General features: G+C 42.0%; 4 protein-coding genes and 1 pseudogene across 4 annotated transcripts; 2 read left to right on the top strand and 3 right to left on the bottom strand.

The window, feature by feature from the left end:
- Positions 1 to 26,186: 26,186 nt before the first annotated feature.
- On the bottom strand, positions 26,187 to 31,128 carry SOST (sclerostin). Its single transcript, XM_065422781.1, has 2 exons — positions 30,909 to 31,128; positions 26,187 to 26,608 (listed from the first exon to the last, which is right to left on the bottom strand). Exons 1-2 carry the CDS (start codon positions 31,126 to 31,128, stop codon positions 26,187 to 26,189), a joined length of 642 nt encoding a protein of 213 aa, XP_065278853.1.
- Positions 31,129 to 45,606: 14,478 nt separating this feature from the next.
- DUSP3 (dual specificity phosphatase 3) lies at positions 45,607 to 63,426 on the bottom strand. The gene is made up of 3 exons (XM_065422645.1): positions 63,305 to 63,426; positions 51,028 to 51,254; positions 45,607 to 45,812 (listed from the first exon to the last, which is right to left on the bottom strand). The coding sequence occupies exons 1-3, from the start codon at positions 63,424 to 63,426 to the stop codon at positions 45,607 to 45,609; spliced, it is 555 nt and encodes a 184-aa protein (XP_065278717.1).
- A 435-nt stretch (positions 63,427 to 63,861) lies between these two features.
- Positions 63,862 to 72,927, top strand: LOC135894532 (ras-related protein Rab-18-B-like; annotated as a pseudogene).
- Positions 72,928 to 81,003: 8,076 nt separating this feature from the next.
- Positions 81,004 to 92,324, top strand: CFAP97D1 (CFAP97 domain containing 1). Its single transcript, XM_065422806.1, has 5 exons — positions 81,004 to 81,124; positions 85,495 to 85,565; positions 86,059 to 86,177; positions 88,062 to 88,185; positions 92,265 to 92,324. The coding sequence occupies exons 1-5, from the start codon at positions 81,004 to 81,006 to the stop codon at positions 92,322 to 92,324; spliced, it is 495 nt and encodes a 164-aa protein (XP_065278878.1).
- Positions 92,325 to 98,355: 6,031 nt separating this feature from the next.
- On the bottom strand, positions 98,356 to 135,385 carry MPP3 (MAGUK p55 scaffold protein 3). The gene is made up of 18 exons (XM_065422673.1): positions 135,361 to 135,385; positions 131,632 to 131,750; positions 129,688 to 129,765; positions 128,495 to 128,575; positions 125,806 to 125,943; positions 123,756 to 123,837; positions 121,999 to 122,084; positions 120,630 to 120,704; positions 120,140 to 120,336; positions 115,435 to 115,499; positions 113,201 to 113,221; positions 111,498 to 111,539; positions 110,836 to 110,991; positions 110,164 to 110,244; positions 105,572 to 105,665; positions 104,013 to 104,121; positions 100,287 to 100,409; positions 98,356 to 98,535 (listed from the first exon to the last, which is right to left on the bottom strand). Exons 1-18 carry the CDS (start codon positions 135,383 to 135,385, stop codon positions 98,356 to 98,358), a joined length of 1,752 nt encoding a protein of 583 aa, XP_065278745.1.
- Positions 135,386 to 144,179: the final 8,794 nt, after the last annotated feature.

Here is a 144,179-nt window from a genome sequence, read left to right as displayed (position 1 = left end):
GTTTTGTTAGATCTCAAATGGTGGAACAAAATAACTTAAAATGGGCATAACTGGAGCTGCCAATCTGCCCACTCCAAATCATTCATTATATTGAGAATATCCGCAGCTTGGAGTAAATATCATCACTGGCCACTGTGCCCTACCCTCTAGCCCACTGTGACACCTGACATTCCCTGTTCTTCCCATCTGCTTTAAGAAGCTCATGATGCAGAGGACAGTCTTAAACAGCTGCCTGAGGAGTGTGCTAGTAAGTTACAGTAGGCTCCAGAGCAGATCAAGAACACACTTACTGAGCTGTGGTGGGAAGGGTGACTGTCCATGGTCAGGGGAAGGGAGTCTTATAGTTAAATGTCACTCTCCTTATTCACCATACGAGCAAATGGATCTTCCAGTTTGACGCCACAAGATAAAACTTTATCTGTAGCCTTTTAATTACTTAAATACTGGATGTTATTTCCATGCCTTGCTTTGCTTCCTCGCTCACTCTGTTCTTCAGGAAACGGCTGAAATTTAAAGGTAATGGGGAATTTGCTGTAATTAGCAGTACTGTTCTCCCAGTCATACATTGCACCTGAAAGGAAAAGCAAGTTCTACTAATTAAAAACAAAACTTTTAAATTAATCTGTTGTAATCTTGATAATGCAGTATACATCTCAAATTAACTGAACAAATATATCATCCAAAAGTGACCCCTCTGGTGCATATTTCTAATGTACAATTCCCATACCAAATGATTGGAGTTTCTGGGCAAAAAGGAGGAAGAAAAGTTGGAAGAAAATCTTTATATAGCTTTCTTCAGTGCTTCCTAGAATATAGTTTTATCCTTGCAAATGGACTGTCTAGAATTTAGGCCAGCAAACAGTGAGGAAGGAGGATTGTGGAAAATGGTTGAATATCATGTCTCTGATTAAATACATACAGCGTATACAACTGCACTCATGGTATTAGCATCACCAGCACAGCACCTCTGTTGTACTTCATGTCAATCACAAATCATGGCTTCATAGCCCTGAATGGATGCACAAACAATAAAACCTGCAATTTTTGGTTTGGGAGGGAGTGTGGTTTGGTCATGAATGAGTAGAGCAGGGGACTGGATGTCAGGAGTCTATTTCCAGCTCTGCTGTGGACTAGCTGTGTGGCCTTGGAAAATTCATTTAAGGCCAGATTTTCAAATGCTCAGTATCCACAATTGGGGCCAGATTTTCAAAAGAACTCAGAACCCAATGTGCTGAGCTTTTTTGAAAATTCTGGCCTAGGAGTTACTGAGTCTCATCTGAGACTGTTTTTTCCACAGGCTAATAGGAGAAGAATGCCTGGGGTCTGGCATGGAATGGAATAGCATAGACAAACTTTCACATTTAAAATAGTTTCCATCTTAAAATAATGTTAACCAGACCCAATTAGCAATTATCCCTTATTTATTATGAGCAAACAGAATTCTAATTAGCCTGATTCGTGCCTCAAACACCTCCTCAGATTGGCTTGCAAATTAAGATATCAGTTGTACTAGTAATTATGGTTTACCATCAAATTACCTCCCCCCAAAAAACTGTTAAATTGACCATGGCTGGGTTTATATTTGTCTCAAAACCATGTCCAATGAGGATTGTGCAAGTAAATACAAACAACCAGGAAACAACTCAGAATCCTGTGCCAAAACAGCAATTAGGGTTTGAGAGCTAAGAAATTTTAGCTGGAGCTGAAGGGACCAGCTCACTGTGCAGGTGAAGTTTAATGTGCATTGAGTCGACACCTTGAAGTCGATGGGCATAATTCACTGTTCTGTGGCACAGCTGGTGCAAATGGACCATGAAGGCAGGGGATCTGCCCCCCTTGGAGATGATTCCGATATAAGGGTTTCCCTGGCCAAGGCATGACTGATACAGCAACCCTATTCCATCCCCTGCAGGAAACACTGTCCGGGCGTGAGGGACTAGGGGGTGTGCATGGAACACTGCAATGGCGCCTTGGGGCATAGGCTATTGGGCACTGTTCCAGGGGACAAAGTGGCCCCAGCTGGACCAGGGAAGCAGAGAGGAGGTTAAGGATAACAAATAGATGTCATTCCTAAACCAGTCCCTCCAATGGCTCTACCTTGTCCACTGTATGACATATAAACTTCTGTCCTCACTTTCAACTCCCTGCCACTACAGCCCCAATCTCAGTCAGTCTAGTGACTATCCAAAGCTAATATTGATGCCTCCTGTATATTAGTTACTAACTTCCACCCCTTTTTGCTTTCTTTCCTTTCAGAACTGCGTAAGTGCAACCAGCTCTTGGTCTAACAACAGAGACTGAGCACCATGGTACAATTAAACAATGATCTATTCTTCAAAATATTCTCTGAATTGCAGCACACTGATCCCTTCAGGCACCTGCACAGGAGGAATTAACTGTGAAAAAAATTGTTAAGATAAGACCAACACAATCCAGAATTCATAGTTCCTTCACTGAAGCATAATTACCTTTTCCCATAAATCGATTCTGTCTCAGTTTAGGTGGGCCTTTCCCAACAGAACTGCCTAGCCAAGATAGCCATTCCCTTTGTGTTAGGGATACAAATACTACAAAGGAGGGAGAATGTAACTTCCTTGAGACGCTATGTACAAACAAGTATGAGTAATGCCCTATGAAAATGTATGCTCTAAAAACCCTTTAAAGGCTGTCCTGGTGAGTGTGCAAAGACAAGAAATACAAAAATAAAACTTTCCCCCCCAGCGTTAGCTCTGCCCCTTGTGTGTATGAATCATTACAATATAGTCTTTAAGGCTGGAGTTACATAAATTATTTGCATAATATATATGAGGTAATATAACTGCTCAGACATACAGATCAACTTTCTTAGGTGTAATCCAGGGGCTGTTACAGTTAATTACAAAGTTAATTTAACTGCTGTGTATATGGGAAAGCTAGCCAATTTCACTATTTTACTTAATGTTCGGCTGCTGTTCCAGTACAGTTTACTTCATGTACAATTAGTATAGAATTATGTAATTATGTACGGTATTGTAGTGCACACATACACACAGGGAGCACACAATTCTATATTTGAATCAGCAGCCCTGCCTCATCCAGTGCACAAAGTCACTAAATATTTTATTATGTAGCTGATTTAGCCATCCATGCATGCACAGTACAGCTGAATTTCCTTTGGGAGAGCATAGTTAAAGAGCAATGTGTTTTGTTGCTGTCTTTTGCAGGGAGGCTGTGATAAAATGTAACATTATTTGTGGTGCAGCTAGTAAGCAATTGCTGTGAGGTGATGACTTACCAGGATATACAGTTAGATATTGTTTGCAAAGTAAAGCAACCCAAAAAAGTAAAAGAAAACACTGCAGAGACATTCTCCCTTGGCTGTCTGTCACCAGAACATGCTTCCTTCCTGCTGAGGATTAGAAATTCACTAGCGAGCACATCTAATATTGCACACAAATGTTTAGCTCTCACAGTGGGATAAGCAGGTTCTGTGTGTGTCAAATAGACACCACACAATTGTGTCTTTAGATCCAGCATGCAGGCTGATTCAGACGTCACAATCCTAAAGTTTCATAGGTTTGAAAAACAAACAAAATGCTGGAAAAAATAAAATTATTCTCTGCCTTTTCTGACTCTGAATTAAAATCAGCCTGTAACAGGGTGCTGGCCTAAGAGGCACGGAACCAGCCCCCGTTAGCTCAGAACCTGCTAGCAGAGCTCCCATAAAGGGGAACTGACTGGAGCTGGCAGGGTGTGGCTCATTAAAGGAGCCTAAGAGCAATCACCTGTGAGCCTGCTGAGAGGAAGGCCTATAAAGCTGACAGGAAGGAAGTGGAAGGGGAAGTGGGGGGAGGGAACAGGAGAAGTAAGGAACTGCTGCTCCTCCTAGCTAGCAACAGGCACTAGCTGTCACCTGGCTGGCTACCTAACAGCAATTGACTTGTACTTAGAGTTGTATATAGATGGTGGTGGAAATGAACACAGGGAAATAAAACGACACTAGGTTGCAAAATAAGAGGTCTCTGGCTAATTTGTACAGCGAGCAAGGAGGCGCTCGTCTACACAGCCCCAGCAAGAGAAGGGCTAGCGGTCATTAGGCTGATCCGTCTCCTTTCTTTGTGCTGGTTGTGGAGCCTGCGGCACAGCTCAGGAGGGGAAGGGGTGGTGCAAAGGAAGCCTCTGTGTCCCCCTGAGGCTGAGACAGTCATGTGCCTGTCTGGTTCCTTGGCATAATTTAGATCTACATTTTGGAAAATGAAAAATTTTTAAAAGGAAAAAAATGGCATTTTGTTGTATGTGTGTTTGAATGTTAAAGAATTATCTGGGTGAATTTCTAGAGTGGCATCTTCCTAACCCTGATCGTTCTCAACACTCCAAATCCCCCTCTACACAGATACACTGTTGGTCTCTCTACCTCTTTCCCAGCAAAGATTTAATAGTAAGGACAGTGCTATAGTGAAGAATCATAATACCAGTTTCAATACCATTAAAGGATTGCTTGCAGAACACGTACTAGTACATTCTGAAGAGGTATCATCAATAATTAAAATTAAACTATAATTGTTAATAAGTATGACCACCATAAAACAGGAAGAGATTAAAGACAATAATAAATCAGCTTCATCAGACTTTCAGAATACATAATCCAAAATGTAATAGCCAAAAGGAAATTGTCAGTGTAATAGCTTGTCCCACTGTCTGTAAAATGCATTGTGGTATTTCTTCCATGTCAGTAAGAAGAATCTAGGACACAGACAGCACAGAATAGAACATCTGTATTATAATAATTCAAGCTACCTGTTTAAGTCTGTCACATGAAAAAATAGCTTTCCAGCCCCCACATTGTGGCCTGGCACAGGACAGCAGCCAAAGCAGCATTCAGTTGATGAGATTAAGTTGTTAGGCCCTCACTTATCACCTGCAGACTGAGGCTTTGTATATTATGAGATCATTTCCTGGTGTGTGTACAACATGCTATTTCAGCTTGGCTCCATTCAAACAGGACAATTTACTGAGACCAAAAGGGGCCACAGTTACAATCATATCATAGAAAAATACCCGATTAGCCAGGTCACCCATCTGACCCTTTGTATTGGCTCTTTCAAAGAAACCAGTCAGAGAAGGTTGTAGCAGATATACGGGGGTGGCTTTTTTGTTCAATTTCTATCCCATGCCCATCACCATGGTCTGCAAGCTACCCTTTAATGGTATTGATGGGCTCAGTATAAGAACCTGCAAGGTCACAGGATCAGCATTTTCTTGTTCGCACTTACCCATGCATTGGAGCCTGCTCAGCCTCACTCTGCTCTTTATGTGGCCACAAGACACAGTTTGGCTGTGGAAAAAAGTTACTGCTTTGCTAGAGAGCACAACTAGTACTCAGATCAGTCACTGAGCCCATCACAAAATAACCCCTCCCTCCTCCAAGGGCAACACCCCCACTGAAATACTGGAAGAAGGAGCAAAGCTTGGACATTGGATATGGCCATATTGTTTCGCCATGGCCTTCTCAAACACATTTCCCAAGGAGAGGGGGACTTGGTTCCTTAAAGATAACCAGACCCCTACTTGAAGGAGAACCCTGACAGTCTTCACTGGGAACTGATCCAGTCCTTTCTGTTCCCTCCAGGAAGGATACAGCTTCTCCAGAAACTTAATGAAGGACACCAGCCAAAACTGAAGCAGAAAAGCCCTGTCATTTGTCTCCTGCAGACACTTCTCTGCTATCATAGGCATAGACAACACTTTAACAACAAATTAACACGAAAATTCCTCACTCAAAAAAACTTGGCTGTTGGAGGGCTGAGACAGCCTGCATTACCCAAAGTGGCCGCCGCTGTGAGGGTATTCACGCAGATTATGACAGAAGTGACAGAAAGTTTCACTTAGACCCAATCCAAAACCCATCAAGATCAGTAAAAGTTCCTCCACTGAGCATAATAGACTTTGGATCAGGTCTTCATACAATGTGTGCTGAGACCACTGCCCTATCATGCCCCCTAGTCAGTCTATCGCCACCTGTTAGCTCTAGTCTTTTACTTGGATTGTAAACTCTTTGGGGCAGGAACTCTTTTTGAATGTATTTATACAATGCCTAGCACAATAGGGCCGTGACCTCTGACTGGGGTTCCCAGGTAATACTGAAATATAACTAATAATAACAACAATAATAATTAATTTAATTAATTAATAATGAAGAGCTTAAGCACTTCTGGCAGAGTCAATCTGATTTGGAAAGAGACTTCTGTCACTGTTGCTCTAGCCTATCCCCTCTCATGTCATTAGGTATTGGCCTTTTCTATCAAATATTCCTGCAAACCAGAGTTCAGAAGTTATGAGGGGAGTTTTACTTCTCAGTCATTAAAAAGTGAAAGTCACATAGGTATCCCAATTCCTTGGGGATTTTCTTATGGAAAAGTCAAAAGGGGATCTCCGGTTCAAACAAAGATGAAAAACATCATGTACTGTGAGCCACTGACATATACAGACAGAAGATATGAACTAAGGGATTGACCTATAGCCATTAAAATCAATGGAAAGGCTCCCATCTACTTTACTTCAATGACCATTGGATTGGGCCTTTGTTGTTCAAGCAGCATTTTCCTGATATCTCAAGGATCTGTTCCTATACATTTCTAAGCCCCAGAAACCCTCCTCCTTGATGGCTCAGTAGTACATTTAAAATTTGACAGTAAATGGGCTTATGAAGTTGGTGAATATTATTACAGGGAGGCTTCATTTTAAATAACTATGCACCATGCTTTTATGGGGTTTTTTATTTCACATTATACAAATAGCTACCCAGCCCTGAGAATGAGATAAGATCAGAGACTTTGAATTGCAGGAAGAGCAAAGCTGGCTGATCGACAACAGTGAACCTGTAAGATTGATTGAGACAACTTTAATTTATTTGTACAGCATGCGTTTGGAAGGGTCCCCACCTCCTGTTTTGCTAATGATAGATGATGAGATGTAGACAGTTATTAATTAAATTGCCTGCAGTAGCAATGTACCCAGCAATAAGGCCTAAGGAAGCAAAATGTGTAGCATTCCTTCTACCCCGTTATGGGAATGGGGCCCCTACTCTGTTCTCTGGCACAGTGGGGATTAGACTAAAAGCATCAATATTCCTGCACAAGCTGGCTACCTAGTAACTGTCTGAACACAGGGCCCTAAAAATTGAAACCCTCCCTCATGGGATGTGCAGTAATTAAACTTCAGCATTCTTTCTGCAGGAAATGTTTCTCTTGTGTTGTTCCCACAGATTGTGCTACAACAACAGTTTTAACCCCATGAACTAGTAGCCGATTATGAAGGGATTTTCACAGTCAGCTTTAACTGTGGATCAAAAGCAAAAATGTCTCTGCATTGCCAGATATTTATAATTTAGGATGCAAAATATCAAGTGTACACAGGCTTGAGAAACTCTGGGCAAGCAAAGCAGAAATCAGAACCAAACTGGGCCTGTAGTGCACTTTCCGTTTCTTTCACTTGTCTCACCAATAACCCCTCTGCTTTTCCTACTTGTAAATCTCCTCACCCCACAAATGATGTGCAGTTAGCTTAATCCACTTTCTCTTGTATTTTTCATGTCTTTATTTTCTTGCCTGGCGCCACCATCATTCCTTGATTATTCAAAATCCACCACTTCCCATAATCTACACATGGATGGCCCACCACCTGCCCATACCATCTTCAAAATCTAAACACATTTTTAAAAAGAGAGCGCACTTGCATGGTGTGAAAAGATACAGCCTCCTGTTCTTACTTTATGCAAATCTCCCTCATGCCTTGCTTGTTGTCATCTCCCCCTATGATTTCTCATATAGATTGTAATGATTTTGTCTCCACTTGCTGTACAAAGCACTATGCACGCTGATGGTGCCTCACATATTTGTTAACAATAAACTGCTGTTCTCCTTACAATTATATAATATTAACATAACATAACATAAGAACATAAGAAAGGCCGTACCGGGTCAGACCAAAGGTCCATCTAGCCCAGTATCCTGTCTACCGACAGTGGCCAATGCCAGGTGCCCCAGAGGGAGTGAACCTAACAGGCAATGATCAAGTGATCTCTCTCCTGCCATCCATCTCCACCCTCTGACAGACAGAGGCTAGGGACACCATTCCTTACCCGTCCTGGCTAATAGCCATTAATGGACTTAACCACCATGAATTTATCTAGTTCTCTTTTAAACTCTGTTATAGTCCTAGCCTTCACAACCTCCTCAGGCAAGGAGTTCCACAAGTTGACTGTGCGCTGTGTGAAGAAGAATTTCCTTTTATTTGTTTTAAACCTGCTGCCTATTAATTTCATTTGATGACCCCTAGTTCTTGTATTATGGGAATAAGTAAATAACTTTTCCTTATCCACTTTCTCCACACCACTCATGATTTTATATACCTCTATCATATCCCACCTTAGTCTCCTCTTTTCCAAGCTGAAAAGTCCTAGCCTTTTTAATCTCTCCTCATATGGGACCCGTTCCAAACCCTTAATCATTTTAGTTGCCCTTTTTTGAACCTTGTCTAGTGCCAGTATATCTTTTTTGAGATGAGGAGACCACATCTGTACGCAGTATTCGAGATGAGGGCGTACCATCGATTTATATAAGGGCAATAATATATTCTCAGTCTTATTCTCTATCCCCTTTTTAATGATTCCTAACATCCTGTTTGCTTTTTTGACCGCCTCTGCACACTGCGTGGACATTTTCAGAGAACTATCCATGATGACTCCAAGATCTTTTTCCTGACTTGTTGTAGCTAAATTAGCCCCCATCATATTGTATGTATAGTTGGGGTTATTTTTCCCAATGTGCATTACTTTACATTTATCCACATTAAATTTCATTTGCCATTTTGTTGCCCAATCACTTAGTTTTGTGAGATCTTTTTGAAGTTCTTCACAGTCTGCTTTGGACTTAACTATCTTTAGCAGTTTAGTATCATCTGCAAACTTTGCCACCTCACTGTTTACCCCTTTCTCCAGATCATTTATGAATAAGTTGAATAGGATCGGTCCGAGGACTGACCCTTGGGGAACACCACTAGTTACCCCTCTCCATTCTGAGAATTTACCATTAATTCCTACCCTTTGTTCCCTGTCTTTTAACCAGTTCTCAATCCATTAAAGGACCTTCCCTTTTATCCCATGGCAGCTTAATTTACATAAGAGCCTTTGGTGAGGGACCTTGTCAAAGGCTTTCTGGAAATCTAAGTACACTATGTCCACTGGATCCCCCTTGTCCACATGTTTGTTGACCCCTTCAAAGAATTCTAATAGATTAGTAAGACACGATTTCCCTTTACAGAAACCATGTTGACTATTGCTCAACAGTTTATGTTTTTCTATGTGTCGGACAATTTTATTCTTAACTATTGTTTTGACTAATTTGCCCAGTACAGACGTTAGATCACAAGCTGCTGTTCCAAGCTGAGCACTGTGGCCACTTGGAATTTCATGGGAACTTCTGGGAGGTGACTCAGGTCTTTCTGCTCCTGGCCACTTGAGAATGGAGAGTCTCCATTAGCTGTTCGCAGGATGGGCGAACACACAGGTACACAATTCTGATTCCATCCAAGAGATAACAGTGATGAAACAGACATGCCAGCCAGTAAATTACAAAGTGTTGACCCCAGGATAACTAACATCTAAAGTCATTTTCCCCAGGTGGTTGGAGAGCATGTGGCAACAGGAGCAGGACCTTTGGCATTCAGGCCTGTGACCATCCCCTCTGGAGAGCAGGGAGTGGCATGGCTCTTGGAACTTGGATACAGGATTGGTATCCATCACTACCAAGAGCAGTTGCCTGGCAAGAGATGACCTGATTGGACTCATGCCCATCTCTACTGAAGGGCATGGCAGAGAGGGTCACAGCGTCTGGGCTAAGGGTCTGTGTTTATCTATGAGAAACGAGACTGGAGGGGCAGAGTTCTTTGCATTTGGTCCTGGTAGGTCTCTCCACTGCCAGAGCAGGTGACTTCTAGCACTTGAATCTACACCCATCCCAGCCAGAGAGCTAGTGGGTGGAGATGAGGTCAGGGATGCCCAGCTCCTGACACTCACAGCTTCATCTATCCCTGCTAGAGAGGGACTCTTAAATACCATGGGGTGCATTAGTAATACAGAAACAGGTGACACTCCTTTCAGATGGTCAAAAAAATTTAGCAAAACATTTTTTCAATGAAAAATAGGGGCACACTGTTAGCATTTTCAAGCAGGATGCATGCCTCTCCATACGCTTCTCCAGGTGTGGCAAATGCTGTGAATTCTTGTCATGCCAAGGAAATATTTTCCCCTAACTGATTTGTTTTGGGGGGACCACACATGCACAGAGCTGCCCTTGGCCTGGCTTTTGTGGCCACAAAGAAATATTCCAAACTAGAGGCATGTACATTTTAAATTGTTACATAACTAATTTTAGGCTTTCTGCAAACTATATGTTGAACCCAATTTTAGCTTATGAGAACTTTTTTTTTATATAAACTGAAGTTATAGGTAGAAAATGCTGGCTGGTTCATTAGCTTTGTGGAGCATACAATTTGCAGTCTCCTGGGATATTATTTAAACTTATTTTTACATTCAGAGCTCTGTCACCAGCCATTTACTGGGTTTGTTTTTAAGGCATGGGTGGGATTCAGAAAGCCATTGAACCTGTTACCATGGGGAGTGAGGGTGGGTGGTGGGGGAGTCTCCTTAAAACCATGTGATTAGAGGCTTTAATATTGTAAGCCTTCGGGGACTAAGAATGTCCCTGATGATAAAGCACCCTAACAGCCAAGCTGCCTTTTCAGAAGATTTGGTAAAGGAGCCTCTTTCTGGATTTACCCAGATCAACTCCCATGGAGTCTAAAACAAACCCAGGTCACAAGCATTATTCAGCACTGTGCAGCTCCTGCCCAGGTGTTTGGCACTGGCAGCAGCCCCCTAGCCAGTGCTAAACCTGGTGTGGTTCTCAGACTGACTCCTTTGAGAGAGGGTTGATATCCCCTTACAATGACAGATCCCCATCTCCGCCAGTCACCCTGAGTGGAAACACACATTTCCCAGCCTGCATTCTGGGAAACACCCTTCTTTCTGGGTGTCCAAAATAAACTAAACTAAAAACTTAATAGTACATGCCCACACACACAGGTGCACACACACAAAGTGTGTCATGTGTGTTTGACGACTTTCACCTTTGGAGAGGGGTGCCTCACTGACAGCAGTGTTAATGGTCATTAACTTACTCTGAATGTACACTGCCAGAACGAAGAGGAGAATTTGGGCTGTAAAGCTTAGGAAACATTCTAACCAATGACCTGGCACTTGGAAAGGGGATTGTATTGGGTGCCAGCAGAGTTAGTGTGAGGCAGTTCCTAGAAGTTAGTTTGTACGTCCTATTCCCTAGGCACTTCCTCCTGCAGCACTTGGGCTTGGTGGTGTGTTTTCCTGCATGATGCAGGCCACACGGAGTGTTTGCTCTTCTTCCTGCCCTAGTAAGGCAGGCTCTGCCAGCAGAAAATATTTTCCAAATTAACATTGGCAGCTGCATAGACTCTTCTTTTCCATAAACATATAGCAGCTATGAAATAAACCACATAGTTCGCTGCGGTCTGAGGCAGCAGCCAGGAAACACAGGAGGAGCCACTTGTGGGGAAGCCTCAAAGCAGTTACCAAGAAGTTTCAAAGAGCCACGATGGAGTTAGCACCTCGAAGCACGCATTTCCAGTAGGAATAACGCACTGATTGTGAATGGAGGTTTGGAATCACTGTCACTGTACAGGGCGGGCTGTAAAATAAAACAAGATCTACTATAAATAGTACACAAAAATGTGGCACTAATGTCAGGACAGCTAAGGCGCAGAGCAAGAAGAGAGTGGCAGCTAAGAAATAAAGGGTGATTGTCTTCCCAGGCAGTCATAATCTTTCCAAACCCACCATGCCTTTTGTCTCAGTGAACTATGGGATGCATTAGAAATACAGAAGCAGATGACTCTTCCTTTCAGATGATCGAAAATGTTATCAAAATCATTTTTTCAATGAAAATTTTTTGGATTTTTGGATGAAAAACTAGAAGCTGAAATTCATGGGAAATTTAAAAACACCCCAAAACAAACACAAAATAATTTGATGTTTGCCAATCATTTTTTTGCTGGATTGTCCAGCCAGCTCTACTCTCCCACCAGTCACAGTCTCCTGGTTTGTAATTCACGCTACAATTAAAAGTGATAAAGCCTGAGGGCTGCAGTCAGCACATGAATAGCCTCAGTAAGGACCTTAGGTGCCTTTCGTATTCTGAGACTTAAAAACTCCAGACTATTTAACCTGCTTTATTATTATTTTATTGTTGTGGTGCCTAAACACCCTTAACCGGGTTGGGGGCCCATTGTGCAGGCACTATACTAACATATAGCGAATGACAGGCCCTGCCTCCGAAAGTTTACAGTCTAAAAGGTTTTAGCTCTAACCTGCCCTTACCTGTCTTTATTTATTTTCTCCAAAACTTCCTCCTGGCTTTTAACTTCCTCTTTCGCTGGGATTTTCCTTCAAGGTAGAAAGAAGAACTTTGCAAAGAGGAAAGGGAATGAGGAACAGCCATATGTTACCTCCCCACCACCACAAAAAGAGGGGACTCCCAGCAGGAGGGGAGTCTGGGGAGAGAACTTAATGTAAAAACTGTGTTGGTTTTAGAACCTTAATTCTTGCTTCTGTTTGTTTATTTATTTATTGTAATTTTAACTGTGCAACTTCAATGTCTCATTCACAGAGGGGTTTTGCCTTTAATGTGAGGTATTTACTGAGAAGTTAAAGCTCTGCAAAGCTACAGTTCTCTACAGACGAATGCTGTGGAATCCATGATTAATAATCCGCAATATGTCACAAATGGCTTCAGGTCTATCAGATTTATTTTTCTTCTCAGAGTTAAAATGAACATGTTGGCAGGAAGCAACATTTTGGTGGCCTGAATTACAAGAAGAGATTGCAAAAAAGTGATGAACAAACTATTCTAAATTTGTATATACATATGCCCTAGTCTGCAGGTAACTCCTGTTGCTGTAGTTGTTTATTCATTAAAGCGCATTTATTCAGGAAAATGGAGTGAGACCTAAATTCTTGTTCACACAAGCTCCCTGAAAGCAGTAGCAGAATATATGCATCTCAACCAAAACATTACCAAGTGACATGACCTAATGCTTGGAAATAGCCAAGTGAACCGAGCCAGTGAGTTCAAACAGATTTTTGCAATAAGAAAACACAGCTCTATTTTATGGTTGTTGATACACAGCCTAACTTCCCCACATCCTCCCTGATTCTGACTGCAGGCACGAGAAGGTGCTATAAATTCCTTCCTGTGGGTTACAAGCGGAGAATGTGTCAGACAGCGGACTGCAATTTTTTTCTCTAGCAGAAAATGTAAAGTGCTATATAAGTGTTAAGTGTTATACAATTATTAGTAAATAGGAAGATCAAACAAACATTTCCTGCCTTGTGCATACACATTGAGAAATGCTATTAATGGCACAGTCCCCTGAAAGGGGTACAGTAGTCTGGAAAGGTTGAGCGCCACTGATGCAGAGAGTGGCCAAAAGGATGGCTGCATCTTCTCTTTTACTATATCCTGGGTCAAATGTTCATCTGGTATGACTCCACTGAAGTCAAAGGAGCTTCATTGATTTAAACCAGCTGACGAGCTCAAGAGCTGACCTCTTCTCAGGTGACCCATGTACAGGTTTCTACAGAGGGAACGAAATACATTCAGGTTTAATGCTTAACCTTGGCTCCTACTTGTCAGTCAACGTTTTTTAAGACAAGAAATGTCACTGAGAACTCTCCCTTCTGGGCTCTTGGGAGAGACTGACAGTGTTCTTGGAAAAGTGATGGAATGAAAGTGACTCTGATGTTTCAGGATGAAGGAAAGAATTAGTAATTCCGTGTCCACTGAAATAGATATGCAGATCTTTCCAAAGAGAACACCGCACAGGCAGGCCCACGTGACTCTAATGAAGACTTTCCTGTGTCCTTGAAATAATGGACATTGTAGACTTAATCCAGGCATTTTACTTTGGAGACCGGGCCATTATTAGCATTTCTCAATGCGCTGTACAAGCTATACACATGCAAGAATCACTCCACTAAAAAGCAGCCACCTGCAGCGCGAAGGGCAGCAGCTAGTAAGACAATCAGAAACAGGAGGAAGGCAGGACATTTTAGGCAAGGGAAACCCCAGCCTTGTGAAAAGTGCCACGTCATCTTTAATGTCCGCAGAAAACAGATAGGACCTTGGATTTTAAATTCTCACCTTAAAGATCTACACACTGCACAGAATTCCATCTACCTGACTTGGAAGGATAGACAGCTAAGTGGAGAGGGCTGTGATGGAAGGACAGAAGAGCTTAGGAAAGCTGAGTTTAAAATGTGATTCCACATCACAATTCTCGTGTAGGTGGGGAAGGGATCATGCTGCTGAGAATCACTGTGAGAGAATAAAAAGGGTTAAATCCGGTTGCAATAGGAAACTGTTCTTTCTGACAACACCAACATAGTAATGGCTCAGGAAGTTCCTCATTTCCTAAGTATGCTGCAGGATTTGGGAATTTTCCTTGGGAACCTGTGATAATTACATGGGTTTGATTCCCATGGGACACTCCAGAAGCTTCTAGTTGAACATATGTATTTGGTATTTATGCTGCTAACCAGGGCTGCTTGTAGCAGCCTTATAGCCAATGCTCATAGTTTATGCTGAAGTGGAAAAGCTGCAGAGGTGAAGAATCACTTGTGTTTATCACTGTGGGCCACTGTCTTTTAATATTTCATCTGATTGGCTACTCCCTCCTGCAGTGTCTCCTCCTTTGGAATGAGACGCTGAAGCTGCAGAAATGGAGTACTAGACAATGCTTCTGCAAAATAAGTTGCTAGGGTTCCGATGTCAAGCTCTAGGATAGTTTTATCCATAAATCTCGTGCCCTCTATGCACTCCAGCCTCCTCTCTGTGTCTTGGGAACTCTTTTGGAGCCACATGTGGGTCAGAATCAGCTCCTCTGACTCCAGCTTGGCTACAGTTTTCTCCTGGACATAATTTTCATGTACAGTACTTACATTTGGTTCCAGAGAATCTGTTTCCTGGACCAGCTCCTCATGAGACCCATGTGTGAGGTCTCTCTGAAGAGGCTGCTTCAAATATGTTTTAGTATAATCCTTAATGTTGCCCCAACGACCACCCACAAACATCCCATCCAAAGTCATGGGCCTCTTACATTAACTTTATTAGTCAAATATTGTCTCTACAGTTCTTAGGCTTTTATGCATCTTCCAAATCTGGTAACATTTTACATATAGTAAATCTTAGACATTTTCATTGTTGTTTGCAAGTAGCTACAAACAAATCAATACAGTGATTAAGATAATTTCTCTATATAGTGTGAACTAAAACAGTGTATTTCTGTAAATACATATATGGAGCACAATTCTCAAATGACTCCTGCCTGTTTCAGTGAGGATTTTCATACAAGATACCATACCTGAATAACTTCTGCCAGTAAACTTTACCCCATGAAATCTGTTTTCATCAACCTGTACTGTTTACTCTACAAAGCTCTGTGCTTCTGGCACACACACTAGAAGTGCAAATCTAAAGAGGGTGAAGGATGAGGAAATGAGAATGGAATGAGCAAAGAAATCACAGTTCACGTTTGGAAAACTTAGAGCAGATGATGGGTGGCAGCTTCAACACTGAATAAGAAACTGACCCTTTCCTACTATAATATCTTGACAGGCGGAATCTCCACAGAAAGTTCAGCTCTTAAGTATTTTCTCCGATGTAATAAGTACACAGATATTTTAAGACCAAACATGCTGCTTCTTCCACCTGTTTTCTCTGAACGAACATACTTATTACAACAAGTGGCATTTGTTTTTGATTTGTAGCAGGTTAACATGGAAATTAAGTCAGACCTTCTGCTACACTTACAGCATCTCTTGCATTTATTATTTCAGATACTTAGAGCAGCTGGTTATGGTTAGTGACCTTATTAATGACTTTATGTTAGGAGCTAAAAATCTAGGGCATCTCTTGTCCCAGAGCAGCAGAGGTTGTAAAGGAAGCATGAACTTTAGTGACATCAACAAGAGCAGACACTGCTGGGGTTGCTCATCCATTGGTTCTTGCCCATATGCAGTGATGAGCCTCTAAGCTTTGTTTCCACAATGAGTGTCTAAAGACATGGGGACACCACACAGAAAGCATTCTATTCACAAGCAATTCTCCCGCAGGGTTCTGACATGTCAAAGAAGCTGCCAGATGAGCTAAGGAACAAGGACTCTGTAATCCCTGTTGCTTAAATAATCACAGACAGAGAAATGCAGAAAATATATTTCAATAGAGGCATGGTTCTTTCTGAACTCGTTTAATTTTTTTGCACAGGTTATGCCAGGTGCATATTTGCCTCTGCCTTTTTTTTAGGGTGATTGCATGCGGCCAATGCTGGGAAGCAGCACATGTGCAGTGGATGAGCCTTGTTAGGAGGTGCAGAGAAAGGAGGTGGCTCTAGGGGAGTTGATGAAGATGGGTGAGCGAACAGCACTCCTCCCCATTCAGCTTTGCTGGAATATTTCACTGCTAATTAATCTTCACGGCTCTTTCAAAGTAATGGATGCAACAAAATGCTCCCTGTTCTGCAGCATCTTTCAAAGTATTCTGTGATTCAGCGGAAATATAAATCTTGGGTTGACCCTTTGTATTATTAAAGGGAAGTTATTCCTCCTGTTCATATATAAAATCCATATATGAGGTTGGCCAAACACATGGACGTGGATTTTTGGAGGTTGCTTTTGTTGACTACCATGCACCTGGTGCTCCTGCGCTGTGCTGTGCAAGGAGAACACACATGGGCACAAGTCCAGAAGATAGACCTGCCTTAGGTGTGACTGCAGAACTGTATCCAGAAAAGCAAGTGTACGTGCCCTTTTACTAGTGCGGGATGGTCAGCTGGGAGGAAAGTGGGTCCTTTTCTGATCTTCAAAGCTTGGGTTCAGGAACTGGGTGAGATTTGTCACAGTTCTTTTTCCCCTTAGATTAGGGCAGAAAATAACAGGTGGCTGAAACAAAGAAGTGTGAGGTGGAGGATGAGATAGCAGTAAAACAAGCATGGTTTCAAACTGGTTCTACACCATGCCTGGAGAGGTGAGTGGTGAAGGGCTAAGCATGCAGGTGACACTTCTGGGTGATGGGGGCACCTGGCACAGGTGAGCAACAAGGTAGCATGTACCAGGATACCTTGAAAACAATCAGATATGAAAGATGGAGAGAATGAAAGTGATAAACAGAGGCCGACAACTGAAGTCCTCAAATGGGGGAAAGGACTGTCACTGAATGAGCTCATCCTGTGAGAGTCATGGCACCAGGGAGCCAGGTTACCATTTTCACGAGAGTTTGTGTAACTCTGTCTTTCTGGTGCTTCAACTGAAAGGGCAAGATTGAAAATCTGTCTTTACACTAGTCTTAGACAAATATTGCTATGCAAAAAATAATGATAATGCTGCTCCTGGTTCTGCTAAATCTGGAACAAAACAGCCGGCCAAAGTGCAGTAGCATAAACCTGCTTTATTATTGATAACCCTGTTGGCTCCTGGAGCTGGATGCCACATTAGGGACATTCACACAACAAACATTGAGCCTAGAAAATGTAGCTTTTAAAAACATTCTGGCCTGCATTAAGCTCCCGGGAGGACCCTTGAAGCCTGTGAGTTAAAGATGAACTAACTCACAGCACCAGTTTAACCCATAGGCAGCCTGAGACTGTATGCAGAGACCTAGCTACATTAGAAGCCTCTGTACTGACTCTGATCTGTCCCCAAACAACTGACTTCCTGAGAGGAAAGTGCTGTCTGCTCAGCCAATTATATATCTTGAGCCTAATCCCTGTTCTGTGTTGCACATGGGAAAGGGGCACCAGGAGGCTCATGCAGCAACAAGGTTAGTCCACCTTTGTAAGCATGCTGTGTTGAAGGCTCTGTGAGCACCAGCCACAGGGCACAGCTAACATGTCCCTGGTATTCCAGCACCCTTGGGAGTGTTCTGTTGTCTTGGGGTGTAGCTAGAAGCTGGGGTACTGCAGACAGCAGCATGGCCCACAGGGATATACTCTGTTCCTTTTGAAAGCGCAGTTAGACATGCTACAGAGGCACTTCTCCCCTGTGCTAGTAGGGTTGCTCTAGGACTCACCATATGGCCAGCTCACTGCTGCCGCCCCACCTTTTCAGAGTCACACAGAGCCAGGACAGGATTCTGAATAGGTCAGACCATAAGCAAGAAGGAGAAGAGAGAACATGTACTTTCAATAAATGTTGCTCTCATTTATTAGGACCTATTCCAGTGGGTGAAGCTAATTTTGGAGAAGCCCCCAAAAGCTGATTGCCTGAGTTTCCCTTCTTACATTTGTTTTTCTCCATGCCACACTGCTCCTTCTCATGGCATCATAGCTTTCCAGGGCAGAAGAAGCCATTATGATAATTTAGTCTGACCTCCTCCATGTCCTAGAATTTCACTGAGCAGTTCCCACATCAAGCTCATAACACATTACTCATCCTCCTCCATCTCCCCCCCCAAAAACTGATGGGAGAGGCAAGTTATAGGGCTGTCACTATTGAGGATGCTTGTATGGATGTAGCTACACCAGTGCCGACTCCTAGGGTAAGTGCATCTACAAGCCCGAGTCCCATGTAATACATCAGTGTAGCTAAATCAGTACAGGTGTCCCTTGTACAGACTGGTCCATAGTGTCCCTGTTCCATTTAGTATTTGAACTATGATGTGTGCATGAACTCGCCCTCTTGTAGTGGGTTACCTAACGAAATCAGTATTGCTCCTAGATACCTAGAGAATTATTTCTGAAAAGCTTCAGACTTTGAGCACCTCCCTGTCTCTGAAGAACAATTTTAGAACAAAACTGTCACTTTTAGAAGCAACTTTTCCTGCTAATTTGACTAGAAAAAAAAAGTCCCTGCAAATAGCAAACCCCTCCAAATGGGAGAGTAATTATCTTAAATTGAGCTTTATTTCTGGTTTAAAAAAATACCCACCCAACCTGTAGAGCATGTGATGCAGGCTGGAAGCATTAGAGTTAAATACTGGCCTGTTTTACAGTGAAAGGGAAGGAAATAGACCAGAGGAAGGAAGGAAGGAAGAAGAGATTAGAGAATGTGACAGATGTAAATAGTCTCAGAGGAGCCACTGTGTCCCAGGGCCTCTCCCCAGGGGAGTTTTCACACCAAAGAATCTGGTAGCATGAATGAAGAACGACATCATTTATTTATTCAGCCAGCATCGAGCTGTTTTCTTAAGACATCGAAATAACCTCACACCACAAGCATTAAATTGTTGGCAACATGATAAAGATGTTTGTTTAATTTAGAGGCCTGATAACCCGCTAAGTAAATAAACTTTTATTCCCTGGTTTGCGAGTAGGCCTGAAAGTGCATGGAAGAGTTTGAATGAAAGGGTTTTGCGAGGGTTAGTCCTACAAGCCGGGCCTGATAGACGTGGGAGTCTTTGAGAGAGGAGGTATATGACTTCTAGGTTTGGCGCTCAGTTGACTAGCTGGGAAGCAAATAGCTGGGGCCACTTCACTCTGAGATTATTATCCATAGCCCGGGCTCAGGGCTCCATTGTTCTAGATGTGGTAACAAACACAACAAAGCCTCAGAGAGAGTTCCTGGCCCAAAGAATCTGCAACCTAAGAATAAGATGAGAGAGAACTGGTGGCTGCAACAAACAGACAAGGGGGAGCACGTGGAAACAATGAGCTGCTACTGGTCAGCCTGACATACAGCAGAGACAGCAAACAAGCTGCCTACCCATTGTCGAGATTTTTGTTGACAGTTTTGGCACCCTGGCAGAGCAGCGTTCCAACTGGAATCTGATGCCTTCACTGAATAGCTAATCGAGAGTGACAGTCATTCACATTACAAAAGTGACCCTCTCATTGTCAGTAGAGCAGAAGACCGTTGTACCAATGGAGACGTGTTAGCACATTCTAGCACCAGGGAAAAGGAAGGGCAGGGATGGATTAGACAGCTAGACACAAATGCCTGAAGCAAGTCAATTTTGCCCACTATCTGAACAAGAGCCATATGAGATGTATTTCTCATGCCAAGCCTGCAGATTTCTTCTTTCTTTCCATCTGCAACTCCCTGGCCATGCCCAGCCCCAGCCCAGTCATGGCCAATACTTTCAAAAGGGGCTGGAGCGTCGGGTGCCTCTGTTCTTGGGAGCTCTGTTTGGGAGAGCTTAAAGGGGCCTGATTTTCGTGACCGGCTGAGCACCCACAACTGTAGCTGAGCGCGATGGGAATTGCCAGGAGTCTCTACAGTCTCTACAGCCTGAAGATGACAAAGGCATCAAGCCACAATCTTCTTCTGTCCAGCTACGGGTGGGAAAAGACACTAGCGCTACAACAGCTGGCGCAGCAAAGGAGCCATTAGGGCTCTGAGTCCATGAAACAGGTAGGACTGCCCTTCCCCATCCCCACCCCTACCCCCCATTCCTTACAGGGAGACACAGTCTAGTGGTCTGAGCACAGGACTGGGAGTCAGAAACAATTTAGCTTTAATCCTGTCTCAGACAGTGCCGTCCCCTCTCCCCTGTGACCTTGGGCAAAGTCACCTGACCTCTTAGTGCCTTGGTTATCCCAGCTATAAAATAGGGACCTTAATCATACCCCACCTCCTTGAGGGGCTGTGAAAAAGAAGTAAAATGTTTTGGTGATTAAAAGAGCTACAAATCCTGGACATTATTATTCTGCTAGATGAATCCTTCTGACCCACCAGTCTGCTTTAATGGTAATGCAGCACCACAGGAGTGCCTGCCACTTAACAGACAAATTACCAACACTGTCTTTTCCTATAGGGTTTACAATGTAATTTACCCATGACATAGAGAGAGACAACATGAGACAGTGGAAAAGGCAAGTTTAACACTCTGACATTCCTATAGTGGTAATAATTCATATTGTTATTTTAATATGTAGCATGTTTTGTGCATATGCGTTTTATCTTCACCCTGATTTTATTTTTTTAGTTTTGTTTTTTTCCTCATTTTAAATGTAATTTTATTATCGTTAATTGGCAACGGAGTGGGGTCATAGTGCACAAGATCAGGGCAGGTTATTCCAGGCATAGAGGGGCCGCATTACTTCCTTCCCATGGGGGCTCAATTCCAGACCATTCACTCTGTTCCTTGCTGAACCCAAACCAAAGCTTGCAGAGAAACAGCAGACTCTAGGATCAGTGAAAAGGAGACAGAGCAGAGTGTCAGACCAAGCCATGGCACAGACTCCCCCAGCAGCTGCACAAAAGGGGGGACAAGACTGAATCGTGCGGCTTGCTGCATTTGCGAGCTCTTGGCCAGGAATTATGTTGCTCAACATTGCCATCTGGATTTGCTGAGAGACGAGCAGGGCCACCACTCCGTTGTGTCTGTGCACTGTGTACCTGGGTAACATCAGAAGGCTGTATATGCTGTGAGGACAGCAACATGGGCCAACCTTATTTTAAACTGTGGTTTAGTTTTAAAGTAGGGTGCATTACTTGCCTATTAAGGAGAGCCTCAGTTTTTTCAAATTTCAGGTTACAACTGTGCAATATACTCTATTTAAATTCAAACTACATATAAATATATTCTGTGTTAATTTAAGCCTCTTGAGCATGTTTACCATAGAAAAGCTGTTCTAGATTCCTCTATACTGTACTACTTTGAGTGCAACAAGCTAATTATAAGTTGACATCATATTGCTAAAAACAAAATGCATGTTTGTTTCTTCTGCACTTCATGAGTTTTGCAACCTGGTTTGCAGAATTTATGAACGCTGAGCCCACTAGGCTGGGTAGAAACTATGTACTAAAGAGGACAATTTTAAAAAGGTGAATCATGCAAGACTCCTGGTACTGCCAGCAGAATGTTTGTGCTGTGTGAATGTTCTTCTTTCACTGTACAATAGTTACTGGAAAAATCTTACTTTTATCAGCGCAAGAAATGAAATAGCAATAGTAATAAATGAATGTAAGGCAGAAAAGAGGAATCCAGGACTTTCCAGTGTTGGTGTGTGGGAGAATTCCCTTTGCCTCCTCGCTGCTGTGGATCATTATTTCCACACAAGGAAAAAAATGGGGAAAGTACAAAGTCTCAGGACTAACTTCCCTGAAGGGTAACTGCTGCCTGAGTTGGGATTTTTAGTGGCAATGATGTTTCTGTGAATTAGAACATTTAAGTCTTTTTCTCAAGACCCTTCACTGTGGTAGTTCTCTCCTGCACACGCACCCTCCTGATGAGCTTGCCCTCGTAAGGAGATATAATTTAATATTTGTATTACAGCAGCACCCAGAAGCCCCAATCAGGATCAGGGCTCATTGTACTCGGTGCTGTGTAAACATATCTGAAAACACAGTCCTTGCCCCAAGGAGTTTATAGTTGTGAAGCGATAGGTAATGCAAGAAAGGGAAGAAAATGGGAATGAGGGTGCAATCAAATGTCATGTAGCTATTCAGGTTTCTCGTGCAAAGCAGTGCTTCAGCAATTTAAATAAAAGAAAGAAAATAGATCTTTTTTACTGTTGAGTTTGACCTTTCACGCCTGTATTCAGAGTTTAGCAATGCTCTTGCTTTTGGCAATAAGAGGAGGTCATTAGAGTGACATGAGACGAGAACTGAAATGTACTCCTGCTCTACAACAAGCAATTCTTCCAACCCAAGACAAACCCCAAATCCATGAGTGGGGGGGGGGAAGGGGCTCTTTTTACTTAGTGTGCCCCTTTGCACTGCTGGGCTTATCCTGATCTGGGCAAACCCTGGCATAGTGGGGGACTCTGTTAGGATAGGAAGCCTCCATAAATCCTCCTTCCTGTTCCAGAGGAGTAGGACAGATATAAGAATTATATCCTAATCTCTTGCTTAAGCAGCAGAATGAAGAAATATAAGAGCAATGGCAGGAGGGGTCCCCTGCAAGCAGCTCACCAGGTGAGGTTGGGAAGGGGGGAGAGTTTGTCACAGGAATCTGCATCAGAAGCATCTCTGTAAAGGTCTCCAGTTTCATCTTTTCCCAGCTGTTCACAAAAACGGTGCCAGGTCCTACCCCCTGTCCTGGTAACATGACAGATGCCAGTTCCATAAATGTACACAGGACTTAACAAAAAAATGTGACCGGACACACAATTACAATACACTGGACAGCAGCTCAGCTGCAGAAAGCCCTGGAGGCATCCTAGCTAAAGAGCTCAATGTGGAAGGTTTTATGAAAGGAGAAGAAAGTTCGGAACACAGACAGTGAAGAGGCTAGTCCAGGCACTAGCTTTTATTTTGTTTCAGCTTTTATTTGGTCCCATACTTTTAAGATGCATCTTCTGGGTTTGAATTAGATATGATGTTTCAGAAGAAATATCACGCAGACCCTGGGAGGCAAGTCTCTTTGCAACAGACTGGCAGGGCAAACATTTTTTTTAAATGTCCACTACTTTTGGATGCCTCAGTGTTTGGGTGCCCAGCTTGAGACACCGTGGGTCTGATCTTCATAAGTGCTTAACACCTGCAAGCTCCCATTGATTTCAGTAGCAATTGTGGGTGCTCATCCCTTCATAAAATTAGGCCCGAAGGGTCTCATGATGGACACACAACAAATGAGGGACCTAAAATCAAAGATCACTTTTGAAAAATTTGGCTCAAGTATCCAGCAAAATCTGTGTCCAGTTTCCACACCGAGGCTTTGAATTTGCAATAAGGAGCAGTATTCACGGGTTACTGTGAAGGGCTGCCTTACCAGCTGGTTGCTCTAGTCCTGCCCAGCACTATCTACTACATTGAAATTCACAGTGAATGGACATGCAAATCGGATGTACTCTAGGCCTTCAGTTACATGGATGCAAGCAGCAACTCCCATATTCTTTAAGGGCGGCTGACGTGCAGAAGTGAGGGCAGACACGAGTACACCGTATCCAGAAATATTGGAAAGCCAATTGCTGCTTGGTTATTTAAGCAAAGGGATTTCCCCATTTTCACAATGAGAGAGTTTGGAACAACTTGAAAGCTCATGGCCTTACTGTTTTTTTGGTGGCTCTATCAGCTGGTGAATGTTTGAGCCAGGAGGCACCATCCAGTTGGAGGGCGGTTGAATTCTGCAGAGCCTTTCCTTCCCTGAGGAGGAAGAGAATTAAAGTAGATTGAAACACCACTGAACTGCTTCACTGCCCAGGTTGTGCTTCTCCACGAGATGTATGGTGTACTGGAGACAGCAGCTCAAGGCCTGCATTTCTGTAGTGACCTAGGTCATAATGTGTGAAACTAGATTCAAGACCTTGATGCTCTAGGGCAGAGAAGTGTGGTTCACTGGCTGGAGCCAGACCCTGTTCTGTGCTGTGAATTGTTAGAGGGAGTTGACTGAGGACTACAATGATAGAGAACTGTGCTGCACTAAATGGAGCACACATAGGCTTTGACACTCTTGGGAACTGAAGAATTTGCTTCTTAGATTGCAGGGTATGTTGAACTGATTGTTCGTAATGGACTTCACTGCAGCTATGAGAACCAGATCCCAGTAGCTTTGCATCAGGCTTTCTTTGCACTGTGATTTAAAAATTAACACAAGTCTTTCCTGTAATTACTCATTGTCACTACTTTATTAACAATATATTTAAAATCTGAAATAACAGACTAACATTTTGCAAGCAGTATTACTTCTCATTCTCTACAAGAAAAAACTTTGCATAAATAATTTACATGAGAAAATAAATATGTAACTTACTCTTTGAAACAATAGCTTTCACATTTAGATTCTGGTTCCACTTAAAATAGTTGCAAAATCTACCAAAGTTTTAAACTCACATCTTAGAAGATTTTTACGTCAACTCTACACAGAAAATAAGAACAGCAAGGAATTATTTTCCATCCAAATTTTGTATTATGTGATACTACGGTTTGCAGTCCTAAAGCATATGTACAGCATTTGAATATTAACTTTCCAATAATACCCTTTAATGTAAAAACACAAACACATGTATGAATGGTGTGAAGCTATTTAAAAGGAAAGACATTGTCAAACTGAACTGCACATAGCCAAGACTTCTCCGAAGGAGTTCACTGGTTTTCAAATTAGCATAGGCTCACGCTAATATGGAACCAGCACCTTACCCTCAGAACCTGCCATGCCCAGTCCAGCAAAACAGAACATATGGTCAGATGATCCAAACTTTGCAGAACAGAGAACATAAGAAGCTGACATCTCAGCTCTGATGCTAAAGTTAATTTGCTTTTGGAGGAGTAAGGCAAATACTCAGTATCCTTCCTATTGGCCCTCACTGTAAATTACTCAGCTGTGTTAGAAGTAGTTTGAAAAACTCTAGGAAAAATATGTTTGGCCCTCCATATATCTGTTTAAAAGATGAACATCATAGAGTTATGGGGTTTGGGAGGGGCCTCCATGTGGCCATCTGCCTCATTCTCCAGCAACTGAGCAGGATTGGTTTCAATATCCCAACGTCATTTCTGATGGTGTCAAATCTCAACCTTAAATCTGTTGAGTCTTGTACTATAAGAGTAAAGATATGGAATGGCTCAGATTCACATTTATACTTGCACTTTGGGATCACAAATTTCATGTTTGACTCGTGTTTCTCCTCATTTAAGGAAATTACTTGGGCATGCAGAAATCTGGCAGGACTTTATTCTCTTTCACTAAAACATTTAAATTTCCTTAGTCTGCTATTGCTACTTCCTAAAACTCAGTCAAAGCTTGCTGACTCTTCTCCTGTTGTTTCCCTAATCTCGTTCTTGTCCTGCCTGAAGTGGTTTTGAGAGCGCTTTCAAGGCTCTGTTCGGACAAAGTAAGGATAATGACCTCTTGCAAAGTGTAATATATGGAACAGTCACCATAATACCTTTGCTTCCTCTGCCTTCCTCAGTGTGCACACCACAAAACCCCATGCAAATTCCCAGGCTAACTCTCCTTTCAGATTGAATTTAGGTGCTGCTCCCACCAGCTCAATTTCTCTCTTTCATCAGACCACAGCTGTTAGAATCTGATAGGTTTTGACTATGCGAGCCCTTGTCCTAGCGTTGCAGGAGGAATGGGATTCCACTGCATTCAGAACCTTACTCTGTGGCCTGTCTGTCTCTGCCATTTGATGAAATGCAAAATATCCAGAGCTGTTGGGCGGTACCTCTCAGAAGGGACCTTCTAATAGGCATTTTCTAGTTCAGGCTGGTTGGATTTGCTGTCCCTTGCTCTGGAGAGACGAGGCTTCTTGTTTTTCTGAGGCCTGATGGTTTCCTTCCCGAAGTCCTTCAGCTCAGACTGGTTGTGGTAGCGAGTGTAGCGCTTGCATTTACATGCGGTGACAGCTCGGATTTTGTAAGTCCGAGTCTCTTCCTGGGGGCAGGCCAGCTGGATGCGCTGAGTGCGAGCATGCGCGGGAATGCAGCGGTAATCCAGGGCATTCTGGCGCCACCACTTTCCTCTGCCAATAGAGTTAGGGAGGAGGTGGGAGGGGAAACACTGGCCTGAGCAGACCAGCTCCTTTATGGGCTTGAAGCTGCGGCAGGGCCCATCAATGACATACCGTGTGTAGCGCAGCTCTCTGCAGCTGAAATCTGAGGCATCTGCAAAGAAAAAACAAACTAGTTACACGCATCTCCATCCCTTCATGTTCACCGTGCTTCTAGCCTCATGTTGCAGCTGAAATCCAGCTCCAGGACCTTTAAACCAGCACATTTTAATCCAAAATTGTACTAATAAAGCCCCCAAGGAGATGGTTAGAGTCGATCGAGCATCACCTGGAAATGTCAGGTAAAGTTCTCTCCTACCCAGGAAGCTGCACACCAGGCAGGAGAGAGGCTGGTATTGGCATAAAGAAGCATCTGTTTCTCTATCATTCAGAAATTGAACAATAAGAGCTGGCTCTGCATCAAACCCTGCATCCAAACACCCCAGTACTACAGGGGATATTGCGGCTCAGTGTTGTACAAACAAGAGATTAAAACCTGCAGGGCCACGTAGGAAAAAGGCATATCAGGTGCTGCATGGGAAAACACGTGAGCTAAAAAGGAAGCAAAGAGGATGTGCAGGAAGCTGCGGCAGGAATCAGAACAGCCCTAAGCATTGACCTCTCTGGGCAGAAATAAAGATGTTTAAGGGTTAAATTTTGCTCATTTCCACCTGTGTGATTCTGGAATAACACCACTGAAGTCACTGGGGGTGAGCTGCAGGAGGGCAATAGAGGACCAACAGACTCAGATTCTGCCCCTTCAAGCCACCTGTGGGCTAAAAACCTTCTCTCATTTATATTAGTTTAACTCCATTGATCTCAGTTGCTCACTTTGGATTTAAACTGGAGTAAGCAAGAGCAAAACCTGGTCCAAAGTTTTGGTGAAAATCGAAATAAAAATTCTTATAACCAAATTCTGTCTGCACTTCTGCCACTCCACCCTCACTTAGCCGGCCTGCACAGGTGTGAACAAGTGCAGACTTTGTCCCCTCTATTTTCTGTAAAGGGCCATGGATCCTTGCAAAGGTTTCTGACCAGCATCAGACATGTTACAGGTCTCCTTGTTCTGGTCTCCAGAGTCCCTTGTAGTGTCACATGACTAATAACAAGAACAATAAGGAAACTAGCAGATGGGAACTGTGACTAAGGATGGAGTTCCCACCTCTTGGAAAACCCATTAATTCACCACTCATTTGGCATGCCTGACCTCCCACTCTCTGTTCTAATCCCACATCATCCATGTCATTTCCTTCAGTCAGACAGAGGCATCTTCTGCCAAATTAGAAACCTTACCAGGCTTTTGCTGGTGCTTTAATAGATTGCCAGAGGCAAGGGACACAGTAGAAAATATGAGATTTTCGCTCTAAGGATTTAGAAAAGCTCCTTTCATAGGCAAAGAACTTTCCAGTTAAATAATTGATGCTGCAGATGCATTTATCATCAGAACAGGAAAGAGCACTGTCTCCCTGAGCAGGGCCGGCTCCAGGCACCAGCTTAACAAGCAGGTGCTTGGGGCGGCCAAGGGAGAGGGGCGGCACCTGCGGCAATTCGGGGGCGGCAGGTCCCTCACTCCCTCTAGGAGCGAAGGACCTGCCGCTGAACTGCCGCCACCGATCGCGGCTTTTTTTTTGTTTTTTTTTGCTTGGGGCGGCAGAAATGCTGGAGCCGGCCCTGTCCATGAGGGTTTCTTTCTGTCTTTGTTCAACCAATGTGCTTAGCTACACATGTTTGGAATGTATGCAGACTGATTGTGAAGACTGTTTAGCAAATAAGGTATTGAACTTCATCTATCTGAACACACTTTATTCCTCTCGTCTAAGCAAAAGAAATACATGGAGCACAAACGAGAATTTAATTGTGACAAAAACCTACAAAGGTGCAAAACCAAAGAGAAGGCAGTTGTCATCCATTCTCCTTGCTGTGAAAAAGGCACATCTCTGCTAAGGCCACCAAAGGAGACTAGTAGCTTTAATTCTGAATTTCTTAGTGGTGTAATGTTTTTTAGACTCATGTTTCTCTCAGTGAATTTTTAAGGATTTCCCCCTATGCTACAGAATCAGCATTTTTTTTTAACCCAGCAGAGATCTGCTTTCTGGATATACTGTATGTCTATTCATTCAGACTTAGGCCCCAACCCTGTAAACACTTTGCACAAGCTTAACTTTACACACAGGAGTAGTCGGGAGGGGGCTATAGTCATGCAAATATAGATTTTGCAGCTTCATATTTTAGCAATTCTAAAGACTGCATTTACCAGATTAAACATTTTTTGGTCTAGTATTGTGGTTAACATGCTGATACTGAGACCCTGTATGATTTAGTGAGACAGGTTAATCAGATCTTTTATACTCACACACTTCCTGAGCATTTAAGAAATTGAGTTTTGACTCGGGTAGTCTTAATGTTTCGGACTCTGGCCTTTTATGCCAGCTCAGCAGTGGGGCACATACATACTGCTATATTAGACACCTTGGCACATGCCTCAGACATGTCGCTGCTTCTGTCGACACACATCCGTCCGTGTTACATGCACGCTGATCCCACATGATGCCACATCGGTGCTAGTCTCAAGTAGCCTCATTTCTGGTAGGGACAACATCTATTGCACTGTGGCTCTGATACCTACCCCCACCCTACTCCACTAAAGACACTAATGCAGCTATACAAGTGCATGGCATTCCTCGAGAGAACCCCAAGTCTCTTTGAGGGGTCATGAAATAAAAATCCCCCCTCAGAGTCTTAAGTGTTCCCATAGGTGGCAGGGAGGCAGACTGCACAATTCTAAGGTAGTGAGAGACACTCCCAAAAGTCAAACTTTCTTCCCAACAGCAAGACAAATTCCTCCCTTGAAGATATTGGATCTGCTACGTGGTCTGCTGCTAGGGAGGGCAGCCAATGCTGGGCCTGGGCAGGAGCATTCCATGGGACTGTGGCAGGGAGGGGCTGGGAGGAGGGAATTGTGCCCTGTCGTGATGCTGGGATGTTATTAAAACCTTTGAATTTGACCCCATTCAGAAAAAGAAAAGGGGTGCTTGTGTTTTTACAAATATTTTTCTGGCCCCATGTTTGTGATAAGTTTGGGGGTCTCAGTCCAGTTCCCAAACCAGCACATACCACCATCCTAGAGAACCCTCAGAGACAGCATGATTTAGTTCTCTTCCTGATAGCCTCAGCACAGAGGCCAGGGACTGAATGGACCCTGACTGGAGACTTAATTCCCTTCTCACCTTTAATCTCCCCTTAATCACACAGTGGGTGTGGGAATTCTGCCCTCCATCTGCTCTGGGACTAAACACATTTCAGTCTGTAGGGATCAATCTGGCACCTTCTGCCAGCATGGAATTCACTTTTAAACTCTTTTTTTCTTGGCAGTGCTGGTGGCAACTCCCCTGACCATTCTCTTCCCCTTCCCCAGCCCAAGCACTTGCATTTCTGAGCCATTGGTGCTGTCGGATCTTTAGCCGAATGCCCTGGTACCATGCTGAGTTTCTTTCGGGATGCCTCCTGATGTTGTTGGTTCTATTTAAAGTATCAGTCCAAGTTGCAGCTCTGCAGAACAGAGAGCCCCCAGAAGAATAAATGCTCCTCCCACTGATCACATTCAGTTGTGGATTCCCTCTGTGAAAGCTTTAAACTGCTAATAACAGGCTTATGTTGCCTACTGGAGTCTGCCCATGAGACACTAAGAGCAGCACCTTTCTCTAGCACAGCTCAGCACAATCAAACATCTGAGCTAACAACCATAATTGGAGTGTTCCTCTAAGAATATTTAACAATGCTCTCATTATCACCTCCTTCCCCAGCCCTTGCCCTGTTCTATTCTCAAAGAAAGACGGGTTCCCCCGGATACCTGCTCACCGTGTTTACAGCATGAGGACAGCAGTAAATCATGTCAGTCACTAATATTACTGCCCAGTCCTGCTATGGTAAAAATATCTTTTGCCCAGGCCAGTTCAGTGTCGCACACCGCCACATTGCAGCTGCTCTGATTATAGCTCCTTAGCTATTTAGATGGATTTATTTCTGATCATTTTACAGTGCTAAACTCCACCTGCAGTTGTAAAAAAGCCACTATAACTTCTGTAACAGAACAGACATTGAGATACTACTATGCAGTGGGCCACATAAGTACCAATAGATAATTAAGTAGATGTGAAACTGTTAGATCTAGATAACATCTTATTTCCCTGATGGATAATAACCACTATTACTTGTCTCTGTTTAAGAAACGACATGGCAAACACTGGGAAGGGCAAACAGGAGATTGAATTTGTTATCACTACAGCATTAGCTCTACAGCACTTTATCCAGTGTTAGTTCATCACTATATGTTCATGCATGGTAACAGAAAACCCCACAGGAAGTTGTTGGGTTGTTAGGTTCCGAGGCTGTAATATAACATTTATTTTTCTTACCGTTCGGATCCAGAGACGGCTGTGGCTGTCTTCCCCCGTGTTTTGCCTGGTTCATTGTGTTGTTGTTGCTGTTAGTCTGCTCCACTGGTGTTTCTGTATTTTCAGGGAGCTCAGGGATGATTTCTGTGGCATCATTTTTAAACACTTGCCACCCTTCTACTGAGCGTACAGCAATTTGGATCAGGACACAGATAGAGCACACAGCCCAAGAGATCTGCATAGTGGCAGCCCAGAGATTCACCTTTCAGCACTCTCACAGTCTCAAATCCCAGGCAAAGGCAAATTATTCTCCTTTTTTAAATCCCTCTTAGAACCAAGCAGCCAATGACTTCACAAAGTGGGAAGGGCCAGACAACTCATTCATCCCAGATCTGTCTTTGTGACATGGGGAGGCGGGGTGGTTTCTCCAAAACATTCTACAACTTTTATCCACACACTTAAAAACTTGTCCCTTGCTTCATTCTTCTGCCAGGCACCAGTGTCGACTGATAGCCATATCTGCAGGGAGACTCATCAGTCTGCAGCTCATCCCAGGCCGAACAAATATTTTCATAATTAAAAAATGCTTCTCCTTCCATATTTGTTTCTTTGGCTCCTGGTTTTCCCACCATTTTAGGATGAGGTTTCCTAATAACTTCTCCTAGAATAGTCTGTCTGTGCTTTTTCTATTTTTTAAGCTATACAATAAACAAACATCAGGGAGAAGGAGCCAGAATCTACACACTGTACAGCTTGATGGGATGTTTCTCTCTTGTTGCATTTGCCTTTGGGTTGATTGCACATTTTTAGACACACTGCCCTTTGTTACTGGCACTTATCACCATGAGAGGGTTGCTGACTTTTAGATAAAAGAGTGTGGGTAAACTGTTGTTTAAAAGCCATGGTTGCTCTGCGTATAAGAGATGACGAATGATCTTCTGGTTAAGGCACAGGACTGAGACGCAGGACAACCGTGTTCAAACCCCAGGTCTGGTACAGATTTCTTGTGTGATGTTACGTGAGTCACATCATCTCTATGCCTCAGTTATCCATCTGCAAGCTGTGGACAATCATACTTCCCTATCATATGGGGTGTTGTAAGGAGACATATGTTAATGTCTGAGAGGTGCTTAGCTACGGTAATGAGGCACCAGGAGCATTTAGAAAGAGCTGTTTGCTTCAAGAGGGCAGCTGTGTGTGGAAGCCTGGTTGTGTTGCATACTGCACTGTTTGTTGCAGAATGTGTTCCCGGACCAACTCAGCCTTATGAAACTATTTCATTTATAACAGATGCAAAGGGTATAACTGAACTCCACTCTTTAAATTGTTGTTCAGAGTGTCAACAGCAACCTCCATTATCCAACTGCATTGCCTTTTGTCCTACCTACTCAACAGCCAAAACAGGTGGGTCTGTCTGTCTCTCCCTACCTACTTAGGACGCATCACTTAGGACGTGAATTCCATTCTGACAGTCTTACTAGCCCTACAAGGAAAACAGGTGTTGCTGAAGTTAATACATCAAATATTTGGGACAAATTCATCCCTGGTGTAACCTCACTGAAAAGAATGGAGTCATGACAGGATGAATTGGAAAGGACACACACACACACACATATGTACGTGTATAGGTCAGGTTTCACCGTGGTAATAAGGTGGATGGGTTTTAAACAATGTGCCCCTGGTACATGATGGTCCATTTCTGATTCAGTGGCACCTGCCATATATTGTGGAAATATCTCTTTAGTCTCTTTCTCACCCAAAGTTATGCAGAGACTTGTAAAACTGTAAAAATATCCCATTGAGAATCTAAGAGCAGTAGTTTCTGATGTTGCATGTAATCACTCTTCCTTAATATCTCCTTCCCCCTTCCACCACCTCTCTGTTTCCCTTCTATTTGTGTGGAAGGATGCCACATAGTTTTCCTTGTTTCCTTCATGCATGAAGCTTTTTGTGCAGAGTTTATCAGAAAACCATTCATTGATAAGAAGTGTCGCCAACCAATTCTATTTGGATGGTTACATAAACATTCCTGCACTATTGTTTCCTTTCCCTCTATAAACACACAATCTGCTCTGATTCACTTTCATTAATAACTTTCTCTAATATTCAAAGCAATGACTGCTAAACCCTGAGATTCACATCCACTCCAAGCACTGAGCCATTTCAAAGGCAGGTGTTTTTCCAGAAACCATTTTCCCCCAGGACAATGCAGTTTGTAGATGTGCAGGTGCAGATGGATTCTGCACAACCGACAAGTTGGCTACAACTTACTTTAGACATCATAATACCTCCCATTTGTACAGCCCATTGAGTTCTGAAGGATCCCAAAGCATGGCAGACACACTGTGTGATGAGTTACTTCACCTACCACCACTAGACTGGAATGTTGCAAAAGAATCAGGTAAATGCATGGAGGTTGGGTGCATCGGTGGCTATTAGCCAAGTTGACCCAGGACACAACCCCATGTTCCAGAAGTCCATAAACCACTGACTGCCAGAAACTGTGATTGGAGGACAGGAGATGGATCACTCGATAAATTACTCTGTTCTGTTCATTCCCTCTGAAGCATCTGGCACCAGCCATTGTCTGAAGACAGGATACAGGGCTAGATGGATCATTGGTCTGACCCAGTCTGTCCATTCTCATGTTTGAGTGCACTGCCCAGCCATGTTATACACTAGATTAGACTTGTAGGAAAGACAGTTCCTGTATCCAGGAACATTTTACATAACTCTGGGGCCATGGCAAGATACATTCTACATAACAGTCTACTCTTGCCAAAAGAACCATGTGATTTTTGAATGATCCATTCAAGAGCAAAATTTTGGCTTCATATTTCATCTGAAAATTGCCACCTTCAGCAGCAAAGCGCCCTATAGCACCAGGCTGGGACACTAATTCAGTATCAACTTAGAGGAAAGAGTGCCACTTAGTTAATTCCCAGCCATACTTTCAGCAGTCCCCAGGACGTCTCTGACCCGAGTACTAACCCAGTCCACCTATACTTGGCTTAGGCGCTCTGATTGGATCACAGTCATGGCAGCATGCACAGAAGATGGATGGACTGGGCAGGAAGTGTGCAGAACACCAAAGAGAGTTAATACTGATAATCACAGAGGAGTTTCCACTCACTCACCACTCTATTTAACTGTCTCCAGAATTGCACATTTCTATATAATGAGGTTGCCTGCCTGATAGCATGTAGCATGGCAAAGTGTCTGCACAGAGAATATTTCATAGGATGGTACTATCATTGTCAATGTCAGATCATTAGTACAAACATCACGTTTAAGGAACCTACTCTTAGGGATGCACAAAGCACAAAACTTTCTTTTCTCATGTATGTGTAATTGAAGGAAGAAATATGTTTAAAAGCGTTGTGCTAATGTTTATCTGCTTTGCTCGTTGGGGTCCTGGGAGGAATAATACAAAAATTGGGACACCCAAAATCAGAGACCACACTTGAAAATTTTGGCTTAAACAACTTGCCCATGGGCTCAGCATCTGTGGATAAGGCAGGAAAAGAGCCTAAATCCCAGTCTTGAGTCTAGTGCCTTAACTACAAGCAAACCTGCCTCTTTTGGCAGCCCCTTACCTCAGTCCATTCACATCATCTGGCTTCTGCAATGAGTGAAACAGGTGTGCTCTGGGATCCAGCCTCATCCACTGTTCATCCTGCACACCAAATGAAGCAGGGTGGGCCTCTGAAAAAGATAGGTTGTGATTCTGCCTGTCAGTAGACTGTATCATAATGCACACCTACTAAGGGCAGTATTAAGTATACAAGAGAACCATCTTCAGCACTACAACTCTACTCTGTGAGCTGAAAGAGCAGCCCTGCTAGCTCAGCCATATGGGGATATGTGTGATGGTACCAACAAACTGGCATTCCATTCTCTGAGTTTCTGGGTGCTGCTGTCTAGACCTACCACCACATTCTCTGTTATCCTGAGGTCCCTGATGCTGTTGTCTAGAGGCCCAGTGCTGCATTATGCAGGCACACACATGTAAAAATAGCTTCTGAAAGCAAGCCTGTCATGTGAAACATCTGGTGCTCAGTGGAACCGTTGGAGTGGGAGAAATACCTGGGCGAGGGCAGGCATTCTGGCTATGTGTGCGTTTGAGCTCTGCAGTGAATTATGGCTCACAATTTACAAGCTGTCCAGGCTTTCAATTCCACAGAAGATCAAGGGGCAGAATTTCCCTGCTTCTTGAGCTGCTCTTTGCACCTCTGTGGATGCAGCTAAACCAACCCTGCTGGGGCAGCTTTTATTTCTGGTTCAAAAAGCTTCTGCTGAATTGCAATGTATTGCCTTTTGAATGCATCAGGCTGCACCCAATGACTTGCACTTGTATTTTCAAAACATCCCAGCAGAAGGGAGGGGCTGTAGGTAGGAGATTAGAGTGATCAGCTGTCCCGATTTTATAGGGACAGTCCCAATCTTTGTGGCTTTGTCTTATTTAGGCATCTATTACCCCTCATTCCCGTCCCGATTTTTCACACTTGCTGTCTGGTCATCCTAGAGGAGAGACTCCCTAGCTTCCTACTAGGACATCTCTGCCCCTTCTCTTTAATTAATATCTCAGTTCAGACACTGGGCCTTTCACTCCTGCAACCACAAGAGAGTCATGCTACATAGCACCCATTAGAAAAACTCCAGATTTCTGCTGTAGGAGCCCCTGGGGATGCTGCGTGACGGGGACAGTCTGGAGGCGAACAGGGCAGGCATCACTGTGAGTGTGATGGTAACTTTGAGGTGGGGAGTGTCCCACCTCATAGTACATTCAGCACAACAAAGGAACTTCAAACTATGTCAATAGTTACATGTCCTGGAACCAAGACTAGCTTTAAAAAGAGGCTTTTAAATGTGTTCATTAAGGTATATAGGATTGGAAGCGTCACTGGGCAAGCGTGCCAAAGTAGCTTGTCTTTATAGCAGGGTAAAATATAACAGATTCATACAACAGCATCATCTGGTGACAAGGGATGGAATTATGGCGCCACCTGGTGAAGAATGATAGGGTTATAGCACCATCTGGTGGGCGTTGCAGGGCTAGCTCCCACAGAGTAATGGGATTACAAACAATTCCTTAATTCAAATACCTGAGGAACATCCTGTACCTATGGGCTTATTGTGAAAGGGAACAAACGGGTGAGTGTTAGAAAGAATAAGCACTTGAGTCAATTGCTGCTCATTCAAGAATTATAGCTAAATAAAATCTAACAATTTACAGGCAATACAGAGCTGCTGCATTTAAAACTAAAATTAGAACAGATATATTGGTGTAACCACTGTGCTCTTGACAAGGATTGTTTCATTTTGCCAGTGTTGTACCCACTAAAGCTGTGGCATATTCTCTCGAAGAGGTGCATGGGTCTCTTTGCCGATTTAATGTTTGGTATTGCAAACACATAGGGCTTTAGCCATGTATGCTATATTTGTTTTAGTGTAGTGTACATAGGAGGATGCTTGGGTAAATTGATGCTATATAAATAAAATGTTATGATTACTAATCATCTTTGTTAATGGGGTCCAGTTTGTGCAGTCTTTCTTAGCTGCTCATTATTCTTTAAGATGGGGTACTTGCTATATAGCCAATTCTCCGTCTGACTGCTGTGTCTGATTTTGCCATGTACATTTCAAAAATAATTTCATGTTTTGGAAGGGAATAGCTGATGCCAAATCCTTTGAAACCTCACTATCGTGATTCTTGAACGTGTCACTATACAACCTTTATTCCTCTGTCAAAAGAGAGCCATCCTAGCTAATTAAAATAATGCTCTGGGCAACCAACTTAAATTGCAATGAGACAATGTGGATGAGGTACTGTCTTTTATTGGCTCAACTTTAAAGAGACACACTTTTGAGCTTATACAGAGCTCTTCTTCAGGTGTGGCACAGCTAAATATATGGTGGAACAGACTGAATTGCAATGGGCAATCCTAAATGGAATGAGTTTAGATACATGAGTAAGTCAAGTCAAGAGCCTCCTTCCACAATAAGGGCCAAACTTTGCCCTCATTTACACCCATGTAACTCCACTGGTTGAAGGAAAAACAGAGCTATAGATGGTGGCACAACATGGGGACAACCTAAAGGTGTAAGACAGTAGAGACAGTGAATGTCAGAGATAGATGTTATGTCCATAAATCAGAAATAATCTCATTGAGAGGAAATAGACAGAAACTCATTGTGATTGGCTAAAAGATTACGTAATGCCATCAAACATCAATCACTTTCAATTAAATTCTTCAATGAAACATCAAAAAGCCAATCCATAGTTACTTAAGTCATTGATTTCTCTCATAGTAAAGTGAATTCTCCATATCCCTGTACAGATAATTGACATTTAATGCACCCTGGGTTTTGGGGCCGTATTGATCTGAAAAAAGAAATCCAGTAAATGTTTCTCTTCTAAGAATGGGGGAAAGGAGAAGCAGATTAGATTCTTGTTGCCTGGATTTGTGTCTTGTGCTAATATTGAAGTGCACTCAAAACTCTTTTTCTTGGTGTGGATATGCCAAATAAGATAAATCTTGGTCTAAGGCTAAGGCATCTCCACTACAATAGACAGCCACCTCATAACACCAGCTGGGGTCTGCTGTTTGAAAAAAACATTACCTTACTCCCTCTCAATTCACCCCAAGGCAAGGCAGTGGCACGTGCACGCGCGCGCACACACACAAACAAATCAGACACACCAGAAGAGGTTGCGCTCTGTGTTTAGAGAAATATCCATAAATGTTGGTGTTAGGAAGAATATGCATCAGTGCTAAACTATCTACAATAGTCTGCTGTGCCTGTCAGTTCTCCCACAATGTGCCACCAATGTCCCATGCTAGATGAAAGTCAGACCTGCTAAAGTGTTTGCAATCATCTCACCTACTAGTGGCTTCTAGCTCACAGAGGGTAGACTCAATACACCGCATGTTCATCCTCCATAAAAGATTGAGTGAAATTCACCCATGTGCACAGGTCCGATGCACCACTTAAGCCCTGAGATAGCACCCATTCATGCAGTGTTCTGGAAACACTAACACTAAGAATCAAAACAGCAGGGGATTTGCCCCTGCGGTTAGGAATGGGAAAGACTTGATGACATAAAATGTGTCTGCTTCTGGGAAATGGTTTCATTAATGGGGGATGGCTTGAAGCACTCAGGGCTAAAAGAGATCGCAGAGTAACATCCATGGGAGTTCTGTGCTCATCACTTTTGCCATTGTTCTTCCAAACAGAATAAATATGCATTATTAATTATCCCACATCTATCTGCATACAGCTGTGATAGCCAGGAGAGAGAGAGACTGTTTGTTCAGCCAATATGGATACAACTTTGAGAGATCATTTCTGAATTGCAAGCAGTGAGGAGAGAGGATTTGTGGGAGGAGTAAGAAATGAGCAAGCCAAGGCCCTAAACAAGATGCCATGACACAGGTGAGATTCAGCAGTGAGGGAAGGGGTTATAGCAACTCCATGAAAAAGAGCTCCCTGTGCCACAAAAATGTTCCATCCTTGGTTCTCTCTTCTTCTCGCTTTCTCACACACACACAAAAAAGGAAAAAAAACTTTTTTGGGGGGCGGGGGGGGGTAAGATTTGTAGATTTTATTTACTTGGGGGATTTCTATAGTAACACCAAGGGAAACCACGGCTTACATTGAGCGCTTTCTACACCAGCTGTGAGGTGCCCATAGGTGTATTCTCAGTGTAGATTTAAACCACGACAGCAATGAGACAATGCTTAGTCTTGCAGAATAAAATATCTCAAATGGCTAACCCAAATTCACAACCCAGCCCCATCCAGCTGCTTGAAGTTCTGCAGTTTAATCTGCTTGGTGGCAAAGTCTCCTTTTTCAGGTTCTCTCTCCCCTTTCCTCCAGTAGAAGCAAAGCCTAAATCCGGTGCTGCAGAAGATATCAATACTGTCCATTAACACTCTTGGTGTTGCTATTCACAGGTCCTAATAAACTATGTGCAAAACTCAGCTGCCAGCACACGTGCCCACTTAAAGAGGCATGGCCTACTCTTGTGAGATTAAGGGTGCTCAGTATTTTTATGACGTCAGTGGCAGCTGGAGGTGCTCAGCACCTCTGAAAATCAGCTCGCTGCAATTCAGCTCTCAAAAATCCATATCAGCTCAGCTGTATTTTTTTTCCTTTGATTTGTTTTAAGTGGTAGTTACAGCACATAATGTAACAAGAACTACTTGGAAAGCATTATTTGTGGCCAGCATCTGAGATGGAAGAAAAGGACTGGCTCACCACAGAAAAGGGGGCAGATAGAGGGAGTCCCCTTTTCATGAAATTATAAACATCTTAGCAGTGCCTAAACACTGACTTTGTGTTTAATAAAGTAGAATATTGTTCGGTGTTTTGAAAATGTAAGCTACAATTGATGTGGATTTGGGTAATTAACTTTCAAACATTTAATTGCAATTGACAGGTGCTGACATCTTATAGCAACTGGCATAATTTGAGACACTAGCAGGACACACTAAGCTCAGTTCCAAAGGCTGTGGCTTTTCAGCAAGGTGGGAGGCTTGTAATGAAATTTTTTAAAGTCTTATATTTGAACAGTTGATTCCTGGAGAGAACATTTCTGCCCAGACTGCAACAAGGGGAAGTAGAGGGAGCTTTAACAGATAACTGTCAAATCAGGGCTGCTCCAGCATCTCCAAAATGATCTATTTTTTTATTTAAAAAAAATTTCATTTTGTGTTTAGGACAAATCCTTCCCCTTTCTGCATTTGTACAGAATGTGCCCATAAGTAGCAGGTAACTTGTGGGGACTAAACCCAGATTGTGTATGCACAGAACCCAGGTAACTGTGCAAATTGTTTGAGTGTTCTCTTAATGGCCATAGAAGCCATATTCTATTGAGAATCTCTCTTCAGGTGTGAGGAAGCTCCTCTCATTTGCTGTAATTATGGCCATCTGTGACATTCCCCTTGCGAACTGCTGCAATTCCATGCAGATTACACCTCAACGTTCATCATGCCAACTGCACCATATATACTTTATTGCACATTGCTAAAACATATTTGGTTGTTGTTTTTTTTTTTTTTTTTTTTTGCAAAACACCACAACACACTGTACAGAACAAACAATTTAACTCTGGTAATTTATTTTGTCACATCACAAAACATGAGCATTGTACATTTGATTTTTCTAATTGGAGTGATCTCCACATAATGGAATAAAACGCCGCTTACTGAACACCAGGAGCTCCAACCTTCCAACCAAGATAAAGGAAAAGAACCTGCTCGGTAAATAACTTTGTGTCCCGTACATTTTCCTCTCTAGTATCCTGTACAGAAAGCTGTTTAGCTGTAACCCTTTTTTCCAACTCCAGTAGTACAGGAGCCTTAAAGTGTACATCAAAGGAGATAAGAATGGCTCATTGACAAACCTGTACAATTGCTAATCTCAGTGGATGGAAACAGAGAGCTGAGATTTTTAACAGAAAGCCAGTGCAGGTTGTGTTTGTATAGATCAGTGCCATATACGTAGATCTATAGATCTGGATTTCTTTTTAAAGTGTGTGGGTTGTACTAACAGCTTCAAAGTTACATTTTAGACTTTCAATTCCAAATTCCCATAGAAAACACTGTAGGGCAGAAGCTGCCCATTTATATTTAGGCTTGGGATATCACAGAACAGGAGGTTACCAATTTCCAATAATAAACGCATGGAAGTTATCATCCAGGTCTGTTCTATTTTCAGTTTTACACATTGGCAGAGCCCATGACATGGATGCATGAACAAAATTATTTTAGCGCAGTCAAACTAGTAAAACTAATTTTAATAAAACTGAAGAAAGTAAAATTCCTGCGGTTTGTACTCACTCCTGCATCAGGGATTTTAACTGGCCCTGACCAAGAGAGAGTTCATTGTAAATATTTAAATGACTATAAAGCATTGCCACTCTCACATCTATTGCAATGATTCCTTCTTGTCAGAAGAAACATACATGTGACAAAAAGAACAGGAGTACTTGTGGCACCTTAGAGACTAACAAATTTATTAGAGCATAAGCTTTCGTGGGCTACGAAAGCTTATGCTCTAATAAATTTGTTAGTCTCTAAGGTGCCACAAGTACTCCTGTTCTTTTTGCGGATACAGACTAACACGGCTGCTACTCTGAAACCATACATGTGACAGATATCAGAGGGGTAGCCGTGTTAGTCTGAATCTGTAAAAAGCAACAGAGGGTCCTGTGGCACCTTTAAGACTAACAGAAGTATTGGGAGCATAAGCTTTCGTGGGTAAGAACCTCACTTCTTCAGATGCAAGTCATCTTGCATTCTTGCATCTGAAGAAGTGAGGTTCTTACCCACGAAAGCTTATGCTCCCAATACTTGTGTTAGTCTTAAAGGTGCCACAGGACCCTCTGTTGCTTTATACATGTGACAGAAGATTTTCAAGTCAAAGATTGCATAATACTCAGCATTTATATAGTGCTTTTAATCTTCAAAGCACTTTCTAACCATTAATTAATCCTCAACATCCCTGTGAGGTAGGTAAGTATTGTTACCATTTTATAGGAGAAAGGTGACCAGCCCAGTGTCATACAATGAGTCAAAATGGAATTGGAACACAGTAGTTACTGGCTACTAGTCCTGCATTCAGATCCTACCTCTCAAACTCTGAACTAGTTTTTGCAAAATGTTTGCCATTTACAGGAAACCACTTGTTCACCGTACGCAGTTGCAACGGCACCCATTCATGAACGAATTTCTGGCTGTACTATGTGTTGCTGTAGTGTGACATGCAGAACTGTTGCAGTTCTGTTGTAAACAGCTGTGTCTTAGTTGCATGGACAAAAGATGATGACAACAAAAAAGTACAAAAAGGTTTGTGAATATTAAAGCAAAGTCCCAAACATCATACTCTTCTCTAAATTATAAACCCTGCCCTTGTAGTACTGAAATGGCTGGGACATTTTTGGTTTGGTCTGAAGCATGAGAACAGTGTTTGCAAACAACAATGATACTTTAGAGGACTCATTACCTACTGGAGTTGCTTTTTTAGTAAACAATCAAACAAACCCAAAACATTCCTGCAAAGCAAAAAGCAATTGCTTTTTTTCTTGTTGTATTGGGTCTGGCATGGTAGATTTACTTGCTCTGTGACAGGTTTGTATCCTGAAGAGAAATATACCTTCTCCAAAGCTCTAACTGGATCTACTCTGACAAAAAGCAAAGTGCTGTTATTTAGAGATAAAACTTTTATCAACAAATCCAGAAGAGGCATACTTGGTTACAGCTAAAACAGTTTAATCACTGGTACTGCACCATGTTCCTACTTACCTATTCTTCTGTGCTTAAAAATATATTTCTCAATGGTCACGCCAGTAATAATAAAATAATATATGGAGATATACCTATCTCATAGAACTGGAAGGGACCTTGAAAGGTCATTGAGTCCAGCCCCCTGCCTTCACTAGCAGGACCAAGTACTGATTTTGCCCCAGATCCCTAAATGGCCCCCTCAAGGATTGAACTCACAACTGTGGGTTTAGCAGGCCAATGCTCAAACCACTGAGCTATCCCTCCCCGCACAGCAGCAGTGGGCAGCTCCACTCCAGTTTCAGTAAAAAGGCACAGTATTTTTTTGGTACTTTGTCAATTTCATCTTATGATGGAAGAAATCTCTATTTTTTTTCCTTTTAATAAGATCTGGCACCTACAGTCAAAGAGATGCACTAAGAAGCATAACATGATTATGGAATTAAATTTAGAACTAAGAGCTCTTCTCAGACAGCTGCAATCTGCAGAATACTGTGCAACATTAAAGGACTTAAATGGAAAGAACAGATGAAAGACTGGAGGAGCACATGTGACATCAAAAGTTATACTCTAACTCTACTTTTCAAGAGTATGAGCAGAACAAAGAGAATGGATAGGAAACAAGGAATCAGTTTCATGTATGAATCAAACTACTCAGTAACTCACTATAGGATATAATGTTTCAGAGCTTGCTTTTGGGTTAATTTATTTCCCACAGGCATCTGTTATTCATCCTCAGTAGACACCAGATCTGCCAAGTTTGAACACTGAAGACCTGGTTCTGATCTTACTGACACTGGGGTAAATCAGATGTTATGCCACTGAAGTTAGTGATATTACATCATTGCAAATTAACTCTGAAAAGGTCCTATAAACAGATGAAAAATATCTCCATATTTTTCTTATCTTTCTTGATTTCCAGTTCATTTTAGTCATATGCCAACAGCGAGCAGCAATCTCTCCACCTGCTTTTAGGTGGTTCATCAAGACAATACAGAGCTGTGCAAATCCTATCATCACCACAAAGCAGATGGACTCTACTATTCCAACAAAAAACACTGAGATCCTTCCTGGATGTTTCTGATCACACTCCCACTAACTAAACAGATCAATCTAGGAGCATCTGTGGAATAAAAAAAAATCTAATGCCTAATAATAATTTCTTTTTAGATCACTCATTGGGTTGGAGCCCTACCTTCTAAATGCCAAATTAAAGCCAAAGAGAGAGAGTGTGTGTGTGTGTGTGTACATATTTTCTATATTATTTGGATTCATATTTGCAATACACTGATGTAGGTAAAGAGATAAAAGCTCTATTCCATCAATAGAAGTAGAAAAACAGCTTTATCTGTAAACAAGATTGTAGTATGCAAAATGGAGAACGAGTAATGAACCATCTTTCATAATACCAGAAAAATGGGCAACCAAGGAAATTAAAAGGCAATAGATTTAAAAATCTGATCAACAGGAAAGACTTTTACACAAACATAATTAACCTGTGAAACTCACTACCACAATATATGAAAGTCAGGGTTTTTTAAAAATCAGACATTTATACTGATAGTGAAAAGTATCCCCAAATGCATTAGATATGATAAAATTCTATAAAGGATGTAAACCCTCCTGCTTCAGGGCAAATGCCAATCACTAAATGCACAGGATTCAGTAGATAGGGTAAGTATGTACTGAATTCCATGTGCTGATTCTTCCGTAATTATCCATTGAGGCCATTTTTCTGTGGAAGCATCTGTTACTAGCTGCTGACAGAGACAGGGTATGGGGCTGGCTGGACTATTTGTTTAGCTATCCCTATCCTATGCAAAGAAACTGAAGCAAGCCCTGTTTTTGACTACAGAAGTCACATATGGAGTCATAGGACAAGTGACCCAACCCACAACTTTCTTGAAACCAAACTAAGTGTAAGAAATATTAAAATAAAAATAGATCAGGAAATGACACACAGTTAAAAAAAATCGAATACACAAAAAGAACAACCTAGTGCTGGGCACTGTGTGCATCAATAATACAAGAGCTTTTCTTGTTAAAATGTTATCCTTTAAATACATAAAATCACACAGAAAAACTGAACAAGTATGTGCAGGGTTCTGATAGCATTACCAACAACTCTGGGGGTGCACCGGGGAGGCCCTGAGTACAGCACTTTGCTAGCCTTTAAAGTTATGTTTGCACACTCAGCCAACATACACACTGTAAACAAAGCAGCTCCCACTCCAAATACTGCAGTGACTCAATGGGGCAGCGTCTAAGAGAGGCCAAAGATATCAACCACTTGGAAGTAAATGTTTGCCATGCCCATGTGATGGACAACAGGATCTCATTTCTGTTTAAACACAAACAGTGCAATCCTATTTCAAGCCAGAATGTGCTGTCCCTTACAATGGGCATCTTACAATAAGCAATCAGTGTGTGTGCTTCTTGAAGGGAAAAGATTTCAGTGAGGAGAAAGATTTCAGGTTCAAGCTTTCCAGGGTCAATATAAATAATAGTGAGGTTAAAGAAAAAAGAACCTGAAATTCACTAAAATCCCTCATGAGCAGCCAGTTCACATTGTGTGTGTCTTCTTTCAGGTTCTTATACCACACCAAGGATCAACATACCTAAGCACTCCCATTCTCTGCTCCTCACTTTCGATTCTTTCCTTTGATACTGGCTCTCTATATTTTACTTTTCCCTCTGAATTTTAAGATGAAAAAATACAGCATTTTTGTTTCTACTTAATAATAAACACAAACAACAGATACACAAACTCTATTTACAAGGGTACTTGTATTAACATCAGACTCTGTATGGCTTTACTGCCACACTCAAGCCCTGTATGTACATTGTATTGTATATATCCATACCACACACAAAGCTATACACACTAATAGGGGTGAGTGCATCTGTGTATTTGCATATATACTTCTCTATCTTTGCAAGCTCCTACACTCAGACTTTAGGCACCTGTGAGTGTGTGAGATACACTTTTAAAAATACAGTACTTCCATTAAAAGCAAGTGAAGGGAGGTGCGTTTCTGCTCTTGGGCACCCATGCGGCTGAGCTGCACTGATGGGATTCAAGAACATGAAGCTTAAATAAATGACATCCAAAGTCAATGCGAAGCACGTATGTCATGGGACCTCCAGTGGGCTCTGAAACAAACACATGTGATGACAGCTGATACTGTGTTGGAATTATCCCTCTAAAGAGCTTTCTTTAGTGCAACAACTCCTAGGAGTGATGGAGCTTTGTGCTGTTTTAAAGGACAGACCCAGACATGTGGGAAGATACTTTCACTAGACAAGAAGGGACTCTGCCTCCATCACACCGCATGACCTAGCCTAGCAGTTTAAGTTTGGGTATCTAAAGCACCTAACGTGCACCCTTTGACAGTCCGGAGAGCCCCTCTGAGAAAATGCAGCTCCTCGGTTTAGGGCTTCAGTTTGCCCTCCTTCACTAATCTCTCATTGAGTTGGCAGAGCTGCTTCAGGAAGCCATCATTGGGCCCAATCTCCCGCTTCTGCCGGACAGCGCTCACTGCGGACTTGACATTCATGTTCTGGCGAAGCATCAGATAAGCAATGACCAGTGTCGGGGAGCGGCTGTAGCCTTCACGGCAGTGCACAAACACCCGGCCTGTACAGGGAGAACATACAGAAAACAACAGATTATAACTGAGACTATCGTGGGAAGCAGTACAGAAACACCTTTGATGGAAGGATGAATGAACAGAGTAACACTGGTCCTTCAGCAGCCCAATGACTGAATTTTGAATGGTCTCAGCTAGAAGACAGGTACTGTGTCTCTGTTAGCAGCCACGCCATCATCCAGCAGACTGCAAAACAATTACACATAATAAACACCTGTACAAATTAAAGCAGAAAATATCATATTTGTTTCCAAAGAGAGAAGAATTGGACTCCTTCCATTTGCTAAGCTCCTGCAATCTTTAGGCCTAGAATAAGGTTAGCAGCCTGCAGGACTCCCTAACTTCATCTTCTGCAGAAGGACCAATGTGGTAGAGAAATTAAAAACACAGAATTAAAAGTATGCAAGACTGCAGATGCATGGGATAAACAGAGACTCGGTTGTTGTTTGGATACAACACATTTCACAAAGCAAGATACACATCCTTTATGCTGTAATCCTAGCACTTCCTATGTCTCTACCTCAGTTACACCTTCCTCTGCTACTGCCAGGTCTCTGCTTCTGAAGTCACATTAGCATGTAAGCGCTCTCATTTTAGAGAAGCTGCCCATTCAGCAAACAGGATACAAATGAAAGTGCTGACTATGCAGCACCAATAGCCAGCAGAACCCAGTTACAAAACATACCTGCACCAAGAGCAAACAGAATGCGGCCAGCTGACTGATACAGGATTCTGAATGCTATTACTCCAGCTATTTGTGGTGAATGTGCTGTAAATAAATAACCAATAAGAAATGAAATAAAATATCACCTCCATTCTCCCTGTTTGAAATCTGGCCCAAGTTGGTTTGCTCTCAGGTTGCTACTCACTGGCCCATGTTTCCAAAGACAGAACCTCTTCCTAAACACAGGGGAGACAGGAGATGCTGTCCCTAACAAACCCATTGCAGAAGCAAGAGGACAGAGGAGTCACACATTTCTCTCATGAAAGCCAGTTTACTGTGAACTGCAGCAGAGAAAAGGCTCTTAGCATATTTGCCTTGAGCTATTGAGATCCTTGAGAGAATTTTTTAGGAACATCAGCATTGCAACCTTTGTGTTAATTTAAAGGCTGATCTCCTAACCACTCTCCTCTCCTTTATGTCTATAATATTTATTAATGGAACTTGGTGCCACTTCTCTTTCCATCTTTGCTCATCATTGCAGTATTCGAGAAAAGTTATCACTATCACTACAGGAACGAAGGAGAGGCTGGTGACCTGTCTGAAAAAGGAAGGGGAGTGAAGCCAATGAACTCCCTGCACTACCATACATTACAAATAATTTTAACAATGGATTCATTTAATAACTGGAATGGACCTTTAGCCTAGCTAAAAGTCTATTATTTTTGCATAATAACTAGACAGGTAGGTCAGAAGTGGCATAACAGCAGCACCTGAGACTTAAGGAGCCCTATCAGAATTAACAAGGGCACTGAAAATTCAGAGTAACTTTGTCACTATTATCCACATTTCTGTGAGCACCATCCAAATTGAGCAGGTGTAGCAGGACTTCTGTGCCTCTGCTACAGTTCACCCCAACTGCCTGGACCTCCTAAACTCTCCTTCCCAGTGCAGGCCTGTTTCCCTGGCTCACAAAGCTACTAGGAAGAGGTAAGTTCTTGCTTTTGGAATTCATCAGATTGACCAAACTGTAGGTTGTCAATCCCCTAACCCCCCCTCCCAAAAAAATAAAAATATGCCAAAGGCAGATCCCCCTGGACTTCCTAGAAAGAGTTCTCTCTCCCCCTCTGCAAAAGACACTTCAGCTGTTCAGATGTGGGCTGAGAAAATCATTGGGAGCGTGTGAAGAAATATGAAGTAAGTAGAAATAATGAGCTGACGAGAAGCACAAGCTGACCTACTGCACTCTGGATGTCTAAGATTTCAGTACAGGGGAGACCCATGTTACAAGCTTTGCTTTGCAGCATTGCAGCAAGTTTTCCTGGGACTCTGGGGAGCAGCAAGGTATCTAATATTATACCAGAACTTCCATTTGAAAATGTTTAAGATAATTTGGTGCAGCAGAAATTCCAGGGGGCACATACCATAACCAGATAATCCATCTGAAGTGAGAGTTCTCAGAGCTAAAAATCTCATGACTCAGACGTTGTTTCTGGTTTATTCAAACCAGAGACAGCTTTTATCTACTGTTCTGATCTTCTGACCAGTGACAGTGTTTGAAACCAGCATGGGAGTGTCACCCTTTCTCTCTCTCTCTCTTTAACAGAGTCCCAAAGAAATGTTTAATCAGAGGAGCTGCTACACCAATTCCCAGTTACCATTTCTTCTTGTTCAAATACACTGGTGCTACTACAACACCTTCTGCAGACTCTTTTGGATTACTCATCACTCAACTTGCTTTATACCTTCAAAGCACTGAACAAACATTAATTAATGCCCTTACAATTTCACTCATATTAAGGACTGTCACATTCAACTCTAGAGTAGATTAACCCTGCCCTCTGTACAAGCACTGGGGCCTTGGTAAAGTCTATAAACTTCTCCTGATGAGGAAATTGTACAGATGGCCCAAATTCATTTCTGTCTAGAGGCCGTCTCAATTGGTGTAATTTATACCTTCTTCTGTGCCACCCCCTTATGTGTATATTACAGAATCTTAGACTGTGTAATTTACACCCAATCCTACATGCCATCTCCAAATTTAGCCCACTAAGAATAAAAGAGTAAGTTGATACATCTCACTTCACATCTGGCCCCATGATGAGCAGGCCGTTCTAAGGGCATGTACAGTCAAGACAGCTACCCTCCCTCCTTCTTCTCCTTAGTTACGAACTCACTTTCCTTGCACAGTTCACCTAGGAGCCGACTGGGTCATTGTTGGCTCTTTATTACTGTTAAAATGAGGGCTCTGAATAAAAATACAACCCAAACCTTGAATTCCCCAAGATTTCTGCCTGTCGTGTAACCTCTTCAGACTCCCTTGCTATGGTTTCCACCTCAGTTACATGTGAAGGAGACCCCAGGGGAGAAAGAAGCAGCACTGAGTCAGTTGTGTTAAAATATCTGAAAATGTCAGTGATTCCCCTGACATGCATAAAACCTGCTTCCTTTGAGCTGGAGTTTTTGGTCCTTATCTGCTGTCCTACTTTCTGAGCATTCATGCTACATCTAAAGATGACCAAGTAAACAACAGAGGAGCAATTAATCAAATCCTAAAAGGTTTGCCTGTTTTTGGTGAATGGGGTGCAGATAGCAAATGCTGTTCAATGTAGAAAACTGTTAATTAATCTGTGAGAAAGGACCCAATTGGGAAAATACTGGTATGACTCCTCATTTCCAGCTGAGGGAAACAGAACAGAATTCGCAGGGGGAAAAGAGATTAAATGAAAAGCATTGAACACAGCAGAATTAGCTTTTTTCAAAAAACAACAACTTTTATTGCACAAAAGTCAACAAAATAAATGGAATACCTTCCTAATATCACTATTCAATGTAGGCAACTGCTGTAGCTGCCACATGGATGTTGTGTGACCATGAATGGGAGAGGAGATGCTTTATATGATGTGAATGGGAGAGGAGCTGCCCCCAAAAAACTCTTTCAAGAGATTGACAATATATTGAAGGTGTTTCTAAACCTCTGTTTCAAAGGAACAATCACACAGTGCATGGTCAAAGAAAGGTTTGTGAAAAAATAGTTGTACCCCATCAGTCCAGGACAGAAGAGTGAACACATGGCATAACAAGTTCCTGAGGCTAAAGGGGGGGGAGGGGCTGATATATTGGGCTGGGGATGTTATCTTATTCCTAGAATTCCTTGCTTCTGGGAAGGACAGAGGGGTAAAAAAAAAAAACAAGGATATTCCCTCTGAGCCTTGTGCAAATAGAGCTGTTGACAGAGGAAACAGCTGCTCAGAATGGATTGATGGATGAAACCTATGGATCATAATTTAACTGATTTTAGTTGCATTTGTTTCAAGAGTGTGAAAACTTATGCCCACTGTCAGGATATCGGATAAAGAAAAGACCATGCTCAAATGCATGGGAGCTTATGATGCAATAATATAATGCCCTTTTTAAAAAAGGGAGAATTCCTTCACAGTCATATAAAATATAATATACCCACTATCCCTGCTACCAGAAAGAAGAAAAGAAATAGGTAAGTGAGCTCCTAACATAAGAACGGCCATATTGGGTCAGACCAAAGGTCCATACAGCCCAGTATCCTGTCTACCGACAGTGGCCAATGTCAGGTGCTCCAGAGGGAGTGAATCTAACAGGTAATGATCAAGTGATCTCTCTCCTGCCATCCATCTCCACCCTCTGACAAATAGACAAACCCTAACCCTCACCACTGAGAGAGTGGTGTTTAGATACTCACAAACAATAGGGGCCAGGTATTTAAAGATATTTAGATGCCTAGTAGGATTTTCAAAAATACATTGATTACCCCTGGCATAGGGCACCTATTATTTTTTGTCAAGATCCAAATTTCTTGGTCAAGGTATACTCAATGTCCAGACTCCAGAGAAAATAATATAAAAATAACAATAATAATGATAAGTAAATAAAAAGATTTTGTGGTCCGTTCCAAAGCATCTTGTGGTCCGGATTTGGCCCGCAGTCCACCTATTGACTACCTTTGTCCTATGCTAAGAAATTATCCACTCTTGCATGCGTTATTTGCATTTAATCTGCGTCTCTAATATTAGCTTGTGTTGCAAGCTGAGTATTGCATTTTACAATGTCCTTCCTGACTCTGATTTATGATTTTTACTGTCTTGAATTAGTGTTTGGGTCCTGCATTACTTTCCAGATTTTCCATTCTGATCCACTAATATGTTCAGGCAATATTAAAGCCTCTCTTCCTAGCATAGCATTTCCAATATGATTTTTCCTTGACACTTTCATTGCTAAGATGCACCAGCTGTTTTACTCTCCCCAAATCACCCACTGCTGTGGCAGTTTTCCATTGTTTCATACATTGAGGGGCTCTGTTCACAGACAGCAAATTCTACATTGTATATTCAAGTGCCCTAAACTCCTCAGCAAGAAGTCTAAGTCCTGATCTGAATGCTTTGGTTTCTGTTCCACTGAAAAACTGAGGAAAGAAAAAAGGAATATTTCAAACAATGAAACAAATGGCCAGTAAATTCACATACTGGCTAGAAAACAGGGCAGAGAGACTCTTGGAGATGCCTTACCATCCTTCTGGGACAGCGCACTGTCAATAAAGTCAGCTGCCTCCTCAAAATAGCGACTGAGGTTAAATTCTTGGGTGTCATTAGCTTTAATGCCATGGTAGGTGATGCCTGTGCCTTCGTAGAACTCTGCATTAGTGTTCACATGCATGAAGGATTTTCCCTCTGCTGCATTCAGGATGTGGGTTATGCCCAGGCGCTGTAACCTCATGATATTCTTGGCTATGAACCTGGAAAGTAAGAAGTATCAAGAAAACAATTGGGGCTTAGCAAATCACATAAAAAGAGGCCAAACTCTCAGTATTTTCAAGTGCCCTCAGAATCTATAACAAAGCCCCCTGCTGCCCACAGAATTACAGAAATGTAGGATTGAATGGATCATCTAGTTCAGTCCCCTGCACCGAGGCAGAACTCAGTATTATCAAGACCATCCCCAACAGGTGTTTGTGGAATCTCCATCATTGAAAATTTTTAAGAACAGGTTAGACAACCTCCCTTGGTAATTTGTCCAGTGCTTAACTACTCAAGTTAGAAAGTTTTTCCTAATGTCCAATCTAAATCTCCTTTGCTGCAATTTAAGATTACTTCTTGTCCTGTCCTCAGCGAAGGAGAATTAATTTACCATCCTCCTCTTTATAACACGTTGATTGCTATCACCTTTTTATCTTCTAGGTGCTTACAAACTGATTGTTTGATTATTTGCTCCATTATCTTTCCAGATACCGAAGTTAAGCTGACTGGTCTATAATTCCCTGGGTTGTCCTGATTCCCCTTTTTTACAGATAGGGACTATATTTGCCCCTTCCCATCCTCCACAAGTTCTCAAGGATATCGCTACTCCTGTCCCTGTTATTTCATTAGTTGTCCCCTAGAATCACTTGGCTTCCAGGTCCTGTGGATCCTCCCCTTAGGCTGGGGGGAGGTCCTTTAGCAGTTCCGCCTGCCCACTTCCTGGATCCCAACAGGATAGTTACTCAACAGTCTGCACTCACCAGTGAGTCGCCTACAGATTTTTATCTCAAAAGTTGATCATATTTTTAGCCTGTTCACACAGGCTGTAGTCACATATGTACTGTGAGCTACCATGGTCACCACCTGTGACTGAGCCCTGCCTTCCTTGGCAGTGGGTGAGTAGAGAATATCTGGGACCCCAGAGACTGTCAATACCTTCTGTGACAAGATGAATCCACCACTCCCTCTAAAATATGCAAGTCTGAGCAGTACTAAGAAACCATCATGGATGTTATGAAGGAGGCCTTGCAAGTCACTGCTCCTTGTTTAGCCTTTTTCTACACAAGGTAATCGAGAAACAGTTAAAAACAGCCAACAGCACCAGCTGCCAGCATCCTGGATCCCCCTGCCAGGCTTCAGGCCAGGACACAGTACAGAAATAGAACATGTTGCTCTAGTGCAAAGATGGGGAACCTACGGCCCACGGCTGGATCCGGCCTGTTGCTTAATTTCATGCAGCCCGCGGCAAGTCTCAGTGCCCTCCCCTCATACCCCCTGCGGGGCTGGAGCCAGGAGCGCTGGCTCGCCCCACTGCGGGGGGAAGCCTCGGGCAGGTAAGTTGAACGTTTTATATTTCTCTCTCTAAAAAAATCCCTAAATTAAGTTGCTTTTTACTTGCATGTGGTCCACGATTGATTTTTTTATGTGGGTCAATGGCCCGTGATAGAAAAAAGGTTCCCCACCCCTGCTCTAGTGGATGGCCCACAGGCAAGGGAATTCCATTCACACTCATCTCTCTATGGCATCTGATACTGTTGATGGCCAAATACCCTCGACCTACCTCCAAGAACATGCAGGGGTAAATGAAAACACCTTGAAATGGCTTAGGTCCTTCCTCTCAGACTGAACAAACTCAGGGGGTTGTTCTGGGTAATTGTTCCTCCACCTCCAAAGCCCTCGCCTACAGAATCACAACAAGTTCAATCCTTGCTCGTATTATTCAATATCCATGAAGCTACTGAGAGCTGGTGTGACAACGATGCTGCAGTGCCAGTATTACACAGCCATCTCCCTGCTCTCAGTCTCAGTTGAAATCAGCATCTGGCAAAAGATGAACCCAAGGAAAAGGGAGGCTATAATTTTAGGAAAATGGAAACATTTTGAAGTATTTGCCTCATTGTTCATACATTGTAAAAGTTGGCCCGCAGCTTATAGGTCCCTTCAGATTCCTCAGTTCTATCAGATACCAAAAAACCCATGGTGGCCAAAAAGAAAACCCAACAACCCCCAAAACAAAAAAAAAACATTTCCATCTGCAACTGGCCAGAAGACTGCACTCCTCCTATCGGGTACAGACCTGGGCATGATGATAAACGTGTTCATGCCCTCCAGGCTTGATTATCACAATGCATTAAATGTAGGAATGAAGACACATGACCTAAAAAACCTCCAGTTGGTACAAATGGCAAAAGCCGATCTGCATTGCAACACAGGCAACCCTGAATCTATCACGACAGTGCTCTGCTCTCTGCATTAGAATTTATATTAGGGATAGGCAAAGTAGTTCAAAGGAAATAGAAACCACCAGCATCCTCCATCCCAAATCTTCACCTGCTTTTGGAAACAAAATCAAACCAAACTTTCAGAGGTCTGAACCTTTCAGAGAACTCCCCTACTCACCTGCCCCATTTGTGTACTGGAACCAGAAGAGCTGAACTACGGTGAAAAATCAGCTTTCACCATGTTTCCAGCTGGGTCTGGAAGCACAAATCTTATGGGAAAGCCGCTTCTCTCAAGAGCTCCAGCTCCATTTAGCAGACTCAAGAGATTTTAATAGTGGCTGAGCTTTAGAGAAGCATATGTGCTGTATATTTTTGGATGGGTTTCTAAGTTTTGGGAAGGTGCCCACAGCTTTTGGATGGACGCCTTTTTATTAGAAATCTAAATAGATAAATAAAATCTGAATTAGTAAATTGTACCCAAACTGAACCCACACTCTGGACTTTGAGGTTCTGCAGAAATTAGCTCACAGTTACCACATAATAAAATGTTAGATAATGAACATATAAACCTTCTCCATTTCCCCTGTGATTGTTCCCCTTTTTCAGTATGAGTGCACACTGCAGACGAATCCTCATGTGTGAGCAAATTTTCTACATGTTCTGCCATGTGTACCCAATAATCATGGCAACGGGCCAAATCATTTTAAGGACTTTCATCTATTAGCCAAACAAAAGTTGCCTAATTTTCTGTCTGGCAGGATAACAGCTGTGCCAGGGGATGAGTCTCAATGCCAGGGGAATTCTACTTGGAACAGAATAGTAAATGCTATAAAAACAAGGCCAAAAGGAAAAACGTTCATTCTGTAGTGTATGCCTTGTCCTTTCTTCTCATATCTGACATTTGTATTGATGGAAGTCCTTTGGGTTTTGAAGGAATAAGAGAGCTTTAAGGACAGTAGGAACTCCTGTGTCTGGGAACCACAGACTAGGTCATCAATAACACTAGAGACTGGTCTCTATTCCTTACACAGTAAATGAGTTTCATAGAGTTATACCTAAGGTTCTGATCAGTACACTTAGTGGAAGCACAGAGCAAAGCTTGGCCTCTGCTTATTGTAGAACAAATAATTCCATTTTCAAACAGTCCCAGAAAATCCCACTTCTTACATTTCAGTTTCATTGTATCACCCTCAAACATCACCTCCATTGGAGGTGGTCTCTGGGAAAGGAAAGCAGGATCGGCTTCTTTTCCCCTAAGAAGCTCATGGAATCTTATCTGCTCTGAATAGAGAACTCTCCCCATTCTGGCCCTGTAATATTAGCTGTTACCTGAGTGTGTCTTTCTTCCTACCATAGATCACTTTTACCTTCCACAAAATTCCAGTCCTAAAGGCACATATGGCACCAGTTAATGGTAAATAGTCCTAAGTAAGACTGTAATGCAACATCACTCATGCAGCCGGCCAACCCAACAAATAAAGAGTTATAGGCCAAGCCTTGCTACAAGACAGAATTCATTAATAATTTCTCCATTCTGCCTACCAGTATCTCCAGTGACAGCACAACTCAGTTCTTATTGGGATATTCATACATGTCAATTTTCTTCTCAACACCTCTACCGAGAGCTTAATCATGTGAGCAAGACACCAACAAAAGATTAACTGCCCTATAATTAGTGGGCAGCCATTAGCAACTCATTTATCTTAGCCTGCCTATTGCCCTGGGATGACAGGCCCAAATACATACACTTCCTACATACGATAAATGCAGGATAAACTGAAGTGTACTTCCAGTTCCTCATGAAGGAACAAGTACTTTCTAAAATTCCCCCACTCAGATGGGCACCATGAACCAGACTCAGACTTCCTTAGCAAGATCTTGTTACCAAATACATATTCTGGAGATGTGGCTTGAGGTGCTTATAGGTTTCCAAAACACAGTTTGAAATACAACAGAGTTTCTCTACCAGCAGTGCAGAAGTGATGCTGTTACATATGCAAAATTTGCTTGCTTTTTGACAGAACAGCAATTTTCACAGGACACAGATTTCTGCAGTAAAAAAGGAAAGGAAAAAAAAAAAAGATAAATGATCCATGTCAGCACAGGGCCAGATGAGGGGGAAATGCAAACACACAAACCAATAGGCTGAAGAGCGTTCTGTGCATTTACTTTTTTATGCCATAACATCGCAGTGTCTGCTCCCAGCCTGACTCTGAGTGTATTACTCTTTAAAATGCTTTGGACACATTTGAGAATTGTGTATTAAGATTATCGACTGCAGCTCACTGCAAGTAAAAAAAACTCCCTAACATCTAGAGCCCTGCAAATCTGCGGATATCTGCTTTATATCCATTCGTGGACCACGTTTGTAGATCTCGGACGGATGCAGATACAAATTTTGTATCTGCGCAGGGTTCTAATCACATCCACATTAATATCTTGTAGCCCTAAGATACAGGAAGTCTGGCTCTCAGACATTAATACATGCATTGGGAAAGCCTTAAACATGCCCTGTTCTTTTGTAATGCTATTCAGATAGGAATTTATGATTCATTGGTACGAGATAGTCAGAAACAATTATTTTCTGTGAAGTACTTCCTGGAGATGCAATTAAAAACAGTGTTAACATGAGGAAAATGTTGACATTTGTTCAGTGGATTGAGGATGATCTAGAAAAATTCCATAATCACAGAAGCTGGTTTAGATTTCATGCTGTATTTTGAATTATTCTGCTGCATTATTATCTGAAAAATATATAATTGTACTGGTCAGTAACCTGTGAATAGTGTTTACCCTTTGCTTTGAGCCTCTGTTTTGAGGAACTGGTCTTGTCTGAACGGTTAGGACTGTCTGGACATGCTTTTTAGTTATTATCCTCTGCTGTTTTATCTTTGCGTTTTCATCGTTTCCTTCATCTATTACATTCGAGGTCTGTTCAGACCTAATTTTAAAGCCCGACCTGAACTCAACTAGACCCACAGCCCACCCAAACACGACCCAAGCCCGAGAGTGTTGAGTCATCTCATTTTCAGACCCAGCCCAAGACCTGCTCAATACTTCCTCCTGAACCTGTATTAGCGCTGCCACTTGGAGCTCGGTCTGGTGGGGTGCTTTCCGCTCGCATGCCTGCAATCTGTCTTCGGCAACCTCATGCCCATGAGGTCAGTGCAGCCGCAGATGTGTGACCCCTCCAACTGGCCACTGCCGCCTCACTGGACTGTGTGTGCTGCAGAGGGAATGGCACTGCAACTCGTCAGCCCACTCACACCACAGTGCAGCAAAGAGGTGGTGGGTTGTTTTCAGACCCAACCAGACCTGAACGCAACATTTGCTGGGTTCAGGGCAAGTTGCAAGACTCCATATTATATGGAAAATTTAGTGCTTTGGCACTAAGTCACTCAACAGAGGGATTGTTCATATTGCACTGTCTATGTTCCAATTTAATCTCACCTTTCTGAATTTCTGAGCTAAGTGAGATCCCTGAATATTCTAACACCACTCCCATTTTTAGTTCTGGATGATTCATTCACAAGAAAAAACAGCCATACCACGATGTGAAATAGTCCAGTAGCTTTCAATCAAAAGTTTATTCTGAATCCAGCTCAGATATTCTCATTCATCTGTTTGAATCCAGCTGCCCACATGCCAGTCACTGGGCTTGTGATTTCCCTGTGTCTGAAACCCTGCAGGGATGTGTCTGCTCTAGGAAAAAATATTTTTGTAAGTGCTTCCACTGGGCAGTGATAAATCAGGCACTCTATCCCAAAAAGGAAGTCATCCATCCAGATCAGAGTTGATGTTTCAGTGTCAGAGCAAATAATCAAGTCACTTCATTCTTCTTGGCAGGACATTTGCCATACTGCTGTCCAGCACTATCTTGCTGCAATGTTTGCAAAGTACCTTTGACAACAGCTCAGGAGGGAATCAGAGACAAATGAGGGCCAAAAGCAAGATGTGAACCATTCAAGCTATCTCAATTCATACAGACTATCAGTGTACCACCACTTAGCTAGATTTTTTTTTACATTTGTTACTTATAAGAATGAAGACTCAAATGGTTCTATTGTAATGTAAGATATGACTCAAAATTTCTTCATACAGACTTGCTACACAACCTGAATTGTTAGAATTAGAACAATTGTATAACAGAACATTTTTGCAGGACATAGTTTGTATGAGCTATTATGGTTGACTTAATAAGTTAAATAGACACTAGACCAGAAAGTTACTTTGGGGTAAGATTTTATCAAATTAATTGGAGATCTGACCTTTCAGTTCCACAACCAGAATAAATAACTGTTTTCATTTGTCAACACTTTCACACCGTTCTGACATTCTGTACTGCCACATAAGAGCAATACAAAACATACACAGAAATCACGCTATACCATAGTCCTCCACAGTTACTTTGCTGAATGATTTAATGGATTTTGAACAGAGACTTTAATGATAAGGCAGACATTATAAAAAGAGAATGTCTGTACAAATGCAATGTCATTAGCTTGTACTAACTCCCAGAATCCCCATTTCTACCGTGAAGATTCACGTGTTTGGATAAGGGCTTGTGCCATCCTCAACCGAGCATTACCTTTCGTTTGAACCTGCAGTGAAGTCATAATCCTAGCTTTGTGAAATCACAACATGTTGCTATGGAAATTATGAAATCCCCATTTAAAGGGAAGTATCTTCAGTCCCCCCTCCCCCCATTTCTGATCTGCATTATCCACCGCTCCAGGTGTACATACAGCACAGATTTAAAAATGCAAACAAAATTTTTACATTTTAAGACTCTTCCCAGAGAGACAAGGTGTGTGAGGTAGTATCTTTTACTGGACTGACTTCTGTTGGTAAGAGAGACACGCTTTTGAGCTACACAGAGCTCTTCATCTGTCTGGGAAAGGGCTCTGGCTGTCACAGCTAAATACAAGATCAAACAGCATATATTCTAACTACTTATGCTAAACTACAGGACCATTCAAGGTGAAGTGGTCCGTTAGCACCCTGTAGTCAAAGGACAAAAAGGAGGGGGGCTAGTGGGTTGCAGATTGTTGAAATAAGCCATATTTCATTTAATAAAGACACTGGATTTATTGCTTATTTCAACAATCTGTAACCCACTAAACCCCCTCCTTTTTGTTCTATGACTACAAGGGTGTTAATGGGTCACTTCCCCTAGAATGTGTGCTAAGGGACTATCCAATCTGTTTGATCTTGTATTTAGCTGTGACGCTCGGAGGGCTTGTCTTCATGTACAGTTCTGATACAGCTGCACCACTGTAAAAATCACTCATTTAGCCACTCTGTAAAACCACCACCACAAGCTGCGGTAGCTATGTCGGTCCGTTGACATAGGGCTGTCTACGCGGTGTGTCGCTCAAGGCACGGATTTCACCCCCATGAGCGACATCGTTATACCAATATAGGTCTGTAGCACAGACCTGGCCTGAGTACCTTTCCCAGACCTGAAGAAGAGCTCTGCGTAGCTCAAAAGCTTGTCTCTCTCACTAACAGACGTTGGTCCACGATATTACCTCACCCACCTTGTCTCTGTAATATCCTGGGACTGACACGTCTACAACAACTAGGCTCTTACCAGCCTGACAAAACAAGATCCTCCTCTCCTACACACACTCACCCACCAAAGGGAAGATGTATATTCTTTTGCAACATACAAAACACAGGAAATTAGGGTGTAAAGTGGATTTATACCAAACTGTTGCTCTATCAGTCCCTGCTGCTGTTGTGGGATACTGTTCATACACCTTCTACACAGCTGATCTGCTTTTCAATGTTACTTATCAGGAGCATGTGCCAAACAGACAACTCCAAATCGGTACCAAATTTCCTGTTCTGTCCAGGTGCTAGAGCAAAGTGGACTAATTACATGTCATGTCAGAACCTTGGTAGGGCTGTGGTTTATTTCTTGCATATACTAACAGAGATTTTCTTGCTGCCTTGCCTGCTGAAGGCTCTATGCCCATACAATAGAGGGAGATGAAACCAGATGGGCTCTGGGAATAGATACATGAGAGGGATTCACACATCGAGGGGCGGCAGGTTTGTATAATTTTTGCTTGTGCCCAGAATGGGTCCAAGTCCTGCCCCGCCCCACCTGCCTAAGGCTCTGGGAGGGAGTTTGGGTGCAGGAGGGGGTGCGGGCTCGGGGTGTGGGAGGCAGGCTCTCTGAGGGAATTGGGGTGCGGGCTCTGGGCTGGGGCAGGGGGTTGGGGTGCAGGAGAGGATGAGGGGTGCGCGCTTATCTTGGGCGGTTCCCAAAGCGACCTACACACCCCTCTGGCAGCAGCTCCTAGGCGGGGGGGCTCGGTGCACCGCTGCCCACAGGCACCGCCCCTGCAGCTCCCATTGGGGCCACAGGGGTGTGTCAGCTGCTTCCTGGAGCGGTGTGGAGCGAGGGTGGGCAGGAAGCCGCCTTAGCTCCACTGCGCTGCCTATGGTGGCGGCCGGGAGCCCCTGGGCCCTTTTAAATTGCCTGGGGGCGGCAGGCGGGGCCGGGAGACACTCCAGGGGAGGCGCGTGGGGGCAGCAGGCGGGGCCAGGGGAGAAACCCGGCCCCAAACATTCGTGGAGCCGGGCCCCGGGTCCTGAATATTCCTGGAGCATGGGCACCAGGGCCCATATAACTCGCCGCCCCTGCACACATCAGCAGGCAGTGTGAGGAGTGAGGTCAGGCAGACAGGGTAAAGGCAGAGAGAACTACAGAAGCAGGGAAGGAAGCTAATGTTGGGACAGGGTGGAAGAGGGACAAGGAGCTGGAGAAGGCATAGAAAGGAGGGAAAGACTTCAAGGAGAGGCCAGGACAAGTTCACATCCTTATCAGGATGACAATCAATACAAGTACTGTCAAAATGAAAATCCAATACATCAGTTTAGGATAGAGATTCACAGCAATACAGAGGTCTGGGGACAGAGTGAGACATCAAGAAACCAGTCAACAGGAAAACGACACAGATTTTAGAACCAGAAGAAACCTTTACAATCATCTAGCCTGACCTCCTCTAATACAGCCACAGAATTTCACCCAATGATTCCTGCATCTAGCCCAATGACTTGTGGTTGAACTACAGCCCATAATTTAGAAAGCCATTCATTCTTAATTTACAGACTCCAAGGGATGGAAAGTCTACCATATCTCATGGTAATCTGTGCCAATGATTGATTGCCCTCATTGTTAAAAATGTGAATCTTATTTCCAGTTTGAACTTTGGTGGCTTCAGTTTCTAGCCACTGGATTTTGTTATACTTTTGTCTGCTAGAATAAAGAGTCCATTATTACCCGTGGGAGCTGGCCCAGGCCCCACCACACCACCCCGGACGTTCCTTCACGCCCCCTAGGAGGGCACACCCCACAATTTGGAGACCACTGATCTAGACCAAATGAAATTAGTGGGCAGCAGGTTTAAAACAAATAAAAGGAAGTTCTTCTTCACAGTGCCCAGTCAACCTGTGGAACTCCTTGCCTGAGGAGGTTGTGAAGGCTAGGACTATAACAGAGTTTAAAAGAGAACTAGATAAATTCATGGAGGTTAAGTCCATTAATGGCTATTAGCCAGGATGGATAAGGAATGGTATCCCTAGCCTCTGTTTGTCAGAGGATGGAGATGGATGGCAGGAGAGAGATCACTTGATCATTACCTGTTAGGTTCACTCCCTCTGGGGCACCTGCCATTGGCCACTGTCGGTAGACAGGATACTGGGCTGTATGGACCTTTGGTCTGACCCAGTATGGCCGTTCTTATATTCTTATGACTATCTCTGACAGGTGTTTGTCTAACCTGCTCTTTTGTAGTAAGTCCAAAGCTGACTCCAAAGAATAACAAAGGGATCTCACAAAACTGGGCAACAAAATGGCAGATGAAATTCAATACTGATAAATGCAAAGTAATGCACATTGGAAAAATATAATCCCAACTATACACACATCTTGGAGTCAGTGTGGATATTTCCCTGAAAACATCTGCTCAATGTGCAGCAGCAGTAAAAAAGCTAACAGAATGTTGGGAACCAATAGGAAAGGTAAGAAGATAAGATAATAAGACAGCAAATATCATAGTATCACAATATAAATCTATGGTATGCCAACAGCTTGAATACTGCCCCATCTCAAAAAAGATATATTAATATTTGAAAAAGAACAGAGAAGGGCAACAAAACTTAGAGGTATGGAACAGCTTCCATATTAGAAGAGATTAAAAAAACTGGGACTGTTCATCTTAGAAAAGAGACAACTAAGATGCGATATGTTAAAGGTGTATAAAATTATGAATGGTGTGAAGAAAGTGTTATTTACCCCCTTCACATAACAAAAGATCCAGGGGGCACCCTATGAAATTAATAGGCAGCAGTTTTTAAAACTAACATACAGAAGTATTTCACATTGTTCCATGGGTTGACTGTGCACTAACTTCAAACTGTTGTGAAGGCCAAAAGTGTAACTAGGTTAAAAAAAGACTTAGATAAATTCGTGGAGGATATGTCCATCAATGGTTATTAGCTACAATAGGCAGGGACACAACCCCATGTTCTTGGTGTTCCTAAGCCTCTGATTGCTAGAAGCTAGGACTGGACAACAGTGGATGGAGCACTTGAAATTGCCCTGTTCTGTTCATTCCCCCTGGAGCATCTGCCACCGGCCACTGTCGGAATATAGGATAGTGGGCTAGATGGACCATTGGTCTGATCCAGTATGGCCATTCTTATGTTCTTATGGACCAAGGCAGAGCTTATTTTGTGTTTAGGATAAAGGTGGAGGTCCTAGTTTTATTTTTATTTGTATTATGTTAGCACCCACAGGCCCACATTTTGCTACCAAGAGACAGTCCACTCCCCCAAAATCTTAAGTCTAAACAGACAAGACAAAGTTTGAGATGGGAAACCGAGGCACAGAGCAATGTAGTGACTTGCCCAAGGTCTCTCAGTAGGTCAGAAGCAGAGCAGAGAATAGAACCCACAGTCTGGGAGGAGTGAATGTAAATACCTTACAACTGAGAACAGGAACAGCCCCAGGCATTTTGCCAGATGGGTGGAGAATGTTGTTGGCAACCTAACCCACCCCCAAACAGCTGAGAGAATTACCATCTCCTGGGTAAATAACACATTTTCTTGAATATTTGCTCCCATTTCTGTGGGGTGTCTATTGTGGAGTATAGGAGTGTAGAACTTGGACTGCAACCCCCAGGACAGCTGTACAGGGGGAAAAGGCTAGTGCTGACAGTCACATTCAGGTCTGAGCCTGGTGAGCAAGATTTCTCATCCATTTTTAGCCCACTCTTGAATTAGCTTTGACAGCTTTTATTTTAACATCCCTCAGTTCTGGGACTTCAGTGGGCTACCAAAACCCTTTAGCAAATACCACAGGGCCCTGCAGCTCTAAACTCACACCGAAGAAGTGGGTTGTAGCCCACGAAAGCTTATGCTCTAATAAATTTGTTAGTCTCTAAGGTGCCACAAGTACTCCTGTTATTTTTACACACACGACCCTAACTTCAACCTAGGAACTCCCAGGGTCCTTTACCATGAATGTCCAAGGGCCACATAATCCTAACCCACAGACCTTTTCTACCCACGACCTCTTAGGCCCCTGGCCCCAGCCAAGTTCTCACACAAATATTCGGACAGTGGATTGGGAACCGGACTCCCTGGGTCACCAGCAACCCAGCTTCCCCCATACCCTCGGCTCACGCGGCCCCCACCTAATCCCCGCTCTCAAATCAGGCCGGTGTGAGCCGTTCACAGCTGTGCTGGCTCGGGAGGTCACTGCCTGGGCCTCAGCCCCCCACCCCCATGCCTCCCCCCGCCCCCGCACTCACGCGTTCCCCACGTGGATGCGGGGGGCCACCTCGTTGCTGTGCGCGCTGGGGAGGCTGTAGCAGCCGCTCCCGTTAGCCAGCAGGTCGTTCAGCTCCTCCACTGAGATCTGATAGTCGGACATGGCCAGATCTGGGCCACTCCCTGCAGCCCCCACTCTTACTCCGCAGCTCTAGGCAGGGCCTTGCTTCTCTCCCCCCACGAGCGCGGGGCTGAGCCTGATAGGAGGGGCTGGGATCAGCTGGTTCTGCCAGCAACACCCAGCAGCCGGGCACAGACGGGTCACTTTGAGCATGAAAGCTGCACGCCCCGCCGGGCAGGGGTGATTTTTCCTTGTCCCGCTGCTCCCCGATTCCCGCTGCTCCCCCTCCTTCCCCCGGAGAATCGCGCCTCCAGTCTGTCCCTCCCCTCAGCCCCCGGCTAGGACCCCGCAGCCCCGGGAACAGGCAGCAGGTGTCGAGTTCGCCTCCCGCTCCGGATCCCGCGCCGGCCCCATGGAACGTTGTGTATCAAACGCTGTATCGTGCTGCCGGCCGGGCCGGGGGCCGACTGGGCGTGTATGGCTTTCTCCGGCCCTTTCACAACAGGCCCAGGGAGGAGGAGGTGGGACGGGACTCTAGGGCGGAGCTGGGGCACCGGGCGCCTCTCCCTGCCAGTGCGGGGTGCGGAGGCAGCTGCGCGGGGCCCGCCCGGCCATGGCGCCGATCGAGGCCATGGCCACGCTGAAGCTGCTGGTGGTTGGGGACAGCGCGGTGGGGAAGTCCAGGTGCGGAAAGCGCTCCGGGAGCGGAGGGGCCGGTTTCTGGGGCGGGCCGGGGGGGTTGGTGTCCTGGGAGGCCGCTGGGCGTGAGCGGCCCGCTCACCCTGTCTCTCCTTTCCCCGCAGTCTCTTGCTGAGATTCACCGATGACACGTTTGAGCCGTACTTGAACCCCACGATAGGTGAGTGCTGCGAGCTTCCCTGGCCCGGCCCTGCCTCCGCTCCCGGGGACTCCAGGGGATCTCTTAGCACTCGGGGATCTGTGCGCGGGCTCCAGGCCGCCCCCCGGGGTGAGCCCCCCAACCCTGCAGCGTTACAGGTGGCTAATAGGAGACTGAAATAGGGCAGACTTGTAAGGAGCCAGGACCCCCGGTGACACCGGCTGTAGGTATCTGGATTTGGGAGTGGGAGGAGCGCGGCAGAGGCCTCCTAAAGGGCTTTCCTAACTGGCTGTTATGAACACACACAGCCTGTGTTTGTGTTCATGCATCTTCTCCGTGTGAGGTCCTGTGTACAGCCCCGTGCAGCTGTGAAGTGACTGTACCTCCGCCTGTCGTGAGGTAGCAAATGTTGGCGAACTTCATAGCAACTAAACTAAACGCAGAGAGTAGCAAAGCCTGACATTGCTTCCCTCTCTTTTGCATACCAGGTGTCGATTTTAAAGTGAAGAAAATGGTGGTTGACGGCAATCCAGTGCAACTTGCAATATGGGTAAGTTTTGCCCAGGACAGATAAAGACAAAACGCCTGCCCTTTTACATTACTAAAGTTTGCTGTACTTTAGAACAGCATTTAGTAGTGAATGGGTATGCAGCAGGTCTTTGCATACACAGTATCTCGAGTATTTAAGTGCCATGGTTCTGCTAGTGTAAAATTGTCTGAAGTGGGCAAGGTGCCTAAATAAGACACAGTCTCGAATATCAGGACTGTCCCTATAAAATCCGGACATCTGGGCAGCTTAGCTTCACTAGTTCTCCTGGATTCCTCTGCTGTGCATTAATGGACTTGACAAGACACAGCCACCCATGAAAGAGGATTATTGAGCCCCAGGTATTCTCCAGGTAGACAGCCCTTGAACAGCCAAGACCTAATGGGGATGAAATGCCCAAAACAGCTACTGTATGGATTTGGCTGTATTATTTCTATGAGCTGTTTTGCATTGAACTCCCGGTGCACCATGCTGAAAACAAACTCTAGACTTGCCATGCACTGCCCCATTCCTTCAATTAATGGGAAAGGGGAATTCAGTGTTGTAATCCCTGTTTAAGGCCAAAGACTTATTTTCAGAGGGTCTGAGCCTTCACCCACAACTGTTGGCTTCAGTGGAGGAATTCAGGACCTCTGAAAATTAGAACACCAGACTGCAACTGCATGGGAAGTATAATTATAATATTTCTAAAGCTTCCTCTCCACACCCACATCCACGGTGCTTGGTGCTCAGTGCATTAGCATGATCATGATCCAAAATACCCCAAAATAAAAATCTATTTAAAATGCCCCACTTAAAATTAAAAGAAAAACTTGAAACTATCTCTCTCTCCCAAAAATATATTTCTACATGATACCTGTTGTTCTCCTCTCTGTTTGCTTTCTGCCCCCTCCTCTCTCAGATCCTCAACTTTTCTTATTTAAGTGAGGTGAGGGAGTCTGAAATGAAACTCGGAAGGAGCAGGTTCCATATACATGAGGGCACAATTGTCTGTCAGCCTCAGATCTAAAAGGTGGATTGTGTGGGGGTAAATGCTCATATGCACGAGGCCTCATATACATTATCTTGGACCAATACTATTAAGGCTTTAAAATAAAAACAAAACAAAAAATGCTATCATAGGCAACCTGCCAATTTGCATCATTTACATTGATGGTCTATAAAGCAGGAGTAATACAATCATGGTTGCTCAAACCAGGGAGGAAGTATGCTTCTTACATTCTGAACAAGTTGCAAGCAAAGAAGCAGCTCTTCCAAGAGGGAATTCAGATAACCAAGCTTCAGTCACAAGGGTGTGTCTTGCTGTTCTGAGATCAAAATCAAGGGCAGAGCCTGTGCAAATTGTGCTGCTGAAAAAGATACCTTTGCAGCAGTATGTTAACAGCATCAGGAGAAATCACTCATTACTGACGTGCAGCTGTATTATATAAAACAAAAAATAAAATCCATAAACAAGCCGCCAACCCCCAGAAAGATGTGCAGAGTCCATCTTTGTTTAAGGTTTATGCCAGCTTACTGTGTTCTGTGCATAGGTACTCTGATGACTGGTGCTCTGTGAAAATTAAAAATCATAGATAAGGTTGAAAATAATAAATTTGTTTTTTCCAGCTGTTCTGGAATTAGTATTTGGAAAGCAAATAAGATTTCAAAAGCTTGGTGGGGAAATTGGTCTCTAGAATAGCAAACAGACTTGGAACATAGCACTTGTCCTGCATTCCGTGTACTTTACATTTCATAAAGGCTCAGCAGGGAATGTTCTGAAATTCCCTGTGGCTGGATGTAATCTGCCCTAGCATGCCAGATGTTAAAGCAGAACTGCTTATTTCTAAGAACATCACTTATGTAGTGGCTTTAAAATCCTTCCTCTTCTTTTCGATTAGTCAGGTATCCAGGAGAAATTTTTAAAATGTTTATTTTACTAAGATTGCATCAGACACTGCAGGATTTTCATTATTATTAAAATTGGGGATAACATTTAGGAACCATTTCTTTTTTGTTTTTTCATATTGCCAGTTGCACTGGTACTAAGGAGTGCTCTGCTGTTGTATCCTTGTGTACTTGGAGGCTTAAGGGTATAATAACAAACTGCTTAATAAAAACTCCACAGGTCAGCCCTTGTAAGGGAATACCATGCCAAACCTATGATTGCCCTTTTATTTAAATATATGTAAGGATTACAAAACCTAGACATGGTGGACATCTACACCATCATGTAATTTCTCTACTTTGTTCAGCAAATATTCAATTTCTGAAGTAGACTCATAGACCTTCAGGCCAGAAGGCACCACTGTGATCATCTAGTCTGACCTCATTGCAGGCCACAGAACCTACCCACCCACTCCTATAATAGACCTATAATCTCTGGCTGAGTTACTGAAGTCCTCAAATAATGATTTAAAGACTTCACGTTACAGAGAAATCCACCATTTACCCTAGTTCAAACCAGAAAGGTCCCGGTTCTCATGCTGCAGAGGAAGGGAAAACTCCCCCAGAGTCTCTACCAATCTGGCCCTGGGGAAAAATTCCTTCCTGACCCCAAATATGGTGATCAGTTAGACCCTGAGCATGTGGACAAAATCCACTAGCCAGACACCTGGGAAAGAATTCTCTGTAGTAACTAAGAGTGCTTCCCAACTAGTGTCCTATCACGGGCTGTTGGAGACATTTGCTATTTACAGTCGCAGATTGACTATATGCCACTGTAGGCAGTCTTATCACACCATCCCCTCCCTAAACTTAACAAGCTCAGTCTTGAAGCCAGTTAGGTTTTTTGCCCCCATTACTCCCCTTGGAAGGCTGTTCCAGAACTTCACTTTCACTCCTCTGATGGTTAGAAACCTTCGCCTAATTTCAAGCCTTAAACTTATTGATGGCCAGTTTATAGCCATTTGTTCTTGTGTCAACATTGGTGCTTAACTTAAATAAAAGAAATCATAGTGGGTAAAATTTCATATTCCTTTGCCCCTTTATAGTCCTTTCTGTGGGGGGTTGGACTTCATAATGCACTCTGGAGATGTTTGAAGTCTTTCTGGAGGGAAATATAGGGCAGGGATCGGCAACCTTTGGCCCGCGGCCCGCCAGGGTAAGCACCCTGGCAGGCCGAGGGATGTGCTGGCCGCCGCTTCCTGCAGCCCCCATTGGCCTGGAGCGGTGAACCGCGGCCAGTGGGAGATGTGATTGGCCAAACGTGCGGACGTGGCAGGTAAACAAACCGGCCCGGCCCGCCATGGCGCTTACCCTGGCGGACCATGTGCCAAAGGTTGCCGATCCCTGATATAGGGTATTGCACTAATAATTTAATTGACCTGTGAATAACTTTTAATCTAATTTCTCATCTGCTTGGGATCCTGCTAGCCTCAAAATGATTTACACATACTGGGCCCTCTTCTTCTACTGCAGGATAAGCCAACGGGAGAATCAAACCCACTGTCTGCTCCTCCTGCCTGCAGTGTCTTGCACTGGATGAATATTTATTCCCATTTCCTCACCTCTTCCACTTTCAACCCTGCTCATTGTGTGTATATATATATAGTATTGTTTTGTTTGCAGTATTATTCCCTTATTTATTTTTAAATGGCCTTCCAGATCTGAGTCTCATTGGCTTTCTTCACCTCTTTACTCCTGTTCAGAGGCTGACATCCTCTTTAATTTTAACCTTCAATTATAACCTCTCCTTTTTCACGGTTTTTCTTTTCATCTCATCACTTTTCCTAATATTTGTTGCCTGTTTCCCTGACTCTACGTCTTCTATGCTTTATGTATCCTAATGTCAAGATTCCTGGTCAAAGCATTGTTAACTTTTTCTGTTTATGCCACATACTGCAAATTACCCTTTAATTCTAAATCTTTTTGGTTTTTCCTCTGTAGGATACAGCGGGACAGGAACGGTTTAGAACACTGACTCCCAGTTATTACCGAGGCGTTCAAGGTGTTGTTTTAGGTAGGAGGAATATGATTAGCACAACTGTGAAATCATTATCACTAACTAAATGTTAATACCTCTTTACCAAAAGAAGTGGTATTCACCAGAAAGGCAAGAGAAGCAATTAACACGGGCCTGCTCCACTAGGCTGAATTTTGGCTCCTAATCTTTATCAGCAGGAAATGATGAGTCTTCAGAACATTTTAAATTAAAAAGCTGTAGACTTTATATTACAGAGAGCTCAACCATTGAGCAGATGCATTCTCAACTTTATAGTAATTTCTGTTTGGAGCGTTTCTGGTTACAAAGCAAATTGTTTTTCAATTTTCAAATGCTCTTCCTGAGACATTTTTATTTCCCTCTTCAGAAACAATATCAAATCTGCCTGGTGAAAAGTGCAAATAATTTATGGCAGTTCCCATTCTTTGTGATCGCATCAGTTGAAAAAATCTGATTCCTATTGTCAAGGGATTATGAAAACCGAATAACCTGCTATACAGAATATACATTCCTTCTGTGGTACAGTCTGCCGCTCTGTTCAACTAATTAGCAATAAGTAAGCACAGTTGTGGAGTTACCAATAACCAAAAGTCTCTTTTTAAAAGGGTACTGAAAATTCCAAATTTCTGTTGCTAACCCACACATGAACACACTCCGCTGCCCCCTTAAATACGTAACTTTCTATTTTAAAATGTCCTGCAGTTCTACTCTCAGCTCTTGAATTCAAAGCCAGTAACAGCATAAAGCCCCAGCTGTTAGGTTGGGTTCCCCAACCTTAAATATTACTGGAACAGGTGTTTGTTTCCTATCATCATTCTACTTACTCTGAGTCATCAGGGATTAGAATTGACATTCCTACTCTGAGGGATCACATCTACTACTCCTAAAATTATTTGAAAGTAACCTCAAATGAATAAATACATAAGAAATGAGTGCAGCACTAATGCAGTAAAAATAGCCCAGGAATCTGCAGTTGACAGTGTCCCTTTCTTTTGTTGTTAGTGTATGATGTCACGAGAAAAGACACTTTCACAAACCTAATGACTTGGCTGAACGAGCTGGAGACATATGCTACGCGGAGCAACATTGTAAAAATGTTAGTTGGCAATAAAATTGACAAGGTCAGTTTAGAGCTGTGTCATCTTATGCTCATACACTTGGTTCTCATTCATGGTCAGTAGGTGTTTCCTGTGCACCAGGAGGCTCACAGCCTTGCATGCAGCATACCTGGTCTGTGCCGCTTTGACTGAAAAACCTGAATGGGGCAGGCTGGAGACCTCCTTTCCTCGCTGCTTCCTCTTAGAGGCAGAAGGTTGTTTGGGAATTTTGTGCAAACTGTCCCGGAGAGGTGACATGATCTAAATCAGGTGAGCTGTTGTAAACAAGATTAAGAACTGAAAGAGCAAATAATATTTAATGAAAAGAAACTACGCTGGAACTCTTCCTGATCATCTCCAGTGAAGTACCATCTGAGTTACAAGACCCCACCCTCTCTCCCCAGCTGTCCCTTTCTCCTGACCCTTTGGCCAAGCAGTGTGTCTTAGACTCAGCCTCTGGGTCTCCTGGTAGGTATTACCTCTGGGTTTCAGATCTGCTGTCATTCTCCCTCCTTGTCTGACTCACAGCACTGTTAAACTGTTCAGGTTTCTTCAATGGGCCTCATTTCCCATCTTAACTACTGCAGCCTCCTCCTCGCTGGCCTCCCTAATACACACTTCGTCCCCTCCAATCTGTTCAGAAGGCAGTGACTAGAATCATATTTCTTGCTCATCGCTCTGACAGCATCACTCTCTCTGAATGCCTCCACTGGCTCACTCTATATCAGTGGTCCCCAACGGGGTGCCGGCGCCCGCCATGGCATCTATGTGCACCCGCGTACTGGCCGGCGGACGAGCATCTGCCGAAATGCCACCGACAAGCAGCGTCTTCCAGAGGCCTATTGACGTTGCCGCTTCTCGGCGGCATTTCGGCGGATGCTCGTCCGCCGGCCATGATCCACGTTGGCTCGTCGGTTGGGGACCACTGCTCTATATCATCACACTGAGTTCAAGCTTCTTGTGCTTGTCTTCAAGGCCCTTTACAGCTCTGCTCCTTCCTCCTTGTCCATTCTTGTCATGTTATCTCCTGCAGACGCTGCCAGCCTTGTCCACCCATTTGTCAGCCTCACACACTAACATCTCCACTCTTTCTCATACACTGGTCTTTTTGAACAACTCCTCCTTTAGTTTCATACAATCCAGTCAGTGATTTAACCGCTCTGCGGGTGAAAACTTGGTGTCTGAATCTGTAAGTGTTTCCTCCGTGAGTCAAATATTTCTTTAGTCGCTTTTTCAACTACCTAAAGCTTTTGTGAATCTCACCCTATTCTTCAGAATTAATCAGAGGTAACAGACAAAGGTCATTTGACTCAAAATTCTGTATCTGCCCAGTTATTACCTTCCTGGTTTTTACCATTTTTTAGAACCCTTAATTTTTTCTCTGGCTATTTTGAAATGCTGTACTGGATCCAGGGATCTTTCTATGGTTATACTGCTCTCAGTATCAGTACAATTGTGATTTTTTTTTAAACCAGTGTTACAGTGGTTGTAAAGCCTAATGGAACCATTCAGTCATTTATGATCACCATATAGACTTATGGATTTGCAGCAACAATTCGATGTGTCTGGAGGAGTTTTAGAAAATATGCCCACAATGACACTTTTCCTTGGAGTTCCCAAGACCTGGCAAGTATAGCGTATTTTACTTTTATTCTTTTCTTTTCTCTGCAGCCAGATCGTGAGATAAACAAAAGGGAGGGACTCCAGTTCGCTAGGAAACACTCAATGCTCTTTATAGGTATGCAGTTCTTTTCCAATAAAGATATAAAAATAGGATAGTTATTTTGTTACAGCTGAGCATGAATGAACAGAATGCAGCTCTCCTCCAGGCCATTATTCTTTGTTACTCTTGGGCAGTTACTGCAGCTACAAATGGCTGAAGGCAGTGAGTACCTTTCAGATCCACCTATAGTTAAATTAACATGACTCCTTTACTGCCTTGGTGCCCTATGTGTGCACAAAGAGCCTTATTTTCTGAGGTGCTGCATGTTTACCTGACCTGGAGTTTTGGGTGCTCATTACCCTGAAAGTTAGGCCCATAATGTGTACCTATCAAATTGGCACCAGTCTAACCCTTATCTTGCAGATATTAATAATGTCAATTGAAAATAAGATTAGTGTCATTGACTGGGGGCTACATTTAAATCTGTGACTTAAAAGTAGATGTGTTGTAGTGTGTTCCCAAACTTCCAAGCCTTACTCTGCTCAGACTGGAATCTTTATTTGGGGCTGATACCCAGAATTTTGACCAGTTCCTATTTTCCAACTTCGAGTTTTTTGTAGAGTTATGGAGGTGAATTTATAGCCAACTGTAGAATGCAGTCTGTCTTGGGGAGATATCATCATGGTGAAAATGAGTGAAGGTGCAATGAAATGAGAACCTACAAGTGGTGAAGCCTCTTGAAATGTAGGGTTGGAAGGACCTAAAGGGGTCATCTAGTCCATTGCCCCACAGTAAGGCAGAATTAAGTATGAAGCAGAACAAATAAATAAAGGGAGAACTTTCCTTTGTTTGCTGATGAAATTCTAGAGCCATCTTTTTCTAAACATATATGTGCAGGATTGGTCACAACCTGAGGAGAAGTTTCAATTTAAAAATGCAAAAAGGAAGCGGAAACAATGGAGTTTCCTTCAGAGGAAATTAGACTCTTCAGGCTGCTGTGGGATGATTTGTCAGTAAACTTGAGATCTGAGGAGGAAAAAAGTTCAGCTGCAAATAACAAAATAGCATCCCCTCCCCTTCAAAGATAATTGTTTTAAAGCGGAAAATTCTGTGCAAAAAGGGAAATTATTGGTTTTACCCTCTCTCTAGAGACCAGTGCTAAAACGCGGGATGGAGTACAATGTGTCTTTGAGGAAGTGGTCATAAAGATCCTACAGACTCCAGGACTTTGGGATAAAGACAAACAAAAGTTTGGAGTCCAGTTGGAGACTGCAGCACACACAGAGGAAGACTTTTGCGGTGGATACTGTACACTTACTTAAATTCACAGATGCCTATTCCATCCGACCAGCTGGACTTTCAGGCATGTTGCTGAGAGCTTACAAAGAGACAAACCAACTTCCATTCTGGACACATGTGATTTATGCTATGGGACCAACCCAGATGGGTTCATTTCAGCACACCTGCCTGGTTTTAAAATAATAGATTTGATGGTTACTATGTTGGCAAAAATGGAATGGATATTTATTTGTATGAAGCATGGTACCTCTTGCGCCGACATTCTTTGCTCAAAAAATAAGACTACAGTGTCAGATAGCAGCAGAATGTTATTCGTCATAGGGCTAATAATAGAGCCAAGCTGTCCAACCCTCAGGCTTTATTGAAAAGCTTTCAATCTCTACAGTAAGCATGCAAGGTCCTCAGGCAGCCAAGTTCCCTTGAAGTGTTGAAAAGACACTTCCCATGCTACAATCTGGGATAATCACTGATTCTACCTCCCTGTTTCAGGTGCTTTTATGTGCTGGAACGCCCTCTGAGACCTTTTCCATTCGACTTATCCAGAACATTTCATCCAGTTCTCTCTGATCCAAAAACTCAGTTCAACTCCAGCTCATCGCTCAGGTTACTTCATTAGGCATGGAACAGTTCTGTGCCCACACTAGCCAGGCCTAGACGCAGGTGGTTTAGATACAGGGTGACACCACAATTCCAAATCAGATCACACACTACACATTTTTCCAGCTACTAACATCTATACTTTTTAAATGTAAGTGGTTTGGACATCATACGGATCATGTAAGGACCAGTTGCTTTGCAGATTGTGTAGGGCCCAATCACTTCTGTCCTCACCTTAGGTACATTTCAAGCTTATCAGTTCAAAGTGTCCCCACTTACCTCAGCTAGTTCAAAAACACTGTCTCCAGAAGACTAGGGTGACCAGATTACATGAACAAAATATTGGGACACATTGGGGGGGCAGGTCCGGAGTGCCGCCGAAGCAAAAAAAACCCAACAAAAAAAACCCGAGCCAGAATATCGGGACAAATGGCGTCCTGACCATACATCCGTCGGGACGCGGGACAAACGACTAAATTTCGGGACAGTCCCGATTTTATCGGGACGTCTGGTCACCCTACAGAAGACAGCCTGTCATACCCTTGTTTTACAGTTTAACCTTGCACTCAAATTGAGCTATATGCAAGTTTATTCATGACCAGCAAGATCTAGGCCTACATTATGTAGTATATGTTGCTGCTAAATGTTCCCAAGTCAGATGTAATCCAGCTGCCTATCCAAAATACTCTGGGTGAGGACAGTCATCATTTCAGTGTCATACTCTTGGGAGGTAGGCTTTTTCCACTAACTTTTCTGTTGCAAACCCAGGCGTTTACATGCAGCTCTGTGTAGATTTACTCCTCACTGTTTCTTACGTAATTTCTACCAACAGCTAGGATCAGTGACTATTAGAACTGTATTGTTTTAGGCTCTAATTCCACAAGCCACTTCTGTAATGTAGATCCCCATTGCAATTAACAGGGCTGTGTGTGGGCACAGTGGTCTGCCCGGGTGGAGCATCTTGCAGGATCAGGAATGTAATCCGTGTTCCTTCAAACTGTGAATGTGATCAATAAAAAATCTGGTTTAAAGCTACGTGACAGCACGTGAGGCTCTAGAGGATTTTCCACTGAAAACGATCCTTCTCTCCATTTTCTTACAATTTCCATAGTGGAGTTCTGGTAATTAGTTGCCACTTTCCTTTATTATTTCCCACTATACTGAATCACTTCTCTTGACATTAGAGTTTGAGTTTATGGATGCAGCTGTGGCTCTTCTAAAAACTTTGAAATTACTGGGCCAGATTCTGACCCTAGGTATGTTGCCTTCTGTAGAATTACTGCCAGGTTTCACCAGCAACTGAGACAAGAACCTGGCTGGCTGTTTTAACACAACCAATCTCAGCCAGCAGAAGAGATCACTATGACAGCAATAAATAAGTTGGATGCAGCAGGTTTTGCAAGAAGGTCCTCATGATTAGGGCTGCTTTAAAGAGGACCTGGTGCACTGTGGGAACTGTCTCCTTTTATGGTTCTCTTTAGCTAAGCTACAAATGAAAATCCAAAGGTTTCATGCTAGTTATGGTGTTTAAATTAGTCTCAAAAGTCTCTTATCCTGCTCTACCCAGCATGTGAGTGGAAGAGGGTGACCACTAACGTGACACTCAGGAAAGTTCAGACTAAACAACTAAAGCAGTGAAGTCAGCATGCCTGAATTAAAGCACATTCAATCCCTGTGTGGATGCTCTCATTCAGAAGTAAAGTGGCCTTAGTTCACTGTAGCTTATTTCTACTTGTCCCATGCAGACAAGCCCTAACATTCATCTCTTGAATAACATAAAGGTCCAAAGCTTCTGTTGAATGAATAAGCGAGGGAACACAAGGGAATTTAAGGGCGACTGTAGGTGGCGGGGGGTTGGCTGGGATCAAGAGGAAATCTGAATTCATGGAATCAGAAATAGAAGAGACTGAGAAGGGCATCCTAGAGTTGCAGCTATAATACTTATCTCTAAGATTGGCTTACCTTTCAGCCCTTAATAATTACAGGCAGTGTTCCCTATGTGCATAGCTGTTTCTGAACTACTAGCCCAAGTTCCAGAACTGCAGTATATGCACGGGTGAGAGAGCGAGTGTGTATGCACGCAGCATGTGTACAGTCATTGCTTCATGCAGCAGCGACTCCTGTGCAACTGCTTCCATTCTGTGACTGTAATGGTGCCATGCCTAGATACTATGCTAATTGGTGCTATGTAAATACCATAGATACAATAATTGGAGTCTACCACCCTCTCAGTAGGAGTTTGCTACTCATCAGCTATTGGACTAAATGTAACAAACTGCCTCTCCTACCTTACAAACAAGTAATATGCCCCAGCCTCCTTGTCTGTAATACTGAATGTCATTTCACAGTATTTGTATCTTCTCTCTACATCTGTCAGCACGGGCTCTAAGCTCTGTAGTAGCTATATGGCTGTAAACTATTTAATGATTCCTAAAATATGCTGTTGCTTTAAAATAATGCCTGTTTAATAGTTCCCTCCTGTTATAGTCTACTTTTGCACTTTAATTAATTAATTGCCCTGGCAAGACCCTGCTACTCCACCCCCCACATATGGGTAAGTGGTATCAGTAACTAAGTAGTGTGTAGGTCTCTAGCTATGCATTCTCATTAGCACTAATGAGAATTAGACCATGCACGTGCAGACATTAAGAATGTACCCCGCCATGAAAAATGCACACCTTTATGTGCGTGGAATAGTACCGTAATAGAAAATAGTTTAATTGGTCTTTTTAATACAGTATTTTTAGAGCTTCAAAGGGACACTCATATCAAACATGACCCCATCTTAGGTTCGATAAAATTAAACTTTCAAAAAAAACGAAACATCATAGAAATGTCTCCATGAATGTTATGCATTTCAGTGGAAACAGCTTACTTTAAAAAAAAAAAAAATCTGTGTTTGCTGTTCCATTATTTTATCTTTGAACTAGTGCAAGAAAACCTAAAAGTGAAATTGTCTAGAAGCCAACTGTAAAGAAAAACAAAGCTCTTCAAGATGAGAGATGCAAACAGTGACCAAACAGCATAAACAGGAAAAATCAGATAATTAAAACTGGAAGAATTTTAAAATTAAAACTAAGATGTATGTAACATATGAAGAAAATAATAATAAAAATCCTCTACTCTGCCTCACTATTAAAGGACACTGTCAAGTTAGAAATAATTATTGAATTTTAACTTTTATTGTATAATAAAGCATTTGATGATAATACCTATCAAGTCCATAAAAATAATTAGCAAGTTTTCCTTCTTAGCTAGTATGATTGTGTTACGTGCATTAGTGTAATACAACAAATGTAATATAAAACTATTTATTTATAAATATAAACATTCTGACACTTGCCAGATTTGTCCTACCTTATTTTGAAGCAGTTATGGGCCTGATTCTGTACTGTCTTGTTCCTTGTAGAGTCATTTACATTTGTGTAAAATGAGTGTGTAAAACTGCCACTGGTGTAAGTGAGTGGAGAGTTCCGATTTGCCTGAGTGTAAATGATGGTGTAAGGTGCAAAGCAGTTGGAGAATCAGCCCTTGCATGTTTTCCTGTACTGAAATCTGAGTCTGAAAAACATGCTACAAAGTCAGCGGACGCCTGATGAGCTCAATCAAGCACAGACCAATGAGAAAATGTTTAAATCCTAAAAAAAGAACAGGAGTACTTGTGGCACCTTAGAGACTAACAAATTTATTAGAGCATAAGCTTTCGTGGGCTACAACCCACTTCTTCGGATGCATATAGAGTGAAACATATATTGAGGAGATATATATACACACATACAGAGAAGATGATGTCTGTAAAGCAGCTTTTAAATATTCTTAGCAACTGCTGTAGAACCACAGCCACTTAGATAACCAGCCTGAAGAATAACATCTCACTTCACCTTACTGGTTGCAATGTATAAAATGTGACTATTGGAAACATGGTGATTCAGGTCAATTCATCACAAAGTAAAAGAGAATGCTGGTTTGCTGGTGGGTGTGCCCCACCACAAATTCACATGCACAGTGTGTCACATCTCACAAAAGGGACAGCTGTTTCAGCCCTCAGCAGTTGGTTTGCAGAATGTAAATGTTACATAATTCAGTGCTGTTCATATCTACCGTATATCACCACAAACAGGAGTCCAGACAGACGCAGTGAAACTGAGATTGGGAGCCCTGTCTGTGAGCTAGTGAAGCAAGGAGGCTGAGTGGGTAAGCTTAGATGGGTATTTTTGGGGAGTCTGGAGGAAGAAGTGAGATATCAGAAGGGGGGGGGGGTGCATCTGAAAATTGGCTGGAACATGGAAATATGGTATTAGGAGGCAGGAGAGCCCTCTTAATGTGGGATGGGTGAGTGAGCAGAAGCTGAGAAGTAGGGTGTGGGTGCTACCTCAAGGGATGGTGTTGAGAAGTGAGAGGAGCTACAGACAATGCACTGTTCTAGCTGAAGTGCTTATAGCACAGTGTAATTCCTGATTCTCAAGGGGTTGGTGTTGGTCTTATCGCCCATCTTAAGAAGCAGGGGAGCTCATCTCCAACAGGCCCTGGTATCATTCCAATATATCATAAGAACATAAGAACGGCCGTACTGGGTCAGACCAAAGGTCCATCTAGCCCAGTATCCTGTCTACCGACAGTGGCCAATGCCAGGTGCCCCAGAGGGAGTGGACCAACAGGCAATGATCAAGTGATCTCTCTCCTGCCATCCATCTCCATCCTCTGACAAACAGAGGCTAGGGACACCATTCCTTACCCATCCTGGCTAATAGCCATTAATGGACTTAACCACCATGAATTTATCCAGTTCTCTTTTAAATGCTATTATAGTCCTAGCCTTCACAACCTCCTCAGGTAAGGAGTTCCACAAGTTGACTATGCGCTGCGTGAAGAAGAACTTCCTTGTATTTGTTTTAAACCTGCTGCCTATTAATTTCATTTGGTGACCCCTAGTTCTTGTATTATGAGAATAAGTAAATAACTTTTCCTTATCCACTTTCTCCACATCATTCATGATTTTATATACCTCTATCATATCCCCCCTTAGTCTCCTCTTTTCCAAGCTGAAGAGTCCTAGCCTCTTTAATCTTTCCTCATATGGGACCCGTTCCAAACCCCTAATCATTTTAGTTGCCCTTTTCTGAACCTTTTCTGGTGCCAGTATATCTTTTTTTAGATGAGGAGACCACATCTGTACGCAGTATTCAAGATGTGGGCGCACCATCGATTTATATAAGGGCAATAATATATTCTCAGTCTTATTCTCTATCCCCTTTTTAATGATTCCTAACATCCTGTTTGCTTTTTTGACCGCCTCTGCACACTGCGCGGACATCTTCAGAGAACTATCCACGATGACTCCAAGATCTTTTTCCTGACTTGTATATCATGCCATTTGTATGCATTCAGTTCTGAGGACAGACATGACTCCTGTGCAGTGCCCTGATTCCATTTTTCCTCCATAAGAAAGATGGCTTTATGGGTAAAGCATAGAGCTGAGAAGAGATCTGTGTGCTCTGCTGCTGCCCTGCTATGGGCAAGTCACTTATCTGGTCAGTGCCACAGTTCTTATCTGTCAAGTTGGAATGGCATTTGCTTCCCTCATAAGCGTGCAGTGAAGCCTGATTCATTAATGTCAGAAAGTGATTTGTCCTTTTCTGTCACCTCCTAGCCACAGATCTTCCCAAATGGGGCTTCCATTGTTTTAATTCCACAAGGCTCCCTTGTCTCCTGTCTGGGGGAAAACCTGTTTCTCCCTGTATTTGGTCACAGACTTTAAAGCATAATATCAGTGAGTACCATTAAGGCCTCAGCTGGTGTTAATACAGATATTTCACAATGATATTAATCACCAATGTGGCACTAGCTTTCATAAAAGACCTTACCCCCAATTTTATAATACAGTAATATTGTATACAATCAGTTGACTCAATTACTTATCATTTGAGGTTCAGACCCATGGAAGAGCCTCTCCCTCACTCACTAAGTTGATGGCTTTGTTTGCCTTTTACGTACATGTACCTTTGTTGTCTCTGCCTGGTTGATCAGACAAACAAATACACATTCTGTTGTTTAGGGCACAATGAGTTTATGCATTGCTTGCCAAACACATTTTAATAACATAATTCTAGCACATATCCATAACTCTTTGTACACATCCCGTACATACAACATGCAATAATTTTAAGTATCAGTGTGGTATTAGTTTTCCAATTATAGCTTACATGAGACCTTTTACATCCAGATTATGATTATTGTTAGCTGTAGTATGTCAGGCCTGATGGGAGCTGCTAACAGAGCACTGAACCACAAATGGGCATCTGTGTCACACCGTCCTGTAGTACCAAGCACTAAAGGGAGCATTTCCCATGCAGTGTTTCTCTTTTCTCCTCCTTTTTCATCTCTGTTGTTGGGCTATTTAAATTTTGAAAGAAAGGTTTAATTATTTAGATTTAACTTTATTTCAAACTTAAATTGTCAGGTCATCAGTGTATTATATTGTTGCCTAATTATCAAAAGGAAAATCTACTGAATTAGTGCTCTTGAGGCAAGCGACAGAAGAAGGGCCTGCGAGACTCTCACTTATTCAGAGGAGTGAGCCACTGCAATGGGCTACTGTTTTATCAATGCCCTGCAGATGCCGTACCCTAGGGCCACCTACACTTTTGAGAAATAGCCCAGTGTCTTATGTTTTCTGAGATATTCATATCCCTTAAACATGTTTGTTCTACCAACCTCCTGCTGAGCTGCCATGGGGCAGAGACAGGTACAGCGTTACTGTCTGTGCAAAAGAATTATAAACTCTGCTTGTAACGCCCATGTTCAGTTTGGGGCTTTCCCATTATGTGTTTGTGTTTGGCTCTATTTTTTGTTTATTTGTTAGGTCACTATATCCAATTAATCACATAACAATATTCCACAACTTAGTTTTGATTGTCCAATGAATACTAGTGGGTTTGCGTAGCACATACAACATTGCACTATAAGCCACCCTTATTGCACTGTGTTCAAAATAATTAAAAAAGAAAGAAATATTAGAAAAGCAAATTAGAGAGTTCCAATGAAAATTCTCTTATTCTAAGAATGTGAACGATTCACTTAAAATTACATGCACGGTTTCCTGAGCCAGACAGATTACCTGTCTAGGTGCTTATATGGTCCCATCACCATAGTATTTCAGCACCTTCCAAGTTTTTAAGTGTAGAAATAATTGATCTTCCTTCCTACCCTGGAGGAAGAATAACTCGATTAGTTTATAGAGACATGGGGGAGGGGCGTTGCTGCATGTGCACGCGTGAGAATTTATTGAGGGAAAGGCAAATCAAAGAAAGGACTTCTGCATTTAGTTCCAAACATAGGGAGGGGTGGGGTAACAAACATACATACACACAATATAACTAGGAATTATAAGAAGCATTTAAAAAGCTACAGATTTAGAAGCCTTTTGGAGCATTTGGCTGTGTGAGCAAGCTATTTTTAAGAAATATTTATCTGCCATGAGAAGCTGGTTGGTTAATTTCACCAAAATGATTTGTTATGCTTACAGTGCTTTCTCCTATAGCAAATGCTGGCCTCTGATGTCATAAGTGGAGTATCTATGGCAACTTTCAGTGGTACAACTCATTTTACACTAGGGCTTTACCTCCTTACTTGGTACCTAGGATTAGAACAGCAAAGATGAGCAGTTTAGAGTACTTAGCATATCCAGTGATTGTTGCCAATCACAGGCAGAGTACCACCATGAAGAAAAAACTGGACATTGGTGACTACCTCTCTCACAAGAACAAACTAGAACTCGGTATGTTTTCTTAAATATTTCTCCTCCACATTTCTGAAGTCACAGTTAAAAGGTTTTCAAACCAGATGAGACGTTTTCCTGAAGGATAGCTAGCCATACAACTCAGAAAGTGTAAATTATATACACCAGAAAAATGGGAATTTCAGTCAGGACTCTGTATAAGTAAAGAAGGCTTGAGGAAATCCTGCTGGGAAATATGGGTACTTTCTCTTTTTAAGATAAGACCAGACACATGTTTTAAGATGACATATACTCCTGTTAGTTTGTAGTTTCCATGATGAGAGCCAGTGGATTCACAGAATGACACAGGGTTTCATGAGGATTTGAAACTTTTGCAGAATTTTATAATTTTACATACAGATTTATACCCAAACATATTAAGAGTTTCTTTTGATGTTGAAGGATAGGTGAGAAGAGTTTATTAAATTGGCATTGCTAGTGATCAGATAGTTTTATTGATAAGAATATCATATATATAGAGAGAGAGAGAGAAAAATCTTGTATCTGACCTGCAAGCGCTGATGGAAAAATTATTAGGACAATTGGGTTTTTTATTAATTTGAAGTTAAGATTCTCTAATTTCTGTTTATTCTGATTCAGAGATAAAATGAATAGATTAAAAATATGAGGTACTCTCTGATAATTAACTAATGAGATTCAAAAGGTTTGCAGATTTAATTCTGATAATCATCAAGGTTTCATTGCTTAGCAGAACCCATTTAGTCTGTAAATTGGACTAGAAGTCTCATGATAATTGGGTTTCTTGTTTCATCTGGGCTGAAAACCAGGAAATGCAGCCATCTGAGAAATTTTTTTTTGACATATTTACCTGGTTGAACACTTTGCAAAATGCTGCCAACTTCCCCAAATTCCTCAGCACTAGGGAACATTTTTCCTTAAAAATTCAAAATGCTGCTTAGAAGATTCTGAGAAATGGATACTGGAGGTTTCAGCCAGTTGTAAATCTGTCAAATACCACCCAAGGTAATAATATCACCACAGTTGCATTTAACTTCAGAAAGGGGAACTACATAAAAATGACAAAACTAGTTAAATGGAAGTTAAAAGATACAGACACAAAAGTGAAATGCCTGCAAGCTGCAAGGAAACTTTTAAAAACATTATAACAGAGGCTCAAATTAAATGTATACCCCCAAATTAAAAAACATAGCAAGAGGACTTTAAAAGTGCCACCGCGGCTAAACAACAATGTAAAAGAAGTGGTTAGAGGCAAAAAGGCATCCTTGAAAAACTGGAAGTTAAATCCTACTGAGGAAAATAGAAAGGAGCATAAACTCTGGCAAGTCAAATATAATTAGGCAGACCAAAAAAAATATGAAGAGCAATTAGCCAAAGACTGAAAAACCAACAGCAAAAAATGTTTTAAGTACATCAGAAGGAGGAAGCCTGCCAAAAAATCGGTGGGGCCACTGGACGATCAAAGTGCTTCAGGAGCAACCAAGGAAGATAAAGCTATTGTAGAGAAGCTAAATGAATTTTTTGCATCAGTCTTCATTGCAGAGGATGTGAGGAAAGTTCCCACACATGAGCCATTCTTATTAAATGACAAACTGTCCCAGAGGTTTTTGGAACAAACTGATAAATTAAACAGTAATAAGTCACTAGGACCAGATGGTATTCACCCAAGAGTTCTGAAGGAACTCAAAAATAGAAATTGCAGAATTACTAACTGTGGTGTGTAACCTATCACCTAAATCAGCTTCTGTACCAGTTGACAGGAGGATAGCTAATATGACACCAATTTTTAAAAAAGGCTCCAGAAGCTATCCTGGCAATTACAGGCCAGTCAGCCTAACTTCAGTACCAGGCAAATTGGTTGAAACTATAGTAAAGAACAGAATTATCTGACACATAAATGATCACAGTTTGTTGGGGGAAGAGTCAACATGGCTTTTGTAAAGGGAAATCATGCCTCACCAATCTATTAGAATTATTTGAGTGGGTCAGCAAACATTTGGACAAGGGTGATTCAGAGGATATAGTGTACTTGGACTTTCAGAAAGCCTTTGACAAGGTCCCTCACCAAAGGCTCTTAAGCAAAGTAAGCTGTCATGGAAGAAAGTTCACTCATGGATCAGTAACTGGTTAAAGGACAGGAAACAAACAGGTGGACTAAATGTCCAGTTTTCAAAATGGAGAGAGGTAAATAGTGGTGCCCCCTAGGAATCTGTACTGGGACCAGTGCTGTTCAACATATTCATAAATGATCTGAAAAAAGGAGTAATATGAGGTAGCAAAATTTGCAGACAATATAAAATTACTCAAGATAGTTAAGTTTAAAGCAGTTTATGAAGCATTACAAAGGGATCTCACAAAACTGGGTGACTGGGCAACAAAACTGCAGATTATGGCAAGATGGACTAGGTCCAGAGGTCCCCTTCTGGAGGCCTCATGGCCCTGCATCACCCTTTCCCAGAATAGAGCAGCGAGAAATCCTCCAGGCAGCCTAGAGTGGCTGCAGAAGAGCAGCCAATCAGAGGAGTTGCTGGAGCGACCAATCCGGGGCCAGAAGGGTTCTATATAAGACAAGCAGCAGAGCGCAGAGAAATTCAGTTGTTGTGTGGATCTTGATGAGGGAGGACTGGCTTCCAAGCTGACTAGACGAGCAGCAGGCCACAGGCAGCTCGCTGCAGAGCTATGGCCCCGTACCAGGTCTGAGAAAGAACTTGGACTGTATACCCCGGAAGGGGGACAGCGTGCGCGGCTTGGCTGGAGGGCTGAGCTGCCGAAGACCAGCCAAGAAAACCACGAGCCCGGGGGGGGGGGGCGCTCGCAAGAGGCGGGTGCCACCCCGTTTAAAGAACAAAAAAACAAAAGCAGTCTCACACCTAACTGAGAGAAAGGGGGCCATCCACAAGAGGTGGGTTCCCCCAAGATGAAAAGAACTGTGTTTGCAGGCACTGTCGGACAGAGAAAAGGGGGCACGCACGAGAGGCGGGTGCTGGCCCTGTTACATAGATGATAGTCAATGTTCGATGCAAAATAATGCGTATTGGAAAACATAATCACATCTATACATACAAAATTATGGTGTCTAAATTAGCTGTTACCACTCAAGAAAAAGATCTTGGAGTTATTGTAGATAGTTCTCTGAAACCATCTGGTCAATGTGCAGCGGCAGCCAAAAAAGCTAACAGCATGTTAGGAACCATTAGGAGAAGGATAGATAATAAGACAGAAAATATCTTAATGCCTCTATATAAATCCAGGGTATGCCCACACCTTGAATACTTCATGCAACTCTGGTCATGCCTCCCATATCAAAAAAGATATATTAGAATTTGAAAAGGTACAGAGAAGACCAAAAATGGTTAAGGGTATAGAACAGCTTCTGTATGAGGAGAGATTAAAAAGATGGGGACGTTTCAGCTTGGAAAAGAGATGACTAAGAGTGGATGTGATAATGGTCTACAAAATCATGAATGTTGTGGAGAAAGTGAATAAGGAAGTATTTACCCCTTCACATAACACAAGAACGAGGGGTCACAATGAAATTAATAGGCAGCATGTTTAAAACAAAAAAAATAAGTACTTCTTCACACAATGAACGGTCAACCTGTGGAACTTGTTGCCAGGGGAATGTTATGAAAGCCAAACTATAATGGAGGTTCAAAAAGAATGTGGTTCTCAACCTTTCCAGAGTACTGTACCCCTTGCAGGAGTCTGATTTGTCTTGCTTACCCCCAAGTTTCACCTCACTTAAAAACTACTTGCTTACAAAATCAGATATAAAAATACAGCAGTGTCACAGCACACTAGTACTGAAAAATTGCTTATGTTCTCATTTTTACCATATAATTATAAAATCAATTGGAATATAAATATTGTACTTACATTTAAGTGTATGGTATATACTGCAGTATAAACAAATCATTGTCTGTATGAAATTTTAGTTTGTACTGACTTCGCTAGTGCTTTTTATGTCACCTGTTGTAAAACGAGGCAAATATCTAGATGAGTTGATGTATCCCCTGGAAGACCTCTGCGTACCCCTAAGTTCATGATGGATAGGTCCATCAATGGCTGTTAGCCAAGATGGTCAGGGATGCAACCCCATACTCTGGGTGTTCCTAGCTTCTTATTGCCAGAAGTTGAGAGTGGATGACAGGATGGATCGATTGATGATTACCTGTTGTGTTCATTTCCTCTGAAGCACTTGCCATTGGCCACTGTCAGAAAACAGGATACTGGGCTAGATGGATCATTGGTCTGACCCAGTATGGCCAGTTTTATGTTCTTATGATGCTGTGCTAAGTAACAAAAGACTGGGGAAAGGGAGCGGGGTGTCAGCAGCTCTTAAAGACTCATCATAGCATAACGTTCATTTTGATTTTGTCTTTTTCCTCCAGCAAGACCTCGTGTTGATAATAAACCCCCACGTGCACAAACTCACCATCACTTTAAAATGAGCAAGATTCAGGTACTCTTCTTTCCATGTGGGTTCAGTTCTCTCCTGTACTAACTGAGGTTTATTCATCATGCTTTACACAGTGCCATAAAGATCAGGCAGCGCTTCAGATAAGTAAAGAGAGGGGGGCGTATAGTTTACTTTGGGTGTGGCACAGCAAGGGTTCACACCTAGGAAAGGGGGTAGGGAGAGTGAGAGGATGCAGAAACCATAGTAAAAGGATCAAAGATGCTCCTGGCCTCTGCATGTCTTGTTAGTTTCTTTGAAATACATATATTTATTCTGATGAAAAATAGTGGGGAAGGCAGTAGTGATGGACAAGCAAAGAGCATGGCAATTATGGACATGATGGATGACAGGAGTGGGCCTGGGGGGCTGGCTGGCAGATATGGCAGGCAATGGACTATGGGAGTGGAGGTTGATGGGACGCTAACCCAATAAAGTGCCTCTTGAGGAAGGATTTGAAGCCGGAGAGTGATATCACAAAACTGGGTCTCTTGCACAGGAGGACCAGAAGAGAATTGGTAGAATCGAAAGAGAAAACAAGCAGCTGGCAGAGAGGTTAGCTACCATTCAGCGTGGGACAGGGATGGTGGATTGCTGGAATGAATACTTTCAGAGGAGGTAGATAGTATTATTTGGATTACAGGAGCAGCCCAAAGCCTCACTCAGGATCAGATTCCCCATTGTGCTGGGCATAGCACAAACGTACAGCAGACAGTCTAGCTGCAAAGAACTCATGCTTCACAAAAGGCAGAGCTATCTCAGTTATCATCCTTTCAGGTTCACTCCTTTGTTCTCAGAAGTTGCACTGGTGCATTTGGGGACGTGGTACCATCTGAGGCCAGATGATGCCTTCAGGCTTAAAAGGGGCTGTTTTTGGCGGAAGCAGTTGGAGTTGCACCAGTAAGGCAGCACTCACCCACCACACCCCTCTGGAAGTCACTTTTACGTGTTTCTGGGAGGGAATGGGACAAGGCAGTAACTGCTCTCTGCTCCACTCCATGGGCCTCAACTGCATCCTCATGCTCCTTGACCCCCCCCCCGCATGGCTTTTGATGCTGCCATTCATTTCCTACACACACACAGGTGTGCATGCCTTTGCAGCACTGTTCTCCTGCCTCTCTGACTGTCTTTCCTTTGGGGTGGGGGGGGGGTCTCCTCACCTTACCCATTCTCTGCCCAGAATCTACAGGGCTCTGTCCTTGGCCTGCTCTACTTTTCTCTGTGCACTCTCCAATGCAACTCTACCTGGCCTCCCAGACAGCCACCCAGCAAAAGCTCGCACCCAGGCCCTGATTATCAGCTGTCTGGATGATGCAACTTTCTCTTCTCTGGCCACCCTGGCATCCACATCACCCCCTCCAGTCCATGCAAAATGTGTCCAGTAAGCTAATCTTCCTGGCCTATCTTTCAGCCCATATCAGCCTCCACCCCCTGCATCCTTCGACTGTCTGCTCTCGTTCCACAAGTTTTTGCTTCCCGTCCTTCCTCGCCTTCAGAGCCCTGCATAGCTCTGTCCCATCCTACTTATCAAACCTTGTCCTTCATGAGCCCTCACCCATTCTGCACTTCCAACCCTGATACTGTTGGGGGAGCCAGTATGATCCAACCCATCATCCAGTGACTGAGCTGCTGGTAACCTGACCCTGCCTGGGCCTGCTGCCTGAGGCTCAGCACTGTCTCCACCTCTGATCACCTGCTAGCCTGACCTGGCCTGCTGCTTGGCGTCTGACTCCTGTTCTAACCCCTAGGCAGGACTGCTCCACAGTCCAGTCATGACAGATATGCAGTACACCCATTCTCCCTCAAACATCTCAGCCCTTTTCCATGCTGCCCTCCCCAATCATGGAATGCCCTCCCAAACTGATTTAGCAATATATCACTACCCATGCCACGTTCATGCCCCTCCTTATAATCCATTCCTACTAGGACACCCATCTGAAGTGAGCTGAACAAGATGTGTATTTTCTTTTTGTATATTTAAAACTATAGACAAGATTCCACTCATGTGGTGCACGTGTCTAGCAGCAGCATAACTTTATTACTGTCTTCCCTTCTACACCCTTCATTTCTGTTCTGTTGCTTCTTTCCTGCAGCACGTGTGATATAATGTAAGCTGTTTGGGGCAGGGCTCTACATATGCACTGGGAGACACCTGCTACAGTTTGGGGTGCTGCGAAGTAACCAACAATAATAAATCTAGAAATCAGCCTGGAGGGGACACTTATGCCAAAAAATATGATTTCACAACTCTGGGTTTCAGGCACCATCTGCTATTGAGCCTTTATTGGAGAGCTGTGGACTGGAGTCAATCATCAGTGAGCAGACTCAGCGAAATACATCAGTTACGCCCCTTAGTAGAGGACAGATAAAAGTATTTTGACTGAGTATATGCCACCAGTTACCATCAACTCATGCCTCATTAGTGTCAGCCATTCAGCACGAAGATTCTGAGAATTCTATGGCTTTACAAATAAGGTTTTCATTCACATTTGTTTTTTGCAGCTCAAATAGGGAGAAGCAGAACAGGGAGATGGTGAGGATCACTGTTGAAAATCAGGGGATTCTGAAGCGACTTGGTGACCCTAAACCTACATATGATCGTAGGAAGTCTGAGATTGATTGGCAGGCATGTATAATCATTTTATTCTTGGAAACACTGTTTGCAGCTATAGTCAGACTAAACAAGGCTCAGGAGATGAATTGGCTGATCTTAAAGTTTTCCAAACCAAAATGTGCACGATCAGCTGTTGGCTAGTTTATCTAGATCCCGTAGTTCTGGGCATATATATCCTTTATTAAAGCAAACCAAAACAGTCTTACATTGGATATACGTGTATCTAGAACATAAGAATGACCCTACTGGGTCAGACCAAGGGTCCATCTAGCCCAGTGTCCTGTCTTCTGACAGTGTCCAGTGCCAGGTGCCCCAGAGGGAATGAATAGAACAGGTAATCATCAAGTGATCCATCGCCTGTCGCTTATTTCCAGCTTCTGGCAAACAGAGGCTAGGGACACCATTCCTGCCTGTCCTGACTAATAGCCATTGATGGACCTATCCTCCATGACTTTATCTAGTTCTTTTTTGAACTCTGTTATGGTCTTGGTCTTCACAACATCCTCTGGCAAGGAGTTCCACAGGTTGACTGTGTGTTGTGTGAAGAAATACTTCTTTTTATTTGTTTTAAACCTGCTGCCTATTAATTTCATGTGGTGACCCCTAGTTCTTGTGTTATGAGAAGTAGTAAACAACACTTCCTTATCTACTTTCTCTATACCAGTTATGATTTTATAGATCTCAATCATCTCTCTCCATAGTGTGTCTCTTTGCTAAAATGAAAAGTCCCAGTCTTATTAATCTCTCCTCATACGGAAGCCCTAGTCATTTTTGTTGCCCTTTTCTGAACCTTTTCCAATTCCAATATATCTTTTTTGAGATGGGGAGACCACATCTGCACACAGTATTCAAGATGTGGGTGTATGAATTTATAAAGAGGCAACATGATATTTTCTGTCCTATTATCTATCCCTTTCTTAATTATTCCCAGCATTCTGTTCACTTTTTTGACTGCTGCTGCACATTGAGTGGATGTTTTCAGAGAACTATCCACAATGACTCCAAGATCTCTTTCTTGAGTGGTAACAGCTAATTTAAACCCCATCATTTTATATGTATAGTTGGGATTATGCTTTCCAATGTGCATTACTTTGCATTTATCAACATTAATTTTAATCTGCTATTCTGTTGCCCAGTCACCCAGTTTTGAGAGATCCTTTTGTAGCTCTTCGCAGTCTGCCTGAGTCTTAAGTATCTTTAGTAATTTTGTATCACCTGCAAATTTTGCCACCTCACTGTTTACCCCTTTTTCCAGATCATTTATGAATATGTTGAATAGCACTGGTCCCAGACCAGACCCCTGGGGGACACTACTATTTACCTCTCTCCATTCTGAAAACTGACCATTTATACCTACACTTTGTTTCCTATCTTTTAACCAGTTACCAATCCATGAGAGCACCTTCCCTCTTATCCCGTGGCAGCTTACTTTGCGTAAGAGCCTTTGGTGAGGGACCTTGTCAAAGGCTTTCTGAAAATCTAAGTACACTGGATCCCCTTGGTCCACATGCTTGTTGACCCCCTCAAAGAATTCTAGAATATTGGTAAGGCATGAATTCCCTTTACTAAAACCATGTTGTTTCTTTCTCAACAAAGAATTCATTTAGTTTCTCCACAATGGCCTTATCGTCCTTGAGTGCTCCTTTAGCACCTCGATCGTCCAGTGGCCCCACTGGTTGTTTAGCAGGCTTCCTGCTTCTGATGTACTTACAAAAAATTTTGCTATTACTTTTTGAGTCTTTGGCTAACTGTTCCTCAAATTCTTTTTTGGCCTTCCTCATTATATTTTTACACGTCATTTGCCAGTGTTTATGCTCCTTTCTATTTTCCTCACTAGGATTTAACTTCCACTTTTTAAAGGATGCCCTTTTGCCTCTCACTGCTTCTTTTACTTTGTTGTATAGGTGTATCTGTATATGTGTATCTAGGTATAAGCAAGCCCAGTACCATTGCACAGTAATATGGAGGGGATCTTGTTAAATAAAATGCTACTTAGTTAATCATATATTGGACTAGATATAATTGCTCCCTAAAGCTACCCATTGTGGTAATCAGCAAGACTTGGGTAGTGGGAAAGGGAAGAATTCACTAGAATTAGATTAATTCCTTGTCAAGTATTTATTAAATGAAAAACATCTCCCTGTTTATCAGGCTGAAGGGCTGGCTCCCTTAAGGGATGGCGTCTCAGCATAATAAGGGTTCTCTCATTGGGGTGTGAGCTTCGTTGACCTTTTATTCTGACATTCTCAATTAATATGACCTTTTAGTACAAAGAAAAGAAAACTATACCTGTTGTGCTGCATTTATAACTTAAATATGAGCATCACCCTGTATTCACATGCATGATTTCAGATATAAAATCCATTTGTGGCTGAACAAGATTTTAGGCTCTGGCTTTTTCTGGTTATCTACAAACTGCAATAAGTGACAAAACCATTAAAGAAGAGTCTGAGCCTTAATTTCTGGCCAGGGTCCCTAATTTGACTGACAGCAGCGACTGATTTCTCACTGAAACTTTGTGAAGTCACTGGAGTCTAAACTGGAAACATGTTGTTACATTTCTCTAACTTTATGGTTACCCTCAGTCTGTTAGAGGCTCATGTTGTGTTCACATCTGCAGGCTGTAAATTACTGACTTTCCCCACAGCCAGTTCCATTTATTAGGATGTTTCATTCAGTTTGCAATGGGATGGAGATAATGAAAAGAAAGTGATAAAAAAATCAGGTGCATGTATCTATGCTAGTTCTCTCCTCATAGCTCCTCCATTCTGCAAGAATTTCTCCAAGGACTCCATCTGCTTCCTGCATCATATAGTAAGAGGAAGAAGTGCCGCCTCATGTTGCAGTCTTAGCAACACCTGAAACATGATTTACCTGAGTGAGCGTCTCAGCCCAGACAGCAGGTTATAGGCATTATTCCCTTCTTTGTGGCATAATCTATGTGCCACTCTCCAGAGTGGAACTAAGACTTTACATTTTTCGGTCAAAGCAACTACTGACTTGCAGTTAATTAATTTTTTTCAGCATTGGCAGAATTTGAGAATCTGGGGTAAATTCTTAAGCAGAGTGTGGGAAAATATGCATTTTCTCCCACACACTGCTTTGAAAGCATAGTCCTCTCTCATAATTGTGAAAAGTTGCGAACCCCAATTTCTCTGTCACAGAATTCAATGTCTCCCTTAAGTCACTGCTTATGCATGCAATAAAAATCACAATGCCACAAAGCTCCCTATAAAGAAGGAAACAAAGCTATGGAACAGCTGCAGCTCATTGTTGAAGGAAGGCTATTGTGTTTACACAGTAATTGCCATGTCTCTGTCTCTCATTTTAAAATGAAGTTGCTGAGCCCATTTTGGATACCTCAGTTACTGAAGATGATTCAGAGGCCCATTACACCCTCCTGTATGCTGCATTACTGTCAAAAGGGTTAAGCAAGACCTGGGTTTCCAGATACCCTTAGTGTCCTGGTACTTCAGCTCTAGGAAATTCAAAAGACTAATAGAATTCTGTATCAAGGTTTTAGGCAGGAATGAAGTAAAACACATGATTTAGAATGTGGGCTTTCTGTGGCAGGGTCTACGTCTTTCCTTGTTTTGTGAGAGGTGTGGCACATTTTTGGTAGCTCAGAAATACATATTTTAATAGCTTGATTGCAATCAGGATTAAAAATATTACATTTTCAAAAGTGGCTTCTGCTATGCGATGGCCAACTCGAGCACCTTCAGCTCCCCACGGCTTTAACTAGAATTATGGGAAACAGCACATGTGAAAATCAGACCCAAGACACCTCATGCTGAGATGTCCAAATCAGAAGAATCCAAAATCAGAGTCTACTTTTGGCCTCAGGCATTTACACTAACTACTAATAAAACAGAAAACATGGATGAGCGATCCGCAAGAGACTAAGCCCATTAATGACTCATCACTGCACTGCAGAAACGTAAGTACTGAAGGAACAGGATGCAGAAGTGTAAGGGGAAAAAAAGCATCATGATCAGACAGTGTACATGTTTTAATTACAATCCTAATAGTCACTTTAATAGATAATCAGTGTCACTGACAAATCTATACTCTTCCCTTCTCGTTGGCAGAATTCACGGCACTATATCCGGAATACCACGCGGTATCTCATTGCTTCTCGGGATAGCTAGGTATACAGTTGTACCTTGGCTTTATTCATTTTCTAAAACTGTATGTGGCTGTCACAAAGTGTTGTTAGTGAAGTGGCCTGATTTGTGTGTGTATTTTACCCCTCCTGCAGTCAGTGCATGTGCATAATACCTAGGAGAGACTGGTCCAAATCCTGCCAGGTGCCTGCCCACCCACGAAATGCAGGACTGCTGAGTGACCTAGTAGCTTGCATTTAAACATGGCATCTGCTGAAATAACTGATGTCTGTATGTATGGGGAAAGAGATAGGGTGTGTGTGTGTGTTTTGGGGTGGGGGGTGATTCACAATCCTTTCCTCTCTCAACTTACCTGCTGCTCCTACAGGGCCTGCAAATCAGCACTGCGTGCTCCTCCAGCTGGAATTTGTTCTAGCAACGTGTCTGAAGCCTGGACATTGCCACCTTCTTCCATTTGCTCCTATTCCAGGCAGCTGAGATCTTTGCCCCGCAAGCCCCTTCAGCTGGTGCCAGTACAAACACCTCCCAACTCCCCTCTGTACCCATTCAGTTGGGGCCCTGCCTATCATCATTCAGTTCCCCACACCCCCTCTCCACAGGCCCTGGCTGTTGCAGAAATGCTTGAGCTCTAAATAGTAAATGAAATTTTAAATTAGGTTAGTTGCTGAATAGTTGGTTTATTAGGGGCAGAATTTGGCCTTTATATGATGATTGACAACATGGGGCTGGTGAGTAAACAAGGGGCCTTGGCAAGATGAGGCAAAATTTCATTTCATATCCACTCAAAATGCAAAAAGGACGAAATTGGTGTTTGCCAAAGGACAAAATTGGCAAAAAATCCTAAAAGGTTTGTAAAGTCTGAGATATTAAAAGGATAAAGAAATTATTTGTGAATGTCCCAGGATGCCCAATCTGTAGACCTCACACTTGGGCCCTGATTCAGCAAAATATTTAAACGTCTTTAGGTTTTGCTGAAGTCAATGTGCTAATGTACTTTGCTGAATTGGAGCCTCAGCATAACTCCTCATGGAGTCAAGACTGTGAGTTGCAATTCCATTATGAACTGATTTATTTCAATTCCCCTCCCTCCCTTTTCTTTCCTAATTGCAGGAGAATACACCAGGCATGGATAATACAGCAGAGACTTAGCACATCTTGAAAGTCTGATGGCCTGTTAAGGATACATGTTACAACTGGCTGATGTTTTCTTAGGATTGTAAAATAAAATGGAGCATTGAATGAATGCAGTTTTCCTATAAAAGTGCAACTCTCCACTCCAGCCCCCAAATCTTCACCACATACATGTCTACTTTTGCCATAATTTATTTTGAATTTACAAACAAAACTGCACCTAAAAAACTCACATCACAATTCTCCCAAATTAATAAAAAGGCAATTGTGTTTAACTACAGGGTTTGATGCCTGCACAGGATAGAAATGGAGGCAAAGATCATTTATTACATGAACCAGACTGCAAAAGACATTTTAGCTCAGTGTTTGATACCAATTTAGACCATGAGACGTTTTCAGTTATTGTAATTTTAAATATTTTACAAAATCTGCACATTTCCATTTGTCTTGGTTCTTTTAGCAACTATTTCCTCTATTGGGATCTACTGGACAATAAAGCAAACTGAAACTATGTTGTACTTTTACTGCTATCATTTTGTAAGTGGTTTGATAGTAATTCCTGCATTGAGTAGATTTCTGATGATATTATTTTACAGCACAGAGAATGCTGTTTCATCTAACCTACATCCTTGTTCATGGTGATACACAGTATATATATTTATCATGTCTAGCTGGATTTATTAAAGCTGTTAGTAATCTGCAATAAATCTACAGAGGCTTTGAGTATTTTACACAAAGGCACCATCTTTCCATCTGATATTCTCACAAAGTCACTTAGTGTGAAATTTTGCTCTTTAGTTTAAAATTGCTTTCAAAGAGTTATGCTCAGCGATTATAAAATAGAGATGGTGCCTCAACTACCAGCTACGCTTATCCAGCAGCATTACCTGTGAGCTGCCCCCTCTGGGATGTGATGGGCGAGGCAGAGTGTGGACAGACTTGCAGGTAAAGCAGCTGGACACTCAGGCGTTGTGGTTCTGGCATGGAGGAGTAGCTGTTTCTCTCTGGCAAACCACCTGTGGCTTTTCAGAGAGGAACCCAATCTGGCAGTCCAGAGCTTCTCGCTGGCAGGCCATTGCAGGCCCAGCAGCCTGAGAAAGTGTCTTCCTCAAAGAGGGTACAAGGTGGAGTTTTCCTCTACACCTAAGGCCAGGTCTCCACTAGACACTTTTGCCAGTATAATGTCAGTTAGAACTGTCACTTTTTGCAACGTCTGTATTGCCAAGAACCTAATGTAAATGCAGTTATACGGGCATGGGATTGGAGGGAGGAGAAAGCACCTTTTCCCTAGTATAAGCTGTGTCTATACAACTAGAGTTTGCCATTCTAGCTATACCAGCAAACCTTTTCTAGCATAGCTCTGGCCTAAGTGATTTAGGCACACAACTCCCACTGATTTTCAAGGGGACCTGTACCCCATAGTCACTTTTGAAAATTCAACCCACAATCTAAATTTTTGTTGTAAGACTTCCATTATCCCTCCCTCTGTTGAAGCTAATGAGGTAAGGAGGACAGTGAGAGGAGCAGACTTCAAACAAAACTTGCTTTGGCCGTGGAGACTGTATGTCCACTAGGGGAGAGATTTGTCAGCTGGACCTGACAACCTCACTTCTGAGCCCTGGCTCACGTGCTAGGGCTCCCACCCAGATCCTTGCCTGAATTTTCTGCATATCCACATAGGCCCCAGCTACCCTTCCATGCTCATCCAGTCCCAGGTCCCCTTGCCTCTGCAAAGTATTTATATAGCTATTATAAGTGTAATACATTCCCTATAGATGTAAAAATGATAATTTTTTCCATTCAGCGGTGGAGGGTGGGGGAGGGGAACATAGGATGGGGGCACATCTATGTAGAAAGCCAAGCCTGCCTCCCTGCCTCCAAATCATACACAACCATAACTTCAGTTTTATTACTAAGTAAAATTATCAGTAAGAAGATGATTGTTGCTAATGCTGGGTAGTGTCTTTTTAGAGACTTTTTAACATTTTCAGGAACTGGGTGTGTGCAATCTGGGTCACTGACTATTGGAAGCGAAAGGGAGTGGTACCGAGATGGGTCTGATATAAATGTAGTTGTGAGTTTCAGTAGCTGTAGTGATAGGAAATGGATTTGAGCAACAATAATTCTCAAAAAGAACAGGAGTACTTGTGGCATCTTAGAGACTAACAAATTTATTTGAGCATAAGCTTTCGTGGGATGCATCCGAAGAAGTGGGATGTAGCCCACGAAAGCTTATGCTCAAATAAATTTGTTAGTCTCTAAGGTGCCACAAGTACTCCTGTTCTTTTTGCGGATACAGACTAACACGGCTGCTACTCTGAAACCAATAATTCTCAAGTTATGTCTAACAACATTCTTTGTGTGGTATGCACGGGGGGGGACTTTCATTTCTGTTTCTTTACTGGTCTCAGACATTGTTGTTCTACATTTCTGTTGGTAGTTTGTGTTTTTGGTCTACCTCCAGACTATAAGCTCCTTTGGCCAGGTCATTTTACTTTTGCCTATAAAACATAATGTACTAAATCAATAATATGGAAAACAGCAGGATTTCTTCGTGACACATAGTTTCTGCTGGGTTTCAAACCTACTTTACAACAGAAACAAGATGCAAAAGATGTTTATGCATTTAGTGAGCTGGTATAAAGTCCCGGTAAAATGTTAATACATTAAATTCAGGCCTGGGCTCCTGAACCTTTAACATGCAGGGATGGTGGAAAGCCCTGCTTTTGGTCATATAAGGCATACCTGGCTCCATCCAGGTGATATGACTCTTTTCAAATATAATAATGACCCATCTCCTCAGAGTCACAGCACTAGAAATTCTCCTCCACTCTATAATTCACTGAAGTCTCTATAATGTTACTGGGGTTCATTTGTTTTACCATAGGTTGTCGACTTATGTGAGAGACTTGATACTTGCAATAACATACGCTTGTAGTAACTGCTCAATTAATCAACTCCTATGCCAAGACTTATTTGATCACAGTGCTCTCCCCTTTACCATACGGGTAAGTTGACCATATTTTCAAAATCAAAACCCAAATGTTTTTTGTGGTAACCTTCTTAAGGTCAGGAAAAAAATGAATTTCTTGGCATTGACTCGCTTTTCGTAGCTCTATGCTGCCTGGGTCAGAAAATCACAGAAGAGCTGAGTGCCACCACTTCCTTCCAATGACAATAGCAAGGAGGGAGCAGAAGAACCACCAGCACTTCCTCCTGGGGCCAGAGCAGGGGTTTTGCACTGACCAGACTGAGTCAGTCTTAGACTTGTATTGCAATGTGGTCATAAGACAAGCACTGACCCTGCCCAATGATTGTCACAAAGCACATGCTCACTTCTTGATCAGAATGAAACAGTGTGCAAAACACTAAGAGTGGAACTGATCTTGGACAAACATTTTGTAGTTATTAAAAGCCTGAACATTTTGATAGATGAAATGAAAAACTGGAACATTTCATGTGTCCCATAAGAAGTTCCAAGGACTTCATTAAAAAAAACTGGGATGCATGGTCTCTTTACATAATGGTAAGATCACATGAATAAGGTGGGGTCTAGTAACCACACAGAGCCACTGGTGATTTGAGTAGATTAGGGCCAATTAGACCCTGAATGAATAATGTGATTGAATACTGTTTTGAATCTAGACAAGAGAAACATTTTACTTATTGTTTTTTGGAGAGGGAATGTAACAGGGTGGCTTGCTGTGTGGGCTGGAGAGCCTGGGGCTGATCCAGCCCTGAGTACAGAATGGGCTTCACCTGAGAGGAATGAGGTGATTCCTGTATAAAAGGACCCAGGTTTGATCCCTAAAAGGATCCAACTGGGGAAAGAGATGGTAGGGAGCAAGATGGTTCCTGCAGATCCCTGAGTGAGGAAAGCTCTCTAGGCAGACAGCGGCCTGGGAGGGACCCTGAGTAACTGGGGAAGAAACTGGTTGAAGAAGAGCACCAGAGAGGGTGGAAAGTTTGATTCTGTTAAAAACAGTTTTGAAGCCTAGTTTGGACAACTATGACCCAGGAGGGGTGGACTAAAAGACTGTGACCCAGCCAGAGGGCCAAGTTACCTGACAGAGAAATTGTCTCCTCACCCAGTGAGGGAGATGCTATCCTGGTATGAGAGCTGCAACACTATGCCTGGCATGAGGAGCACATAATGGTGAGTGGATTCCATTACAGAAAAGCTGTGACTTTATATGAAATGCTGTTACAATATTTTCTGTGGGAAGTCCCAGTGATTTTGCTTAACAATAACTTCATATTTTTAAGACAAAAATAAGTATTGGCTTACATCTGGAGCCATTGCTAAAGGATTTGATATATAGGAAAGATCATAAGTGGCAGGCAAATGGAAAGCAGGAACTCTTAGGTACATAATGTATTATATCAATAGCAGATTTAGCAAATTATGAACTGTCATTGATTTCCAAAATCCTAATACGTCTGCATTTTCATCTATACACTACAAAATTCTGTATATCCAAACTTCCTGAAGTATTTGGAAAAAAGTCTCGCAGCCATGTAGATTTAATCTTCAAGGCCCGCTTTGTCCCTTACACTCTCTAGGACCATTTGTCTGAGTTAAGATACCTGTTTCCATAGCCATTGACAGGATGGAACTTTAGACAGTAGGTGAAGTTTCATTCTACATCACAAAGTATTTACAAAGCTTAAAAATCACTAAATTTTTACCAATCAATCTACATTGAGCACTCAACATTTTAAATGACACTACTAAAAACTGTGGTTCAGGAATCCCATGTCAGCTTCTGACTGATGGGTCTGTCTAGTTTAACTGATATGACATTTTCATATTACTTTCTAGACAAGCTGGCAGTTTTGGAGTGCAGCTGACATGTTCCCTCTTATAATCCTTATATTTACAACACATTTTATATAGGCTTTCCTTTTGACATGTGAGAGCAGGCTATGATCTAACCCAACTCACTGGCACCCAAAATGAGTCCTCCTTCAGCTTCTCTAGCAGAGTTTTCAACTGATTATAGGCACTCTGGAGGTCTTCTTTCAGCAGCACAGTGTCAATTAAATGGCCATACTGCTCTTCAATAAATGCTGCTGAATTAATAATGTCCTGCTGTTCTTCATCCTGCAGGCCAATATGTGAGAAGATATTAAACTTGCAATAGTCATTCTATCCTTTTAATGACTTTTTTAGCCTCCTTGTATCCTCCCCAATCTTCTATCAACTACTTTGAAAGGAAATAAAACAAAAAAGCTATTGCCAATGTGAAAGGATAAAATGAATTCTTGCTATCAAGTTTGATGAGCAAGGTACTAGTGCTAGGAGTGATATGGCCTCAGGGATGGAAGGAGTGAATGAGAGATTTTGAAATGGTTACAAAAGTAAAATGGCATTGCACTCAAAGTAACAAAAGTGCGCCTAGTCAAACTCGGGTGCCAACCACACTCCCTTCAAAAGTAAAACAATGACAGTGGAACAGATGTGCCCAAGTTCAACAACACTGAGCGCTTCACTGGAAACGTTGCAGGATCCCACAGGCAGTGTGCATGTGAACTCACACACTTTATTACCAAAATAAATGAACAATAATGAGTTGGTACTTCTCTGAAGAGATAATACCAACCAGCTTAGTTTCCTCTTCCTTGCAAGATTAAACTGCTCGTTCTGTAAGGACCACCAACAACCTAATCCGCTTGGGCTTCACTCTGCAGTTACGAGGCAAAAGTGGCCTTCTGGGCTCTCACGGAGGCTGCTCAGTGGCAGAATAACAAGCAAGGTTATTAACTAATCTGACTAAACTAGTCATTTCCACTGGTGTGAACCTGAATTATTTTGTACTACTACAAAGAGTAGATTCTTATTCCTCCTCCTGCATTCCTGACATGGTTAGATTTTAGGGGGCAGAATCTCCCTCTGAAGTTCTAACTCTGTTCAAGTCATGGTGGGTGTTTTTAAATTGAAAACAAGCCTGTTTCTCAACTCCCCTCCCCCCCAAGAGGATTTGCATGGTAAGAGCCAAACACAAAGTACAGTCTTCCTAAGAAGAAACTATACCTCTGGACCAAAACAAACAGTCAGGATTGCTAGTGACTCTCCCTCAGATTTCCGCCTCGCCCAGATACAAGTTGTCTTTGCAAATTGTATGTTTTATGCCTCCCATACTATCCCAAACCTTCTCTAGAAAAAAGTGCAAGAAACATATCACCTTGAATAATTTGCCTACTCTTCTTGGATTATCTGCCTGCCCTTTCTTCACACTGCAGAAACAAATCCTAAATGAATTCAAGAAACATTCAGCTTTCTCCTACAACTGCCTCCCTTGGTAGCTTATTTCATATCTCTAATACTCAGTGAAACAACTATGTCAGCAACTGTGTTTATTGTTTTACTTGTGTTTGAGGAAAAGTAATGCAGCATGAAGACACTTGTAATATCAAAAGGCACAACACGCTTCAGGAAAATTAAGTCAATTAATATATGGGATGAAGGTATGGCAGCTGAAGTAATGGTAGTTGTATTCACCTTAGCATGGGGGCTCTGAAAACTGTGTAGCAGCTTATAAAATCTGAATCTCAAATCAGAGTTTTGTTGGATATCATTATCTCGCAGAACATCTCAGGCATGTCCTGTAGGAGGATGCTTTGCTGTCCAGACTGACCCATCAGCAAGGAGACATAACAGAGGAAGGCAAAAAGAGTTCCCAGGTAATTGCCACATTAATGTAGCTACTTAGAACTCTCAACCTGACTTCCCATCATAAGACTAGAGCCAGTTATGTTATCTCACTCCGCTGGAGGGACAGGTTTCTCTTATGGGGAAAAAAAAATTCCAAATAGTTTCTTCAGTATCTTAAGAACTGAGGTTAAAATACTTACAAGTGGGGCTGAGATTTCTTCTGAAGTTGGAGATGTTGGTGCATTTTTTTTCTTTTCTGGAACAAGAGGCTTCACAAATATAACATATGGTTTAAACTCTGGTGTTCTCAGGTGCTTTATTGCCTGTGAGTAAAAATATACATGAGCTTTTTATGTATGTTAAGGAAAACTTTTACATGACAAATTTAATGTATGAAACTTCAATTATCTGTTCTAACTGTTCTTAGTAACTTCAACTGTAAATTTCTCATTTAAAACCCTGTGTAAAATACTGTAAGTCTGAGCATTATATCTGTAATTCTTCAAAAAAAGAAACTAATATAATGTCAGTGTCATTGCACACAGATCTTGCTGTGCATTAAATCTACAGAAAGGGGAAGGTGATACAAGAGAAAAGGGTAGAACTTGCCTATTAGGCCAGATTATCCTTCCTTTCCATTCATAACAAGGGGACAAAACCCAAGAAATTGAACTCTACTTGCTTTGACAAGAGTATTTAAAGTTATTTCCTAATCCCAGACACATGGCCTGGGCCAGCCACTAGCATAAGAGAGGAGTCAGTACCCAGTGACAGGTACAGCTAGAATCTCACTTTTTTTTGTGTGGCCAGAAGGACTGAGAATGCAGAGCCTGTTTCTGGTGGGGAAAAGTTCCATGTGGGCTTACACAGGAAAGGAGGATGTGCTTGCATCTCTCATACTGCAAGGGCAAGCTCCTTAAGAAACAATAACTATGTAATACACTGGAACTTTTAGGGCACACTTTGCTTTTTGTTCATCAAGGCTCAGTATTGTGAACAGTCCAGTTCTGCTGAGCCAGCACTCGGACCAGCTGCTAGATTCACAAGACCGGCAAGCATCATTGCTTTCTGTAGAGCAATTAACCAGGGACTGTAAATAGAATTATTCATCCTAGAAGAAGTCAAAGATATTTACTTTGCTTAGGAACAATCCAGCAGAAACCTTTTTCCATAAAGAGGACAAAATATGAGGGAAAAGACACCGCACAATTCTTCATTTACACCTTTCTGTGACCTCCACAGTATATTCATCCCAGGATACACTCTTACAGCTGTCATCAGTATTTGAGTTTGTTTTTCTATTAACTTTAATATTTTTTTTTATAAGCCATCACACAGGGACAAGTTGTAAAATTGAGGAGGCTGGTGTTTGAGCATAGCTCAACCTACAGAAAGGTATATGGTCTTTAGAGAGTGCATGAACTAGATACATATAACGACAAAAAAGTCAGTTCCAGCCATCTGCTATCTCAGACCCCCGATATCAGAATCCTTGTGGATTCATTAAATCGGAGACATGTGAGGTTAACCTGCTGGCACCTGATGCTGCAGCAGCTATACTATGTAACAGGAAATTGGTGCTTCCATGGCACTGATGAGATGAGAGTTTTATTGTAATAATGTCCTAATACACAGCCTTCCAGCTGAAGATCCCAAAGCCCTTTACAAACATTAATGAGGTAGTGTCTCAGGGTATGTCTACACTACCCGCTGGATCAGTGATTGATCCAGCGGGGGTCAATTTATCGCATCTAGTCTAGATGCGATAAATCAACCCCCGAGTGCTCTCCCGTCGACTCCTGTACTCCAGCACCACGAGAGGCACAGGCAGAGTCGACGGGGGAGCGGCAGCAGTCAACTCACCATAGTGAAGACACCGCGGTGAGTAGGTCTAAGTACGTCGACTTCAGTTATTCACGTAGCTGAAGTTGCATAACTTAGATCGTCTTTTTTTTTTTTTTTTTTTTTCCCCCTCCCCCCCAGTGTAGACTAAGCCTCAGTTTCTCCATCTTTGAAATAAGGGTAATAAAAATCCTCCTTACACTACCCACATGAGAGAGATGATTAAGAGCACTAATGATTTGCCTAAGGGTACACTGGAAGTTAGTGCACAGCCAGGAATATAACCTAGATCTTTCAAATCCTATTCTTGTGCTTTTGCCACTAGGCAATTCTTAGTCTCCAAAAATCTTAGGTGAGGAATCCTACAAGTTCCAAGTTCTGAAAACAGGAACAGCAGCAATATCCTCTCAGATATGGATAAGGTGCAAGGTAGCATCTAATTAATGTGCATAGGATCTCAGAGACAAATGGGTGCAAATTTTATTTAATTTATTTATTTTAAACTAAGAAAAGAGGAGTCTGGTACCTGATTATGTCCTTAGCAGGTATATTGGAAAGGGAAAGCCTCAAATTTAGAGCCTGTCTACATGGTGCCTTAGTCCACATTAGCTGGGGCGTAAATTCTAATCTATGCCAGCGTGTTGCCCACTAACTGGCCCCTGTGGACACTGATCATGCACACTAAAAGTTTTCTAGTGCACAATAATGTAGGACTGTTTGAAACAAGAGCTTCACACAGGCCAAGCCTAAGGTTTGAAAACAAAGCCATGTTGGAATAACCCAAGTGTTCAAAGCAAGGCTTTACAATTGTTCTTACTTGAAGGAAAATGTTTTGGGTTTTTCCTCTGCTTAGTTAACCTGAAAGCAGCCCAAATATGTGGGTTGGTTTTGGTTGGTTGGTGGTTTTTTGTGACTACACACATGCCCCACCTTTACCTCCTCCCTCCCACCAGACACAATTCTTGGGCTGGCACTCAGTATGAGAACACTAAGCATAAACAGTGGTTTGCTTTAGTTTAAAAAGTTGAGAGATTGAACAGAGTGTAAAACATAAGATACCATAAAGCCATATTGTGTTTTCCATACTTGTGTATGGCTTGTAAATTAATAATGCAATGCAGAAAGCTGAAATCTGTGCAGAGGGAATTAATAGTTCTCTAGTAAAGATTTAAAAAAAAGAATGATACATTTTCATCTACAAAGCTTTGGGGGAATGGTTTTTTTTTTTTTTTTTTTATTTGCTCCCTCTAGTAATTTTTTTTACAATGTTCATGTTTGTTTGAATACAGTATATTTGACTTTTTTTAGTGTTAAATTTGATTTGCAGTATAACAGATCAAACAAGTTTCAAAGCAAATCAGATTATGCGGTTTCTTCTCTGTCCTACTCATGGCCATATGTAACCCCAACAGGAAAAGACTCCATCTTCTATTACTTCTCCTCATGGGAAACAGACTGTTTTCCATGTTTAAAGCTGGTTGAATACTGCAAAGCCATGTCCCTGAACATTCCTTCACATTCTGAATGGCTATACACCAACATTTTTCTTCACATGAATGTTTAGGGAATGCCAATTCTTCATAGAGAAACCCATAATTTGCCTACAAACTAGGGTACTTTCTATCATCTTTTAATCACTATTCTCATTTTTAGGTTTTTATTCTGTTTTAAAATTTTGTCATCCAATCACGGAGCAGGAATAATATCTGACTCTGGCCAATCACATACTGCAAATAGCACTTGATCCTGCTATCTGAAGTCAACAGATTTCAAAAGGAGTTGGATAAGGCCCTTGATAATGAAAAGTCAAAGTGAAAAATTTGCGAAACAACTCAGAGGCTGAGTTTCTTCAACTAAAGTGTTTGGTGACTACCTAAAAATAAGAGATGGGAAAAATCTAGATTGGTTCACAAACAGAGGAAGGGGCTAAACTAGTTATTTGCAACAATTTCTTTCCTTGATTTTGTGCCACAAACATTTTAACTTACTGAGGTGGCTGGCTACAGCGGCATGCTTATTTTATTTCTGATCGCTGCTGCCGGCCCCCCAGAATCAGACGACTTTATAAAAGCAGCTATACTTACTTCAGGTACCACATCCACCAAACAAACTTTATTTTTGGCCATAACAGATTGGATTGCCTCGAGACTTGTTCCATACAGATTCTCTTTGTATTCTCCATGTTCAACAAATCTAAAAAGTTAAGGTATTTATACTCCATGAATATATGCTACAAAGAAAAGGAAATTTAAGAACTTTGACCATTGTTTTTCCCCCAAACAGGTTACATTTGTTAATTCCAGGGAGTCATGACAAGTTGTCTTCAGGGATGCTGTAACAATTCATACAGTGGGGGTGCTGAGAGCCATTGAACCAACCTATAAACCGTGTATATGATGGAAATCACTTCAAGCCAGGGGGTGCAGCAGCACCCCTAGTTCCAGCACCTATGGGTGTCTCCCTTTACACAACTAGTGTCTGGCGTTCAGAAAACTGAGACAATGCAATCAGAAGTCTCCTTCCATTTGAGGCTCTCAATATGCTTTAGGATTTTGAAGGAATTAATATGTACATCCCCTCTCTCCATGGAGAAAGCTGAGGCAAAGGGAAGTTCAGTGACTTGCCAAGGGTCACAAAAGTCTTAACAGAACCCAGCTTCCCTGACTTAATTACAAGTCAATCCCTTTCTCTCGCACAAAATGACAGTAACAAATACAAAAGTACCACTGAATAAGCATGGGCCCTGTGGAGTATATTGAGCAAATGGAACGTCCTAAAAGAAAAATTTCTCTTGGACTATGTATCCTTATTTGGATGTTCTCAAAGGAAGGTGGAAATGTTATAAATATTGCAGAAAACCACATCCAAGCAGTTTAGGACCAAAATCTGACCTACCTTGAAACTATTAGTTTATGATGGGGAAAGCAAACAGAAACCAAACCAGTGCATAGAGCTCAATCTGTTACCATCACAATTTCAACAAAAACTCCACTCTTTTAGGGCACCTACAAGACTCTGCATGTTTTTGTGACCCTTCTGGGGGCTTAATAGCAACAGTTTCCCCAGGGCATCAGTGATAATCAGTGAGGCTGACAAATAAGGAACTAAAGGAAAACTGCCATGGTAATTTCAGCTGAATTCTAAAAATAGAGAAGGGGGAAACCATCTTTTCCACAGAGAACAGTACAAAGCTAGCCAGGAAAGAAATTTTCAGGCTTCGGGGAGAGAGGGATTTAAATTCTATAGCAAAACCTTGCATTAGCAGGAAGTGGACTGGATAATCCAATAGGTCATTTACATTCCCAAATTCAGAGTCTAAGATGATTACAATGAATAAGTAAATAAAACTTGCCAGCATACATGTACCAGAAAATAGCAGTAAAGGTAGTTAATGGGACTGCCACTAATTAGGTAGCAGGGTTGGATTCTGCCTCCTGCGCCTCTTTCCAACCTTTTACTGTTCCTGACTTGCCTTTCAGTCAGGCTTTGAGTGAATCTACACTCAAACTGAAAACAAAAGTTTACTGGAAAAATTGCCCCATCCCATTGTTACACTAAACTAGGTATGTATATACTATACATCTTGACAAGCAACATGTTGAAAATGTAGCCACACTATTTCTGTATGTTAAAACAAACCTACTTGTTATGCTGTACATCAATCTCAAATGATTGCTTAGAGACAAAATTGTATTCCACTCCCTCTTTTTCATGACTTTTCTTTGACCTTGTTGTATCTGGAAGAGTGGAAACAATACCATGAACATCAAACATGGGGTAGCAGTTAGCAGAGGTTGGATGCTGACTTGCCTTTGTTTAGTCTTAGGTTTTCATGCCTCCAAAACTAAATGGACACACACCATCAAGTGAAAAACAAAACTGAAAACAAAAATCCATTTACCTGTATAAAAACAAAACTTTACAGTAGATTAAAATTGAAATAACTCAATTAATTTACTTCATCTTTTATATTATAACACCCAAAAGGCTACCAATCAAGGTCAGGGTCCCACTGTGCTGGACACTGTACAAATATATAGGCTGACATGGCCCTTCCCTCAAAAAATTTGAAGTCTGGGGCCCTGATCCTGGTGGAACCCTGCATCCTTGTAGAATCAGTGGAATTGCTTATCTGGAGCAGTTGGTGGAATTATAGCTCAATTTAAGACAAGATGAAACAAGTGAGTGAGTCAAACAAGAGGAGGGAAGGAGGAAAAGCATGTAACCTGCAGTCAAACAGTGCACCTCTGCATACAGCTTGGTGAGTACTTTACTTAGCTTTTTTAATTCATCTCTGCTTGGGCAATGAAAACAGACTCAATTTCAGTTATGGTCTGGGTCTATCACAAGACATGGCTTGATCCAGGAATTATGGAGAGAAGTTCTTTGAGGTTCGGTGTTGTGCACAGGGTCAGACTACTACACTGGTCCCTTCCAGCCTTAAACTATGAAGTTTTTGTTTGTCAATTTTGCATTTATGTTGTGTCCTTGGCACAAAGGTGCTGTGTTTTGGGTTGTAAAATATGCAAAGTTGTTTATTTGGCTTCATTTTTTTTTATGTTTCCATTGGAATTTTAGAGGGACACTGAAACATATCTCTTTTTAAACCTGTAAAACCCTGTTTTTCCAAAAACAGAGTTGAAGGCCAAATTCAACCTCTGTCTTTAAGATAGTATAGCATACATAAGTTTTTACACTTTTTTTTTTTTTTTTTTCCTTGCACATGGCACGAACATAAAAGTTCCTAGGGAAAATGGCATCACTTCTAGTAAACAGGCTACAAATATATCTTTTGTATCACTACAGCCTTTAAGAAAATTAAACTCTCAAAAGATGCCCAAAACCCCAATCACAATTTTAGAACATGTAATTCATCACAAAACAACCTGGAAACAGTATAAAGGCCTTATCCTGCTCCTGTCTAAGTTAATGACAGAATTCCCATGGCTTTCTGTGGGAGCAGAAGCAGGTCCTAAAAGAGTAAAAGGAAATCAGATGTGACTCACTGGAGATAATCATTAGAAAATAAAATCAGCTTGGTTTTTTCATAATTTTTTCCACCCAGAACTTCAAAAAACCACAACAGGTTTGAGTAATTTCTTTTTTCTCCCCCACGCTAACTAAATTAGTGATATAACTCTGACTTTGAATTCTTGCCTTTATATTTTTTTAAGTAATAGTTTCTTCCCTATACCTTTTTTGAGTGCCATAATGTCTTTCAGTGCAGTGAATATTTTAAATCTGGTCTGACATGTATGGTGTTAAGCTCAGGGCCGGCTCCAGGCACCAGCTTGCCAAGCAGGTGCTTGGGGCGGCCACTCTGGAGAGGGGCGGCACGTCCAGCTATTCGGCGGCAATTCGGCGGACGGTCCCTCACTCCCACTTGGAGCGAAGGACCTTCCGCTGAATTGTCGCCGCAGATCATGATCGCGGCTTTTTTTTTTTTTTTTTTTTTTTGCGCCGCTTGGGGCGGCAAAAACCCTGGAGCCGGCCCTGGTTAAGCTCATCATTAGTCCTTGAGACATGCATTCTATTTCTATACATACACTATGTTTTATATATTGTTCACATTTTAAAATATTAGTAGTTCGCTATCACAAGCTTCTTTCAGTATTCTTGCTTTTGAATCCAGTAACTTTAAAATTGCATCATATAGCTCTCTATTCTTGCACAACTGTTGAAATCAAATTTTATTTTTTCCTTAATCCAGTTACAGTAGGGCAGTAAGTTATTTTCTAAGGTGACATATGACATTGTAAAACTGTTACCTTTAGTATATTCTGTTTCATTATTTCAAGATTTTATATTGCAATAAAATACCAATGTAAAGCACAGGAAAACAAACCTGTTTGCTATCAGAATTTGAGCTCTTGCCTGTTGTACAATTAATCTCAACATTAACACTGTAATTGATGTTTTTTGCTTTTATTTGTCTGGTTTAAATCAATAGTACTCAGACCTCAGTGGTTCAGGAGCCAAATTAGCAGTCAACATTACCCAGAAGAGCCACGGTAGTGTGAATTCATTGGTACTATAGAAAAATGAAACAATCATATTTAAACAGTATATGATGGGACTTATTTGTGTGATAATATATCAACTTGCATTAAGTTATTAACTTACTTGGTTAATAACATAGTAAAAACATCCTAATTGGTTAATAATCAGTGTTTAATATCATGGGCTACAAAGAGCCACAGGAGACACCATTAAACAGCCATTTGCAGCTCAAAAGCCGCAGTCTGGGTATCACTGTTTTGTTTATTGATTCTCATGATTAGCTTAAATCTCCTGATCCTTGGGATCTAACCTGTGGCTTTTGAATGCATGTGGTTGGCAACACTTGTATATTTGTGCTTTGAAGTCTAGTGCACTCAAATGCCCATCCACTAGTGTAAAACCCATTACTTTAAATTAGGATAAAGTATAGAAATGATAGATTTGGTGGCAAATATTTATGGGAATGAATCGTGCTCTGCTGAGAAACACACTGCACATGGACAAGCAGAGCAGAGGGGAATTAAGAAGAAAATCTAGAGCACTTGATAGGTAAAGACTCAGAATGTTAACTGTTAAGCCTAAAAATTATTGGTTTTCTTTGTGTTCTCAACTCTCACCAGGACCAACACCATATTAATGTTCAATCATGGATTCACATTCAATATGTTAAGCAAAAGTCACTATATGTAGATAATTTCATTTCACCTCAGTTATTTTGTCTGTTACCTCTTCCTCCTCCTGTGGAATTGTTCTCTCTGCTTTCTCATTACAGCATTGTTCATTCCTCACTAATGCTAAATTATCTACCTGCTCTCCTCCTGTAACACTGATTTTTTTTTTCATGCCATATATACCATCTATATAAGTATAGCGCTTCTTTCCTTAGCTTCGAAGTTGTCATTTCTTTTAATTTCCTTAAAAGAAATGACATTAGTCATCCCTCTACTTTAACAGTACACTCTGGTGACCATTTGCAAATATACAAGCTGACCATGAAGGTGTAATCACATAACTTTCCAATGTTACAAGTACATCACATTCAGATTTTAAAAATTAATACAAATTATGAGTGTGTGATGCACATCTTTAACAAAGGGCTATTGGAAGAGAAACATGTCAAAGCCAGCAATCTAAATCAGATGTGTGTAAAATGTTTGGAAGACAAATTGATCAGGATAACTCTAAATCAGTTTTTGGGGCACTCAGATAAGATACATCATGATATTATTGCAAAATTCTAAACAAACTGCTAATTTCAATCTGTATACCATCAGCCACCATCTCTGTATAACTGATAGACCATAAATTCATACATCAGCAGAGCACAACCACAGTTTGGAATATGTTTTTAAATTCCAATCTTGCATATCACTGGTTCTGTGTGTATGAAGAGAATTAACATGTTAATCAAGGCTTCAAAATATCAGTCTTCCGTTTTAAGGAGTTTGCCCGCTTTATTGCTATTTCTTAAGATCAATATTTTTCTCTCTAATTAAATTGATTAATTAAAACTCTGTAGATAATCCAGCACCATCATCTTTAAATAGGAACAAAGAAGCCTACATTTTTCTTCACTGAATCATAAGAAATGTCTCATTTTAATTCTAACTTTAGAGATTTACAGTTTAATTTTCCCCCCCTGTAGTCAGTCTGCTTTTCTCAATATCCATTAAAAAAATGAATCTGTTCATTTGGGAAAGTGTAATTAAAAAAAAAAAAAATCAAAGGAGCTGACAAGATTCCAGATTCTGTGCATACCAGAGAAATGTGATATGCTGAGTCAATAAGAGACAAATGCGGACCCTCAAAAGGAGGGGGAAGAACCAGCGGTGGCTCCAGGCACCAGTGCACCAAGCGCATGCCTGGGGTGGCAAGCTGCAGGGGGCAGCCTGCCGGTCGCCATGAGGGCGGTAGTCAGGCAGCCTTTGGCGGCATGCCTGTGGGAGGTCCGCTGGTCCCGCGGCTTCGGCGGCAATTTGGCGGCGGGTACGCCGAAGGCACGGGACGGGCGGACCTCCCGCAGGCGCGCTGCCGAAGGCAGCCTGACTGCCCTGCTTGGGGCGGCAAAATACATAGAGCTGCCCCTGGGAAAAACTTGAGCTACTTCTGAAAAAATGCATGTAAATAGTGTGGGAACAGGAACAGACTGGACAGTGGTGTAATCAGTCACTAAACTTCTGCATGCAGTATACAGTCAAAGGTGGGGACAAACAGATTCCTGTAACAGTTACTTACGTGGAACTGCAACACCATACTCCTGTGGATTCTCTGACACAACTTTCTGTTTGAGCTCATTTAGTCTGGCTCCCAAAGAACCTAAGCAATAAGGAAACGAAAACTGACGTGTTTTGGGTGCTGAAAGAAATATTGCAAACAGAATGAAGGAATTTATTCAATCTCACAAATGGGATGCATGATGTAGGAGAGGGCTTAAAGAAATCTGTAAACAAAACAGCAAGAACTCATGCTCCACCCCCATTCTACCTTAAAGAGCATCACTAGCAGCAGCTTGAGTCTTAAAGGGCAGGAGACCAGATATTTATCCAGTCGCTCTAGCAGAAACTCTATGTTCATAGCATTTAGTTTTTCTGGATACCCCCCCCAGACTCTAAGCCACCCTGGAAAAATACATAGACTCAAAGTTGCTAGGCTTACTGAACTGCAGAAAATCTTACTGAGCCTCCTTTTCTCTGACATCCAGTTTTTTATAAATTATTCTAACAAGTAAACATGCCTAGGTCCTGGTCAAAAACTTTTGGCAGGAAATCAGGGTAAACTACAGGACCTTGCCTAGACCCAGAGTGCTGCCTTATAGCTTCTGGAAGGGAATTTTTTCAGCTTTTCATTTTAAAAGGTTTAAAAAAAAAAAAAAAAGATGGAAAACGTCTGACCAGTTTTGTGACATACCAATCAAAACTACCAGTCTCTGCTTTTCTCCCGGCTGCTGCTGATATTTAGTGACTTCTTCATATGTTAGGAATTCGGATATGTCTGCTTGCTTTGCTTGATTCTGATTGTTGTGTTTCTCCTTTCGGCTTAACCTAAAGCTCCTCCGCAAACCAGCTAAAGAGCAAAATATAACAAACATTAAACAAAGTATCTTCCTAGCCAACTGTCCAAGCTGCTTGTCTTTCAATAAGAACTAGTATGGTGAAGACTGGCTTGCTGTTATGCACCAGTTTGTTTATAATGATGGGAAAGGTTGGGAATAGTAGAAGTCTTAACTCCATAAAGAGATACAATGAACCCCCTACTGTAGCATAAATACATCTATTCCATGGGAAGGTCATGACAACTATCTGCATTTGCTTATCAGGTGGAAAACTGCAGAGGAAAGAGGTATTTGAGTCTCCACAACAAAGGAGCTGCCTTGGGATGAATTCTTCTTGAATCTTCTGGATTGGTGCCAAGCTCAGGCTTTGTCAGTGGCCTGTTGTATCCTTGCATGCACTTTTTGAGTTAACTCACATGAAAAATTCAGATGAAAAGCAACTATTGATTTAAAGAGAAGCACATTATTATACACACTATATTTTACAGGAAAGAGTACTGGGAATTAGGTTCCTCACCTATATATTGTCCATTGAAATATCCCTCACAGTCACAATCTTCTGTTAATAAAAATGAGAGAAGGGGAAGCAAGATGTTACAATACCTATGTTATCTGGTTTGGGGGGGAAGGCTTTGCATCCTGTATTATCAATATAAATAAGTATTAATGATACAACTAGTTTAGCCTATGGCTAATGGTTTATATTAAATTGCCATTTAATGTCCCAGAATACCTCTCTCAGAATTTTTTTTTTTTAATCACATCTGCTCAGAGTTGCTGTTAGTGAACATTTAAGCAATATAAATACTATATGCCCATAAAAACAAAGCAACTCAGAGGAAGGGCTGGTATTCATTCTCTAACTTCCCTGGTACATAGGACTGCAAGTGGATCTAATAATCCAGGACACTTCTTCTTGTTGGACTCCAGCACCATTCAGTGCAATAGTGAGAACTACAGACCAAGCATTACTCTGAACTCAAACTGAGAGTCAACAAATTTAATGTTGTTTCTGTGCTAATCTCTTGTTACAAAGATGGATAAAAAGCATATCATAAGAATAACACTAGCTTTTTATCAGATCTTTGGGTCATTCATATACAATAAAATATACAAACCAAGAGCATGCACAGTAAAAATGTAATCACTAGAATCTGCAGAATGTAATAGGTGTATATGTAGTAAATCATACTTGCTCACTTACTGAAAGAAAACAGCTTAGCTTTTTATACTTTAAGGGCACTCCTGAAAAAATGTTACACACATTAAAGGCAACATGCCAACTTTACTTAAGTGAGTAAACACCGTGTTTTACATGATCGAGTCCTTAAATAGCAGAAGATGCCAGCCCAAAGTAAGGGCTTTTTTTTTTTCTGTCCCTGATATTTGCATGTCAGTCCAGTAACATTAATGGGGTCTTTTCTTTCAATGCAGGTGCATAACAGTGAATTGTATGTCTACTGAAACAGAAAATATTTGTAGTAACTTTAAGTGTAAGATTCACTGTTAAAGGACCTTTTTTCTCCTCATCGCTGTAACTAGCTGTTTCCTTCTCTTCCTCCCTCCTAGACCCTCTCCCCCAAAAGCTAAGTCACTGGCCATCTGATGACAGAAGGCAATTTGTACCATGAACAAAGTCAGTGGAATTAAATTTCAACACCTGAGATATCCTTTTCTAAAGGAGCACATTGAATGTGCGAGACTATCAGCAGGAACAGCAGTTAATTAAGAAAACACCTGCTGTTAAAAAGACACAAGGAAGTAATACAATGGCTATTATAAACAACATGAACTTAATCCAGTTGACTAGAATGAAAGTAACATAGTAAAATGCAGTCCAAATTAATAGCCAAGAAAATTAAACAAGATTGATACTGGTGTCCCAGAAGGTGTCAAGGACATTTTTCTTTTCTTTTGTATAACTCCAAACATAGCAAGTTCTGCATTGATTTATAATTCCTGTTCACCATATGGCCCTGAGCAGGCTGCAGAACATGTAAATTAACACAGGATTTGGCCCACAGCAGCTAACAAGAAGCACTTATCCTAGATTTGGAGTAAATTGGAAACAGTATTTTTGTAGATACCTTCAGGTTAATTCTAATTCAGAAAAATGGCTGTAGGAGCAAATTGTCTTTAGCATTTCCCTTTGCTTTGGGACTGCCTGTCTGTTTAGGAAAAGGCATTGCTTGTTCATACCAGGATAGGCAGAGTACCTACCTTTCTCAGAAGACTGATCATCTGCAGTTAGCGTAAAAGATAGAAGTAAGACAGTTAAAAGATGGGCAGCCAAATGAGTGATAATCACAATGGAATGAAGGGAAGAATCTTCTTGGCTGTGAGACTACTCAGTAAATTATACTAAAAGAACCTATGAAGTGATGTCTCCCCTTAATATCTCCACACCAGCTCAGGAACCTTTGCAATCTGAGCTGAGGGGTGAAAACATTATTTAAATCCAGCAGCTCTGGTTAATTGGCTTCCTTGAGAGTGTCTTATTAAAAGCAGTAGGAGGCAATCTGCATTATATGCATCCTAACAAAGGCTAATTGAAACCATTTTATTTGGAAACACTTTGATTTATAAACTTATCTGACAGCTGTCTTGTGTGTACACTCTTCCCTCTCTGTAGCTAGTGTGTGTGTGTGTGTGTGTATTATATATATATATATATATATATATATATAGATATATATATAGTACTGAAAGGAAAGCAGATGGTGGGTGTGAGAGACCAGAAGCTCACTTGTTGCACGGGGGAAGCACATTCATTTGTTTCCAAAAACGGAGCCGTTTGACACCTAGCTTTATTTACTTGATTTCTGAAAACTTACACTTTGGTTCTTCTTCGAGTGATTGCTCCTGTGTATTCCACAGTAGGTGTGCGTGCTCGCCACGTGCACCGGTGCTGGAAGTTTTTCCCTTAGCAGTACCCGTAGTGGGGGAGCACCGCTGCGACCCCTAGAGTGGCGCTGCTATAGCGCACTATAAGGGGAGCTGCGCTCTCCCCCCCCAGTTCCTTCTTGCCGCCAGTGAAGGTAGTCGGAACTTGTGCTCCAGCTTTGCTGCAGCCTTATCTTCTCTAGCGGTACCGTTCATCGGATCGTTTCTCAACATCAGCTTGGAACCGGGGCATGCCCCGTGCTCCAGGCTTCAAGTCGTGCGACTCCTGTCACTGCTCTATGCCCAGGAGCGACCCCCATGCTAAGTGTCTTCACTGCCTGGGTGAGACTCATTTAGCGACTGTTGCAAAATCTGTACCTCGTTCAAACCAAGGACTGAAAAGGAGAGGGACTTCAGACTTAGCTCTCCTGATGGAGTCGGCGTTGGCTCCGACCCCGGTGCGCAGATCAGACTCGGCACCGTCCGCCGCGTCGTCGGTACACAGCGAGGCCCCTTTGACCAGCAGGCACCGCTGTGGAATAGACAGGAGCAACACATCTCGAAGAACGCCAGTTACGGAACAGGTAACTGTCCTTTTCTAGCTGGCTTGGCTAGTGCACAACAGCATCTTTATTTTCTACATCAAGGTGGCAATACTGGGGCAAATTCTAGCCTCACCCATCCACATGGCATTCTTACTCCAATAAGAGCTGAATGTAAGCATTCACGGGCAGCATTTAACCAGTTATGCTTAGTGGTATCACAGAACTGCCACCCAGACTTCCATCCCACATTCTATGATCCCAGGATGAGTATCATTTTCTTCTTCTTTGAGACCGTTTACCCACCCCCCTCCATCATTAGTAGCAGCAGTAGCTGCTGCTGCTGCTGCTAATAAACATCCAATAGCTGTTTCCTTTCACATGCTAAAGCTTTCTTATGGCATAGACTCTAAGGAATGGGATAGTGATGTTGAATTCTCCTTTCAGCCTGAAGCACAGAAGTCCAGAGGTGGGAAGTGTTCCCAACTCTTGTTTTTGTTTTTTTATCATGAATCTTATGATTTCAAAAGTTGGGGTTTTAAAGGCCCTCACAAAATAATCCAAGATTATGTGATAATCTCAGTTTCCCCCTCACCCCCTCTTTTCTTAGTTTTAAGTACATTTCCAGCCCTTGAGCTTGCAAAGAAAAGCTTGAAAATGTGACACACCCCCGTCCCCACCCACAGACACCCCTAAAGCTCAAAGCCCAGCTGGTAAATAACCAGTCTAAACTTTATTATGTTTAACATCTCATGATTTTAAAATTTCATTATTTTTAAATCAATCTTATGACGTTGGAGGCTCATTCATTGGTTTTCTTTTTTCTTTTTTGTTTTTGAATGCCTGGGACTGGCAATACTGGGCAAAACTTAAACGCAAATCCTTCCATGTGACAGCTAATAATCATTAACATCTATGACATCAGAGTAACAAATATTTAAGCATATGATTAAAATCATGTCAACCTACTGGAAAGTTGATATATCAACAGTGAATTCATTGAAGAAATAAAGATCTGTTGAAACTTACATAATGGCTTCTTTACAGTTTTGGAGTTTTGCAGAGTGCCTACAGTTCTTCTATAATTCAAACGCCTAAATATTAAATAGTTATACATGAGTGACTTATAAAGAGAAATTTAATATAGACAGTTTATACATATGATGGTATGGCGGATGAAGAATTAAAGCTTTTTCTTGCAACACTTTGCAAAAGGCAAATTTATCTGATTCTGGCTTAGATGCATGTTTTAAATATTAAATTTAATGACTTCAAATTGTCATTGCTGGGTAACAGGTGGAAAAAAGATGCCAAAAGATTAATATACCAGGGAAAGACTATACCAGGGAAAGACTATCACAGAAATACAGATGCAAGTATGAAAAGCGTGATTGTTTCCAAAGTACATTTGTTTCTATTCCCACTGTTTTTTTCCCATCTCTGTACCAAAGGTAAAACAAAAAACTAAGTCCTAATTTCATTCTCACTTATGAAAAATGAGCCAAATTCTACCATCAGATTCTCCCACCTACTGAATTCAATGGGTAGTCAAAGGTGTGAGATCAATCTCTAGTCCAAAATACATAATTTGAAGATATGATATTCAGAAATTATTCAGGGCCTGCCGGATGATCTTGGAGCTTCATGCTTATTCCATAAAAATCTAACAAACCAACTGAGCTAGCTGGAAAAGCATCTTGTATGGAGATGAAGCGAGACAGCCATGAACGACTCTAGAATATCTGAGTGCTCAAATTATTAGACCAGCTTCTAAACTTTTTTATACTCAAAATTTAGCTACCTGCTTGAAAACTACTTTTAACAAAAGCGATTAACTTTTTTCTTCAGACAACTGCACTTTGCACTGATCACTGGAGAACCTTCCTTAAAGACAGTTATTTATACTACATACCAGTACACCACTCCATCATGGGGGCTAAAACAAGATGCCCAGGGATTTACATTATGTATATTCGTGAGTGGGGGAGGGGGGAGTTTAATCCCTTACACAAGTCCAGAGCAGCCCCAGATCGGAGAAAGAGGAGTGCCAGAATCTTCATTTTTATCCCCAGGAAGGGGAATGATAGCTTTCCCGAGATCAATATTTGCAGAATTCCCAATAGTCTAGAACACATTAGAGGAATACCAGCTACACTTAACTGATGTCTATGTACAATACAGCCAGGTTAGGACAGCTCCTGACAAAAATATGCTGGCTGTGAGTGAGCTGCTTTGAAAATTGGCTCTGTGGCCGTGGTTTTATGTTCACGCCCCCAGGGAGTGCTCACTAATGAGATTACAGCCTGAAGTACAGCCAAAACATTTTAATTAAAAAGATGAACTTTGGTAAACAGCTGAACCCAGCTCTTTGGAAACCGTGGCAGCCAAACTGAGTTACAAGTACATACGAACAACACTACCCCAGAAATTCACTTTAATGGCGACCATGGTATTAACCTTCCCCTTGTACGTACTCCAGTGCAAACACTGGAACTACCAATGAGTGCCAGTGGAGGGCGTGTAGGTAGCATCTTTCCCCTCTTCCCCTGTAGCCTCACAGCAGTGGGACAGGATTCACTACTTATTCTCTCAAGCACTAGGCTGTGCCCTCCTAATTTGCTTGATGTGTTCCATAGCCACAAAGATGGGTCAGACCCATGACCGCCCTGCCTATTATGCTTTGGACAGCAGCACATTAGAGAGTGGTGAATGCTACAGTAAGGTGCCTATTAAGCACAGTTCTCGCCAGCCTCTGGGTCAACCTGACCAGATGTAGAAAGATGCGTTGGGATTAAGGTTCAGATATGTGTGGGAGTGGAGGTTATTACAGACTAATTTTTTAATTAAAATGCCAGTGCTTTATAGAGTTCAGATGCTTGGCAAGTAGCAGCAGTATACACTTCTAAATAACAGCACCAATTTGTTTTGCTGCCAGTGTGTTTGAAAATTTACAACCTACATCAACAACCTCCTTGCATTTAAGGAGCTCAGATCTGGCCTGACACTCACACTTAATATTTTAGTCTAAGGTAATATCTGATGCTTTTCTCATATTGTTTTAAGAGATCAGCATGAGTAAAAACTCAATACTAGTACAAAATATGTGACATAGATGTTGAAATCATTGCAAGATCCTTCCACCTGCTTCACTTCAAAATCTCATGCTGTTCAAAGACATCTCCATTTGCTGTAAATACAACGAGGAGTCCGGTGGCACCTTAAAGACTAACAAATTTATTTGGGCATAAGCTTTTGTGGGTGAAAAAACGCACTTCTTCAGATGCATGGAGTGAAAATTTCAGATACAGGCATAAATATATACACGAACATATATATTCTTCGTGTGCCAATGTAGATATTTATGCCTATATCTGTAATTTTCACTCCATACATCTGAAGAAGTGGGTTTTTTTTTTTTACCCACAAAAGCTTATGCCCAAATAAATCTGTTAGTCTTTAAGGTGCCACCGGACTCCTCGTTGTTTTTGTGGATACAGACTAACACAGCTACCCCTCTGATACTTGGCATTTTCTGCAATGTTCATCAATAGCATTTACAGGCAACAGCCCCTTTTAGACGCTCTCATTTTTGCATAATGCAGCCTTGTTTGTCATGGAAACTTTATAATAACTCTGAACATTAAAACAAAAGGAAGCCTTAATTACTACACTCTGCTGCTGCAGTAATTCATTCCCACAGAAGTGGTAACTTGGACAGGCAGTTCTGGTTTCGCTTTCCAGTAGCCGAACTCTCTCCTGAGGAGAAAATGGGGAACCCCATCCTCCTCCAGGAAAAACTGAAGTGCTTGGAGTAGTTTCTCTTTGTTCCAGTCTCACCAGCTGTGGTGATTCTTCACAGTAGTTTCTGTTCATCTGGACCTTAGCAGTTGTTCAGGGTGGCCTCTTTCAAGTCCTCTCCACCTGAATTGGTATCCCATGGAGGTATTTTCCCCCATCTTTGGCTCCAAGCAGCATTAGCATTGCTGTGCCCCAAATCCCAGTGGCGGTAGCAGCTCTTTAGGTGGAGATGTCTGTAATGAATCCCTAATGGTGAGGGTAGTTCCTGAAGCTGCCTCAAAGACTGATCTCCAAGTGACAGAGGTCGCTTTTCTGCATGGCTTCCCTGCTCAGCTCAAACCCAATCAGAAGTTGCCTGGAAAAAAACTTGGTCTTCTAAGTAGAGGCAAGAGATGCCACTTGAATGGGTAACAATGAGTATCTGGGTATAAAGGGGAAAAGACCCTTTTCTGTTCTTGTTGGTCTGCTGTCTACCTGTAACAGAACATCTTCTTTCAGAAGTGTGATTTTAACGTTCTGTAGAAATCACACACACTCTTACTCTGCTCTTAAGAGGTCACAATTTAATGAGAGCTTGTGGTGCTCAGGAGCAAGTAGGATCAGGTCCTTACTTGAGATAGCGTCTCAGGACTAAGCTAAGGCTGGCCATAGAGGGTCAGAACAATTGTCCCTCTAGCCCAGTAGGCAGCCTTCTGACAGTAGGCAGTGCCAGATGCCAGACTAAAAAAACACTTGCTCTAGAGTTTGGATAGAAAACAGTTTATCTTGCGCTCTACCTTCAAGCTGTCCCAACACTATTAGTTATCAGCAGTTTCCATGTTATATTCTATTACTTGTTTTCCCTTATTCTTGAAAAAATAGTTGTTCAGGATCTTCTCTCCATATCCTTGACAATTCCAGACAACGTTTTGCTTTCTCCATCTATTATGCCTCTTGGCAGCTTCTGAATTTATCATCATGCCAAAAATATTTTTCATGTGCTTAAATTTTATATGCTGTGGTCTGAAACTCTCATTTCCATATCTGTATTACATATTGCAGATTTGGATTATGAACTACAATCTGCTAAATCTACTTGCTGCAGCTCAATCATTTTATATATGGCTTAACCAATTTACATAATTTTTAATTAGGAAATTGTGGCAACCTTTCTTCCAGATTTCATCTCAAGTCTGTTTTGGAAATGGCCAAAATGCTAAGTGGTAAAATCAACCTAAACTATACAGTCTTCTTGCATAATAAAAAGGAAGGGTACCTTGTTTCTCCACTTTGGCAGCTGCATTGTGTAACATTTTCCATTCATATAGCCCCTTCTACACAAGCATTTCACATTAACAAAATTAATTCAGCCTCAAAACCCTCACTGTGGAGAAGATATAGGAAGTATTATCTCCATTTTGTAGAGGAGAAAAGTGAAGCACAGAGAGAGAAAATTACTTTGTAATCACAAAATATCTTCCAGTGTAAAGTATTTCCAATACTGAAACAAATTTAACAATGAGAATATTTATTATGCAATGTATAAAGCACCTGTGGAACTCATTACCACATGGTATCCATAAGGTCAAGAACTTACAAAAGTTCAAGGGAGACACACTTACACTAGGTTAAAAAAAAAAAGGAGAAACTGTGTCAGCCTTCATGCTTCAGGACATAAACTAACAATTTACCACCTGAGCTAGGAAGGCTATTTGCATAATTTGTCCATTTTGAGGATTTTAGTACCTTTCTCTGGAGCTTTTGGTATTGGCCACTGTCAGAGACAGGATGCCGGAGTAGATAGCCTCCTGGTCTGATCCAGTGTGGCATTTCCTATACTTCCTGTCATAAAATAAGAAGTAATGTCCCCAAACAAAGCGCGAAAGCACCACAAAAATAATATAACATTATGGTTATGATTAATGAATGTATCATCCTATAACTTGCACTGACAAACCTTTCTTGGAACTGTTTTGAAGGGATCAATCCTGCCCTGAGGTTGGTATCACCAACACGCTTTGCCTGCCACCATGTTGGATCATCCTGGCTCACAACTTCTAAGATGTGTCTCCTCTTAAATGGCAACCCTGCCTCCTGACAGGGAATGGCTTTGTCCTCTTTTGGATTATAGCAGAAGAGTGCCCTCATAAATACCTTCAAGAAAAAATAACATACTCTTTGCTGCTTGTCCCATGTAGAATTTTAAAGCACTTTGAGAATGGCATTTCCACATCCCTAAATATTATACGGATTATACGTGGTTTCATACTGAAGTGGAAGAGTATCAAGCTACACTTGCATACAAGTTTGATTTGCTCACTACTGTGGAAAATGTGACTTTTCCCCATTGAAATCAGCAAGAGTCTTCCATGCACAAGAACTGCAGAACTATGCACTAGATTTATTTTTTTTTTTAAAAGGAGAGATATTTCAGATGGGTTGCATACCTTGCTGTCCTTCAGACGATCTTCTTCTTTGATGGCTGGAATTATTTTTAATGTTATTGATCCCTGAGATTGAGCCTGAGAAAAAGAGAAAAATACATTTCTTTCCATTGAAATAGTACAAAGAAACGCTGCAGCACACTCCAATTCAGTTTCTGGTACTAGTGAATTGTCTGATCATCTCAGCCTTCACATGCCAAACCAAGGCTTTCAACTTTGAAAAGATACTTTTTTAGCTTTAAGGTGGTTACCATGATGCCCCAAAGATGTCAAGTGTATATTCTGTTCCTTTTTATACCTTGTATGTATTACCCTGTGCAGTATCCTCTTTATTATGGAGACATGTATAGTGACTCTCAAGCTAAGCCTATATTGAGGCTTGCACTAAAAATCTCTCTTCACGTTTAATGATTACACTTAGTTTCCAATTTAGACACAACTCACAGAATAATAGAACTGTGTTTTTTTTAAGTACAATATTGACTAATTTTTGCAGATAAAATTTAGAAAGGAGCATTTAAAAAGGTTTTGTCATGTTTTCTACATATTTTTTCAGGTCCGTCTAGTTAAATAACTACAGTCCCCAGAAACTCTACACTTCACACACATTCTAACTTCATCTCACATATAGGCCACTTTTGAAACTTTAAAGTTAAACACAGCTATTCCCTTTAGTCAGCATAACAGTTTTGATCTAAAACAAAATTAGCTGATTGACTGAACAAAGCAGTTCCATCTGCCTCCCTGACCCATCAGCTTCATTCCTCAGAGACCATGGTGAGCCAAGGCACAAGAGGGGAGGGGAGCAGTGGGAGAGAAGGTTCTTTTGGGGCTGTGGCCCTGTTGGTATGAGCAGGTATGTGAAGGGGTAGACATAAGCAGGGCTTGAGAACAGGAGGGTCTGAGTGGGGCTTTAAGGGGGTGAGGAGAGAGGTTTGCAGCTGTGCAAGAAGCCTATGGGAGACCCATGCCTCTGAGATGAGGCTTCCTTCAGCTCCCTAGCACACCACATTATGAATACACTGTATATATTTTAATGATATATTTTTTTTAATCTGCAATTCTCATGTCATGAACCAATCATGAAAGGGAAGCTCTTGGTCAGAGCCATAGATAACCTATGTGTATCATATTCGTCATGTTCAGAATCAAACTCAAAGTTTCATGCAACTTTCTTAACTTTAAAGCTGAAAGTTATTTATTCGATTATAAACAGTTGGAATAAATTCATAAGGACATTGTAAAGACAGCCCAATTCTGTCCTCAGTTATAACTGTGTAATATAATTAACTGAGGGACAAGGGTCACCTATCTACTGCTATAACAAGCCTACTTGGTAATAATAGATCTCAAAGTAAAAATAAGAGCAGACCAAAATCTGACTAATTTCTTCTGGTCGTTTGTGAAGCACAGCAATCCCATTGACTTCTTTTAGCTCATCTCCAACATGGACAAGACCTAAAAACAAGATAACTATATTAGAACTAATACTAAGCCTGCTAAGCTGCTGCTCACCTATTTACCCACACCCATGTTAACCGTATGTACCTAATGACTTTCCATACTAGTCCTGTACTCCTCTGCCAACATTGCACCTTACAATCTCCTGCCCTCACACTACCTGGCACTCTTCAGCTATGACCCATAATCACCTAAAATGGCAATAGGGAGAGAGAGGACACTTTGCAAACCATGTGTCCCATCGTAATGATCAGGGGGAAGTTTAGTGTCTAACCACACTGTCTGTGTACTGGACCTGCAGTGAGGGACCATTTTTACGGCGCTGTTTTTGTACACTGTATCTGAATCCCCTGTCTGCACTTCGGACATTATACCGGAATGTACTTGCAAAGATGGACAACTCTTATAGAATTAGAAGATAAGCTGCTAATTCTTCATGCTGAAAGGCCTCTGCTGCTGTGAGCTATTTACAGACAGCTCTACACAGCATGGCCTCAGAAAGTCTGATGGCCTAAATTTTGAAACTATAACCTAGAGCAAACCATAAAGGGTTTAGCTTTGCTCATGCAGTCCAGTTTTGTACTCCTAGTAATGTCAGCACTAGTTACTGACCATATTAGAACTTCACAATAAAATGGCCAGCCAGCAGCTCACAATCATACCAGAGGAACATCTCTCTCCATCTGTTTTAAAGTGGAATTCCCAATTACATCAGTGGGAAGTTCTGCATAGAACTAGACAGAATGATATGGCTCACAATCACTATGGGTCCACACACAAAACATTTACTATGTCTTACTGATTTATGTAAAATACAAATGACCTTATTTATTCGCTGACGTCTACCTTTTACAGGAAGACTTCCTACTAACAATAGGATAACTGGGTAGACACTCTTATTTCAGACTAATATTTCTACAAAAGAATATTTAGAAGACCTTTGAAAAGGGTCAGCACAGTAGCCTTGGTGTGTTACATCAACAGTATTCAGAGCTGAAAGCACGCCAAGGTGCTGGGTTAAAAGTAAAAACAAAACAAAAAAGCCACCTTGCAGTTTTGTTTAAGTCAAAATTTGAGACTAGTCTTCCTCATTCTATTGGCAGTTTTTATCCTATTAACCATATTACCAGAGAATCGGATTTAAAAGGTGCATTATTGATGTGAAGCGGAAATGCTAATGGCACTGTTTTAGCCCCTTCACAATAAACGTCTTATCAGATTATTTTAATATGAAAAATGCTAATAAGAGACTAGAAGAAAGCTATAATTTACTAATATTTCTTCATCATAGTAATACATTAGCATTGGGATTGTATTACTATTGGATTAAAAAGGACAAATTATAACAAAAATTAATGACACTTCAATACTTTATTTGCTATGTATAAAATCACTATGCAAGCCCAATTCAGCTCATTTAATAAATTCTAATAGAGCTGTCTCTAAGAAGTGCAAGGTCAAATATATTAGGAATTAACCCTGTGGAGACTGGAGACGTGCTGTATAAGCATTTATTTGGATATCTGTAGTGTAAACATCAGTATTCAAAGAACTAGCTTTGCTGGTGAGTAACCATAGGATTTCATTAGAAATTATTAGAACTTTTTACAAGTTTTAAAATGTAGTTTATAAATTGTATTTTGAAACTGCTTTTATTCAGAAACCTACCACTGCGGTCAGCTGCACCGCCTCTCATGATTCTCGCTACAATCACAGCTCCTGTATGCTCATCCCTTCTGATGGTGGCACCCTGAAACATAAATAAAAAACCAAGATAAAGCACTTATTTAGAGTACATTTAATGGCGAAATAATGAAAAATCTGATTAAATTTTGAAAATTTGAATTTGTTCTTTTCCTAAGGGGAAGACAATAAGTACATTTTGTCTTCCTCTGTAACTAATTTTGCCATCAACCCAACTTGTGTTTGGACACTGCTTTTATGTGATAATCAGATGGGTGAGTACATCTGCAATCCCTTCTACCACTCTACTCTGTGCTGATTAGGCCTCAACTGGAGTATTGTGTCCAGTTCTGGGCACCACATTTCAGGAAAGATGTGGCTGAATTGGAAGAGTCCAGAGAAGAGCAATACAAATGGTTAAAGGTCTAGAAAACATGACCTATGAGGAAAGATTGAAAAAATTGGGCTTGTTTAATCTGGACGAGATAAAACGAAGGTGGGACAACAATTCTCATGTACATAAAAGGTTGTTAAAAGGAGGAGGGAGAAAAATTGTTCTCCTTAATCTGAGGATAGGACAAGAAGCAATGGTCTTTAAATTGCAGCAAGGGCGGTTTAGGTTGGACATTAGGAAAAACTTCCTAACTGTCAGGGTGGTTAAGCACTGGAATAAATTGCCTAGGGAGATTGTGGAACCTCCATCATGGGAGATTTTTAAGAGCAGGTTAGACAACACCTGTCAGAAATGGTCTAGATAATACTTAGTCCTGCCTTGAGTACTGGGGACTGGACTAGATGACCTCTCAAGGTCCCTTCCGCTCCTATGATTCTAGGAGTCTTACTTATCTTACAGTAAAAAAGTCACTGTTTAAAAAAATTAAATAAAACAACATACAGAAGAGACAATGTTATTCTGAGTATTTTACTGCAGGTTTGTACAGATTATGGAGGATATTTACTTATTTTATGGGATTTGCTTATCCCTAAAAAAGCCAAGGTAATTTGGAAATCTTTAAAAACTGTACAATAAATTTTCTTTCTTAAATTTAAGATAGGGCCCTGTCTCAATCAATGCGCACTTTACAAGGTGTGTCCCCCACGACAGTAGAAAATTGTATTTATATTGTATTTGGGAAATAGTATATAATTGATGACTGTTTTGTAATGCAGAAGCACAAGGGGAAGAATTGAGGTTGAATGCATAACCTTAACTTTGGCTTTTGGACTTTTTAATATAGCTTTTTAAAAAAAAAATGGAATTTCCTGGTTTGTTTTTTTTAAAGAAAAAATTTAAATTTGAAATATTTAGTCAGACCCTGTACTACACAGTGTAAGCTCCAGGATACAAGGACTTACTGAATGAACTTTATAGAAATGAAGAAAGAGCTTAGTGTGTTATGCTGTGTATGTTTTCAGTTGCCAAAGTACACTGAATGAGACAGTTTCATATGAGCATTGCTTCATGCACACCTTAGGAGATGCCCAAATTCAATAGCTGCATAAGCCATGTAAACATGTATGGTACAGCCTTTATTTGCTTAGAATGAAATTCACTCCTGTTTTCTCACCTCAGGGGAAAACTCCTGCTGCAGAAAGACACTGGACAGCAGTAGGAAGCTACCAGAGCCTTCTCCTACCCCAAGGAAAGGCTCCTGCAACAGGGCGCTGCTTGAGCAGAGTCTTTCCCTGTGGCAGGAAAAGGCCCCAGCAGCTCCCTGTTGCAGAAGTCTTTCCCTGTGCTGGGGAAAGACTTCAGCAGTGGGTCACTACAATGCTAAAAATAGCAGTGTAGATGGGGAGACAGAAAGAATAGAAAGCCCTGTAGGGCTGTACCCAGGTACATACCCACAGGGTTCAGGAGCGTCTTTACCCTACTAGCTTAAGCAGTGCCTCACTGTCTATACTGCTATTTATACTCATGTTAAGGGTGTGTGTAGTTTATGTACTCTACACGCTGCAGAAAGGAGCGTGCAGTGTAGATGTACCCTAAGGGTGAGACCACTCTTTGACTAGAGACGGAGTACCTTATACATACCAAAGGCTCTTTATTCTTCACTAGACGAACAATTTTAACTGATTCTTCATCAAAATCATCATCAATATTGTCTGGCAGAGGGGGAAGGACCGGGTCAAAGTTCTTCTGGGCAACAGTATCATGTACTACAAGCATTGCCTGTACAATGAGAAAAAAATAAAAGATTAAAATAGTTCAGGCAAAATTGAGAAGGATGCCATTTCTCTTATTCCAGACATAAGAGCCACTGCAAAAAGAGCCTATCTACTCTGGTGAAAATCCATATACTGTTTTCTTGGCAAGCATAAACTATTTCTTGTCTAAAACAGTGCAAAGGTTCACAGCTAATGTAATGAGTTTCTGCTCTGCCTGCGTTAGTGAAAAAGGAAGCTAAAGATCCAATTTGTGTTAAAAAGACACCTGCATACTCAAAGAAAGAATCCTGAATATTTCCTCTTTCCTTCATCTTTAGGGGCCTGATCCTACACCTCTGACGTCAATGGGAGTTTTATTATGGACATCAGTAGGAACAGGATCATGCACTAACTGAAAGTGAGGAATGATAAAGAAAGCACTTAACTGCTTCTTCAAGTCACCCTTTAAAATGATCTTGCTTGTGCAGATTTTTGTGTAGAATAATGCTTTGCCTTTTTTGCAGGCAAATCCTTTACACTTTTCATCTGCACCAGTCATTTGCTCTTCCCTGGAATGATCTAGCCACAGAGGCATTTAGCATTAGAGAAAAGAAATTGGAAAGACTGCATTACAGTGTTTGTCTTACATCAATAAATATTTCACATAATGGATATTTGGAAGCTTAGATGACAACCAACCATAAAACCTCATGGAGAGTCTACTGGTATATTATATCACGTTCTATGGCTACATTTTCTTCTTTTTTTTTTTAATTTAACTTTCAATAGCATATGAAACAACAAAATTGTCTGGAACAAGAGCTTTAGTTTGATTTTTGGGTTCACTTTGTTCTATAACATGTTTTTAACCTAGTTGTTTAGTTAAAAGGTTTAAATATAGTTTGCTACATTTTGATTCATGGCCAAAATGTCTCAACTAGCTCCCAAAGAAGTCCAATTGAGTTAACATTTGTCAAATATTTTGCAATCTTGAAAGGGAAGGAAGGTGCTTTGTAAGTGCAAAATCTATATTTATAATATTTAATTACTGCTGTCCTATGATTATCGAGCAGCCAAATAAAATCTATCAGCCCCCGCCCCCCAAATTAATAGGTTACAGCTGGGCCTGTAACATAACTTTTCAACAAATTGAAGTAAATTGGAGAAGGGATTCTTGAATAACAGCAACCCAAATAGAGACATGACCATGAGGCTCCACAGATTTTTCTAACTTATTTTTGCAACTCTGTCAAAAACAAAACAAATGGTAGAAGAGAAATAGCATAGTTTACTGGGCTTATCTACTCAAGAGCTAATGCATAGAACCAAAGTTTTGTTGCTCACAGTCCAATTTTTAAAGTAACTAAGATTTAAAGTAACAGAGCTATTGGATGTTTCAATAAGATTTTAAACTGGCTCTCCCAAATTGCACATGGGCTCTGGTGATCTAATTGATCCTCTCCCGCAGCTCCAGGGATTCTGCACTGACTGAAACAGATGAGTTAAAATAAGTTCTTCAGAACAGTCATGAGCCATAATTAATTCCATGGATTAACAAAGCGAGGCCAAACAGGCTTCATATTTAAGAGGTCTGCAGTGTGGTGGTGGGGATGGATTATAGTGAGCAGAGGGCTGGTGGGGGCAGTAAGATGGGGACAATGCTCTCTTCTCCCACCTTAGAAAATATGTAGGAGGAAAGGATAATGACCCTTTCTGCATTAGGAGCCTGTAGCGGGGCGTTCACCCTGCTCCAGCTAAGAAGGGGTTAAAAGCCAGCCCTTGGAGAGGGCAGGGGCTGAGAGAAAAGGCTAGGCTGACTGGGGAAACAGCCACAGCTGGGGCCACGCCCCAATCAGGCCGCAGCTGGCTCTATAAAAGAGAGAAGGACCTGGCTGCCTGGGAGCTGAGGTGCTCCAGCCTGGTACCTGAGGTGGAGCAGTGCTGGGGAAGGGCAGAGGGAGCTGGGGAGCTCCAGCCTGGTAAAACTGCAGGCCTTGCTAAAAGGCCAAAATAGGTACTGGGGCTGCAGAGAGGCAGCCCAGAGATAGGCAGCAGGTTCTAACCCCCTTGCCGATGATGAGTGGTTTACAGATTGCCGTCTGCCCCAATAAGTGGGGGCTAGATGATGACTGGCAGTAGCCACTGAGGCAAGGTGGGGATAGAGGGTTGGGGTGACCCAGATTGTGGGTTACTGCTGTGGGCAGAACCCCAGTGTAAAAGGGCACAGGGGTCTGGGAGGGACACAGGGCCAGTGGCAGGCGGGACACTGGCCTGCAGAGGGTGCTCTGGGCTGGAAGAGCTAATTCCCAGGACGACCATCAGGTGGCGCCATGCCGGTGCCCTGCCACAGAGCCCCACATGCCACAAACCCCTGGTCAACTTGATCTGCAGGAGGAGACAGATTCCGCACACCTCTTAAAATGTGTAGGAATAGAACCCCTGTCCTGCAATCCTTAGGAAGCATATTTGGGGTCTCCCCCTCCTCTTAGGTAATCTTAGTTGTAACTTGCTCTTAACAATGTTTTCTGTCAGGGAATCATGCTGAGACTTGCATTGCTTAGGAGTATGTGTTTTACCCTAAGATGTGGTGTTGACAATAGCTGAAGCAGCTCTTTTTCTTCATTATTCACTGGTGTAGTCTGCAACTCTTCAATTACCTTAAAAAGTATTAACAAAAGAACATAAGGCAATATATTTGCAACTGGATTTTCTGGTCAATGTTTGTTAATTTCTGTGTCATATTTCAAAGAAGCAACAGTAACTGAAATATGCATTTAAAGGCAATCTCAATAAAATATGCATGTATCCTGAAGGAGATGTATGTCTCTAACCTGCTTTATTATGTGTATATTATAGTAGTTCCTGAACGCGGTCAGAAATTGAGGCCTTTCGATGTAAACCCTAAACAAATACACCAACACTAAACTCTAAGTTGATTAACTAGCCTTGACTAGTACATTGTCATGGGGATCTGATAAACAATTTCAAATATTCCAAATACTTCCAGGCTTTCCAGTACATGATGACATCCCCTAGAGCAGTGGTTCTCAACCAGGAGCCTGGGGCCCGCTGGGGGGGGCCATGAGCAGGTTTCAGTGGGGCCACCAAGCATGGCCAGCATTAGACTCGCAGGGGCCCAGGGCAGAAAGCCAAAGCCCCATCGCACGGGACTGCAGCCCAGGGCCCTGAACCCCACCACCCAGGGCTAGGGCTGAAGCCAAAGCCTGAGCAACTTAGCTTCACGGTGACCCCTGTGGTTTGGGGCCTTGAACAGCTGCCCTGCTTGCTACCTCCTAATGCCGGCCCTGGCTTTTATATGCAGAAAAACAGTTGTTGTGGCACAGGTGGGCTGTGGAGTTTTTATTGCCTGTTGGAGGGAGGGGTTCAGAACTCCTGTCCTAGAGACCAACTTCATGTATCACTGAAGAGTGACCTTCCTGATCAATTATAAATGGGAACAGATGGGTTCTATCACATTCTCCTAAGCCAGAAAGATGTAGGCTATGATGTTTCTCCGTTCTCTTCAGCGTTTATACCCTAACCTCACAGTTGGTAAGGCAACTCCCATCCTTTCATGTATTTATACCTGCTCCTGTATTTTCCACTCCATGCATCTGATGGAGTGGGTTCTAGCTTTTTTTTTAAATATGTGAGCTGTGTTTTAGTTTAGTCCACGCAAGAGTAACTTCAGTTGGAGACATTCAGTTCTTTAGTATGTAACTTACAAATCTATGACATCAAAAAGAATTTACTGGACAAACATACTTACATCCTCGGCTAAAGCTGCTGCACTATGTAAAACAGGGGTTGGACTCTGTCTTTCATAATGGCGGAGCTTTTCATGAATCTGAAACACAGGTGTTTTCAGGTAAGTGACTACAAAGGTCAAGAATTCCTGATTTTTTCATACTGCAATGTATTGGAGGTCATTAGCTGAAAGTCCTATTGCTGAAACCAGAAGGCTCTATCTCCAAAGGAAATATCATCAAGGCAACTAATGCATGGGAGATTTTCAAAGGTGCCAGAGGCTTTTAGGAGCACAAAGCCCAACTTGTGCTCCTAAATCCTTTATGCCTCTGAAAGAATCTTCCCCGCAATGTAGCTTGGAGGAAGAAAAAGAAGACTTGATTAATGTCTTTGATCTTTTGCGTTAAATAATCATCTAACAGCTGTGTGTTAGTACTCCACCCATATTCAGACCTCACTGATCAGACTTATACAGGATCAAATCACTACTTTGGTGGATATACTCATCAGTGATGATGACAAATCAGCAAAGAAAAGGATTTAAATGAACATTCTAATATTACTAGTGTGTTAACTGTCATTACTAATTCTATAGTGGTACTCCCCAAATTAGTCTTCTGGACACTTTTTATTAGTCCATGAGGCATATTTTTATATCAAAAGGGCACATTCTTTTGTCAAATATTATAAGTGTTAATGCAGTGGTCATGCCCCCATTTGCCCTGTCCACCACCTCCCCAGGAGCCGGGGCTGCGGCTCCCAAGGAGGGGGCCATGGACAGGGGTAAGGAGGCAAAGGCTTGGGCCACAGTAGGGAGCGGGGCTGGGGCTGAGAACGGAGACATGCCAGGGGCCAAGGCTGGGGACGAGGCCAGGAGCCAGAGCCATAACTGTGGTGGCATTCCCTCCCCGTCCCCCATGGGGGCTGGCCCATGCCCTCTCAATGTTTTTCCATGCCCCCTAAGAGGGGCACACCCCACAGTGTGGGGACCTCTGTGTTAATGAATGATCCATGTCAAGAGCAGAATAGTCCTGCTCATATTTTTGCTGCTGTTGGTTCTGTAGATGGGAGAATATCTCGTGAAATTGATATCATAGGCACTGACTCCGTAAGTGCTCCAGGGCTGGAGCACCCATGGGGAAAAATTGGTGGGTGCTCTGCACCCACCAGTAGCCAAGCTCCCCACCCCAGTTCACCTCCGCCTCCACCCCTGAGCGCACTGTGTCCCTGCTTCTCCTCCCAGCGCTTGCTGCCATGAAACAGCTGTTTCGCGGCCTAACAAGCTGTGGGAGGGAGGAGGGAGGAGCGGGAACATGGCACGCTCAGGGAAGGAGGCAGGGAAAAGGTGGGGCCGGGGCGGGGATTTGGGGAAGGAGTCCAATGGGGCAGGGAGGGGGCAGAGTTAGGGCAGGAACTTTGGGGAAGGGGTTGGAATGGAGGCAGGGCAGGGGTGGAGTCGGGCTGGGGGTGGTCGAGCACCCACCGGCGCCAGGAGAAGTTGACGCCTATGATTGAGGTTCCGTGGTTTAAAGGAAAATTCTGATTATTGCACTCTAAAATGTTTTCATTACTGGGCACTGATACTTGCATTTATCAGTTAGTTAATTGACAGTAAAAAAAACTCCAAATAGAGAAAATTATTATTTTAACAATGAAAATATCAATTATGTAACAAGAGAATCCCCGCTTCTGATTCTTAGTGATGGCGGCTTTCTCCAGCTTCAAAATGACATTCACTCAAAACTAGGCAGAAATTTCATTTCAGAGCAAGCAAAAAAGTAATTTTCATAGGATACTGTTCATGTTTGTTGTTTTAAAGTAACTTTAATATATGTATTTTCTCTGTTCAGTTTTCTCTTCTACGTAAAAACAAGTAAGCCTTAGTAACACAATGTGGCAAAGAAATTAAGAATACTGAAAAATACAGAACACAAAGAAAAGGAAATTTTGTTAAATAAACATTTACCTTCATTAGATAACTTAGACTTTTTTCACTGAAGACATCTCTAAGGAATCCCATTTCTTCTTTGTGATTTGAATCAGGTCTTAGTTGAGATGTCAACAGGGCCAAAGTCTCATGCAGTCCTAAATTAATTGCAAAATGTAGAGAACAAAAGCTTTGTGGATAACTAACATCTCTTATCTGCGTTCTGTTATTGCATTGTTTATAATTTTATTTGACCAGTACAATAAAATTGTGCTCCTGATAATTAAGGTTATACTGAGAGTTGAAGCTTATTTCCAATCATTGCTCTTGATTTTCAACTCCCTTCTTAAACAGCAGATCTCACATGAATTTTCTACATGTGCCAAAACCATCAAAGGCAGAATCCACTTATTCTAATATTGTAAAAAATCACAATTAGTGAAATTTTGCTCCCTGTGTCTGATGTTTCCCTGGGTTCCTATAACATTGGGATCTCTTTGAAATGCCCAATCACTCATCTACATTATATCTTGGACTTAAGCTAGAGTAACCCACTTGCTTGCATTGCAGCATTGAGAGGTGTAAATAAGGAAAGAAATAGTATGAAGGATCCATATTTTGTTGATGTGGACACAGCTGCAAAAAGACAGACACATACATGGAATTAAGAGGAAAGTCACAACTTTTATTAAACTTTAACACAGGGGAGGGGGACACTAACCACCCATTACCCATGCTGTCCTGTACCAGGCATTTAATTTGTTCCAGTGTAGGGGTTACAGGACTTGTTACCATATAAACCTACCCCAAGTTACGGGTTTCCTCTGCCTATCTGGCAGGACTCAGCGGTCTCTGAGTCCTAGACCCACCCCCTACCCCATGAAGGAGACAGAGGGTGCAGAAGAGTGGGGACCTCAGCTTGCAAAGGGCACAAGGTCTCACCCCATCCCATGAGCCCAAGGCCCATCACCAGGTCTTTTACCTCTGGGAACCATTCATTTTATTCTCTTAACCGCACTGGAAACTGGCTGCAAGTTGCAACAAATAAACAACTCAACCCAAATACCTCAGTTAGGTATTGAGCACATTCCTACTTAACCACTGTGGCTTGAAGGTGCTGCGAGGAAAGCAAAAAGCTCCCGCCTGGAATGGAGCCAAAAGAAGTGCCACAGCCCCCCTTCCTCGCTGGTGGGCCTGTCCCCTTTCACCGATGGCCCCATCAAGGTCCCACTCTGTTGAGGCAGGTGGGTGGCATTTTTTGTGTGGAGGTGTCACCCATAGAGCTAGCTTAGGATTCAAGTTAGCAGTAACGCAAGGAACCTACAGGCCTATATCCTTTAAGGCATTCGCTTAAGCAATTAGCATAACGCTTTGAGGCCTATGATCCTTAGCAAAAGTAAGTGGCCCAACAGTGACCCTGAGTTTTGGGGAAGTGGGAACATTGTGCTGGAGGGGGCAGTTTGTACAAAACGATACCAGGAACACTGAACTGATGCTAGGCTTGGATATTTTAGGATAAAAATGCTGGCAGATGCTTAACCATGAACTTGCCTTGGCAACAAATTGACGTACATGATAAGTTAAAATCATTAATATACTAACCAATATAGGATAAGGATACCCCAACATTATTAGGGTGAGGAAGTTCAATATGGGCAAAGGAAGATGAGCATTTGTATGAATATTCATGGCAAATATCAGGCCCTATAATAGGCCAGACCACCATGGCAAAGAGATCTGGACCATCGAACTTATTTGGCATGCCAGGGACAGAGGAGAGGACCGCTTGTCTCTTACCACCAGATTCCTAGGGGTGTGAGTATATGTAAGAAATGGTACAAAATATCAGCTTAACTGTATATTCCTGCTATCTTTGTATGTGGTTTGGAGCAGTTGTTTCAAGTACACCTCTACCCCGATATAATGCGTTATACCGGGGTAGAGGTGTAGTTTTATTAGCCCAATGAGTAAAGTTTTGCTTTGCCCTCAGAGTGAGTGTCATTGTTGTGCACATCAGTGTCTGGTTGGGAAACCCAAACTTGATAACTTTGCTTCTGTTGTGCCTGATTCTGGGACTGGAAACCTATAATCCCCAACTCTTTAAATTAGTAATTAATGGGAAATCAATAATAATTAATAACCACTAAAGAATCGAGCAAGGGGGGGACTCTGTGGGAATGACTACACTGCAGCTGGCAGCATGCCTCCCTGCCCAGGCAGACTTGTGCTAACTCTGCTTGACAGCATGCTAAAAATAGCATTGTGGATGTTGCAGCGGGGTGGCAGCTTGAGCTAGCAACCTGAGTCCAAGCCCACGCAGCCCTCTAGGTTTGAGCTCAGGTGACTAGCCTGAGCTGCCACCAATGCTGCAACAACCATACTGCCAGTTTTAGCACACTAGCTCAAGTAAAGCTAGCATAGGTCTGCCAACCTAGGCTGGGAGGCATGCTTCCACTTGCAGTATAGACCTACCCCGTGGGCCAGAATCATCAAGAAATTGGTTGTGGTGGGCACTAGGTGTACCCATTAGCTGTTTGAATGTTAATCCCAGTGTAGGCAAGCAGGCTGGCAGGACACGCCCAGAGTCACTCTCTGAGAGTGGAACTAATTGGGAGGGGGAGGAGTTTATAAAGAGGAGGAAGGGAGCCATGGAAAACTCAGTGGTGAAACAGTGCAAACGCAAGGCTGGTTTGCTGTAAGGACTAAAGTCCAGGGATTTTTGCCAGTTTTAGATTCAGACTGCAGGCTTCTTTACCTCACTGGAGGAGAACATTCGAATTTCTGCAGGCTGTGCAAATTGCAGACGTTGTTGCAGAGATTCAAAGGGAGTTTGAAAGAGACTGTGGAGCTATCACTTGTTTCCCAGACTTTGAGGAGGAGCTTGTGTGTCCTACAAGGGGTTTGGACACCACTCCACAGACAGAAAGGTAAATCCTCCTAGAGAAGTGTACATAGATATGTGCTTTTCAATTTGTGATCGTATCAAGTATTAAACTTAGGGGGAAAACCCTGCGAGTGTTTATCTTTAAAGGAGTTGACATTCACAGTTGTTTCAAGGGTAATAAGTAAACTCTTATGCATTCATATATTCAGAGATTTAGTAAACATTTTCCTTTAGAGATTGTCACTCTCCTTCTATCTGATTTAACTCTGTACAATATATGTAGACAGATTTCTGAAGACTAAACTCTGGTCTGTACCATAGAAGAAAGGTAAGCTGAGACACAGGAAGGGGAAAGAAATACCATACCGGACGTTTGCATGTTGCCTTCCTGAAACCCATTATGCTAGCTAATGAAATAATGCTTTTAGAAGTCTGCACCAACTGAGCTGATGGATGGATATGCCATGATCTGTCAGCTCCTATTAGCTGACGCTGCTAATATTGTCCTAACAGGTGCTATTTATCTGGTTAGCAAGAAGTGACATAAAAACTATCAGAACTGTAGGAAAATGATCTTTATTGTGCATGCATAGAGAACAGTGCTACATGCTGACAGGCCTATGTTTGTCCAGTAGGAGCCTGGCCACCAGATTACATTACTGAACTCCAGGTGTGTCACCAAACTATGTTCCTCCTGAAATCCGTCTCTTTATCCAGTCCCACTCATACTGGGATATCCTTGATTTTTAGTACTTGCATTGATGGGAAATGAATTTGTACAATCTCAACTCTTAATTTAACAAATTAAATTACAGATAGTCTTTTGTGTGAGAACATTCTAGGATTTCAGCCATTCTTAAATTGAAAGCATGCAGACCAATTACCTGAATCTTCTGATAGCACTGGCATAGCTGTTGTCTTAATGCTAGAGACAAATGTTCAACTTAAACCAAAATGATTTTCTTCTTGCAGGACTGCGATTCAGAAACAGTCCTGAAATAAGCAAAGATAATGTCTGAGGTCGAGTATCTCTGACATACAGATATTTTATTATCCTGTGTAATGCTAGCATTTTCATCTTAGTGCATCCTTCTTTAGTACTTTGTTCAGGCTAACTATGATCAGGGTCCAATGCGCAATGCAGTTTTGTGGCTGTACAAATGGTAACATAATATCGTTTTGCCAAGGTGCTGCACAGCTCTTGATGCTGCATAATCCAGAAAATAGCCATTTCCATGTCTGTTCGAGCTCCTCTGCTTATTAGTCCACAATTTTAGGCACTTCAGGAAAACCACAAAGGGGAAAACTGATAACTGGCTAGGAGGTGATGGGGCAGCAGGAGCATGATATAGGAGGGGAGGACCAGAAGGGACTTAAACACTCGGTGGGAGCAGGAGGAGGGAGCTGCCATCATATATCAGTTTTGCATTCTGTAGGAACAGTGTTGGGTTCAGGCATAAGCAGGTGCAACTCTTATTAAAGTCAATTATTTCTAGCTCTTAGACGAGAAGGTAGCATAAGTTAGAGCAGGGCGACTTCATTGTACACCCGTTATTTCTTTTCTCTATTATGCTTCCCCTTTTACTAGTGAACAATTTCTCAATTTCAAATAGCAACAAACAGTTACTCTGCCCCTCGAGATCACACATTCAAGACAAAACACCCTTTATTGAGAGTTGAAAATGGATTGGGGGTTCCAAAACAATCTTTGTACTTTACTCTTGTAAAATTAATTAAAATATGCTTTGCAGAGAAATATGCAACAACACACAAAGGTTGCTAAGAAAAAAGCCCTGTATCCTTTACTGTTTGCACACTACCTGTCTTATTTGGCAAAGTCATTATAGACAGGTCACAAAGTTTCATTCCAGTATGCAGCTGGAAAGCTTGTCTCTCTCACCAACAGAAGTTAGTCCAATAAAAGATATTACCTCCCCCAACTTGCCTTTTTCATTCCAGTGTCATGTGAAAGTAGTTTCAATCTGTTGCCTCTCATCTTAATTTTGTTTATGAAGAGTGCATCCTCAAATACACCTCTACCCCGATAAAACACTGTCCTCGGGAGCCAAAAAAAAAATCTTACTGCGTTATAGGTGAAACCGCATTATATCGAACTTGCTTTGATCCGCCGGAGTGCGCAGCCCTGCCCCCTCCTCCCCCCCCCCCCCGCCGGAGCACTGCTTTACCGCGTTATATCCGAATTCGTGTTATATCAGGTTGCGTTATATCGGGGTAGAGGTATAGTTCATTTTCTTATTGGTTGGTGGCATTTGTCAGTTTAGTGAAGTCCAGCTCCCCCAGGATTTTACAGAAGTGACTTTACTCTCTGTGATACTAATCTCAGAATAGTATTTGCATTTGCATTCCTTTCTACTTTGAAATGTCTAATTAGTCCACCTGGGTATTACCATTCAAAGAAAACTTATCTCAGTTCTCTCAAGCTCATGAATTCAGACAGGGCTAAAACTTCATTCAACTTCACCTGCATGTAGTTAGTGGATTCAGTTAGTGGCACACTAATGAACAATGGGTGAGCTGTGGGTCAGAGTTACGAATTTAGCAAAGGGAGAAAAAACAGAAAGTCAGGAAACTACTACAACTATAGAAAAATAAGTTCCCCTAGGAAGCATGTTAGTTTTGCAAAATTCCAACAGTAGCTCAATAAAATAGAAATAAGTCTCTGTTCCTTGCTGCTGTTGCTTTGGTCTGCATTGTCTGAACAAACCTAATCTACACTGTAAACTCTCTTGGGTAGAGACTGGTCTCAATATCTGTGCCTTGCACAGGGCTGAGCACATCGTCACAAATAATCATAACGAAAATGTATGACATAACTTGCAAAAAATCTCATTTCTTCAGTGCACTGAATCTGGTTATTTTATTAAAACAAACTAGATATTCCCCCTACTAACCTGGGGGAAAGCACTAGGGGTTTTTTATACCTAAATTTGTTTTTATGCTCTGCAGATTAATTACCGGTATATAATGCCCTGCAGAGGGTGAATTACTGTACAAGGAAAATGTTCCTTATAATTAAGTTTGTCATGCTATGTTAAGCCAATTTATTTTATTTAAATCCCTAGAAATCAATCATTTTTTAAACTTTCCTTTTTCTACATAGCTCCAATAACAAGCCATCAAGATACAATCATTTGAATGACCTTCCTCATTTTCCAATATCAAATTAAGCATTAATGCAGGCAAAGGTTATGTATTAGATAAAACCAAGTGGTCTCATTAATGTCAATGGGACTATTCATGTGCTTGAGGCTTAACATACAGTATGCTTTAAGCACTTTGCTGGATCACGCCCAGAGCGCTCAGCACCTTGCAGGATTGAGCTCTAATATTGTCCAGTAGTCCCCCTGGCCCAATATCCTGCCTCTTACAGTATCAATAGTGAATGCTAAGAGTTTCCTCCAAGTTATGTTTTGTTTATTGGGATGCAGACTTTCATTGTTACAATTTATAAAGTGGATATGATGCATGATCTTGGTCCAAATGATATAGGTATTACCTTAGCAAGTTTTAAATCTAACCTTCTCTTTCACTTGCAATAATGATATCCTGTTTGGCATTCTCATTATAGTATTTCTTCTGTTTTAGTTTGCTGGCATATTGCTGCTTGTAACTACTTAAGGCTTAACTGTCTGGTTCAAGAGGTTGGTACCAAGTTTTTTGCCCTACCCATAATTTTCAGAACTGGTGATCTAATAAAGAATTGTGATATGCATTGTGATATTCTTACAATGCTAAATATTGATTCTAGCCTCCTGCTGTAAGTATTATGAAATGTCATCTGTAGAGAAATCCATCAAATGCAACAATTTCATCTCTACAGTACCCACAAAAAAGTATGATTGGAGGTGACTGGGCTTTTTCTGTAGGTCATCAATCTAAATTTATTCTCTGAGGTTGTTGTAAGGCTCAGCTCAGGCATTTTGTGTTTCTTGTTTTAGCTTCTCAAATACTGTTCTGGAAATGGGTTGTGTGAGTTTTTACTTCAAATTCCTTTAAAAACATGTCTGGTATAAGAAGGCCTTTCCAGTCCCACATTTCAGATTGGACAAAGAGTTTAGTGATAATTGTTTTAAGTCTAGGCAGTGTTTTGTGTAATAATTTCTGTATTGTGATTTATAATGGTTTATGATCGGTTTCTACCTAGCCTTATTTTTCCCATAAACATTCATGAAACAGCTCACTACCTAAAAAAATTGCTAGCTTTTCTTTTCAATATGGGCACAGTTCTATTTTAGGTTAGCCAGTGCATTAGAAGCAAGTGCTTGATCTTGCAGGCAGGGCCGGCTCTAGTGTTTTTGCCGCCCCAAGCAGGAAAAAAAAAAAAAAAAAGCCGCGATCGCGATCGGCAGCAGCTCTATCGCTGCTTCATTCTACAGCGGCAATTCGGCGGCAGGTCCTTCACTCCGAGAGGGAGTGACGGCCCCGCCGCCGAATTGCCGCCAAACGGCCGGACCTGCCGCCCCCCTCTTCATTGGCCGCCCCAGGCACCTGCTTGCTATGCTGGTGTCTGGAGCCGGCCCTGCTTGCAGGACAGGCCCCTTACCCATGTCAGTTTAAATCAACTGAGACCATAGGTTCTTTGCTGATCTCAGAGTATTTGAGTGAAGATGTGACTGTAACTAGTTATTTTCATTCCCAAAAGCTCTTGTTTTGCCAATCATCTTTTTGTCATTCTGAACTATCCTCACTCAGCATTGTGAGTGGAGCACTTAGCTGTAACAAATTTGGGATCAATATGCTTAGATTAACATGCCCATGAATCTTTGAGGTTTCTTTGTTTTGGAGTCTTCATTTGTACAGTTGCCGAGTGTGTGTTCTACTCATTCAGTGAAATCTGGAATTTATTTCCTGTTCAGTTTCAGATTCTTCTCTTTGGCATGCTGCAGAACATTTTGAGCCTGTGGTTGAGGTGCTAATCAATTTCACTCCAAATCAGTAAAGTTTCACATACTGTATATAAATTATCATGTTAAAATATATACTGTATTTTGTACATATCTATCCAAGAGTACTTTACAAATTAAAATTATAACTGATATCAATGAGACAAAGTGTGTAAAGTAATATATTTTATTGGACCAACTTCTGTTGGTGAGAGAGACGAGCTTTCTAGCGTATATAGAGCTCACCTGTGTAAACTGGAAAGCTCGTCTCTCTCACCAACAGAAGTTGGTCCAATAAAAGATATTATCTCACCTGCTTTGTCCCTCTACTCTCCTGGGACCAACACAGCTACAACAGTACTGCATACAATTGATTTCAATAACACTTTAGTAAATATTAGCTATAAAATGCAGTTAAAATACGGAGTGCCTATTAAGAACCACCACACAAACTACATGAAAAAATGAACTTCTAACCTCCACATTAGAAAATGGATGTTTTGAGCATTACCCTAACTACTGACTCAAAATGTTTTATATAAAGATCATGAAGGTACACTTGTTTGCTTTTGCTGTAATCAGGAACCTAAAAATTTACAAGATCTTTTGAATGTTGAGGGCTGAACAAAATAATATCAGTTCAATTCAACTCTGATTATTGTAGGAACTGGTAATAGCAAATCACTTTTTCTGCTCAAGCAGTATTGAACATATGGAGTTAAATTCTATATTTGTGTACACTAGTGTAATTCATTGACGGAACAATTTTCATAGTCCATGGTTTGAGGTTCTGTCAGTTGCCATTGTTAATTACTGGGCAGTGTTTACATTTTAGCCAGAGTCTGCTGACTTTCAGAATACAGCACAAAAAAAGTTCAGGTTGGGTTTTTTTTAATAGTAAGGAAGTTGTTTATTTGGGATGTCAAGTTTAGGCAGCAGGGTATGTGGATATTGTTACTCACGGATATTGCCAGTATAATTAGATTTAGACGACTAAACTTTATAACACTCAAAGATTTTTGAGAAACATCAATAATGACTGCTCTTGTTGGAGCAGACAGTCCTGGAACCCACAAGGGGGAGAGGCAATTCATGATATAGTCCTAAGTGGAGCACAGGATCTAGTCCAAAAGGTGAATACAGCTGAACCACTCAGTAATAGTGACCATAAGCTGGGGAGGAGGGTGAAAACCACCACAGTGGCATTTAACCTCAGAAAGGTGAATTACACAAAAATGAAGACGCTAACTAAATGGAAATTAAAGGGAACACAAGAGTGAAAAGCTTGCAAGTGGCAGGGAAACTTTTTTAAAGCATCATAATAGAGGCTCAAATTAAATGTACACCCCAAATTAAAAATAATAGTAAGAGGACAAAGGCCGCCATGGCTGAACAACAGAGTAAAAGAAGCCATTAGCAGCAAAAAGGCATCCTTTAAAAATTGGAAATCAAATCCTACTGAGGAAAATAGAAAGGAGCATAAACTCTGACAAGTCAAGTATAATTATACAGGCCACAAAAGAATTTGAAGAGCAAAAGTCTCAAAAACTAACAGCAAATTTTTGTTAAGTACATCAGAAGCAGGAAGACTGCCAAACAATCACTGGGGCCAATGGATGATCAAAGTGCTAAAGGAGCACTCAAGGAAGACCAGGCCATTGCAGAGAAGCTAAATGAATTCTTTGAATCGGTCGTCACTGCAGACGATGGGAGGAGGATTCCCACACCTGAGTCATTCTTTTTAGCTGACTAATCTGAGGAATTGTCCCAGATTTAGGTGTCAACAGAGGAGGTTTGGGAACAAACTGATAAATTTGTTATCAGCAAGTTAAAGAAGTATGGATTGGCTGAATGGACTATAAGGGGAATAGAAAGCTGGCTAGATGGTCGAGCTCAACAGGTAGCAATCAACAGCTCAATGTCTAGTTGGCAGCCAGTATCAAACAGAGTGTCCCAGGGGTTGGTCCTGGAGCCAGTTTTGTTCAACATCTTCATTAATGATCTGGATGATGGGATGGATTGCACTCTCAGCAAGTTCGCGGATGACACTAAGCTGGGGGGAGAGGTAGATATGCTGGAGGGTAGGGTTAGGGTCCAGAGTAACCTAGACAAATTAGAGGACTGGGCCAAAAGAAATCTGATGAGGTTCAATAAGGACAAGTGCAGAGTCCTGTACTTAGGATGGAAGAATCCCATGCACTACTACAGGCTGGGGACCGACTGGCTAAGCGGCAGTTCTGCAGAAAAGGACCTGGGGATTACAGTGGACGAGAATCTGGATACGAGTCAAAAGTGTGCCCTTGTTGCCAAGAAGGCTAATGGCATATTGGGCTGTATTAATAGGAGCATTGCCAGCAGATCGAGGGAAGTGATTATTCCCCTCTATTCGGCACTGGTGAGGCCACATCTGGAGTATTGCATCCAGTTTTGGGTCTCCCACTACAGAAAGGATTTGGACAAATTGGAGAGAGTCCAGCAGAGGGCAACGAAAATGATTAGGGGGCTGGGGCACATGATTTATGAGGAGAAGCTGAGGGAACTGGGCTTATTTAGTCTGCAGAAAAGAAGAGTGAGGGGGAATTTGATTGCAGCCTTCAAACTACCTGAAGGGGGGTTCCAAAGAGGATGGAGCTCGGCTGTTCTCAGTGGTGGCAGATAACAGAACAAGGAGCAATGGTCTTAAATTGCAGTGGGGGAGGTCTAGGTTGGATATTAGGAAAAACTATTTCACTAGGAGGGTGGTGAAGCACTGGAATGGATTACCTAGGGAGGTGGTGGAATCTCCATCCTTAGAGGTTTTTAAGGCCCGGCTTGACAAAGCCCTGGCTGGGATGATTTAGTTGGGGTTGGTCTTGCTTTGAGCAAGGGGTTGGACTAGATGACCTCCTGAGGTCTCTTCCAACCCTAATCTTCTATGATTCTATTAACTAAACAGTAATAAGTCACCAGGACTACATGGTATTCGCACAAATATGAAATTGCAGAACTACTAACTGTGGCATGTAACCTATCACCTAAATCAGCTTCTGTACCAGTTGACTGAAGGATAGCTAATGTGATGCCAATTTAAAAAAAAACCTCCAGAGGTCAATCTGGCAATTGCAGACTGGTAAGCCTAATTTCAGTATCAGACAAATTGATTTAAACTATAGTAAAGAACGGAATGATTGACACATAGATGAACACAGTTTGTTGGGGGAAGAGTCAACACAGCTTTTGTAAAGAGAAATCATGCCTTACCAATTTATTGGAATTCGTTGGGGGGGTCAACAAGCATGTGGACAAGGGTGATCTAGTGGATATAGTGCACTTGGATTTTCAGAAAGCCTTTGACAAGGTCCCTAACCAAAGGCTATTAAAGTAAGCTGTCATGGGATAAGAGGGAAGGTCTTCTCATGGATTGGTAACTGGTTAAAAGATAGGAAACAAAGGGTGGGAATAAATGGTCAGTTTTCAGAATGGAGAGAATTAAATAGGGGTGTCCCCCAGAGATTTGTACTGAGACTTGTGGTGTTCAACATATTCATAACTGATCTAGAAAAAGGGGTATACAGTGAGGTGGCAAAGTTTGCAGACAATATAAAATTACTGAAGAGAGTTAAGTCCTAACTGACTGCAAAGAGTTACAAAGGAATCTCACAAAACTGAGTAACTGGGCAACAAAATGACTGATGACATTCAATGTCAATAAATGCAAAGTAATGCATATTGGAAAACATAATCCCAACTATACATACAAAATGATGGGTCTAAATTAGCTATTACCACTCAAGGAAGAGATCTTGGAGTCATTGTGGATCACTCTAAGAACATCTGCTCAATGTGCAGTAGCAGTCAAAAAAACTAACAGAATGTTAGGAACAATTAGGAAAGGGACAGATAATAAATAAATCCATGGTACGCCCACCTGACATGGGAGGCTGAGGTTCAAGTCTATGGTCTGAATCAGACAGAGACAAAATCAGGAGCTCCCACATCCCATGTGAGTACCCTAACCACTGGGCAATTAGCTGCAGTATTCTGGTGTGGGTGGGTCTCACTTGTTCTGATCAGAAATTTCAGCCTGGACCTGGGAAACCAGGTCTGGCAGAAATAGCAAGGTCTCCCAACTCCAGTTCAATACCCTAACAATCCAACTTCACTCCCCCTGGGCTTTGCTGGTGAGCACTTCTTGTCCTAACACTGGCTTCCAGCTAATAGGTTCAGTCCTATGACTATTAGGTGACCAATAAATTTAGGCAAAACTTAGTGTTGATCATGCAAATTACTATACAGAGTGTATCATTTCAACACTGAAGGCATAAACTCACTGAGATGCACTCTTCCGCTCATACTGGGCACTCTCCAAAACCCTAATTCATTTTTAAGCTTATTCCTGCTCAATTATTATTGGGGCAGAAGGTTTGACCAGCTTCATGGCCTCGAATCTTTAAATAGGATTCCGACATTGTTTGGCCTGTCCACATTGGATGGCTGAGCTATATTAGAAATTGGTTTAGCTCTAGTAATTGAATTGTCTAGTTAGAATGACCTCACACTTGGTAAGGCAACTCACATCTTTTCATGTATTTATATCTGCTCCTGTGTTTTCCACTCCATGCGTCTGATGAAGTGGGTTCTAACCCATGAAAGCTTATGCCCAAATAAATGTGTTAGGGCTTGTCTTCACTACCCGCCTGGATCGGCAGGTAGAAATCGATCTCTCGGGGATCGAATTATCGTGTCTCGTCGGGACGCAACAATCGATCCCCGAATCGACGCGCGTACTCCACCAGCGCAGGTAGGAGTAAGTGCCGTCA

This window comes from Emys orbicularis, chromosome 25 (assembly GCF_028017835.1).
Source record: "Emys orbicularis isolate rEmyOrb1 chromosome 25, rEmyOrb1.hap1, whole genome shotgun sequence".
NCBI lineage: Eukaryota > Metazoa > Chordata > Testudines > Emydidae > Emys > Emys orbicularis.
Note: the sequence above shows the minus strand (reverse complement) of the source record. Positions and strands in the feature narration are given on the sequence as shown.

Excerpts from the sequence above, each read along its gene's own strand:
- SOST (XM_065422781.1), bottom strand. The coding sequence starts at position 31,128 with ATGCAGATCTCTTGGGCTGTGTGCTCTATCTGTGTCCTGATCCAAATT. Across the intron at positions 26,609-30,908 it reads GCCGTCTCTGGATCCGAACG|ATGCCTCAGATTTCAGCTGC; the intron begins GTAAGAAAAATA and ends TTTTCTTTGCAG.
- DUSP3 (XM_065422645.1), bottom strand. The coding sequence starts at position 63,426 with ATGTCCGACTATCAGATCTCAGTGGAGGAGCTGAACGACCTGCTGGCT. Across the intron at positions 51,255-63,304 it reads CGCATCCACGTGGGGAACGC|GTTCATAGCCAAGAATATCA; the intron begins GTGAGTGCGGGG and ends CTTACTTTCCAG. Across the intron at positions 45,813-51,027 it reads TGCGCTGTCCCAGAAGGATG|GCCGGGTGTTTGTGCACTGC; the intron begins GTAAGGCATCTC and ends CTCCCTGTACAG.
- CFAP97D1 (XM_065422806.1), top strand. The coding sequence starts at position 81,004 with ATGAGCAGTTTAGAGTACTTAGCATATCCAGTGATTGTTGCCAATCAC. Across the intron at positions 81,125-85,494 it reads CAAGAACAAACTAGAACTCG|CAAGACCTCGTGTTGATAAT; the intron begins GTATGTTTTCTT and ends TTTTTCCTCCAG. Across the intron at positions 86,178-88,061 it reads AATGAATACTTTCAGAGGAG|CTCAAATAGGGAGAAGCAGA; the intron begins GTAGATAGTATT and ends TGTTTTTTGCAG.
- MPP3 (XM_065422673.1), bottom strand. The coding sequence starts at position 135,385 with ATGCCAGTGCTATCAGAAGATTCAG. Across the intron at positions 120,337-120,629 it reads ATCGTCTGAAGGACAGCAAG|GTATTTATGAGGGCACTCTT; the intron begins GTATGCAACCCA and ends TTTTTCTTGAAG. Across the intron at positions 113,222-115,434 it reads AACTGTAAAGAAGCCATTAT|ATGATCAGTCTTCTGAGAAA; the intron begins GTAAGTTTCAAC and ends CGCTAACTGCAG.